The sequence below is a fragment of the Eulemur rufifrons genome, chromosome 1 (assembly GCF_041146395.1).
Source record: "Eulemur rufifrons isolate Redbay chromosome 1, OSU_ERuf_1, whole genome shotgun sequence".
In the NCBI taxonomy this organism is placed as follows: Eukaryota; Metazoa; Chordata; class Mammalia; order Primates; family Lemuridae; genus Eulemur; species Eulemur rufifrons.
The window spans coordinates 35,109,791-35,253,969 of NC_090983.1; the positions used below are offsets into that span (position 1 = coordinate 35,109,791).

The window sequence follows — 144,179 nt, forward strand, 5'->3', positions numbered from 1 at the left end:
CAAAATATCTGAGACTAGGTAATTTATAAACAACAGAAATTTCTTGCTCACAGTTCTGGAGGCTCGGAAGTCCAAGGTCAAGGTACTGGCAGGTTTGGTATCTGATGAGGACCCTGTTTCCAAGATGGCACCTTGCTGCTGAGTACTCTGGAGCGGCCCTCATGACTTAATTACTTCCCCAAAGGTCCAACCCTCTTAATACTACAGCAATGGGGATTACTTTTTAACATGAATTTTGGAAGAGACACTTTCAAATCACAGAACCAAAATAGTTATGGGTAATAGCCATGAATTTCCTTTTTCTAACCAGAGAGGTGCCTATACCAGTGCTAACACTTCATATTGTACCTGGATTAACAAAACAGTTGTTTGATGTCTGTTGTTCAGTGTTAAATGCTTCCATAGAGCCAATATCCTAACAGATGATATGAAGACCAAAAGGGGGGCACAAAGAATAAATATGTTTCCGCCATCCCAGGAACAGATTGTTCTAAAGCCATAACAACAAGCAGCTATCAGAACCAGTTTTTAACTTGTCCACTAGATCACTGACAACTTGCCTTAGTGTACGTGTTTTATAAGCCTGCAAACCAGTGATAGTCCCTGATTCCTGCAAGTCAAACAAGCAGGCGTGGACTCCAATAAACATGCCTCTGAATGCCAACGAACAACAGTCTTACCCCAGTAACTCTGCTGCTACAGATGTCAATCCACTTACGCCTCTGACAGTCTTCTAATCCTTGAACTCCACGTTCCCCAAAACCCTACATGAGATCGACCATCTGCTCTGCTAAGGAAGGACTATACCCAAACAACACAGTGCTCCCTTACTGTATAGTAAGCAATAAATTCAGCTCTCTCTTTTTGTATCAGATATTGAGTGGCAGGCTCATCCACCTCTAACAGTCGTATATTTGATGTTCTTTCCAATTTTGTAATCGCTTACTTGATTTAGGTCTTGATAATAGCAGCAGCAACTACCATTACTTGAGCATTAATTAAGCCATGTATTATGTCAACCATTTACATATGTTAAATCTGGATTACCTAATGCATCATTCAATATCAGAAATAAAAAGACAAAGCTGAAGTTATTGCTTACTACAGCAAGGAAGAGCTGTGTTGGTCAGGCATAGTCTCCCTGAGTAGAACAGACTGCTGGATTCAATAAATTTCCTTTTAAATGATCAAGGAAGCCATAAATACAATCTCTGAGATGTCTTTTTTAAGAATAGAGATATTAGTCTTTTTAAAGATATGTTGGTAATTACCCAACACAGAAGTGTGTAAGTTTACAAGACAGTGGAATACTTTTTACCATTTTCCAGGTGATTCTACTTCCAGGGATTATCTACTGAATGTTAGACTAGGACATTTCATTGAAACAAAGTATCATACCATTTAGTAGCCATATCATTTAGTACCTTACTAACTACCTTTTGATAAAATGTACTTAGAAAAACAGCCAAGTATCATGCAACAGCGTCTCCTATCATACAACAATATAAATTTATTGAATGGAAATGGGGAAAGGGACAAAAAACATGGGGTGGTTCTGTACTGACATAAAACAGTTCATAAAAGGATAAACTCAGGTCCAAAATCTTCAGCTCACATTAAAGACCTCATGTTCTTATGACTGTAGAAACAGGTCAGCCCTAGTTGCTGGGCTCGCAGAATCACGGAGGTGTAGCTATACACAAAGAAGCTCCTTTGTCAAGGACATCATTTCCTCTCTAACTCAGAATGATACTTCTTGGGCATGAGCCTAAGATTCTGTTTATTCTCCCATCGCTGTAGAGCAGACTGGCTGGATGTGACATTGTGGCTTATATCTTCGTCCTGTTGGAAAGAAAACATACCTACCACTGACTGTTCAAAACTAACTGCAGCAATTAGGATTTGTTTTGCCTCTATGAATGTCATTTATTCATCAAGATAGGTGGTTCTAATCTAGACAATTTGGAAGAGGTGGAACTTTGTAAGAAAAAAAATTTAGTTCACTGGTTTTCTAGCAGTAGTTTAAAGAAACTAAAGTTTAACAGAGAGAGCAGCTAGATGATGAGAGAATTTCTATACTTACAAATATGAGAAGCAAAAATAAAAAATTGTTTAAGACAACCATGTCTTAACCTTACCTCTTCCTGCCACCCGTCTTCCCGGGGAAGCCTTTGCAGTCGGTTTTTTGTCAGCTCAAGTTGTAGGCCATCGAACCTGCACTTAAACCAACGGTGAGCTTCTTCCAGGTTAGCTGTTATCTGAACATGTACATGTTATCATTAAAAGTTACAACAAAGAAACAGTTACAAGTTTTTTGTGTATTAGTTCCAGAGACTTTTTACCTAGATAGTAAAACACCCAAATTCTGATCACAAGGTCCCTACAACCTATTTGCACAATATACTTAATAATCTATAGATGAGAATAATTTCTAAACGGGGGGTTAAAGAATGCATGCAGGCTTGCTGCTTTTAATGTATTTGTTATTATGATATTTTCCTGAATGTGAACCAAGGTAAGAGAGGACCCAGGAGAAAAGAATGAAAGTACAAGATGACATTGAAAATGAAAAGAATACATATGAAGGACTCTTAAGAATGTAGTTCAACCCATATTTTAAATTTCTGAATTCTGTTCTCTAAGTATTTCTCCAAAGTACCTAAACTATAAAGGTTAGATGTTTCTGTTGCGCTTTATAAGGTAATAGAATGAACTACTAAAAAACTGAACCAGCTTAGTGTAAAATTGTATTGTATTATTTTTATTTCCTTTATCATCAAAAATCTTTTTGTACTTTGGCTCTTAATCACAAACTTGCAAGTTATGTTTGCAAGACTTGAAAACAGTCCCTTTAATGGTCTACAGTTGAAGATGATCTGGAATCACTGTTCATGTATTTGACAACTATTTATCGAGTGCCAGCGTATGCCTGGCACTTTTCTATGTACTGGGAACACTTTGGTATTTTGAAGTAGAGCCAATAGGTTTTTATGTATAAAGTTGCTTCAAAATAGCTCCAGAACATGTCCCCTAGAATAAAAAGTTAAATGACTGGCTTTTCCTCTTTGGTTATTTATGTTTCATGAACAGTGTTTTCATTTTTGCTTCTGAAGTCTGAGAGGGTGGTGTGATTCTCTCTTGGCTGAAAGAAGGCAAGTTCCATGAGTGGAGAGGCCCCATTCATCTTGTTCACTCTGTTCATCTTGTTTACTCTGTATACCCTCACTTAGCAGGGTATCTCACATATAACAGGTCCTCAATAAGTAAGCGCTACTGTGTACTTTTTCCACACTAGCCAGATCACAGTGTGGATACACTATAGTGAGATAAGAAAACAGAACTTCCCTTTTATAGTGTCATTTAACTTTTAGAAAGGTACAAAGCCAAAATAATTTCCAGATTTTGTTGCACATCCTGATGACAGGTACAACCCTAGCCCCCCAACTAAACCAAACCAAAATCCACCTTTCTGTAGCATTCTTTACCAGGCGTGGAGGGAAAGATGACTGAAATGACATTGCACATCACATCTGTTATTACTACTGTATGGGGAATGAGAAGGGTGCTAACCTTCACTGAAACTTATTCTGATCAGAATAATGCAGTAGATATTAACTTCCTGACTTTTACAGATATGGCAACTGATGGCTTAAAGAAAGTCAACATAACTAACCTACAGGCACACACACAGTAAGTGTCACAGTTGGCATTCAAACTCAGATTTGTTAGAGTCCATACTCTGATATATCATCCTGAGAGTCATACTGTCATTTAATTTAATGGCTATACCAGGGACAAATCATTGTAATACCTTAAGCTTATGTTTTCTTATCTGGAAAATGAAGGCTGGTTGTAGTAGACTACTGATCTCAAAGCTCCTTTCTAGCTTTAAAAGTGTTTGATTTAAATACCCTCAAAAAGGCCAATTTAAGTTTAGAACAGAGAAGCAAATTCACAAATTAATTAAATAGGGCCTACTTTACCCTTCTAGTTATTTATTTTATTTTTTTTTTTGAGACAGAGTGTCACTTTGTTGCCCTGGCTAGAGTGAGTGCCATGGCATCAGCCTAGCTCACAGCAACCTCAAACTCCTGGGCTTAAGCGATCCTACTGCCTCAGCCTCCCGGGTAGCTGGGACTACAGGCATGTGCCACCATGCCCGGCTAATTTTTTTTCTATATATATTTTAGTTGGCCAGCTAATTTCTTTCTATTTTTAGTAGAGACGGGGTCTCGCTCTTGCTCAGACTGGTCTCGAACTCCTGACCTCAAGCGATCCACCCGCCTCGGCCTCCCAGAGTGCTAGGATTATAGGCGTGAGCCACCATGCCCAGCCACCCTTCTAGTTATTGATTAAACAAAGAGCTTCCATTTTCATTAGCTCATGTCAAACAATAATGTATTAAAATCCATACACATGCTGGTCTTCCCTACATGTAGTACTGGTAGGGACTTGGATTTCTGGTTTAATTAATATTTTAGCATTCTATTATCTATCATCAGGACACAGAATCTCAATTCAAACATTACTTTTTCTTTAAAATAGAGACTACACTTAGTAAGTTATTGTTGGTTCCTGCCTGTTGCATTCCTGACAAATATGTTAACGAAGGATTTCACACTGATTTGTGTGCTTCAGAGCTGCCGTACTGAAGGAAACTTGTCTAAGTTATGTCCATGGGTCTGGCTCACCTGCTCTGATTCTACACTGGCTTCTTTCAGTTTATTCTCTGTTGCCTCTTTACATTTCTTCAGGTGTCTGACAGTTTCTTCTAATTCCTGAAAATGTGATACAAAGATGTTTATAAACTTCTGATGTACCACATGGAACCAAAAAGCTTCTCACTATTGTAATAAATGGGCAACCAAATTATGAAAGTGGGGTGAGGTACTTTCTAAGTTCAGGTGCTACCAAAACATAAAATGAAAACTTTTATTTTCAGTTTAACCTGTAGTCTACATATATGTATGTAATTACAAATTTTGATTTATGGATTCTACTGAGAGAAAGTGATTAACACCTCTTTTCAGAATTGGAGGGACACTTTTCATAGCAGACAATCTCTACTGGAAGACAAGAGCTCAATGATCTCTTGAAGTCCCTTCTCAGTGATATGTAATGTTATGCTTTTTATTAGGCTAGGAATAGTTAAAAGTCCTGTAACAGCAGCAGGTATATCTGTGCTACAGGGAAGAACCAATGAGTATAAAGTTCCTGAAAGGTTATGACATCCAGTTCAGAAGTCTTACTTAGTTGCTGGCATTTTGCATATGTAAGCTCTAGCTATTCTTTAAAAATGAACATTTTTACTAATTTGAATGAAAATAGAAAATATTTGCCACATTCAAAGCTACAGGCTTCTTCCTAGATACTATTATTCTAAGGACTCAGCTAAAGATGAACAACTTATAAATGTATGCTTTCTTTTAGGTACACTAATGCTGAGTTTTGGCCCATGCCATTTGCTGATAATCTTCGAAATGAATCTGAGAAACCTCTTACCTGGCATCGACTCTCTAGTTCCTGCCTTATTCTACGCTCTGCCTCTAGCCGCAGCTCTTGCTGTTTATTCCGTGCTGAGGTATCGTATTGGCTCTTGGCCAACATCTGCATCTCTTTCTGCAGGTTAGTCATTTCACATACAAACCTCTGGATACTCAATGACTGAGAGAATACAAAGAGGGAGACATTTGGTGAACCTGTCCAAGTTTGGGTTTTACATGAAAGGTAAACAGAGTTTGTGGAAATCATCTACCTGTTCATAGTTTTTTTTCTGATATTGATCCTTAATTAGCTCCATTTGCCTCAATTCTGTCTCTATTTGCTGAAAGTAAATGTGGAAAGAACATAAAAAGATGATCAGTGGAAAAACTGGTTTGCTCTTTTTGCCTAGAGGATGGCAAACAGAATCCCATATGAGACCCCAAAATTATCAGTTCCTGCTGGGCTCTTTCCCTTCTGGCACACGGATCCCAAAAGAGCAAAGCCCAGTACAATCAGAGTGGAAGGGGCAGATGGGGAGCCAAACATGATACTGGCAGCTAACGAGAAACCATTTACAAAGCAGCATCTCTGCTGAAAAGAGACAGTCCTCCCAAAAGGCAATCTGCCCAATTCCCAGTGTGGCTATAATTCCCAGAGAATACATGCTGCTGTTAGGATTCTAAACCCTACGTCCCCAGACACCATTGACTGCCTGGATCCTTACAGGGCACTAGGGAAGGAAGTGATTAGAGACTTTGGGTTTCTGATATAACCTTCATCCTCTCTACATTCTGAGCATTATTCGCCTTAGCCGACAAGTGGAGCTTAATTTGGGCCTTTTGATTCTTTATTTTCTCCTTGTTACTGTTCAGCGTTTTTTCAAGCTCTGTAAGTTTCTGCCGCAGCTCGCGGTTGGTCCGGGACACTTCCACTGATCTGAAGTTGGCTTCGTCAAGGGCTTTCTTCAGCTTGAAACACAAAGGAAAAAATTGGAACCTTTTTACCTTCCATTAAGAGAAGCCTGTTTAGTTTTGTCCCTATATTTTGCTCTTTGAATCTTTCTTTTAAAAAGGAGGGTAAGTGAGGCAATAATAATAATGTTTGATTAAGCAGTTTTATGGAGCAATAGATCAAGTGATTTTCATAATTTTTAACACTGAAGAACAAAATCTTTATTAGAATAAAGAAGATAAATGTATAGTCATTATTTGCATTTTAAGAGCATGGCTTTGGAGCCAGACAGATCTAAGTTCAAATCTCAGCTTCACTACTAACTAGCCAAGTGATTCTGGGCAATTTAACTACCTTAAGCTTAAGGTTCTTCATTTGAAAAGCAAGTGTGTAGCCTGCTTCACAGGATACATGTAACAGTTAAATTAAATAAGATAATATAGAGAAAAAATGTAAAGTCCAGCACACAGTAATTGCTTGGTGATTATTATGCTATAAGCTTTTCTCTTCCTTTCTGTCACTTGCAGCCTCATATTTGAGGTGTGAAAATGAATTATATGGTAGTTTACATAAATACTTGTCAGCTATTGACTACCACTGCATGTATTTTTATAATACTGCTTTTTTGTTCTTAAGGATTTTAATAAATTATCTTGTGAAAAAACAGCACGGTGATTACTTAATTTTACAGAGTCCCCCTTAAAGTCAGTGCCACTAGGACTTTAAGAAAAAGAGGCAGCTGAGAAGGGAAAAGAAAGGAAGGTGGTATTCTCTGTGGCTGGTGGCATTTAACACAGCAAAGAATGAAGTCAAGGCTAATCTGTACATTTTTTCTCTATACTAGTTCCTTCCTTTAGATCCTAACTTTACACCAGAGTCTTTTATCACCACCTAGCCACCTCCCTGTTAGATATTCCACTGTTACCTCAATCACTGTTCCATTCCACTGTTACCAGCTTTGTCTAAAACTGGATAAGCCCTAACAACTGTCACTTATTTTGTTCTGATTATGTTTCGGTACTGTGATAATTACATTATACATACTTTCCAATTTAATCCTCAAAACAAACCTCAACAGTAATTGTGATGGTTTCCACTTTATGATTAGGGACACTGAGACTCAGGAGTTAAGTCACTTAACTCAGATAGGAAACTAACCATTGCTAATAAGAGGCAGAGCTGGGACTCCGGCAGTGCTCCAGGAGCCCACTGCTGCTGCTAACTCCTCACACTTGCACTGTTCCCTGGGTCTCCTCCTCACAAGTTCACCATCACCACCGATCCTTGTTAAAAAGATTCCGTTTCGTAAGTATTCTGAACAGCGATCTCTAACTAAAGGTATATTTCTACATTTAGTGCACATTTTTGTTTCCCACAGAATTTTCTTTTTACATTTACACTTACACAGTGCTTTGTAATTCGCAAAGGTGTTCTATTAATATACATCATTAGTTCAGTTTGATTTTGCCAATGGTCTTTGTCAATTGCAATTGCTAAATGTAACAAATTAAGCGGAACATACACCAGCCACCCCAACCAACGAATTATTTTAATTCCTTCCTCTCCTTTGTTCATAACATTTAATGTCTGTTTGATGTTCTCTATTTTCAACAGAACTACATTGCTTGGCCCTAATCATCTAATACTCAAATTGACAATTATAATTTTCAAGAGCCTCCATGCCTCTAGTCACTATTCACTCTTCCCTGCTCACCTGTTGCATTAACCTTCCTCAAATTATGCTTATGTCATACCACCCCTGCTCAGAAACCTAGAGTGCTCCATTTCTACCTAACAGTTCACATCCAGCATTCTGGTTATTAAGGCCATCAGCTGGTCCCATCTAAGTAACACTCTTTCCAAGTCTCAATTCTGTCCTCTCATTAAGCTCCCCTTCTGTCACCCAACCAGCCTAAAATGAACTTCCCCTTCTTTGAATTCCTTCAAAACTGTACACAGCCTCCAGCTATCCAAGAAAGGTCCTCTGATGTTTTCCCTATTTGTGTCCTGTCCAGAGAGGAGATCACGATGAAACACAGGTCATTTAGCACACACCAGAGCGTGGACCATGCCTTCTACTGCTTTCTCTGTGCCTCTGAGGAGAGGGTGGATGCACAATAGATGGCAGCTAAGTGAACTGAGATGGCAGTCTCCTTATTCCTCGATCCCACCCTGGTATCTCTCCAACAGAAAGGCTCTTGTCAAGGCATTCCTTCGCTGGGCAGAGAACTGTACATCAGAAACTATTTTCTTGTGGGTCCCTTTACAAACTGCATAGAGAGGGTTCAATTGCCTCGGGCTTGCTGGTCAAAGGGGGATTAGAAGAATCAAAGAACAACTGTAGCCATTCTCTAAAATCCTTTAGCTGCTTATCCTTGTGAGAGGCATTCACCCAGAGAGAAACCGTCAGGACTCCATACCTCAGTCATTTCCCGTTGTGCCGCTTTCTTTGCAGTTTCTCTCTCAGTCTGAAACTGCTTTCTTAGAGCTTCTAAGCGTTCAGCATGCAATTCTGCTTCCACTTTGGATTCCTCAGTCATTCGCTCTCTGTGTTTAAGAAGATAGATGATAAATCATCTTTAGAAATCATCTTAGGAGGTAAGAAAGATTTGGAGGGGAACGTACAACTCTCCAAAAAGTGTGTGATTTATAAACAAGCAGCAGATCAGTCACCAGGTGAACCTCACTGATCTGGAGCTCATTAACAAGAAAAAAAGAAGTGCATTTACCTAGAACATTAAAAAAAATCCTACATAAAGAGATCCAATCAAGAGAGTAAAAAATTCATATCAAAGAAAAATATTGAAAGCAACAGAGATGCTTGTTTTTGTCTTGCCATGTCTTTTTGCTAGCAGCTATTTACTCCTTAAGTTTTCACTTCTAATTATATCATTTCATTATCTTTACAGGGAGAGCCTTACGTTAGACCAACATTCTTAACTTGGGCTCTTTGGTCAAGATCCATGGTTAGGCCTCTGAGGGTGCCGGAATTCCCTGAAATGACATGCAAAATGTGTGTGTGTGAGTCCATAGCTTCTGACTCTTGAAAGGATAGGTGACTCCAACAAAGGTTTATAACCAATGGACTTACACAATCACTATGTTTCTTCTAGCTTTAATATTTTCTGATCTAGCTGATAATGACTTAATGTGTGATCACTCCTTGAGTTATCAGGACATAGTCATCTTACTCTTACTTTCTTCTATGGAAAATATAATATCAGACCATCCACCATCAGCTTCCTCAATAGTCTTCTGGATAGTCACCCATCTTCTCCTTCCCCCTAGTCTCAGAGGAAGAAATGTCCAACCTCATTTTTAATGATAACCTTTCCACTTTTGCTCTCTCTCGTTTTTCTCCAGTTCAGTCGGGTTCTTTCCCATACTCTCTTACCATGGTCCATTTCCTCCTACCCTAAAAACAAGGCAGCAGCAGAATAACTTGTCTTCATTGTATGCACTTGAGCTGCTATCTACACTCTTCTTTGCCATCACCACTGTCCTCCTTGCCTGCCGTCCTTTCCTCATTTCGCTTACTCTTTGTAATCTATATCCACAGAAATTGGCCAGCTGGAGGATGATCAGTGCAAACCAGTTGCAAAACCCAGTGGCTTTCTCTCTGGTCTTATTCTCTTTGACTTTGTGGCATCTGACTCACTCATTTTTGCCGTTGGTGATATTATATCCTCCCGATCCTTTCCTTACCTCCCTACATGCTCCTTCTCTGGCCTCTTTTCCTTCCCCCTGAAATATATTAGATCCCCACATTCTGGCCTTGGTTCTCTCTCTATACTTTTAATGTGGCAGTCCAACCAACCCCAAGGCTTTCACTTTTTAGCTTTCATCTTAATAGAGGTGGATTACTGGTAGCCTCTTTTTAGAATTAAGCCTACAACTTTTTCCTTTTTTTTTTTTAGAGACAAGGTCTCACTCTGTCATCCAGGTTGGAGTTCAGTGGTATGTTCATAGTTCACTGCAGCCTCAAACTCCTGGGCTCAAGTGATCTTCCCACTAAGCCTCCAGTGGAGCTGGAGCCACATTGCTACCATGCCTGGGTAACATTTTTTAAAAAATAGAACTAGGCTTACATTTCTAGTCTATTAAATAATTCTACCTCAAACTCAACATATCTAAAACATAATCTCTCAAACTTGTTCTGTCTTTCTGTGTGCACTGATAAATAAAATTTTGCATATAACTTCATGAGGTTCATAGATCTCAAGTAAAGCAGCATGATTCACCTTTGATGAAAATATTATAAGCAGTTGCATAAAAGTGAATTCTGAAGCAAATGCTGCAAGGAGACCTCTGACTCTCATTTCATCCTTTTCATATAAATGACCTAGCCATGTTTTATTTTATTTTATTTTAGCGATAGTGGCAGGGATTTTATTTTAGCGATAGTGGCAGGGATTATATTTTATGGTCATCTAAAGAACTCCCAGAATTTTCAGGCTTTGGAACAATTACTGTCTAAACCATAACTACATAAACTGATATTAAAGAGTTTTTAAATGATGCCAACCACTATATAAACGCAATATGGAATAGTCTTGAGCAGTAACATTTCACCAGAATATAAAATTTGCACAGATCACAAATATGAAAAATACCTTCTTAGGCATACGCTTTAGCTTATACCTTTTCCTGTATTAACATGTTCATTAACTGAAAAGAATAAAGGCCTATGTGTACATTTCCCTTAAGTATAAATTTTCATAGAATGTTGTTAATATCTAAATCATATTTACCTAGATACAATTTAAGACAAAAGGTTAGTGGCTTGACCTGAACTTGATGGATTTCATCTAACTAATCTCAGGTTAAAACTGAAAACAATTAATGGCTTAATATCTGCTTAGATGGACTCATCCCATTCCTGGATGTGTTATTCCCACCCAGGCTACTGTTTTTCCTTGTTCAAATCACGCTTTTAAAGGACACATAAGCTGTTCATAGAAAAGGCTTGGCAGAAACATGTGGGTGTCCCTTCTATTCAGTATTATTCAATTTCTGGTTTAACCTTTGTGTAAAGCAGCAGCTTGATAGTGGATGAGGGAAGAGCTGAAAAGGAGAGTCAAATGAGCTCACCCCAATCAGCTGCTACCTGCTGATGCTCAGCTATGCCTGGTTCCTTAACACGGCTCTGCTGAGAGCACTAGTGCCAAGTAGGAGAAGAGGGCTTAACTGGTTTATGTGAATGACTCAGTCTTACTCCTGCAGAGGTTCTTCCCTAATTTTACTGTGACTATACTGCCCTTACTTGAAGGTTTGCAAAGTCTGTCGCTCAAGCTCTTTGCTTTCCAATTTCTCTTGAATGTGATCTAGCTTTGTTTGCAGATGATTATTTGTCTGGAGAGCTTGGTCTAGACTCATGGCCAATTTTCTGTTGTCTTCTCTAGCTATATCTAGAGCTTTTTGTAGAGGCTCCATCTGAAAAAGAGAATAATGTTTTTTAATTCCACTATAACAGATGCAAGAAGTCCATAACACTATATATCACTTCTTACACTGTATCATCAAGTGCCACTGAAACAATAATTTGTTGGAATCAGAAGCAAAGATTCCAGGTGCTAAGAATATATATGTGAGAACTTATTACAGACATTTATCAGGAGACTCTTAGAAGGCAACGGGAAGGGTATGCTCCTTTGGCCACCAGAGAGCTTTGGAAAACAAAGCCAGCTTAATTTATCCTAATTTTTAAAATTTCAAAGTAAATTCTACGTCCTGATCCTATGACCATCTGGTCTTACTCTCTAGTAAGATAAAAACTGACAACTCTTCCTTGTATATTATTTCAGAAAAAGCTTATTTACATGAAATATCTGTGTGTATTTTATACATATACATATGTGTAGCTACACATGCATTTATGTGCATGTACCTGTGAGCACACACGTGTGTATGTATCTCCTTATTAACAGTGGAATCACTCTAGCTACTTCTGAGATTATAAATTATTTTCTAAGCCTGTTAACTTCTGAAATCATTAGTGCATTAGTAAGTGAAAAGAATGTAGACCACATAAGACAAAGAAAACTCGGCATAATTGTGGTACTGGTTTGCCAATAAGCGACTCATTGTAAGACTGCAGGTCTATTTCCCACCTGTAAATATGTCACTGTCCAAAATTCAGACTTGACTGAAAAGGAAATTTACCTGATTGTTTTACTTCATTTTTCCAAAACAGCAAATATTCCAATAAAACTAAAAAATATCAATGTTGTCATCTATAAAAGCAAGGCCTCTACCTCACTATTGTGCTGGGAATCCACAACAAGCATTCTGGCCTGCCACTGGTCCACTTCGGCTTCTAGCTTCTGCACCCTCTGTTGGTTTAGAGCCCTAAAAATAGAAAGAACAAAAAGAGTGACAAAAAGAATGAAAAGAATCATCTAGGAATGATACTACTTGGGAGTTACAGTCTTCTTCCAAGAAGCTCAAATAGCATCATACGCAATGGACCACAGATGCTCAAAATATCTGAGATTTGGTAGATGACAATTAGTAACCTCAGTTTCAGGTTAAAGAAAACTAAGGCTCCTAGGAATTAAATAACTTGTCCCATGATTCAATTTGGCTTGATACATTAGCTATCAATACATGTTTCTGAAACTAACTTACGGGCTGGTAATTTTACACTGTATACATATGTGTGTGTACATACACACACACACACACACACACATATATATATATCACTAGTAAAAAAAAATCACCTCTACAAAGACAGGCTTGCTGTTGAGATTTTTGCTTCTAAATACAACAGCTACCTATTTTAATAGAAACTTATGGTGAACAGTAAACAATATTTTTAATACCATCTCCTTGACTTTTTAAAATTCAAAGGTAAAATATTTTCATACTATGTTAAAAAAAAAGATAAGCACAACGAAGAAAATAAAACTCACTTATTCTCTCATAACATAGAGACAATATGCACCACTAACACATACAACATATTTTAGAGGCCCTACTAGTTTCAGACCATTTGTTCTTCAACCTAAAAGGAAAATTTATGTAATTTTTGAAACATTCAAGGAAGGAGTTTACTTATTTTTTTATTTTTTTAAGAGACGAGTGTTACTATGTTGCCCAGGCTGGTCTTGAACTCCTGGCCTCAAGCAATCCTCCCACAGTTTGGCCTCCCAAAGTGCTGAGATTATAGGCATGAGCCAGCACAACCAGCCAGAGTTTACTTATAAAACATGGCTAGAAGTATTTCTCAGAATGATTCACTCAGAATAATTAATCTTGAGATAGGATAGTAATAAATGGATAATTAATTGAAACTAAAATATACACTTAGCTTCAATTTCTTGACAATTACTGTTCTGTAGATCCAAGGGCAGAATTAGGTTTAAATGGTAGAGAAAGCAGCACGGGTAAAATAGTAGTATAGCTCATGAACTTCTAGGATACATATTCCTTTACATCACTACAAAATAGGGAAATTTTGAATTTTTTTCAAAAATTCAATTTTCAGTGGAAATCATGTTTATTTCTAATTCTAGGTTTTCTCTAACTTGCTAGTTCTTTAGAGACCATTTTACTAGTCTTTCACAAAGGAAGCAACATAAAGTGACTTAATTTACTGCCTGGACACTGTTCCTTAGTACAATGCAGCAGTATCAAGCACAGAAAAACCACAGGTACCTTTCCTTCTTGAGGCCTGCAATCTCTGAATCCCTCCGCCCAAGCTCTACTTGTACTTTCTCCAGAGCACCTTGCATCTTACTGTGAGAGGCCAGCACATTCTCCAACATGATTGTCACTTTGCAGTTGTCTTCTTTAGCCTCTGCCAATTGTCGCTGAAAGTTTCCCACCTAATAGAAAATGAAACAAGACAAAGATATTTGATCCTTTCTGCTTATTCTTCTGCTACTGTGTCCCCTTACTCCTAGGAAAGAGCATGGAAAGCAGGTACGGTAGAGTGCTAGGAGGAATAATTAAAGTCTATTTTATTATCGTTTCTTAAGTTATTGTAACCTGTGAAAAAGACTCCAGATCCTATGGAGAACTCCGCAGCTTCACGACTATTGTCATGTCACAGAGCACACACTAACTAGAGATACCAGGTCAACACACTGTTGACTGCAGAGGTGGTCCCAGGCTGGCCTTTCAGCTCTCTTCTGATGAGGTCAGATGAGAAGAATACACCTGAAACGCATTAGAATTATCTGAGAAAAATAGACTATAAAAGAAAGTGGAAGCTGCTGAAGAATGATGTAACTCACAGCTCTCCTCAGAGAGGCAAAGTCCGGCACCCGCTGTCAGAGAGAAGTTTGGGATGTGACTCTGCTCCTATTAAGCACACACAGTTAATGAGAAAGCAACACAGTAATATTATGTTAATAAAAGTTTGAAGGTTATTATTAATATTAATATTACCAAGCTCAGATGTGTTTCAATAGAAAAAATTGCAACTTTCTCTTCTGAGTATTTTAAGACAAGAAAGGTCAAAAAAACTGGGAGTTACATATAATGTATTTTTTAAGGGAAATATTCTAAAACTATTCTACAGTTATCTTTTTTCTGGAAAAAGAAATCCTCCTCTGATCAATCCTCACTCTTTCTTACTAATGGAAACAAAGTAAGGAACATGGCTCATGAAAGATTTCATAAGTCCTTCTTCTCAGTAACAGATTCTCAGAAGAGGCTGATGCCTTGCCTTCTTGTTTTCCCTGTCCTCCAAAGCCTCGAGGTCCTCTCTCAACTTCTGACTCTCTTTCAGGGCTGCATCACGACTCTTCACTGTTCGAGACAGCTCCTCTTCACTTTTTTCAAGAATGGATTTCATCTTAGGAAAAAAAAAGAAACAATAAATAACATTCCTAAACAATAAATCAGTGTTTAGAATAAGACCTAGCAATTTAGAAGCCAAATTTAAAATGTTTAATTAAATATATTTATTCATTACCTTAAATAAAACCCATCTTTATTAGCTGCTTATTCCTTTAAAGAAAACTACAACAAAAGTATCTGTGTGAAGATGGGAAAACCTAATATATTGGTCAGTCTCCATGAAAACACAGGAATGGGGAGAATAAGACTATCTACAAAGCTGAGATGTAAAATGGGGGAGAAATTGATTATCGTAGAACTACCTTCCTTTTGAACACATAACAAGCACACAAATTAATATAATAAAAGCAGAGATGAATAAGTCCTAAATAGTGTAAAGAAAACAGTGTTAAAGCAGAATGAATCCTAATTACAAGTACAGGATTAGAGCTCTATACACTTGAAACACTTTTAGTAGATCCACACAATCACATCAGATAATCATACTATTTTAAGTATTACCTTTTAAAAACATTTTATTTCAAAATAATTATAGATTCACAGTATGTTGCAAAAATAGTACAATGAGTCCTATATACCCCTCATCCTGCTTCTAATGGTGACATCTTATATTGCTGTAGTTCAACATCAAAACCACGAAATTGACATGGTACATTATTAACTGTATTAGCTAGATTACAGAATTTATTCAATTTTCACCATGTTTAATCTTTATTCATCCATGTATGTGCGTGCACACACAGTTCTATACAATTTGATCCCATATATGTATTCATGTGACCACCACCATAATCAAGACACAGAACTGTTCCATCACCACAGACGAGCTCCCTTGTCCTTTCTCTCTATATTTGCCCCTCCCTCCAAAAATCCATCTTGGCCTCTGGCAACCCCTAATTTGTTCTCTATCTCTATGGTTCTATCCTTTCAAGAATGTTATTTCAAACATTTTAATATAATAAATTTTTGAAGAGGTAATACATTCATATTATTCTTTTTAAAACAACTTTACTGAGGGATAACTGACATACAATAAGCTGCACAGAAAGTGTACTATTTGATAAGTTTTGACATAAGTATAAGTCCTTAAAACCATAACTGAGACAATGAACGTTTCCATCATCCCACGAGTTTCCTACCACCCCTTTCTAATCACTCCCTTCTATTTCCCTATTACCACACCCCCACTCAAGGTAACCACTGATCTATCTTCTGTCACACTAGATTAGTTTTTATTTTCTAGCATTTTATATAAATAGAATCATGTTGTATGCACTCATTTTTGAATGGCTTCCTTCACTCAGCAGAATTATTTTGAAATTCATCCAATCTGTTGCATGTATTAATAGTTTATACCTTCTATTGCTTAGTGTTCTATTGTATGGATATATTACAATTTACTTTTCCATTCACCTGCTGGACACCTGAGTTGTTTTCAGCTTTAAGCTATTAATATTACAAATAGAGCTGCTGTGAGCACTTGTGCACAAGTCTTTTTGTAGACATATGTTTTCATTTATCTTTGGTAATACTTAGGACTGTCTGGGTCATATGGTGGTAGTATGTTTCATTTTCAAAGAGAGGAGGTCAAACCATCACTCTTTGCTGATGATATGCTCTTATATCTAGAAAACTCCAAAGATTCTGCCAACAGACTCTTGGAATTGATAAATAAATTCAGCAAAGTCTCAGGTTACAAGATCAATGTACACAAATCAGTAGCATTCCTATATACCAACAATAGTCAAGCAGAGAATCAAATCAAAGCCTCAATACCTCTCACAATAGCTACAAATAAAATAAAATATCTAGGAATATATTTAACCAAGGAGGTGAAAGATCTCTACAAAAAGAAATATGAATCACTGAGGAAGGAAATTGCAGATAATGTAAACAAATGGAAAAACATATCATGCTCACAGACTGGCAGAATCAACATTGTTAAAATATTCATACTACCTAAAGTGATTTACAGATTTAATGTAATCCCCATTGAAATACTAATGCCATTTTTTGCAGATCGAGAAAAAATAATTCTATGCTTTGTTTGGAACCATAAAAGAGCCCAAATAGTCAAAGCAACCTTAAGGAAAAGGAACAAATCTAGAGACATCACTTTACCAGAACTTAAGCTATACTACAAGGCTATAGTAACCAAAACATCCTGGTACTGGCACAGAAACAGACACATAACCAGTGGAACAAGACTGAGAACCCAGACATGAAACTATTCTCATACAGCCATCTGAACCCTGGGGAAAAGAATCCCTTTTCAATAAATGGTGCTGGGAAAATTGGATAGTCACATGAGGAAGACTGAAACAGGAGCCACACCTCTCACCACTCACAAAAATCAACTCACGATGGATAACACAATTAAACATAAGACAGGAAACCATAAGAATTCTAGAAGAGAATATTGGAAAAACTCTTATAGACATCGGCCTAGGCAAAGAATTTATGAAGAAGACCCCAAAAGCAATCACAGCATCAACAAAAATAAGTGGGACTTGATTAAATTAAAAAGCTTCTGCATAGCCAAGGAAACAATCAACATAGCAAATAGACAACCTACGGAATGGAAGAATATATTCACATGCTATACATCCAATAAAGGGCTAATAACCAGAATCTACAAAGAACTCAAGCAAATCAGGAAGAAAAAAGTCAAACAACCCCATTAAAAAGTTGGCAAAAGACATGAACAGAAGCTTTTCAAAAGATGATAGACTAATGGCTAATAAACATGAAAAAATGCTCAACATCCCTAATCATCAGGGAAATACAAATCAAAACCACAATGAGATATCACCTAACCCCAGTGAGAATAGCTTTTATCAAAAAGTCCTAAAACAATAAATGCTGGTGTGGATGAAGAGAGAAAAGAACATTTATGTACTGTTAGTGGTACTGCAAACTAGTACAACCACTATGAAAAATGATATGGCAATTCCTCAAAGAACTAAAAGTAGACCTACCATTTGATCCAGCAATCCCACTACTGGGTATTTACCCAAAGGGAAAAAAAAAGTCATTTTATCAAAAAGACACTTGCACTCAAATGTTTATCACTGCACAATTCACAATTGCAAAGATGTGGAATCAACCCAAGTGCCCATCAATCCATGAGTGGATTAATAAAATGTAGTATATGTATACCATGGAGTACTACCCAGCCATAAAAAATGAATTAATACCTTTTCTAACAATCTGGATGGAACTGGAGGCCATTCTCCTAAGTGAAATATCTCAAGAATGGAAAAACCACCACCACATGTACTCACTATTAAATTGGAATCGAACAGCACTCACATGCACAGATGGAAGTCAAACTCAATGGAAATCAAGCAGGTGGACGGCGGGGAGAGGATGGGTGAAATCATACCTAATGGGTACAATGCACACTGTCTGGGTGACGGGCACACTTTGTCTCAAACAGTACAAAAGCAACCCATGTAAACAAACCATTTGTACCCCTGTGATATTCTGAAATTAAAAAAAAAATGCCAAACTATTTTCTAAAGTGGTTATACTAATAGGTGTATGGTAGTATCTCACAGTGGTTTTATTATTCATATTTATATTGACTGATGTTAAACATCTTGTCAAGTGTTTATCTACCATCCATATATCTTTTTTGGTGAAATATCTGATCAAGTGCTTTGCCCATTCTTTTTATTAGGTTTTCTTCTTAGTGAGTTTTTGAAATTTTTTATACATTCTGGAGATAAGGCCTTAATCAGAAATGTGATTTGTAAATATTTTCTGCCAGACTGTAACCTGTCTCTTCAGTCTCATAATGTCTTTGAAGAACATAAGTTGTCAGTTTTCATAAAGTTCAATTTATCATTTTTGTTCCTTTATGGATCATGCTTTTGATGTCAAATCTAAGAAATCTTCATGTAATTCAAGATCACAAAGATTTCCTCCTATGTTGTCTTCTAAAAGTTTTATAGCATTAGGGTTTACAACATTTAGATCTGTGATCCATTTTGAGTTAATTTTTACATATGGCATGAGATATGGATCAAAGATTTTTTTTGTTTTTGCATATGAAAACACAATTATCCCAGCACCATTTGTTGAAAAGACCATCCTTTCTCTTTCAGTTTTGTTGAAAATAAAATGTTCACAAAATTCATTATTTTGAATAGATGGCAGATTAACATTATTCTTAAATTACAAAAGGAATGAGTGAAAAATCTCCCAGTCACCCAGTTTTCTTCCTCAAAAATAATGTTGTCAGTTTATTATGATTTTAGAGATATATCCTAGCACATACAAGTAAACACATGTGTATATTCTTTATCTCCCCACCTCCTTTGCATGCAAATAGTATATATTACATTCTTCTGAATTCTGGTTGTTTAAACCTAATAATATACTCACCTTGAAGCAAGTATTATAAACTACGGATACACCATCATTTATTTAGACAGTATCTTTTTTCACTTTTTTTTTTTTTTTTTTTTAAAGATATGGGGCTTCACTGTGTTGCCCAGGCTGGTTGGTGTGTTCAAATCCTGGCCTCAAGCAATCCTCCCACCTCAGTCTCCCAAAGTGCTAGAATTACAGGGTTGAGCCACTGTGCCCAGCCACCAGTCTCTTACTGATGGAATTTTGGTTGCTGTGTCTGTTGCTATTAACCAACAGTACTTCACTAAGTAACTTTGTAAACATGTCATGTGTATAAGCTAGTATATCTGTAGGAAAAAGTCCTAGAAGTACGTTGTGGGGTCAAAGGTATGATAAATATTGCCAAATTGGCCTCCATAGGAAGTTACACCATTTTACACTCCCAACAGCAACAAAGAAGATGTCTTTTCCCCACATCTTCCCTGACATTATTATACTTTCTTAAAATTTAACCTGTAACATTTAATACTTTAACTTTTTCTGTAAGGAGGTCAGAAAAACACAAAGGATACTGACTTATAGGTTCTGAAAATTTATTGGATTTTGTCCTAGAAAAGTACACAAGGAAGAATACAGTTTTTGAAATTTTCCCAGTGTTTATAAGATACAAAAATACAAAAATGCCACTAGCAAAAATGTTTACAGAAAGTATCTAAATAATAGTCTATTTTAGAAGACAAGCTATGGTACTTTCTTTTTCCTTTTCTTTCTTTCTTTTTTTTTGAGACAGGGTCTTGCTCTGTTGCCCAGACTGGAATACAGTAGCGTAATCATACCTTACTGTAACCTTGAACTCCTGGGCTCAAGCAATCCTCCCAGAGTAACTGGGACTATAGGCATGTGTGCCACCACACCTGGCTAATTTTTTTTTTTTTTTTTTTTTTATAGAGACAGGGTCTGGCCATGTTACCCAGCCTGTTTTTAAATATCAAGCAAAGATGGATGCTTTAATAAATTTTCTCTGGAAAATATTTTCCAATGCTCAATTTCTTGGGGCTGCTTAATGTATTTCAATTTTAAAATCAGACTTTATCTAAGCATTTTAGCTCAAATGGTAAGATTAGAAATTTTGAATTTTTAAAAAAATCAAAATTAGATAAAAATAACTCAATTGTTACTGTAAAGCCACATTTTTTTCTATGTCCAAAACAAAAATTAATTGATAGTCAGGATGATGGTTTCAATCTACATAATCAGTTTTTCCTATTTGTGAAGAACCTAATTTATAATATCTTCAAGCGTTATCTTTCTGGATTGTCACTATTTTTCTTCATTCTTATATAGATCTGAAATTTTCCTAAGATTTAATTTGTGGTCTTCACTTACCGAATCCCGTTTAAGAAAATTTGGTGATTCACCACGTGGTAATGGTCTTGAGGCAAGAATCTCTATTTTACCTTCTAGTCTTCCCTCCATGGTTTTAATAGCATTCAAAAGAGTCTTGAGAGAGATTCTAGAGTCTCCAATCTCCTGAGACGTTCTCACTGAAGACATGGTAGGTGCAAAGCTCACGCGGCGTGTAGAGTTTGGAATAACACTAGGCAAACCAACTGAAGTTCTTTCCTTTAAATTGTTTACATGGGGCCTAGAGCTTTCAAGGGATTTTGAAGACACAGGCCTCTCTGGAGATTTCCTTTTTCTTGGAGGCATCACCAATTAAAAACAATAAAAGCAGCTAAACCTACAGTTATTTTTCAATGAGTTCCCACTTTACTAGGAGATACAACACAAACAATGTTCTAGAAGAAGCCACAATGGAAAATATATTTGAAAATATGTTCCTTTGCTTTCAGGATGAAGAGATCACACTGTAAAGTATGACCTAGTGAAGAAAGAGACCTTAAACCAAATTCCCTGTAAGAGACTGTATCTAAGGAAGTCCACTTTAACAACTTTGTGACCTCATCACTCATCAGTAGAGTCAGTTGGTTAGAACCCTATGAGGATTCCACTTAAAGACATATTTAAGTTCCTTGATTACCAGGGGTATATATACACAATTGTCAGAGGCACAGAAGTTACACATGCTTATACTAAGAGTTAAAGATTTTTAAAATACTCAATCTAATTATATACATTGGTAAATTTGTAAAGCACTGAAATGAATCGCTTTCTTTTGGTAACACCTTCCTGGGTTATGTTACCCACTAAATGTTTTATGTATCTTATTTAACTTTTCTCTATTCATTTGTTAAAATGTTATGTGACCTATGAAAGGTTTTCAGCCTCAATAGCCACCATGCTGACAGGAAAGCACCTTCACTATTACCACCTCTTTCAAGTGAGCGTCTGTTGCAGGTGTACCTTGTTGACATTGAGTTCTGAGTCTGCCTATAATTCAAAAAAATAAAGATACTTGTTCCTCATGTCTTCCAAAAATTTTAAGGCTCAATTTAAAAACTCCTCCATGAAAGCATTTCTCAATGCTTCTAGTGGTAACACGCTCCCTATGAATGCTTATTAATACAATCTATTTTTTTTCTGAAAGACATAACTTTCTGCTAAGTTCACTGAGCACATTCCTAACTGCCCTTTTAGAAGCAAGTTGAATGACCCAGTCTTGCTTCAAGCATCTTTATGAATTCCTGAGGCTTAGTAGAACCCCATACAAAAATGTTTGTTGAAGTGAGTCAAGTGAGAGAATATTTATCTTTCTGGTATTGTATGGTAAGATGGGGAGAGAGGCATCAAACAATTTCTTAAAAACTAAAACAACAGCAATCTACTTTTGTAGATATTAATCACACCTGAGCATATTTGGCTTCTAGAGCCTTATTCAACTTGCGTAGATGGTCATTCTGTGAACTGGTTTCAGTGAAAGATTGTAGTTGTTCTTCTAGTTGTTTAACTTTTATCTAGAGGAAAAATAGAAAAGCAATACAATAAGAAAACAAAAATAATTTTAAAATAAACAATTTTAAAAACATATTTATATACTCCAGAAGGAAAAAAATATGTTTTGCAAAAAAAATTAGAGAATCCTTAATATTTGCAAAAAATAATCCTAAGGCTTTTTAATTATGCAAGAAATGCTATTTCAACTCATAGCTAAAAGTTGGCTATAGCCAGTTAAACGTACCAAGATAACTCATTTAGTTTCTATTGTTTATGGACACACCAAATGGACATGACTCATGAATATAACAGTGAGATTTTGTGGTTAATATATTTCAATTTTAAAGGAATTGGATAATTCGACTTGTCAACTTGCAAGAAGCAGCCATAAAGTCTTGTGTTTTACTGACAGAGAATTATAAAAGTTGAATAAATGGAATTCTTATATGCTGAATTATACTTTAAAACTAACTCATAAAGGTGACCATTCACATATTTCTCTATAAAGTTAACATTTTGGGGGATAATATCATTTAATATATACTCACAAATCTTGAAATCCTGTGTTTTTCCATATTTTCTTCCTCTTACCCCCAACCCTCTCATACAAAACAACTAACATTACTGAGCCTACTCCTGGATCAGGAAAAATTTCATCCAAAATTTTTTATTTAAATCAACTTTTTCCTCTTTTGCTACCTTTAATTTTTCCTATCTGTGAAGGGCAAACATGTCTTTGGCAGTAGCTACTGGACATTTTCAGCAACTGGTAAAATTTGAGTGCTAATATTAAGGTGTTTTTTTTTTATAGGCTGCATTAAAACCCACTTTTGTCTCAGGACCTCTCTTCTTCCATCAGTAGGATTCCTTATTTCTCCACTTTTGCCTGTTTCTGTTGCTATGTTTCCACAGTGTATAGTATAAAAGATGTGCTGTGGCTCCCCAAAGCCATCAGTAAAAATTAATCATGGTTTTCACTTAAGGTTTAGAATTAAAACAGTTTGCCTCTAAATGGAGGTACTGTTGCAACAATTATTTTCATTTTAAACATAAACTAATTGTTATTAATTCATAGAACCCAAGGGAAAATAGAGTGCATTTGACTCTAAAGACTTTTAGGTTTGCCTCTCTTCAAATAAAACACAGAATGTCCTTATTCCCCAATATTCCTCAGATTATATAGTACAATGCCCTGAAACTCATCAGATGGCATGTTATCATCTAGTACTTTATACGGAGTTTCTTATTTGGCAGAATTTCTAACTCAGGACATTCAAAATAAGAAAGAACATAGGAGGACAGGTCAGAAGCAAATAAATCCTGCTGCCTCTCAGAGGTCTGGTATTTCCATGATCATTAAAATCCAAGCAGTTTCTATAACTAGCTTATCAGCCAGTCTCAGGAATAGCATTAATTTGGCTCAAGGCCAGATCCCCATATTGTTTAAAACCATACACACACTCACACACACACACACAATTACAAAAATAACACTATAGAAACTACAAGACAGCTAGGAATAGAAAGGACCTCTCCTTAAATCTGTTTTGTAATACAAGTATCCAAAAGTAATGCAATTAATACATTTTAGTGCATTTATAGTTTGAAGTGAGCTTCAGAGTTAAAACAACCTAAACTGCCAAAGCTATGTATTTTGATTAAAAGTACAAAATAGATTCAGGAAACTCATAATTTCTGTGCAGCATAGATTTTTGTCTTTTAAAACCCTTACCTATTATCCATATAATGGAATATATCAGCAATGGAAATCAAAGAACCACCACCACAAACAACAACATGGATGAATCTCACAATTATAATACTGGGTGAAAGAATCAAGAAATAAAAAAGCATATACTGTGTGACTACCTAAAGTGCAAATACAGATAAAACTTTTTAATACATGGGGTATTAGAAGTCGGGATGTATAATTACCCTTGTGGGGGATAGTTACTGGAGGGGAATTTTGGGTGTTGAGAATGTTCTATTTCTTCATATGGGTGCTAATCACATAGATAATGTTTATTTTGTAAACAATTCATCGGGCTGTGCTATGTGTACTTTTTGGTATATATGTTATAGTTCAATAAAAAATTTACAAAACAAAACACACACTTAACTTCTAAATTAAGGTCACAAATGCAGTTGCTTATGGGGCCAGGCAGCTAACATAATGTTGGAGTTCAGTTGGTTTAAAGTGATGGGACCAGTGGTAGACAGAGCAAGGCTAAGGAACTCAGACTGACATGTTTAAAACCAATTTAAAAAGTGTTGGAAATCTTTCAAACATATATAGTAATATCCCAGCTACCTCTCATTCAACTTAAAATAATAAAACATTAGCAGTACAATTGGAACCCTCTGTGTAGCCTATCCCAACCAAATTTCCTCCCTCTATCCTAGAGTTAACCACTATGCTAAATTTGGTGTTTATGATTCCCATTCTTTAAAAAATAGTTTTAGGCCCGGTGCAGTGGCTCACGCCTGTAATCCTAGCACTCTTGGAGGCCGAGGAGGGCGGTTTGTTTGAGCTCAGGAGTTCGAGACCAGCCTGAGCAAAAGCAAGATCCCGTCTCTACTAAAAATAGAAAGAAATTATATGGACAGCTAAAAATATATAGAGAAAAATTAGCCGGGCATGGTGGCACATGCCTGTAGTCCCAGCTACTCAGGAGGCTGAGGCAGGAGGATTGTTTGAGCCCAAGAGTTTGAGGTTGCTGTGAGCTAGGCTGATGCCATGGCACTCTAACCCAGGCAAAAGAGTGAGACTCTGCCTCAAAAAAAAAAAAAAAAAAAAAAAAAAAAATTGTTTTATTATATATTTATTCCTAAATAGTGTGTAGTATTGTTTTATGAGATTCATCCATGTTAACATATGTAACTCTAAGGTACCTATTTAATATACCCTCTTGCATATATTGCTTTTAAAATTGGCATAACTGCTTTTTGGAGAAATTTGACAAAATCTATTAAAATTCAAGATATGCACATCCTACAACCCAATAATTCTATTCCTAAGAATTATACTCAGCCTAGTATATTTTTTTGTATATAAGTAAACATGTACAAAAATTCATATCAGCATTGTAATTGTTTGCAAGCAATTGAAAACTAGCTAAATATCCATCAACAGAATACAGAAATATATTGTGGCATATTTATATAATGAAATACTACACAGAACTGAAAATCAAATTCAAACTATGTTTGAATGTGAGGCAGCAGTTTCTGACAGTCTAAATTAATATCTAAAATATATTATTTGTATCATTAACAACTCAATTCTGAAAATACAGTTTTTACCTAATATGATTCCTGTGTAATATTTTTAATCCATCCTAATCCAACTGAGAGAGAACATACAACAGACTGTTGTTTCAACTATGTTTAGTATGCCGCTCTTCCTTTAAACTGTCTCGCAAAAATTATATGCTGTAGGAGCACTTTTCCTAGAGCTAATAAAGTCAGTGCTTTTGGACTGTGCCAGCCCAAAGCTGACATAAAAGCACCAGTGAATCAATAGTTTCAAAAATGTCTCAGCCTTCAAAGATTAAAAAAAAAATCTTAACCTCTTACTATAGGAATATGAGCAGCAAAAAGGCATGTATTTGACTTACGATTATGTGGATAATTTCTAAGACTACATAGTAGAGGTCTTAAAGGTCAGATAGGTAACATCAGACCCTTCATAAATTTTAAAATGTAGTCCACTCCCAGCCAAATTCTGGCTTTAAGTCTGCCCTGAGGGCTTGGGATTTATCTTATAAATTTAATAAGGTACTTCATTTCTCTTGGGAAAGCTTAAAAAAGGTCAAAATCGTGGGTCATAACTTCTTATGGGATCATTAGTTTCACAAAAGGGAAAGTTCTTTCAAGCCAGTAATAATTTATACACCCAGCCTGTAATGTTGCCTATTTTTCCCAGTGAGAAGTAGGTAAGAGAAGTATGCTTACCTGCCTCATTTTATAGGTGATTAAGATGAAACTCAAGAAAACTTAAGATGTGTCCAGGGTCACACAAGTATAGATAATTATAATCAAATGCATCACTGCCTTTGGAAAATATTAATTAAAAGCAAATAGTGGACAAATAGTTTTATCTTTTTATCAGACTAGTTACGTATCGTTCCACAAGCCTGGCTTACCAACCACCTTTCAGATAGCTTGCCATTTCTGGGCCCCATCTTGTCTGCTAACCCTATGGTAAACCCTTTCAGTAGATGAGGATGAGGTTAATGCTGACATATCTGACAAGTCTCTAGTGAGATTACTTATTAAATCAGCTCTACAGTTGTCCCTATGATTTAAATGTGGTTTGTCTCTGCCAAAACTCATGTTGAAATTTAATTGCCAACGTACTAAATGTTGAGAAGTGGTAGGACCTTTAAGAGGCATTTGGGTCATGAGAGATCTGTTCTCATCCAGGAATTAAAGCAGTCTCACAGGAGTGGGTAAGTCCTTGCTCTGGCAGGAATGGATTAGCTGTATTAAGAACAGGTTGTTATAAAATGAGGCTGCCTTTTATATTTGGTCTCTCTGTCCACTTCCCCATCTGCTTTCTGCCATGAGCTGAAGCAGCACAAGATGGCCTAATCTTGGACTTCCCAGGCTTCAGAATTGTGAGCCAAATAAACTTCTTTTCTTTACAAATCACCCAGTCTCAGGTATTCTGTTATAGCAACAGAAAATGGAGTAAGACAATTGCCAAGCCTAACTTGGCTTCACTTCATACCATTTAGTCCAGTAGTCCTCAACTGCGGTTGCACATTGGAATCATCTGAGGAGCTTTAAAAAGTATCAACATCTAGGACCTATCGCCTAAGATTCTGATTTCATTGCTCTTGGGTACAAATCTAGTCATGGGAATTTTTTCCCCTGCACTTCATTATAAAAATTTTTAAACATATATTAACAGAAAAATTGAAAGAACTTTACTATGAACATGCATATGCCCACCATCCACATTCTATCATTAACATTCTTTACTTGCTTATCACATATATATAATTCCCTCTATCCATCCACCAACTCCCTTTTTTAATAATGCATTTTAAAGTAAACGGCAGACATCATACACTTCCTAGCATGAGGATTTTTAAAAACTGCCCAGGTGATTCTAATATGTAGCTAAGGTTCAGCACCACTGATCTGGACTTCAGTGTTTCCAATGGAGCTGGGTTAAATCAGGCTTAGCCATACCACTTACGAGCTTCCTGCTCTGTAGGTACCATAGGAACTAAACCCACAGGCAGCAAAATAACAGTAACATCACATTCACTCATGTCTATTCTATTGCCTCTGAGTCCCAATTTCCAGGGCTATTTCTTTTTAGAAAGTGTGTTGTTTAAAAAGAGAGAGAGAGAGAGAGAGAGAGAGAGCGCGCGCGCACATCCATAGGCTCTCTACATTCTCAGTGAATGACCATGCATTTGATAATTATAATAAAGCTTCAAATAGTCACAAAATGGGTTTCGACTTCACAATTTTAGGTTTCAGCATTAACTACAGGTATGTGAACAGAAGTCACCTGGATGTTCATAAGGCAACAAACTCAGGGAGATTCAGAGACTATAGAATTAGTCAATGACAGAGCTGTGTCTTCTCAACATACAGCAGTATTTAGTTTGCCTATTGGTATTTAAAAAAATCAGACAATAAAAACCAGAAAATAAATCTCATACCTGGAGTTTTCCCTTTTCATAGGCCAATTTATTTTTACTCTCAGTAATTTTTCCCAATACTTTTTCCACCTTCTGTCGGGCAAGCTGATGAAGCAAAAACACAGGCATCAGTACTTCTAGGCATAGAGAGGAGTAACCATTTTCCCCAAGTATTTATACCATTTCTATCGGCATAAGATCAAGATTCATATTTATTTGCTATGACTGCCTCTTAATCTTTTGCTACATAGCTTATCACAGTGCTAATGTGCAACATGTACACGGACTGCTAATAAAAGTAAGAAGCCTTAAAAGTCCCAGAATTTGTTTTTTTGCATATTAATTCTTTTTTAATGTCAGTTATTCCTTTGTAGTTGTGATCCAACACAGACATGGTATGACTGTATCAATGGTTGTAGGTAGCCCAAGGAGCATTATACAGTTCTTTAAGAAAACAGGAGCTACAATTGACCACGACCACTGACAGTAGAGGATATTTCTGTTACCACAGTAAAATGCAGTTAAAAAAAATCTCTAGGCCAGGAACAATGGCTCACACCTGTAATCCCAGCCCTTTGGGAGGCCAAGGCAGGAGGATGACTTGAGGGCAGGAATTTGAGACCAGCCTGGGCAACATAGTGACATCTCTACAAAGAATTTAAAAAATTAGCCAGGCATGGTGGCACATGCCTGTAGTCCTAGCTACTCGGGAGGATTCTTTGAGCCCAGGAATTCAAGGTTACAGCAAGCTATGATCGTTCCACTGCACTCCAGCCTAGACAACAGAGTGAGACCCTGTCTCTTAAAAAAAAAAATCTCTAAAGAACAAAAGAAATGTTTATTGGATACTCAAACTCACTTAACACAGTGTTATGTGGGATAAACACTACTGAAGGTTTGATATTTCATAAAATTACATATTACTAAAACAGCCTTTAATGACAGTTTTCCTATATTATTTTCCTCAGACTTTGTCAGAAAAAAATAAGTATACAATATAGTTTTCTATTGATTAAATTTTTGGCCATATTGGTACTTCCTTTATATAATATGAGAGCCATGATCAGTGATCGAATATGGAAATTTTTACCCTCCATAATCAATGTCAGGGTATTAAGGAAATATTGATATTTGTCATATGTCAAAATCATCTTCATAAACCAAGTGTAGGGATAATACACATACAAGTAAATGTGACTGAGAACAAACTCTCACTCATTCATAGGCTAACTAGCTGCACTATGGATCATTTGCAATAAATCTTGAGTTCAAAGTCTTATTAATTTTGGCAAATATACTACATTGGCATAATTCACTATCTCTGGCTTATATTTGCTTAATTTATGAATAGAGGGCCTTTTAAGCATTTTAAACCAATTTAGACTTCTGTCTTCCACCTTAAGTTCATAAATATGAAACCATGTATATAGGGGTATTAATTTACATAAGAGATATTCCTCACTATCTCCAACATAATTACAGGTATTCTTCAGTCACCATTTTGGTACTTTATTTCATTTTAAGTGTTGTGACCCCAACACAACTGTTTTTATTATTTTATTTTTGTACTGAGACAGTGTCTTCCTCTGTCACCCAGGCTAGAGTACAGTGGCATGATTATAGCTCACTGCAACCTCAAACTCCTGGGCTCAAGCAATCCTCCTCCATCAGCCTCTCATATAGCTGAGACTGTAGGTGTGTGCCCCCACACTCAGATAATTTTTCTTATTTTTTTTGTAGAGATGAGGGTCTCACCCATTATGTTGCCTATGTTATTCTTCAATTTCTGGCCTCAAGTGGTGCTCCCATCTTGGCCTCCCAAAGTACTAGGATTATAGGCATGAGCTCCCACACCTGGCCTACCCGTTTTTAAACAAAAGCAAAAACACATTCCAAACTAGATTACTATATAATAATATGTAACTCATAATTTTCTTCTGTTCAAAATATTTACACCATACCATATGTTCTACAAGAAGGCACACTAGTCTGGAGCAATGTTTTCTCCTTGGTAGTTGCCTTGACTAGAAGAATTAGCATTTTAGACAGATAAGACTTCATAAAAAACCTATGGATAAGCCATAAAGAGTGATTAGCCCTAGTATACCACCTACCCTAAAATTATGCATATTCAATATAAAAACTTATACTCAAATTAGGCTTCAGTGTATTAACTATTATGACCATCTAAGTATTTCTCCTATCAGAATCAGTATTTCATGCACAATTATACATATTCATAATTCAGTTTCTTGAACTTTTAAAAATCACTGTGTGTTGTTCCCACTAAGGCAAATGAAAATATATTTTTTAAAGCATTTAGATCAGTAGTGTATTGGTTTCAAAATAACCTAAGGGAAATGTAGACTGCTATCAACAAATAGGAAACTAGAAATAATAATCATAAAGTTAATCATCAATTAGTTTTGTTTGTGGAAGATATACAATTCTTTTTGTCACAAAATTTTTATTTTAGAAACTATGATGTAAAATCATTCCATGAGTGCAATATTAAAGTTTGGGATTATGTTTTGACCAAGTCTTCAGCAGCAAATGAATTATAAGGATGGCCAATAATGCTACAAAAACAAAGTTACAGTAACAATAAAAGCTTATTTAAAACTCATTTCCAAGTTATATAAATTAAGGTGTCCCAATGTAATGTAAAGTGTAGGAATAGCATATAGAAAACACCCAAGAACTAGATTTAACCTAAAATATGGTAGCTATAACAAATATTCAACACTCAAAAACAACTTTGCTTATCTTCTTGGAATGTGGAAAGGTTTTTTTATGGAATAACTTAGATGATCTGGCTTTCTTATAAAAGGTATCCAGGAATTTTTTAAATAATGGCTCTTTTTTCTCCTCAATAAAATTCCCTCTTTTAGGGAAAGGCATAAAGAAATTCCATTAATCTTTTAAATATACTTTAAAAATAATAATTTCCCCTTTTTGCCACCAAAAAGAATGTTCACACAATAAATGAAAACTGTCTAAGCAGAATCAAAATATGATATTTCACATAGGGCCACTTGTTTAAATATTATGACAAAATATAATTGTTTCCAGTTGTTAAGAGAAAGTAGATATTAAGGCAGTTATACTTAAATTACTGGTTACAAATTAAATAGGCACTGTACTTTAATCAACAAAAGACCAGACATTAGAGACCACTTGAATGAGTGAATATCTCAGGTTCTGAGTTATGGAAGACAGAACTGAGATTAACTTTTACTTAAATAATGTTGGCAATATACTATAAATATTAATATACAGAGCAAAATGAATTGGGAAATCATCTGAGAAATAGCATACAAAGAAAAATGCCAATGGTTAGAATATACATTTTAACTCAAAAACACAAAGATATTGCTCCTTGGAAAAGCAGGAAGCAAAAACAGGAAGAATTATCTTAAGATATGAAAGGTAGGTTTCCAAGAATCAACAGTGAGCCACAAAATGATTTCTAAAATCATTTTTAAAATCCAGATGAGCTGTAAAAGTTAGCAGAAACTGTTAGAAGAATACACAAAACCAGTGAGTTACTGGCATTTTGGTAAAGATACTTTATAAGCAGGGATTTTATTTAAAATATTTAACAACCAGTATGACATGGGCCCCAGCAAATCAAACCAACTTTGACACCTGAATGGGTGAATGTTATCTCAGTTTTACAAAATAATACATTTAATTCATTGTTTAATTTCAACTCATTGATGTCCCAGTTGCATAGGGAATTATATTTCTGTCCTGTGCTACTATTTTTAAACGTATGTATAAAAAAAGTGGGAAGGATAGTCATTCAGCCTGAACTCAGGAATGGTAACCTTTTTACGTTTGGATTTTTTCCTCACTGTGGTTCCCTGCATGACTACCTATAGTGATGGACTTACATTGCACTATCATTAGAGGTTGAAATGGCAAAAACAAAATCTAAAATTACAAAATGCGAAAGAAAAAGAGGGGAGAATAACATTATTGCAATATGAATTATTCCTCACTGCCTGGCAAAATAGACATGACCCTCTTTATAGTGTATTCAATCGATGTTCTTTAAACACCTATTTGCATTAGGTATATGCTAGGCAAGGGAGTATAAAGATGAGTAACTACTGTTCTTGCATTAGAAGAGAGTGAAGGCAGATGCATAAACAGGTCAATTTCTAATCAGTGTAGTAATTATTCAATTTTCTGATATGGGTGTGCATAGTGTACTATGGGAATCCCACAGTAGGGGAGATCCTCTTGGCATTGCAGGCCATGAGAAGTTAAGAACCCATCTAGTTCACACAGTAAATGGAGTGAGGGACTGAAAGCAGTTGTCTGGATTCAATTCTGTGATGTTACATAACACAATACACAGTCATATATATATCTCCAAAAATAAACAAGGTGTTATAGCAGAAGGCATCCTTTGTTAAGAATTTCAAGTGTGTGTTTTTGTTTTTTGGTAGAGGCAGGGTCTCACTATGCTGCCCAGGCTGATCTCCAACTCCTGGCCTCAAGCGATTTTCCCACCTCAACCTCCCAAAGTATAGGCACCTCCCCTGTCCCCATAAAAGAACTTAAAGTTTTAATTTTCAAAGAACAAAAATACACTGCCAGCATTGAATGACAATAGGTTTAATGATATCGCTAACATTCAAAAACAAATCCTGAAATCTCAACCGCATTTCTCAGACTTATAAAACCAACCAAAGCACTTCCAAGCAGGCTTGGTCAGAGATAGCACAGCAAGCTAGAATTGGGTTATCTATCTGATTTATCACTAGAAAACCTTAAGAGGTGTGGTCTGCAGGCAAAAATCAACATTGACCAAATCACTGACAGATCAATCAGTCACTAGTAGGGTAAGGCCACACGCCTGCCCAGAGCAGTGGGTTTAGGAAAGAATCAGGCAGACTAAGATGTGTTCTTCCAGAGGGACCAAAACCAGATGGTTAGATAAACCCAGCTGAGGTGAGGCCTACAAGTAAAGGACATGACTAAATCTTTAATCCTAGAGGGAGAGAAGGTTAGTCTGAGATAGTACCAGGAATTACAGCTAATGGATCTTGTCATTCCAATAGGCATTTACAGGCTTTTTTCCCTGGAACAGTTCAGATACTAAGAATTCAATAAATGTTAGCTATCTGCTATATGCTTTACATGTATTAACTTACTTAATCCTTAAACAATCTCATAATAATAGCATTATTATCATTTTGACAGATTAAGAAACTGAGGCTCAGAGAGGTTAAGGATCATACTCACAGCCACAGCCAAAATTGAAACCCAGAAAGTCTGGCTTGAAAGCCATGAAAATGTAAGAAGATTTAGACTTAGTCTGTGTAATTTTCCATAGTTGAAATAATGAGCAGCTTATGACAGGGTTTGAAAGAATTTAGCTCAAGTTAAGACAGACTCAGATCAGGGCTTTCTACGGAATTTTCAGTGATTACATACACACTATAAAAGCAATAAGTAATACTTTTTCAAGTATTCAAAAGCACAAAGGAATATTATTAGCTTCTTAGCAGAATGATCATCTCTTTAAATCCCTTTTACTTGGAGAAGATGTTTTAAGAACTCTACCATTTATCTGTAATGCATTGACCTTGTCAAATTGGCTTTTGGAAATCAGACTTATTACTGATCGCCTAATAGAGGGAACTATCTGACAGGAGGAAAATACAATTTCATCCTCATAATTTATAGAAGAAGAACTATTTTAAAACATCAGATAAATTTGTGCTTTTCAGTGTCGTAGATCATTTGTGAAGGCAGATGTTTAACAGCTGCCCTAAATTCTTGGTTTCTTAAATCCACTGTTATTTGAATATTATAGGTATCTCTGCCATATTTATCCTGAGTTATTCAAGATTTATAATTATTAAAACATAAAACCCATCTCTTGATTTCTGACTTTTTATTAACTCACCAGTCATTAATTTCTACTTTAGACTGACCTTTTTATACCCACCCCATGGTAATCAGAAGCAACTTGCTGAAGTTCTAGGGAAGCCATTTCATTTGCCAGGTGCTTATTTTCTTCCACTAGAGTCTGCAGGTTTTGCGTCAATGCATTTATGTCTACCTTTGGGGAAAAAAAAAAAATGAAAAAAAGAAACTGTGTCAGATTTAAAAAATATTATCTTATTTTAAAAATCACAATTATAACTGTAAAAAGGAAGGCATCTTATACACAGTTTCTCCTGCCTCTAATGTGGAGATTTGATCAGTCAGTCTAATAGCCTTATGTTGAGCCCAGGAGTTCAAAATCAGCCTGGGCAATAGTGAGATCCAGTCTCTACAAAACTGTAAAAATTAACCAGGCATAGGAATGTGTGCCTATTGTCCCAGCTACTCAGGTGGCTGAGGCAGAGGATAGCTTGAGCCCAGGAGGTGGAGGTTGCAGTGTGCTATGATAACACCTCTGCACTCTAGCCCAAGCAACAGGGCAAGACCGTGTCTCAAGAAAACAACAAAAAAACAACTTTTTTTCTCTTTTCTTTTCTATTTTTTCAGCTTTTCCAGTTGTCTTCAGGAAAGAGTTACTGCAAATTATATAGTTCCCCTTTATTACTTTTGGTACTTGGTATTTAAGTATTAACTCAAGCTTATGAATATATATGCAAAAATCCTCCACAAAATATTAGCCAAATGAATCCAACAATATATAAAAAGGATAAGAAGTCAGGAAAAGTGAAGTTCATCCTGGTGAACACTCAAAATCCATCAGTATAATTCATCACATCAACAGGCTACAGAAGAAAAGCCATATACCATCTCAATAGATGCAGAAAAATCATTTCACAAAATTCAACATCATGATTAAAAAAAAACTCAGCAAACTAGAAATGAAAGAGACCCACCTCTAGCCAATAAAGTGTATCTACAAAAATCCTACAGCTAATATCAATCTTAATAGTGAAACACTTTCTCCCTAAGATCGGGGAATAGGGAAGGATATCTGCTCTCACCATTCTACTTAGCATCACACAGGAGGCCATAGCTGGTGCAATAATAAAGCAAAGTCATTAAGATTGGAAAGAGAGAAATAAAACCGTCTCTACTCATAAAAGATACAATTGTCTACATAGGAAATCCCAAAGATTCTACAAAAAAGATACTAGAATAAGTGAGTTTATCAAGGTTGAAGGATACAAGGTCAAATCTATTGTATTTCTATATACAAGCAATGAAAAATTGGAAATTTATATTTCTTGAAAATGTCATTTATAACAGTACTAAAATCATGAAATTCTTAAGTACAAATCTACAAAGTATGTCTAAGATTTGATATGCTGAAAATTACAAAATACCAATGAGAGAAACAAAAAAACCTAAATAAAATGGAGAGATATATCACATTTATGTACAGTCATGCACTGCATAACAACATTTCAATCAATGATAGACCGCATATACAACAATGGTTGGAACAGACTAGGTACGTAATAGGCTATACCATCTAGGTTTGTGTAAGTACACTCTATGATGTTTGTACAACAAAATCACCTAACAACACATTTCTCAGAATGTATCCCCATCGTTAAGACATGACCGTATTAGAAGATGTGATACTGATAAGATATCAATTCTGATTTCAATTGAAATTTCAGCAAAATGTTTTTGTTGAAATCAATAAGCTCACTCTAAAAGTTATAGGAAAAACAAAAGAAGTAGAATAGCCAAAACAATTTTGAAAAAGAACACAGATGGAAGACTCTACCTAATTTCAAGATTATAAAACTACAGTAATCAAGAGTTTCAAATTGGCAAAAGGAAAACACATAATCAATGGAACAATATAGAAAGTCCAGAAACAGACCCATACATTTATGGTCAATGGATTTTCAATAAAGGTACCAAGGTATTTCAAAGGAGAAAGAACTGTCTATTAAAAGATGCTATTAGAAGAGTGACATCAATGAAACTAGGGAAGTAAGTACATTCAAAAATCCTCTCTTCCATAAAAGCAATAAAAACACTAGCAAAACCTGTCAGAATCAACTTTTTCAGAACTCTGAAAATTAACAAAAACCTTACAGTAATATAGGAAGCGCTTATAGCAAAAAATTGGCTGAATTTAGGTAAGAACAGCAAGCTTTGTGGTGCTTTAACTTACCCTATTCCCATCCTCCATTCTCCAGCTCTGCAGTAGCTTTGAAAACCAGTGGCCCACAATTATAGTGAACACCAAACTTGGCAGTCACCAGAGGTGAAAGAACAGGGTTGGAGCTCTTTCAAAATCTCATTTACATAGAACTGTCATTATATGACCTATCTGGTGGTTCCCTGAAAGACTTCAGACGCAAAGTTGTCTTTATTTTGGCTGACTCAGAGCTCACCCAGTACAAAAAGCCTTTTTTCCAGGGGCATATATTAAAAATAATTAGAGGTAATTGATTAACTTTGTGGTTGCCTGAAGCGGTAGGTAAGAGTTGGGCAAAAAACAGTCTGGCCAAAAAACTCAAAAGGACGAGATAGGGAACGAGATGACCATAGCAGGTTTTGAACAGCTCCAACACATTCTTGGGAATCTAGAGAGCCATGCATGGGTACAGGGCTGTGCACATGTCCAGAGTTGTGTGCATGCTCAGGAAAGACCCAAGAAGGCCTTAAAACCTCACCTCTGGCAGACCTTGAGCTCTGTGCAATCAGAAATGAAGGCTAAAAGAGAGATGTCAACTGCATAAATAAGTGTCACATGCATGCCCCAAATGCACATAATTATTGAAAGCAAGAGACAGAAAATCTTGAAAACAGTAAGAGAAAAGTGGCTCATGATGTATAAGGGATCTCAATAAGATTAATAGCCAATTTCTCATCAGAAACTTGAGACCACAATGCAGTGGGATGACATATTAAAAATGCTGGGGTGGCGGGGGGAGACATAATCAAGAATTCTAAATCCAGAAAAACTATCCCTCAAAAATGACAAAGAAATTAAGACATTATCAGATTTTTAAAAATTGAAAAGAATCATACAAGGGCTTTCTTCTAGTTTAAACATACGCCTAAGGATGTGGCTCTTCAAAATCTCAGCCTAAAATGTAGAGTAATTTACCAGGGTCTCTATCTTTGTTGGGGTCTGGACTGTGGGGCTAGAAAGCATGCCCTGTAAGAAATACTAAAGGGAGTTCTTCAGGCTGAAATAAAACGGCATTAGACAATAACCGAAATGCATGTAAAAGGTAAGAGCAAAGGTAACAGCAACATAGGTACACATAAAAAATAGGAAAAATATATGTTTTATCTGTAACTCTTTTTATTACCTACAAAACAAAATATAAAATAAAAGCAATAAGGGAATTAAAATGACACACTAGATCTATTTGACACAAAAGGCAGCAGTAATTGAGAAACAGAGGAAAAAGCAGAAAAACAAATAGCAAAATGGCAGATGCAAATCCTACCTTAACAGTAATTATATGAAATATAAATGAATTAAACCACTCCAATTAAAAAGCAGACAGGCAAAATAATTTTTTTTGAAGATCCAACTGTGTGCTGTTTATAAAAGACACACTTTAGATCCAAAGATATAAGTGCACATAAAAAGATGCTCAACATCAATAATCATTAGAAAAATGCAGATCAAAGCCACAATGAGATACCACTTCACACCCATTAAGATAGCTATAATAAAAAAAAAAAATGACAAATGTTGATGAGGATGTGGAGAAATTGGAACCCTTGTACACTGCTGAGAATGTAAAATGATTTAGTGTTGTGGAAAACTGGTGATTCCTTAAGAGTTAAAGCATAAAATTACCATGTGACCGAGAAATTCCACTCCCAATTATATGTAACCCAAAGAATTGAAAACAGGTACTCAAATACATGTATATACTGACTCATAGCAGTACTAATCACAACAGCCAAAAGATGAAAACAATGCAAGTGTCCATCCGTGGATGAACAGATAAACAAATTGTGCTGTGTATATGTATGTGTTTGTGTATACATACATATACACACACATAATACATCCAATGACTATTACTCAGCCATAAAAAGGAATGAAGTACTGATATATACTATGTGGATGAACTTCAAAAGCATTATGCTAAGTGAAAGAAGCCAGACATGAAAGATCACATATTGTATAATTAATATGAAATATCCAGAATAAGTAAATTCATAGCGACAGAATGCAGATTGGTGGTTGTTAGGGGCTGGGAGAATGAGGAAACAGGGCATGATTGCTTAATGGGTACACGGTTTCCTTTTGTGGCGATGAAAATATTTTGAAACTAGATAGAGGTGGTCATTGTACAACATTGTAACTGCACTAAACACCACTGAACTGTTTACTTTAAAATGGCTTAATTGTATATCATGTGAATTTCATCTCAATTAAAAAACCACAGTAAGATACTTCACACCCACTGGAATGGGTATTAAAAAATGTGGACAATAACAAATGTTGACGAAGATATGGAGATACTGGGACTCTAATACATTGCTGGTGGGACTGTAAAATAGCACAGGCACTGTGGAAAACGGTTTGGCAGTTTCTCAAAAAGATAAACAGAGTTAGCACATGACATTCCTGGGTTATATTAATATCTAAGACAACTGAAAGCATATGTTCACAAAAAATAGTGTATACATATATATAGTATATACATGCTCATAGAATCATTAATAGCCAAAAAGTGGAAGTAATCTGAATGCCCATCAATTGATACAAAAAGATACTAAAACAACTGGACATCCATCTGAAAATAAAATGGACCTTAAACTATACCTTGCAAGATATATAAAAATTAATTTGAACTATATCACAGACCTACTATAAAACCTGCTTCTAGAGGACAACAAGGGAGAAAATCTTGGTGATCTTAGATCAGGCAGATTTCTTAGATATGATACAAAATGTATGATCCATAAAATCTTAAAAATTGATCATTAGACTTCATTAAAATGTAAAACGTCTGTTTTTTGAAAGAAAATGAAAAGACAAGCTAATAAAATAGAAAAAAATCTGTAAAATATATATCTGATAAAATATCTGTATGTATACAAATAATATTTTTAACTTAAGAATATGAATATGTTTTAAAATTCCTGAGCTCAGTAATAAGAAAACAAACAACTGAATTTCAAATGGTTAAAACAGTTGAAGAGATAATTCAATTTGCAATGGCAAATAATCACATGAAAAGATGCTCAACGTTATTAGCCTTGGGAAGAATGCAAATTACAACCACAATCATATACCACTAAAACTGAAAGAACAGACAATACAAAGTGCTAGTGGTAATGTAGAGAAACCAGAACTCATAATATACTGGTAAGAATCAAGATAATACAGATCCTTTGGAAAACAGTTGAGCAGTTTGTTGTGTTAAACATTTATTCACCATAGTACCCAAAATCCAAATCTTGATATTTACCCAAGAGAAATAAAAATATATATGTATATGTGAATATTTATAGAGGCTTTATTCATAATTGCAAAAATTTGGAAACAACCCAAATGTCCTTCAATCAGTGAATAGATACAGTGGCTGAGATACATATGTATATATACAATGGAACACAAAATACTGATACATGCAATATGGATGAATCTCAAATGCCTTAAGCTAAATGCAAGAACTTAGATTTATAATGCTACATATTGTACGATTCCATTTATAAGACATTCTGGAAAAGATATAACTTTAGGGATAGAAAAATAGATTAGTAGTTGCCAGGGGATGTGTGTGGAAGAAGGGATTGGTTACAGAGGGCACAAACAAACTCTCTGGGGTGATAGAAATGTTCTATATTTTTATTGTGGTGGTGGCTACATAATTGCATGTGTTTGTCAAAACTCATAGAACTGTACACTAAAAACAGGTGAATTTCACTGTATGTAAATTATAATAAACCTAACTTTAAAAAAACATAATTTTAAAAGAATACATATTAAAAAAATTAATTTAGACCACAAAATGGGACACTGTATAAGCATTATCATTTGGCTTAATAGAATCTCTCTAAACGAGCAAGCATCTTAGTATCTTTCGGCCCCACAAACTTTAACACATAGCCTACATTAAGACAAATGAAATCAGACAAGCACAATAATGCTGTGTTTTTACTCCAAACATATTCACAGCATTTGCCTTAGTCATGTTAACATTCACTAACATTTTCAAGCAAAAAACATTAATGAATTTAATAGTAGCCACCAATTTTCCCAATTTTCAAAAGCATATTTAAGGCCAAATTGATATTGGCAAAGTCCTTGCCAGAAGTAGTCAGCTTCATTCAAGGATTTTTAGGGTGGACTATTGTCATATCATTAGATATGAATGACTAAACCAGAGGGGGCACCTGCCAGCTTGGTGGCAACTATATTTGAGCTCAGGCTCAAAATCTAGCTTTTCTCCTCTCTCCAATTGTTAAACATTTATATGTATATATGGTAATATGAATGCCATTTGGGTGAACCAGAACCAAAGAAACGGTCAAGGTTTGATGACTCTATCCCATACTTATTGCTGGATTTCCTGTCTAGGATAACTAACACTCCTTGATGCTCCAGACGTATTCCCTAGATGACAGTGACACACAATCTTTATTCTCTTCAAATTTTGAAACACAACAGCAATTTTCTAAAGATTGGCTTTTATTTTATTTTAACAAGGATTTTGTTTCCCTGGACATTCTACATTTTAGAATCCAGAAAAGTGTACCTCAAAGAGTAGTAAGTGCTGATAGGGACATTGGAAGCCTAAGTCAGGTTATTTAAAAACAGAAGTCAGCAATCATCCCTTTGCCTCTCACAGGCCCATTAGCTCACTCTCAGGGGACTTCCTGGCTAAAATACTCAGTGGACTCTAGGGCCAGAGGCAGCGATGACTCACAGCAAACCCCAGATGCTCAACAAGCAAACGCTCCCCAGAAGCAACCTTCTGCCAGTGACTGGAGTGCTCTGAGTGGCATCCAGCATCATGGCTCCCTTTTTTCCCACATCTTGGTATTCAAAAAAATCACCCATTTCCTCATTAAGAAAGCTGATGTAGTAGGCAGCTATATAGAAGGAAATGAAATATAATGAAATATCAACAAATAAAAGGTAAAATACCTTGTTTTGAGCTAATTCCTTTTCCAAATTGCATTTTTCTTGTGCTATTCCTTTTTCTGTTTTATTAACCTGCCCAAAGGTGGGGAGGAAAAAAGAAATGGGTCAATTTTACAGCAGCTGACAAACTCTACCATAGCAAATACATCCTGCATGTCAATTAATACCTACACTGCAGAGATAGCACATCCTCTCAGAAAAGGGGCCAATCAGGGAGTCTCTGAGGCAGAGCAGACTTCACAAACAGCCCTGAAATTAGAAAGACACGTCTGCACGTCAGACTCTGCTGGTTCCTTCCTAAGTAGGCGGACAGGGCTGTTTCCCATTAACCTCTACTGTCCCACTCCTTCAGGGAAAATCAATTTTAAAATATGACCCCTTAACTAACATGAGGATGTGTGAATTATTAGTTACCATTCACTAATGCTGTATAAGGATACACTGTACTATTTAGCACAGACTACTTTGCATGCTAAAAGGCATAGATTAGCCACCTAAAGATTTCTTTAATGGGCAAATCAGACAAACTGCATCTGGGTTTTATTTCTTTTCTTTTACACTTAGAATACAATTTTAAAACATCACCACACCACGACTAGAAGGTAGCATAAATCTGCTCCTACATACCTCTCTCTGAAATCTTTCTTTTTCCTCTAGCAGAGACTTGTTCTCTTGCATCGATGCTTTCAATTCACCTTGCAATCTTCCAATAGTCAATTCTAGCAGCTCTTTTTGCACAGCTGTTCTCTTCTCAGCATCCTGTGCTTTCTGAATACACTGGTTATGCTCAAGGATTAAATGATCCCTGCAGGAAGAGAACAAGGAGATATGAAAGCTAAATGAGAATTCTACTTTAACAGAAAAAGCAATTAAATGTTCTTATAGAACATATCTCCTGCCTGAGAGCAGTTACCAAAATGTTCTAATAAAACTAATTTCTTGAGGGCACAGTCTTTTTATCTTTGTGGCTGGCCCAGCAAATGTAGAATTAAATGTTGTCATTAAAGATAAGAAATACAAATACAAGAACAAAAAATGCATAAGAAGTTGCCCATAATTTACTCACAGATGTGCTTGGAGTTCGATTTTCTCATTCTGAACGGTCTGTAGTTCACTTGTGATGCTGGCATGGGCTGCATCCAGCAATAAGTTTTGTTCTTGAAATGTCTGCGTCATCATTTTCTGTTCTACCTGAGGGTTAGGGGTAATACTAAAAGTTGAGATGCCAGAAAGTCATTTGATAACGTGTCATTTGGAGTAACGGATCAAAGACACTGAACTAACTTACAAGACACAAGTTTTATTGATCTAAATAAAATCTCTTTTTGAAAGAATTTATTTTAATGCTTAGCTCTTTGTCCTCTCCTGAGCTTACTACAATTCTATGATTTTATAACTCTACTAGCCAAGAGTCAAGATGCATTATTTACTCAGCCTGCTGAAAAATTTATGACTCCTAATACCAACATATTTTAAAGATAGAAAATTATACTAAGAATATTTTTGATATTCTGAAATTTCAACATGTTTAATTCTAAAAAGTAAAACAATATAAATTTATATAAATACAAAATGAAAAGATCCCTTCATCTCTACCTGTAACCCCCTCCAATAATCCCACTCACTAGGGATAATCATGTTTAATAGTTTAAATATGATTTAATAGTTTAACTAGTTTAATAGTGTGGATTCTTTTAAGAATATTTTAAATTGCACTCAGATACTGTTACAGCAAAAACACTAACTATTTTGCATGATTTATTTTCTCTGGCTCATCATTTTGGAGTTATCAAAACATTTTTATACACATATGCCCCTACCTATAATCCACAGAGTTTTTGCAAATACATTACAGAATAACAACTACTTTTATAAATACTTTTAAAAACACTTCTATTTAAACAATATTCGATATTAAGGCAAACCTTCATAGCTTCATGCTTAGTAAAATGAGATCCCACTTGTGTTATATTCTAAAATTTTGGAATGTTTGTTAACAGTGGCACATATGCTACATTATTCAGTCCACTCAATTGTAAGGCCACCAAAGTAGGGATTTTGTCATGTTCACCACTATAATTCTAACCAGATCTAGCACTGTACTGGCACAGAGTAAACACTCAATGTTTGTTGAATTAATGAAAAATATTTATGGAGTATTTGTTATGTGCAAAACATGCTTAGCGCTATGGGAAGTAACAAAGATATATAAGGTAACATCCTTGCTTCTGGGGAGCTCACAAAAATAATAAAGGAAATGAAGCATGCACATAAATTACTACTAGAGAAGGCAGAATAGGGAGTCAGCATAACAATGATCAAAAATACTGACTCTGGGGTCACCCTAGGTTTAAATCCAGCTCTATTCTTTACTAGCTAGGTGACTTTGGGCAAGTTAACTTCTCCAAACATCGTTTTCTTGTCAGCAAAATGAGGATAATAAATATCCCCTTACATAATGACTGCTATGATTAAAGGAGGTTAATATACATAAAAATCTTAGCACAATGCTTGGTATATAGTAAATATACTTAAAAAAATGAGATTACTATGATAGTCTGTTTAGTGTTCTAGGAATAGAAGTTGAAAGGGAAAACTCATCCCTTCTGGTAGAGATGATCCAGCTCCCTGAAAGCAACTTGAAGAATAAACAGAATTTCAAAGAGATGAAGATGAAGTAAAGAGCATTCTTAACAGAGAAAATGACATAAGCAAATGGGAAATCACAAGATGCTTGAGGAAAAGGTAAGTTCTTTAGGGTTAGTCAATAGTGTTCTCCATGATTCTATAAATGATGAGATAATTACTTTTCCTAAAGTAATGGTAAAGAGAACATTAAAAAGCACTGAGTGTGAGGTCAAATCACCCCCCTGATGAAAACTAAAAGCCACTAATAAAAAATAAAATAATACAGTAAGTTTTAAAAAATTTATTGTTAAAATATTTACTTATCCAGTAGGCCTGCACATTTCTTTGATCTCTCAGCCAGGATGGCTTTCTTTCACCTAGGTGAATGCTATCAGAAGTTCACTACTGGTAAATGAATACCTGTAGGATGGCTTGATGGTCAGCAATAATCCTGGCTTTTTCCATATTAACAGTCTGAAGCATGCAGCTCAGCTCTGAACACTTTATAGTCAGCTGTTCATTCAAAACCTAAGACAATATATACAATAAGTCACAGGTCTCTCCAATAAAGAATTATTTTCATTTATGTATCATTATTTTTTTTAATTCAGGATATTATGGGGATGCAAATATTTTGGTTACATGAAATACGTTTGCCTCACCCAAGCCAGGGCTGCAAGTGTGTCCTTCCCCCATACAGTGTGCCCCATTTCCATTAGCTATGGGCTTACCTCCTCCCCACCTCTTCCACCTCCCCTACCTGACTGGCACCCAGTGAGTATAACTACCATGTAAGCACCTTAGTGTCTATCAGTTAGTACCAATTTGATGGTGAGTACATGTGGTGCATGTTTTTCCATCCTTGTGATACCTCACTTCGAAGGATGGGCTCAATCTCTATCCAGGATAATATAAGGGGTGCTAGATCACCATTGTTTTTTGTAGTTGAGTAGTATTTCATAGTATACAAATACCACATTTTATTAGTCCACTCAGGTATTGATGGGCATTTGGGTTGTTTCCACATCTTTGCAATTGTGAATTGTGCTGCTATAAACATTCGAGTGCAGCAAAATCTCTAATCATTAGAGAAATGCAAATCAAAACTACAATGAGGTATCACCTAACTCCAGTGAGAATGGCCTCTATCAAAAAGTCCCAAAATAACAAATGCTGGTATGAATGTGGAGAGATCAGAACACTCTTACTCTGCTGGTGGGACTGCAAAATTAGTACAACCCCTGTGGAAAGTAATTTGGAGATACCTCAAAGAGCTAAAAATAGAAATGCCATTTGATCCAGCAATCCCACTACGAGGCATCTATCCAAAGGAAAAAAAGACATTCTATAATATGTATAATTATTTTTAATGATTACATAGTATCTCACTGTATGTGTGAACCTAATTTATTTAACCTATCCTCAATTGACATTTCATTAGTTTATAAAATATTTTCAAACATTTGGAGTCAATACCCTAAATAACTAAATTAAAAGGAGAGATTTCCTGATTTGGCGGAGCAACTGAGGCATACAGCATGTTATGATCCTCTGTTCTTCACAACTTTGAACACTGGTCCCTTAGAGCAAGACATCTGCAGAATGGAATTCACAGCATAGGTGCCTAGCCAGTATTATAGAAATCTGTTTCCACAATTAGATGTTGAGCATTCAGAATTGTTTAGCTGATAACAAAAAATACTTAAGCTCCTTCACCACAAACTATAGTATTCATAAAAGTAAAATATAATTTTACCATCACAAGATTAATGTTTCAAAATAAAACAAAAATCTTTTGAGCTACAGGTCATATACATAGTTAGTTAATAATCCTCTTTTTTTCTGATACTTTGAAATCTGTATCCCTGTGAAAAATATTCATCTTAATTATCAGTTATTTTTGCAAGGTAGATTGGCTTATGTTTTCATGAAAAAGTTCAAGGACAAATAACTTTGAATGAGCAATAGGAGGAAACACAAAAAATAAAATGGTATGAAAGATAAATGAAAGATAATCTGGCAGGTATCATAAGTAGTATGGGCAGTATACTAGTTAGGAATACATTCAGGGGCATAAAGTCATACACAGATATACAAACTATTCATCAAGGAATATCTGGGGGTGAAACAGAGGAAAACCCTCACTCTTTGAAAAGAATAGCTAATTTTCTTTAGAGCCAGATTACCTGAACTCAAATTCCAATTCTGCCACCTATTAGCTATGTTCCCGAACCTCTCTGTATTTCAGCTTCCTTATCTTTAAAATGTGAATAATAGATTCTATTCACAGGGCTATTGTAAGGATTACAATTTGTTAGTATTAATAACATAAGGTGCTTAAAATCATACCTGGAATGTGGAATGGGTTCCGTGAAAATGTTAACTACTATCAGTATAGGAAGAATAATAGTAGTTACTGTTATTCTTATTTTATTTAAAAACACATTTATTTTGTATGTTCTTATTAGAGAGAGCACAGCAACACTATCATCCTAACATTGACATAATCAAATTATACCAACATTAAAGTTATCTTAAGTGATAGACACTATTTCATTGGGCTCTATGATAAATTACTCCAGTTTGCCTGCGTATTTGGTGACTCTTATTAACATACATGCATATGTATACACACACACATATATAACATCAGCTAAATTTGAGAACTACCATCTCACAGGAAATGATTACATATAACTCCAAAATTTGGCAAGAATTTGTTAGGTTCCTACTGTGCTATTTGCTAAGGAAATATAAAGAAAGTATAAAACATAGCCCTTGCCACTGAACTGTTTAGAAGTTTTTGTGGGGAAAAAATATGTATGTATACATCTAATGAGTAAATTAGAAAGCAAACAAAGGCAAAGTGTAAACAAGTACATGATTTAGTGGTATATCTTATATACTTGTATGTCATGGGAATTTGAAGAGTGAATCGAGAAATGTAGTTAATTTGATAATTCTCATGGATGAAGTATTATCTGATGGAAATGAAAAGTTGGATAATGGTGATGGTACAAATTTATATAATCAGGATTAATTTTGGTCCTTGGTTCTTTAACTGAACAAAATTAAATAACATCCAAGAACTAGAGAAATGGTGAAGATTTACCTGTGTTTTTTCTGATGCTTCATGAAGAGATACTATTTCAGACCTCAGATATGCATTTTCTTCCTGTTCCTTGCTGAAAGACATTTGAACATTCTAAAGGAAAAAAACAAAAGAATTACTCTTTTTTCACATGTATTATGCATCTCTATAAAAATATCTGTTCTGTATTTTGGTCAGTACCAAAACAAGTCCCAATGATATACATATGTAAGTATCTTATAAAGAATTTTTTAAAATCTTGGTATCTTCAACTCTCAAATTTCTCTTTATTTGTAAATTACTTATCAAAACTGTTTATTTAAAATAATCATGAGATACTACTACACACCTATTAGAATGGCCAAAATCGAGAACACTGACAACATCAACTGCTGGCAAAGATGTAGAGCAACAGGTATTCTCATTCACTTCTGGTGAGAATGTAAAATGGTATAGCCACTTTGGAAAACAGTTTGGTGGTTTCTTACAAAACTAAACATATTCTTACCATATGATCCAGTATTCATGTTCCTTGATATTTATCCAAAGCAGTTGAAAATTTATGCCCACACAAAAACCTGTACACAGATATTATAGCACCTTTATGATAACTGTCAAAACTTGAAAGCAATCAAGATGTCTATTAGCAGGTTAATGGATAAATTGTGGTATATACAGACATGGAATATTATGCAGCACTAAAAAGAAATGAGCTACCAAGCCATGAAAAGACATGGAGGAAATGTACTAAGTGAGAGAAGCAAGTCTGAAAAGGCTACAGATTATATGATTCCAACTATTTAATATTCTAGAAAAGGCACATCTATCAAGACAGTAAAAAGTTCAGTGTTTGCCAGGGATTAAGGGGTGGGAAAGAAGAGTAGGTGGAGCACAGAAGATTTTTAGAGAAATGAAACTATTCTATAATAATACATAAAATATACCATAATAGTAGATATATGTCATTATACATTTGTCCAAATCCATAGAATGTACACCAACAGTCAACCCTAATGTAAACTATGGGCTTTGGGTGATAATGACATGTCAATATAGGTTCATAAATTGTAATAATGTACCACGCTAGTGGGGAATGTTGATAGTGGGGGAGGCTATGCATGTGTAAGGGAAAGGGGTATGTGGGAAATCTCTGCACCTTCTGCTCAATTTTGCTGTGAACCTAAAATTGCTCTAAAAAATAAGTCTATGTTTAAAAACTGTTTATTAAACCTATTCTCATATTGAGATTCCAACTAGAAAGCATTTGCCTAAAACCATAATTTAAATATACCTAGTATCCTTATATCAAAGTTCTGTTCTCTAAGATTATATGTTATATTATATATACAATTTTTCCTATTAGTAGTAAGATCTTTGATTTCAAAGGAACAGATTCAAGGATCTTTTAAAATTATAAGTGAAGATATTTTCATCCAGGAGTACCTGGGGGTGGAGCAGAAGAAAGCACCTTTGTTTTGGGGGGGGGGGGGAAGCTAGTTCTCTTTGAGATGAGAGAAAGATGACAGATGTGAGTTGTCAGTTGAGCTTTACCTACAAGGTACTTTGTAGAACGAGGAAAAGTGTAAATCCTCTCCCTACAGAGAGCGAGCCACCTTTCTTGTCTGGAGTAGAACACAGGGGAGTACACCTATTTGTATACCCTTGACCAAAGATCCATCCTCCTTTAACAGGGAAGGTCATCCTCTTCAACTGAGCACTCAGCTTTGGGAAGGACACTCACGGAGCAGTGAGGGAGGAAGGGGACACCTGTCTAGCCAGCCAGATCAGTCTAATCAACCCTGGATTAATGCGGTGACAGATGTTGCAGCCAGATCTCCCTCACATCCAAGAACCACCTTTCTATTTTCCCAGAAGCATCTCAAGAAAGATAAACATCACATAACACAGGATTAGATAGCATCCAGAAAAAGTATTCCAAATAGGATCCACCCATCAACAGGTTAATTTAGAAATGTAATAAGATGTAAAGTGTTTTTTATTAAATTACGATAAATATACATGACATAAAATCTACCATTCTAACCATTTTCATAGGTACAGTTTAGTGGCATTATATATGCTCACACTGTTGTGCAACCAACACCAAAAAGTTTCTTACATTTCATCAAAAAAGTTAATTTATAACAATTGGCAAAAACCACAAATCTCATTTTTTTTGCCATTTCACCTTTTCAAACTATAATAACCTGCACTAAATGATTTCTCAGTTCCTAATACACAATATTACCCTTAATATACAACATGAAACTTTTTTGATACAGCTTTTAGGGCAATCAGGACTATAAACCAACATGAATGAGGACACAGGACTTAGTGAAGAGAGGAAAGATCGTCTCTATTGTATAACCTCACCACTTACCTTGTTTTCTTCAACCAACTTGGAAATGATGTCATCTCTAGAAACTAAAAACAGAAAGTACACATAACTATGGTGATAACTTACTACATTGAAATCACATGGTATTGGTTTCCCTGACAAGCTTTAAATTTTTTTTAGTCTATATATTTTAGAAATAAGGAGAACCCAGGTATTTCTATCATATTTTTATACACTGGAAACTAGTCCACAGTTATTCACAATGGTAAACGAGGTTGCATGTTACTCAGTGCATAGACTATAAGTCTCTGAGAGATTTTAAGCTGGAGAGGAACATGATCAAAAGATTTTTGTTAGAGAGATCACTCTAACACAGGTTCGATAAAGGCATAAAGATCAGTTTAGTAGCTGTTGCAGTAACTGAAGTATAAAACAATGAGGGCTGGTAATGACAATGGAGATACAGGGGAAAAAAGACCCGTGCAATAGTAAGCAGAGAGGACTGTCAGGACTTGATGGCTTATTGGTGGGGTAAAAAGCAAAAGATGAAGGAGGGAGAACATCTAGCATCAGACTTGGGCAGCAGCATGGATAGTGGATTCTTCAACTCTACAAGGCAAGGAGAAGGTTTAGGGGCTAGAATGAGTTAGAATGAATGAAATGCTTAGTTTTCCACGTGTTTTGATGTATCTGCAGGGCATTCAAATACAGATGTCTAGTTGGCAGTAAGATACTGGTCTAGAGCTCAGGAGGATGATTTTGTGTAGGAAAAAAAAGATTTGAAACCACTCAGAGTACATACAGTGAAATGAAAACCAAAGACAGAAAATTGTGGAACAGTTTGGCATTGTATACTAGTAGCCAAAAGATGTAAACTTTTTCTGAGTAATGTTTTGACTTCATAGAAAAATTTGCAGTGATCTATTTGTTTTGTTTCACTTAAATATTTTAAAACCAGAAAATTATAAAATACATAAAAACTCGTATCTTAATAGGATACACCTTAGAAAACTATACTTTTTGAACACATGAATCCACAATTCAGTAGAATAAACTCTAATTTAAAATATGTGAAAGATCAAAAAGATAAACTACATGACTTATTTTGAAAATTCACTAATCAAACTAACAATGAAAAAGGAGTGGTTTTTTTGCTTGGGAGAACAATTTAATCACTTTAAGTAATGTTACTTGTTAATCAACTTAATAATTACATTTTAAAATTCACTGAAGCAAACATTTAAAGACATTCGTTTTATTAATCTAGTTAGAATAACTATTTGTACCTTAAGGTAAAAACTGCATATATATGTAGAGAGTCTACAATTCAATATTAAGCACATAGCTGGCATTCGGACAAGCTTCCTTTTCCTCATGTTAGTATGAATTACTGTTGTTTTAACATTCATTTTTAATGGCCTTCCAAATATTCTTTACAAAATTAAAAAATAAAGCATTAATCCAAAGGGAAAGCAACATAAAAAACTTAATCAGAAGGTCAAGTAATACGATAGGAAGACGTGTATTTTAGGCCCAGCTATTCTATTTGCTGTGGGTCCTTGGGTAAAGTCTCTCTAGATCTTTTTATTCTTCTATAGAAAGGGTATATTTTCTTATCTTTCTGACAAGGTTGTTATAATCCTCAAATGAGATAATGTGGCAGCACCACAAAATGCAACATGTATTTTTGTAGCACACAATCACAGGAAGACAGAAAATTATCCTGGGACACTGTCAGTGAGAACTTCACATAGTAATTCACTACCCAACTACCAAAAGAAAAAGGAGTATTTTCTGCCAAAAGGCATAAGTCAAAACATTGAATAGATTACTCTTTGCTCTATTTTTTTTATAATTTTCATTTCCTTTTTGGTATTCCCTGCCCCCATTTTAGCCACAGAGCAGAGAAGGCATACTGGAGAGAACCGGGCTTGGAGTTAGAAGATGCAAGTTCAAGCCTCACTTTACCATGTTTTTCCTTTTGTAACTTTGGGAAGTATGGATAGCTTTGAGTATTAAATGAGACAATTTACATGAAAGCTCTATGTAAACCACGAAGTGTTAATCATGTGAAGCACTGCACTGTAACTCTGTGATCTCAGTAGGTGAGACTATCTGGAAACTGCTTTAAAATAACATATTAACAACAGTAGTATGATAAACGGCTGATGGGTTGGAAGAAGCATGACTGAGCAACTTGGAATCAAGTCTAGGTTCTTCCATTTTCTAGCTGGGTCACCTTTCAGGACTCATCTATAAAAGGAGGAGATTAATCTAAGCTCTCTTTAAAGTCTTACAGTGATCCATCTCTACAAATGTAGGTTAACCAGAATAGATGGATAACCTGAAGAATGGAGAGTCTGACATGATGGATCACTAAAATCAGTTAAGTTGGCAAGGATTAATAGCAGTATTTCCTTATTAACATATTATTATTCAATATTCAATCTAGATGTTTAGAAACCAGATGTTCCTAACCCAAGTCCACAATCACTTAAAAAAGCCCAGGAAAAAATATTAAACAAAGAATAATTTACAATCAAGAGGGTCAAATCTATTAACAACATTCCTTTTGTCTCAGTGTTACAGGTAGAAAGGAAATCAGCAATTTTTTACATTCAGGACTGTGGGAAATACCAATAATACTGGCTACTTCAAGAATTTGGGATCTTAAGAGTTTTTATATGAAATTTCAAAAAACTAACAAAAGTGTGATTTCTGGCATCTATTTTCATACTTAGATCAGACTGGAGCTGTGAGGTAGCAGTCTCCAACTCTCCTTTTTTTTGTTGTTCCTGGACCAGTAGATCTTGGGTGTTCTGTATAGAACTGCGTAGGGCAATGCTGTTTTGCTGCAAAATATGCACCTGAAATAATATAAGAAAAATTCCTTTCTGTAAAGATTTCTAATAAACTATCTTACAGCACATGTGTAAGGCAGAATTTCCAATCTTAATGTCACTGAGGGGAAAAGAGAAGTTAGTCTATATGTTACAGTTGAAATCTCCATTGAATGCGATGCCTTATAACAGTGCTGTCCAATAGAACTCTACAGTGTAAGTCAATAGTCACAAGTTGCTATTAAGCATTTGAATGTGGCTAGAGTGTGTGAGGAAATGAGTCTTTAATTTTAACTAATTTAAATAGCCACATGTGACTAATGGCTATCATATTGGCCATGCAAGTTACAAGTTACAGTAATAAAGGATCATTTGCTAATTCCTTAAGTAGAATCCTTGTTATAAATTAGCTGTGAAGGATAGCCATTGGTTAAAATAATAAAGATTATGTAATACAATTACAAGTATTAAAATATGAAAACACTAATTGCCTTGGGTAGTTAGAATTTAAAGTATTCTAAATTATATGTTGGTACTTCAAATAACGACTATGATGAAGAGAAAAATATGGTTAAAATAAATAATTGAAAACAGCAGTGTAAACATATTCTTGATTGCTTTACTTATTGATATTCTTTGCTTCAAGTGTTAGATCAGTCTTGTTTTTATTTTCTGTCCATATCACATACATATAGCACAAGACCAGGGCAATTCCTTCCAAAATCAGTGCCTATAATAGAGATTGTATGGGAAGGATATTGTATCAGGAGCTAAGAGTTCATCTCTATAAAGCTTGAGGCAAATTAACCTCTCTGGTCCTTAGTGCCCTCATCATAAATTAAAAGTGTTGGATTAAATGACAGAATTCTTTCTTATTTTGCACTAATTTTTTTTCAAAACTGTAGTAAGAATGTTAACAGACTACTACAGAAAAATAAATATTTTAATAAATTAGCAGAAATTAGCAAAAGTCTAAGTTTAAAGTAAAACATCAGCTTTTCTTGTTTGGTTTCACTGCCCTAACATAAATGAGGAGAGGAAATCTTTCTACCTGTTTCCGTTCCACCTCCACTGTTGATTCCATTTCTCGTATTTTGAGTAGCATGGCTGATCCAGATTTCTCAAGAGATTCCCTGAGGTGCCTCTCCTGAGCCAGTTGTCGCCTTAGCTACAGAGCAATATTGCAGTTAGGCAAGACCAACTGAACATCATACTAGTTTAACAAAGATCAAAGTTACTGTGAAAAGTTTACAAGGCAAGCCACCTCACCCCCAAACATTCTCCATTTGTTTATGACTGCTCAGAGACATGCTTTTCTTTCTCCCTAATGGATAAGCTTTTAAGAAATATAGATCAAATTTATTGTCATCATGTTCATATTGTTTAAGTCTGTTTTCCAAATTAGAGGTCAAGACAGCACTTAGGAAAAGGAAAAAAAAAAGAACAGAATAGAAAGAAAACATCAGCATGCAAAGTAAGTATTGCTTCATGAAATGTATTTGTATATGTACGTGTGTAGTGTTGCTGCATAAAATACACGTCTTACAATGAATGGGTTGTTGTCAAATAGAGTTTGAAAAACACTGGTATCTTACCTTAGTGTGTATTTTATGGTTTTATTTTTCAACTCTTAAACTGTTAAGTAGCAAGCAAAACTGACACTCCAAAATTTGAGTACTGTGATATTGTAATATAAGAAAAATATATTTGGTATCTGACCCTGGTTCCTGGCACACAATTTCAAAAAACCTTGGAATCTCCTGATAAAAGTGTCTTTTGTATGCTAATGAGATGACTGGTTGGTGGTAGGGTGGGGGCTAGATAGCTTCTGGATTGGGGCTGGTCACAAGCAGGACCAAGGCATGATTATTATGACTTTCAGCATCACCTCCCAGCCTCCAGTGAGGGGAGATGGGCTAAAGGTTGAGTTGATCATCAATGACCAATGATTTAATCAATCATGCCTATGTAATGAGGTCCCCATAAAAATCCAAAAGGACTTGGTGTGGAGAGCTTCTGGAGAGTTGAACATGCAGAGGTGTAATTGGCTCCATGAACAAATTTCAATGACCCCTACATGTTTTCTTGTAATCCTCTCCCTTAACTAATCACTTGACCTTTTGAGTTGTTTCCCAGAAATGGAGCCTTTTCTCCAGGACAGAGGAGCTGAGATTCTGAAGGCCCCTGGGCAGACTTCCCAAGCCAAGACTCATCATCATCCTCTACAACCTGCCCCCAATGCACGTAGTCCCTTATTAGTCATACCACATGTCCCAAGGCACGTGGCCCCTCCTTTAAAAGTCCATGATCTCCGTTAGTTGGTAGATTTGAGACAGCTTCTCTACCATCTTTTTCATATTAAAAATTCCTTTTTTCCTTGGCAATCCTTGTCTCAATTGGACCTTTGTGCTAACTGGACCTAGGCCAAAACTCTCTTGCAGTTTCGATGACAGAGGTACCTGGAAGGTGGCAAGCCTGGAGATGACATGGAAATCCTGCACCCCTTTCTCACACGCCTTGCTCTGTGTATCTCTTCCATCTGGCTATTCATCAGTACCCTCTGTAATGTCCTTTATAATAAATGGGTAACTGTAAGTAAAGTGCTTCCCTGATTTCTGTGAACTGATCTAGCAAATTAATTGAACTCAGGAAGGGGATCATGGAAATCTCAATGTATAGCCCATCAGTCAGAAGGACAGCTCATGACCTGGAGCAAAATTGGCATCTGAAGTGGGGGGTAGTCTTGTGGGACTGAGCCCTTAACCTGTGGAATCTGACACTGTCTCCAGGTGACAGTTTCAGAATTGAATTGAATTATAGGACATCCAGCTGGTGTCTGCTAGAAAACAGAATTGCTTAGTATGTGGGGAGAAATCCCCACACCTCTGGTGTCAGAAATGTTGTGTTGAGTGGTATGTGAGAATATGAAAACATATGTTAGTATTTTCTTATTTTGGAGGTATCCTGACCTTGTTTCTGTCAATAAAGGACCCTAAAATGATTCACATAAAATATAAAGACAGTTATGAGTCTTTTATCATGAGGTAAAAAGACCCTTTCCAACTTAAAAGGGAATTGTAGAAAATGCTATTCCTTTTATGAAGTGATGTTAAATTGAAATTCTATTTTTTAAACACCAGTGAATATACTTTATTCTCTAAATTGTGCACATATTTTATATGTGTTTTCCTTATAGAGGACATATTTTATAATTTTTAAAAAGCTAAGTTAAAGAATGTGTTGGAATAAAATTGTAAGACTGCTGATTTTGGAAATGCTATATGATTTTCTTAATCATATCCCTGATATTGGACAAGTAAATTTTTCCAATTTTTCTCTATTCTACATACTGCTCTCCTGAACATATTTGTGAGTCAGTATTTCATGACATTTCTGATTATTACCTTCAGATATATTCCTACAAGAATCACTAGGTTAAAGGTATAAACATTTTTTAGAATTATGATACCATAATTTTCCTTCCAATATTACCTTCCTACCAGTAACATCTGAATAAATCTCATCAGCAGTATGTACTATTATCTTACATCTTTTCTAATCTAATAAATGAAAACTAAAATCTTAATGTCTTTGCATTTCTTTGGTTACTGGTGAGATTAAACATCTTCTAATATGGTTATTAGCTCTTTATATATTTCTTTCATGAACTGTCAGTACTTATTCTTTGCCCCCTGTTTTTTGGGTATTTCTAATCAATTTTAAGTTCTTTAGAAGGAAAAATTATTAGCTGTCTCGTTTTGTTTTTTTTTTTTTTGAGATAGAGTCTCACTCTGTTGCCCGGGCTAGAGTGCTGTGGGGTCAGCCTAGCTCACGGCAACCTCAAACTCCTGGGCTCAAGCGATCCTCCTGCCTCAGCCTCCCTAGTAGCTGGGACTACAGGCATGTGCCACCAGGCCCAGCTAAATTTTTCTATATATATTTTTAGCTGTCCATATAATTTCTTTCTATTTTTAGTAGAGACAGGGTCTCGCTCTTGCTCAGGCTGGTCTCGAAGTCCTGAGCTCAAACAATCCACCCGCCTCGGCCTCCCAGAGTGCTAGGATTACAGGTGTGAGCCACCACGCCCGCCTAGCTGTCTAGTTTTATTATAATGTTTTATTCGTTTTGCTTTCTACATGTAGAAGTTTTAAATTCTTATATGATCAAATCTATTGAGCTTTTTATAATTTTGTTCCTCTTTTCAAGCTTAGAAATTGCTTACCAATCCAATGATAAGTCAAATATTATAATCTTGTATAAGAATGAGCCATAGTTTTTATTTTGGGCTGTATTTTTTCAGGTTTTAGTATTAGATTATAATTACTTTATCATATAGAATAGCTTAATATACTTCTCTAAGCTTTGTATCAAATTATAGTATAATTTCCTCAAGATGTAATTTGTACTCACCCATGAAATCACCTAATTTGTATTTTAGTTGCATCACTGTCAAATGTTATTCAGTCTAGAGTTCATCCAGAATTAAATATTTCACTTTTGAATTCCATATTTATCATTCCCATGATATAGGCTTAAAAAGATTTAGCTAGCCACTTTTTTAAAGAATGGTAACTTTTATAAAGAGACATTTTCCTTTTTTATACATGACACACATATAATGTATAAAAGTACATTATAGAGAGAATCTCTAGTTGATAATTATACTAATGAGGTATTCATTTCCAAAGCATTATTAAGGGCAATCAATCTGTTCAATGTTTTCAGATCCATATTTTACATATACATATATACATATTTCACATATTTTATATATATATATATATTTCCTATCTCTTAGGAAGATAGATACCACATTTCCTCTATCTGTATATAGTCCTATGTTATGGGCTGAATTGTGTCCCCCCAAAATTCTTATGTTGAAGTTTAACACTCAAGTACCTCACAATGTGACCATTTGAAGACAGGGCTTTTAAAGAGGTGATTAAGTTAAAATAAAAAGAAATTTTAACACACAGAGACACCAGGGAGGCACACACACAGAGAAATGAGCATATGACGGCACAGCAAGAAGGTGGCCCCTTGCAAGCCTTGTTGGAGAGGCCTTGGGAGAAATCAACTCTCTTGACACCTTAATCTTGGACTTCTAGCCTCCAGAACTAAATAACAACAGAAATAAATTTCTGTTAATGCCACCCAGTCTGTGGGGCTTTGCTAGGGCACCCAGGCAAATTATTAATAATACACCCTTCTTGCTTCACATACCCTCAAAATGCCCGTTTGACCTGTACAGTCCTTCTGCAGGTCCTTGACAGAGTTCAATCAAAATTCAAAATACTTTGCTACAGCACCAAGAATTAAGAATAAGACTTTCCCCATAAGTAATAATGTTAAGCAGGAATCCAGTGAAGAAAGGATAATCTTTCAACAAATGGTAATAGAACCACTAGACATCCACATGCAAAAAAAGAAAAAAGAAAAGAAATTATTCTAGATATAGATCTCACACCTTCCAGGAAAATTAACTCAAAATAGATCAAAGACATAAACGTAAAATGCAAAACCATAAAATTTCTAAAAGATAACATAAGAGAAAATCTAGGTGACTTGGGTTCATTGATGACTTTTTAGACACAACACCAAAAGTAGAATCAATGAAAGAAAAAATTGACAAGTTGGATGTCATTAAAATTAAAAGCTTTTGCTCTGCAAAAGACACTGTTAAGAGACTGAAAAGACAAGCTACAGACTGGGAAAAATATTTGCATAACACATATTTGATAAAGAACTGGTATCCAAAATATACAAAGAACTCCTAAAACTCAACAATGTAAAAGAAAGCAACTCAGTTACAAAATGGGCAAAAGGTCTAACAGATACCTCAAAGACATATAGATGGCAAATAAACATATGAAAAGATCAATGTCATTTGTCATTGGGGAATTACAAATTAAAATAAGATACCACTACACACCAACTAGAATGGCAAAAATCCAAAACAATGACAACATCAAAGGCTGATGAGGATGTGCAGCAACAACAATTCTCATTCCTTGCTGATGGGAACGTAAAATTGTACGGCTGTTTTGTAAGACAGGTTGGCAGTTTCCTACAGAGCTAAACATAGGCTCACCATATGATCCAGCAATTGTACTCCTAGGTATTTACCAATGAGTTGAAAACTTACGTCCACAAAAAAACATGCACACATGAAGGTTTTAAGGTAAAATTAGATGAGCAGACTTATTAACAGCTTTTTATTTTAAACACAACTTTCAATTAAAAGGCCTTTGCATGAAGGTACCCACTTAACTGTAGTATATGGGCAACCACATGTGATAACTATTTCCCTCCTGGCTCAGAGAGCATTTATTTTTTATTTCTAATTTTAGGGCAGTATTGAGGCAAAAGGAAGTCTTAACATCATGCAAGGGCAGGCACTTTTCACTTGAACTGAACTACACAATCATATATTTCCTTCTTCAAAGGTTTCTTTTCATTCTCTCTATTGTCATTTCCCCTCTGCATTTCCAATACCTCCTTCACCCTCCAGCATCTTTTTGTCTTACCTCCTGAATTTTAACGTTCATTTTACGTTTTGTGGTCTTAAATTCCTCTTCAATAATGGCTGCATTCTTCTAAAAGTAGAAAGAGAAAAGGTTCTAAATAATCTGAAATGACAGGAAAAAATTGTCTACAGGTATATTAGTTCAAATTTAGGCTTTTTTCTGGCAACCTATAAATGCTATTTTTAATATGGTTATAAATACTTATTACAAATCTAATTATTACAATGAGTTATTTAAAAAGAAAAGTTATTTTATTACTTTGATTCATGACTTCTATCACATCTTTTATGTCATAAACAGTGATTAATCACACCCAATTCTATGTAAAATTCAATAATCAAAGGACAATCTGGTAATTGACAGACAATTTTCTTACAGGACATATTTCTTTTTTTTTTTTAAGAACTCAATTTTTTCTGGCTTAAAATATCATTCATGATTAAGAGTTGAGGATGGAAAACACAGCTTTCACTACTTATTCTCTTTTTTAATATTATTAATGGCCCACAATCCCAGATGTAAAACTTCAGAGTAATCTTTGCCTTCTTTCCTGCCTTCAATCCCTATCCAATACCATATTCTTTGTTCACAGAATATCCCTCTTTCTTTCAAAATGCCGTAAGCCTAGATCAGACCTACTTAGGCTCCTGCCTCAAATAATGCAAGGGGTTCCTAATTGATTTCCCTGCCTCCAATTTCTTCTCCCTATAATCGGTACTCTGTAACACTGCCAAATCAGTTTTCCTGTTTTCATTATGTTATTTCCATATTGAAAATCTTAATCACTCCCCATAGGATTAAGCCCCCCATTATTCTTGATTTTGAGATACTCCATAATCTGATTCCTAGCTAATATCCAACTTATTTCCCACAAACAAATCCTCACTTCTGTCTGGCTAGTTTATACATAACTGCACCAGTAGAAAGATCTAGGTTCAAACCTGGGTTACAGGAAGAAGACAGGCATGTGTGTTCTTGGACAAATGACTTCTCCCAGAGTTCCAGTACTCTTATTGTTAAAACTAGAGACAATAATACCTTACTTCACAAGGTTTTGCAAAGATTAAACAAAATAACACTTTGAACACCTATTAACTGCCTGGCCCATGGTGGAGAGAACAATATTGTTAGTTTCTGTTCCTAGTAGTCCTTATTCTTTGCTGCCTCCATGTGCTCCTTGAAATGTCCTTACCCCTTCACTTTGCCTTCTAAAGGTCCTATCTCTTTCTGAGGCTTACCTAATCTATTCTAGATGGGGCATCCTCTCTCTCTCAAACATGCCTGAACACAAACCCCTTACTCTGGAATATTCACTTTTTGTCCAATACGGTGCTATAACATTTCCTATATTCTTATTTTTTCACTATATGGTATGCGTCATTCTCTCAGCTAGCATATAAGCTCTTGAAGAGCACAGACTCGATCTCATACCTCTGCACCCTATCACTTGTACAAGGTAACAGCTCTATAAATAATCAATCACTGATAGCACACAGTGCTTAGGTTATCAATGAAGGTAAACATCAAATGCCAAGAATCCTCACATCAACATCACCTATTTTTAAAAGTTATTTTTATGGGTCTGTTGCCTCCTCCTTCAGCTATCACACAACAGTGAGTTTGTACTTCAAAACTCTGGACTCAAACCTTTGTTTCTGAGGCAATCTCCAGAGTGGCAGTCAATCTCTGCACTTCATCTTGTGCCTTGTCTTCTTCCTCTTTTACATCTCTCAGTTGTTGGCGCAAATTCTTAACTTCAAGATGCAATAGCTTCAGATCCTTGGAATGCTCCTCCTGTATTATATTCAGTCGATCCTTGAGAAAAGCTACCAGACAGGACAGGAGGGCCATCAAGCAATAAAAAGGTCAGTAAAGGAAAAGAATCAAAAACTCATCAAGCATCTACACAGGACCAAATTTCTGATGATTCTCTTCTTTCTATACCTGTTTTCTGTGGATTCAAATCCTTTTCGGTTTGCAGGCGAAAGATGTTCATCTTCAAGGACTGGATGAGGCTTTCCAGACGGCACATTCGATTTACCAGAAACTCACAATTCTTCCATAAAATATCTGTTTTTCCTGAACAAATTACTTCATTCTGGATAGGATTAATGACTGTCTGGCTGGTAGGGTCTTCTAAACAGTTCGGAGCTTCCAATTGGCCTCTAGACAAAGATCCCAATATAGCAATATCGTGCAATGCGATTTGCACTATGGTAACCCCAACCATTGAGTCAATTAACATTTCTAATAAGGATAGTAATTAGAAAGTGATGTCAGCAATATGGCAGAATAGGAGGCTCCTGATGCTCCTTCCACCTGAGGATGTACTGAATAGTCATCTATATAGGAGGAATAGTTCTAGTGATCTGCTGTAAAGTATGGTGACTATTAATAATGTATTGCATATTTCCAAATTGCCAAAAGAGACTTTAACTAATATCTAGTTTTGATTTTAAAATAAGAACCAATAATTTTTTTTAATTACATGGAAAACTACTTTTGTTTTTAATCAAGTATTGAAGGGAAACACAATATCAAGGTTTATACACCTAATTAATGCACTTTAAATATCTGTTTAGGGGAATATCAGTAATAGCTCTATCACAACATCACAACTCTTTACCTTGCAAATATTCTCTAATGTTCAAATGGAAATTTATTTCTCAATTCTTTTATAAATATCTATCGCATCTGCCAAACTACTGTGACTCCTTATTAATAAGCAGTGAAGTGAAATTCTTTAACCTACAGAAATCTGGTTCATTTTTATTACCTTTTTTCACTTAAGTCCAACATGATTAGGTCATTCCTCAGAGAACTGGTTTGTTCCTCAACTATTCTCATCCTTTGCTGGAGTACTGTGAATGTTTCAGAAGCTGTGGCATTGATGTGGGTTGGAGAAAGGATTGGTCTGGACATTGCAGTTTCTATATGCACCTAAGAATATAGTCACAATATTAGTGTGGCAGATTCTATTATTGCTCAAAATAGTTATTTCCTCTTTCTGTGGAAGGATTATGCATTACTGTCCTTTTGAACTCAAGAATGACCATGTGTCCTACTTTGGTCAATTAAATGTGGGTAAAAGCTTTAAGAGCCAGCTTGTCCTTCACCATCTTTCTTTTCCCCTCTCCATGAGATGAGCAACATCCCTGATAGAGTCTGCTCCATGTGCCAAGGTTCCAACGTTTAGATGACATAAAATAGATCCACAACTCAGCCATGACATACAGTGTGAGTGAGCAATAAACCTGTGTTGTTGTAAGCCATTGAGATTGTTGAGTAGTTTGTTATTGCATCATAATCTAGTCCATCTTATTTGTTACCATTAGTCACATACTAGGACCTATGACTTGGTTGAGGGAGTTATCTCTTTTGTTATCAGCCATTTTACATTAAAACATTACTTACCATCTAACCTCCTTGAAAAAAGTTCTATACTTGGACCTTTGAGCAGCTGTCATAAAATAAATGATCTGCCAACTACGTAATCTACATTGAAGCATTAACTTTCTAAAATAATTTATAACTTTAACTTCATAGCAAGAGCAAAGACCCTTCCTACAGCTATTGACATCAAATTTCCATAGACTACTCCCCAAAAGCCCAATAAATGGCAATAGTAAAACTATTCTGTCAGGTCATTAGTGACAGAAGCAGAATTAGTGGCAGAAACTTATATGTGGTCCCAACATGTCAATAAATCACGTTTAATGACAAGGTTTTTGGTAAACACTTTAAAAATATTTTCCTGCAACTCCATCCTGTACATACATTTCTATACTAATCATACTGTATCTTAACCATCTCTAGCAATAGTGTTTCTATGGGAATGTGTTCACAAAGGTCCAACTTGGGATATCAGGAATACCACTTTCTGCCCACTTGCTGTGTAATCAGGTATATCCCTTCCCCACCTCCCAGGCAGTGAAAGTGGGGACCACCTCAGGTCCAAGTCACAGAGGGTGGTTCCCAGGACCGAAACTCATGAAGTGGAAAGACTGATGGTAGGACTTAAGGGGGCAAGAAGCATGGTGGGTGGCTGTGGAAAGGCTGAGCTTCTTGCTAACACCTATTAGAGACATTTCTTCATCCTGAAATAGCTCTCTAATCACTTTCTATCCTCTCTCCGCAGATCCCAGAAAATGGCCTATTTTTCTTTTTTTATTCTTCATGCTCCTCTGTGAAACAATATGCATTTCTGACACAAGCTTTTTGCATTCTTCAAGAGATCTGCTGCTAGCAATCAGCTTAAGAACATGGGGTAAAGAAGCTCCCTTCTATTAATTCCCTTTCATGTTTTCAATTTGTTACTAATGAGAAAGACAAAAACTCATGTAGATATTAATGGAGTCTCTGGACACACAAAGATTTGAAGTCAGGTTCATCTACATTTCTGATAAACAGCCAGATGTAGAGACTCCTGGTTACATTACTGCATGAGCCAGGATAGAATTCCTTGGGTGACAGAAGGAAGAGCCTCTGAGTAAGCTTCTAGAGCTGGTTCTGCTGCCATAAAGCAGGGCTACAATTGAGGGAGGCACCAACAGGTGGGGAAAATGGAGGGGTAACAATGGAGACACCACACATGGTCTACCCTCCACTTCATTCTCTATTACCTACTGTCTGGCTACTGCTGGCCCAAAAATAAATCAGGCCTGAGGGTGGGGAGAAAAAGTAGAGAAAAGGTAGTTAATGGGGCTTGTGCAGACACAGTTGGATCCTTTGTCCTCTCTCAAAAGGTAGAAAAGCTCCCGTCCCCAGCTTCCCTTGCAGCTGACACACCCATATGATACATCGTGGCCAATGAGACTGGACTTTAGGCAGAAGTTTGCAAAGGGGCTTCTAGGCAGACTTGCATTTTGGATAAAAAGGACAGAAATTATGGCACCTTTCCTTTCCTTCCCTCTTATGTTAAATATAAACAAAGAACCAGGGATCACCTGTATCTGAGAAATACAAGGAATAGGCCAGAGAAGCTCAAATTAACCAGACATTTTTTGGCAAAACCAGTAATCTACAAACTCTGCTTATGTGAGAAAAATAAACATTTGTTTTTTTGTTTTAGCCACTTTCTTCTGATACATAGTAGTATCAGACAAGTAATCCAGTTGGTAGAAAAATGAGTAGGAGTAGGAAGTAAAGGAAATGACAAGCAGTGACAAAGAATAGGAGGGATGACAATTTCTGTGGCAACTTGTAAGGCCCAGGTAGCCGGTTATAATATAAAAAAAGACTGTCTATTAATTTACATCAGAAGCCAAGCACATACTACTAATATGTCAAAAGTCTACCTTTGGAAAAAAAAATACAGAAAACAGAGAAGCTTCCCCTATGTATTTTGAATAGGATGCAGATTTCCACCTAAATTTTTTCATGTAATTGTTGAAATGTCCAGTTTTGTTAATATCTCCCTAAGATACTTATGATCTATATAAAATGCTTATATTTACTTTACAGGGTGTGTGCACATTCACCCATAAAAACAAAATGGAAAACAATTCAAATTAAATAGCTTCATTTGCTTAAAAAAGAAAGTCCACGTGTTGGAGTAGGAATTTGACTTCTATCAGCACCCAGTCCCACCTGCTCTACACCAGAGTTTCTCAGGCTTCCAGAGACAGAATATACTCTCAAACAAAAAACAGGAACCATCTTGGCCCCCAGCCTCTGAGAAGGAGGCAGCTTTTAGAAAATTCACTCTAAGGAAGAGCAGATTGAGGTGACTACTGGGTCACTGATTGATAGTGGCAGGGGACAAAGGTTTTGAGTGAAATACATGATGCTGTCCTTGAAATACCCTTTTAGTCAATCAGTGAGAACCCTGTTCAGGTAATCAAAACAGCTGCTGACTCAAAAAATTAAACAAGCCAATTCTAGCCTTTGGGGATTTATTAAAAACAGGTTTCAGGGTTACCTCAAAATCTTTCCTCCCAACCAGCACTCCCCACCCCAGCCCCACTTCCCTCACATCCAGCACGGGGAAAACAAAAACCAAACAATGTCAAGGTCAGGAGAGGCCTTGGAAGCAAGGGAGGGGGCAGTGATGGCTGAGTAGCAAGGGGAGGACAGCCTTAATAGCCACCAGGGAGAGTCCCCGAGTATCTGGGAGGCTGTTAAAGGAAGACAGGAGGGCGGAGTGGGGAAGAGGGAGGACTTACAATCCAGTGAATGAACCTGCTGAGCTTGGGCTTAAAGTCAGGGAGAGATTCTTATTTTCACTGCAGTCACTCATATCCCTGTCAGTCCTCGTCCATCTGGCAGGCCCAAAGCAGGGGTAGCAGAAATGCCTCCCCCACATACACAATCCATTGGCCACTTGGCAGATCCTCATAAGTCAGAGCTCTATAGCTCATAGTCTAAATACAGTCTTACAAGGATCTACCTCTAATGGCTAATATTCCAGCAAAGAGACAATAGCTTTCACATATCTGTGCTTTGTTGTTTTTTAAAAGGAACAAATATCAAATAATATCTTGAACTTAAGTCCTAATTCTTGATGGTAACAATAATAAAAATACTAAGGTATAAACTTTTATTTTTAAAAAATTTCATTCATAACTAATTTCCATAAGTGTATCATTATCAAACCAATACAATTCTGTCTCAATGTTCAGGGAAAGTATTTCAAAGAGCTTCTAGGCAGGTAACCTCATGGAAAGCATGGCATGAAAAAGACCAATATCATAAGCAATACACTAGTAGAAGCCAGCTGACTTTAAAAAGAGAATACTTGTTTCTGTAGACACAGGCTCCATTCCTACACCTAGCAATAAGATCTACGTCTGGCAAAAGCATATATAACTATATGCTATTGGTTCCAAAATAACAGGCCAGGGACTCAATATTGTTTATCATCACCACTGGAAAAGAATTTGGTCAGTAACACTGTCTTCATTCACTTACACATCTAACAAATATATCCTGAATGTTTACCATAAGCCAGATACTGTCATAGGCACTGGGGAGTATAGCAGTGAGCAAAACAGACAAAATTCCCTGTCTTCATGGAGCTTATATTCCAGTTAAAGACAGACATTAAGTAAAATACACAGGTTGTTCACTGGTTATAAACACAACGGAGAAAAATAAGAACAAGCTATGGAGTCTGCAGTGCAGGTTTTCATTTTAAACAGAGTGGTCAAAAAAAAAAAAAAAAAAAGCCTCACTGAGATGATACTTGAGCAAAGACCTGTGAAGAAGGTCAAGAGCAGGCTATGTGAATAACTGAGGATAGAGAGATCTAGAAAGTGTGAATAACAAGTGCAAAGGCTCTAAGTTAGGTCTTATGGGTCCACAAACAGTAAGAAGGTTGGTTTGGCTCGAGAAGACTGAGTGAAGAAGAGAATAGTGTGAGATGATATCAGAAGGTAATAATGGAACAAGATCACACAGAGCCTCGAAGGCCACTGTAAAGGTTAGGCTTTTACTCTCAGTGACTCAGAGCTACTGGATGGGTTACAGCTGAAGAGTACTGTGATCCAAATTACCTTTTAACTGGATCACTCTGGCTGCCCCTTCCCCCTGGAAATGATAGAAGGGCAAAGGCCGAAATAGAAAGACCAGATGGAAGATGCTACAATACTACAGGCAGGAAATTCTACCAGTTAATACCAGGGTGATGGTAGTGGAATAGTAAAAAGTGGTTAGAGTCCAGACATATTTTAGATAGGTTTTGCTGATGAATTAGATATTAGATACGAAAAAGAAGGAAGCAGCCAAGATTACTCCAAGGTTTTTGGCCTGAGCAACCGGAAGGGTGGTGTTACCATTGAGACAATGGAAGCCTATTAAGGAAGAATCAGTTTGCAGAAGTTCAAAAGTTGTTTTGGAAATGTTAAATTAAAAACAGGAAAAATACCCAATAAATGAGTGATCTTGTAGATCCAGAATTCAAGGGATAAGTGTGGACTGGAGATATAAATTCTGAAGTGGTCAATATATGCAAGTCTTGTAAAGCCATAGGACTGAATAACAGAGAACAGAAAGGATTAAAGGACCTAGTTTTGGCCACTCCAAGATTGCCTAATCAGGCACATGTGTGTGTAGGTGTTCAAGAGAGACTAATGGGAACTTCTCCAACGTAGGGCCAGTTTCTTAATCTTTTTTCTATCTTCAGAGTCAAGCACACTGCCTAGGACATCGTGGGTTGCAAACAAACAGGAAGATTTTCAACAGAAATTTCAACAAAAATTTAACGAAAGTCTATTCTATTCTAGCACAAGCGCCAGGTACTGAAAAAACAGCAATGAACAAATGTAAATTCCTGACACTCATATTCTAGTAAGCAGACCATGGAGCATAACTGGTAACAAAAATCAAACAATGCTGAAATGGCCTTCCCAGGAATCTATAACCTCCAACCTAACATATTTTAAAAAGGTGGTATTGGGGCTTATCTGGAGGCCTCGGTGGCTATTCTCCCTCCCTCAGCTGGAGCCAGGCCAATGCAAACTTCGCTCCTAAATGAGTTACAGCAGCATTTAATGCAGAAACCCCATAAGTTAAGGCTGAGGTCCAGGGAACGAGCCTGGACGCCGTCAGGGTCGGGAGTGAGCAGCAAGGAGTGGTGATGGTGGCCGACCCCCCTCCGTGAGCCTCGCGCCTCCGACTCTGGGTCACCCTCCCAGGGCCCAGCTGCCTCACCCCACAGTCCATCTGTCGACCGGCGGCTCTGTCCGGCTGCAGGCGGGCCGGTTTCCATGGAACTAAGACAGCGCTTTAAAACAACCCGCTCCCCGACGCGATATCTCCCGTACGCAGGCGCAGCCGTGGCAGAGCATGCCGGGAATCGCAGTTTTCCCGGCCCAGGAGGGCCCTCGGTCCCGGGGGGGACCCAGGCCGGAATCCAGCAGCGCTCAGGGAGCACGCAGCCCCGTGACCCGGATGACGACAGGCTCCATTGTGCTCGTGAGCGGGGCACGCCGGGATATGTAGTTTCTTTCCACTCACCTCCTGGAGGTCCTGTTTTGTGCGCTTTACAACTAATTTTCTCCACCTGGTGAGCTTGTTGCGTTTGACTGGCACATACTTTACAGCAGGCAAGAGTCCAAGATCAGAAAATGTGTTTAGTTGAAAGAGGGCTAAAGTGTCAAGTAATTTCCGAACGATAGGAAAATAACAGATTTTATTAACGACCATAAAAAATATAGTAAAAATTCAGAGCTCAAACATTCTTCCCATTAAAGGAAAAACCAAACCCCTCTTCGTCTTCATCCATGATGGCCAGGTGAAGAGTAAAACATATAAATCTGCTCTCTTTCGTCTCTTCAGCATAAATTTTTTCATTACGTGTCGACAAGTGAGTGGATATTTCTAAATCTGAGTGTAAGTAGCTGAGAAATGAGAAAGATCATTGACCATAATAAAAACAGCCGTTTCTGGATTGTTTTGCTTTAAGAGTATGTGTTGGCACTTAACGAAAAGCCTTCTATAGTAAAAAGCACGGCTTTGCGTTTTGGTCGCTGGACAGAACACCCGTGTTCACCGCCAGGGCAATTAATGCATTTCTCGCTTCTCCCTGAGGGCGCAGCTGAGAATCACTTCAGCTCTCTAATAAATGCAATCAGATCGGAGATGAGTCCTCATTTACTTACCAACTGCCTGACTGAATTGATCTGGCTATTCTGATTCATCTGATAGCCGAGACAACGTGAGGTGGAAAGAGTGTCCATCAAACCACAGCTGTAAAACATCATCAAACTGTGAGCCCATCCAGTGAGAGAGAAATGAGCACTGCATACATTATTCAGATGAAGGGACCAAATAAAGCTTTTAATATGGAAAGTGGGAATGGATTTTAAAGCGTCAGTACAAAGAGACAATTATTTTCAATAACTATGTTTTCTCTTGAAATGATCTCTGATTTATTTCTGGAATTAAGATATGAGGGATACCTGTATGCCCTCCACAGACAATGCACATGCTTCAATGTAATGAGAGTTTTCACCTTTTCCTCAAATCTCCACATTAAGCATCAGGGAGCCAAATGGATTAAATTTAGTGTTTTTCATTTCTTTTCCTCCATCCACCATCTGGCAAACCATTAAAAAACTCAAGTCAAGCAATTGCAAAGTTAAAGAAACTGAAGTCTTCAATAAACTACCACATTTTTTTCTCAGTACAATACTACAATAGCCTCCTAACTGATTTTCCTATTACCCTTTCCAAGGCATCCTTCATACAGCTACTAGAAGGTCTTTTTATTTTTATTTTTCTGAGGTCACGCAGTGAGACAGAAGATCTTTAAAAAGTAAAAGACTTACCCACCAGCCTCTTCTGCACCTAGTCCCCCAGTAGAACCCTGAACTCAAGCCTCACTAGCTCATAGCATGTCTTCATGCTTTCAGGCACTGCTCACCCTGACAGACATGCTCTTCCTCTTGTCTTGTCAATCTGGTGACCTCAATAGAAACTTAGCCTCTTCCATGAAGCCATTCTGTTTCCTCCCAAAGCACTTTGTAATTGTCAATGTATCTTAGGCTATAGACTACTTGAGGACAGAAATTTTGTTCTTTTTATTTTCAACACCAAGTATAATGCCTGGCACACAGTAGGGGGTTGGCAAGTGTTTGTTAAGTGAGTGAATTAATAAATAAATCTTAAATGCTTAGAGGTTATGTTTCACTCTCTTGACTATACAGTCTATTCTATTTGTAGGCCAGGAAAAGGTATCTGCTTTCTTTCAGAGCTGTCAATGATTTGACATGACAGTTACAAGTGGCAGTGAAGTTACCTGCAACAACTTCCCCTTGGAGTTGGAAATGTATTTTGTGGACAAGGAAATGTAAACAACAACAAACAAATCAAAGTTTTTTTTATCTTATCAGTACAATGGAAGAATAAAAATGACAAATTCACTAACCAGTTTGTAACCTTATGTAAGCAATCCAGATATTTTGGTAAAATATTGGTTATGGGTATAGAGATTAGTATTTGGAAAGGTCTCTGGCTTTTTAATGAGCTGGTGAATCAGCCCAGGGCTGAGGAGGTAGTTCTGTTAGTTAAATCGGTCAAGGGTAACAGTGCTTCTAGGTCTCCATCACTTAGCTCCACCAACTAAATTTTGCAGTCAGGGTAGATTTTTACCTTGTTCTATTGACCAAACTTAAGATTATGAGGTCAAGGTTATGGAGATGTTGCTGCAGCTCTATTTTACATTTCCTAAAATTAAAGTACTCTTTAGGTCTCAACAGAGTGACACATAATCAGCAGAAGGAAGAAACAGGAATGTTCTTTAAATTGGCTAACACAGATCAGCTGCCTGATATTTCTGAACTTTTCTTTTCTTTCCCTCTTTCTTTTTTTTTTTTAACAAATTTTTTTGTGATGTATGTTTTGTGTGAACATGTTTTATTTCTCTTGGGTACGTACACAGGAGTGGTGACAGTGGACAACCTTTCCTTGTTCTTGATCCCAGAGGAAAGTATTCAGTCTTTCACCATTAAATGATGTTAGTTGGATGTTTTTTGTAGATGCCCTCAATCAGGTTAAGGATGGACCTTTCTATTCCCAGTTTGCTCAGAAGTTTTGTTTTTATCATGAATGGAAGCTGAAAGTTTTTGGTTATTCACTCGTTCTCTCTCTCTCTCTCTGTGTGTATATATACACACACACACACACAGGGTGCTCCAAAAGTCACCATACATAGGAAAAATGAGACATTGTAGCTAAATGTACCTTTATTTACAAAATATTCATGACAATTTTAAAATGCATTAGTTTCCTGGAGCCGCCATAACAAAGTACCACAAACTGGATGGCTTAAACAGCAGAAATTAATCGTCTCATAGTTCTGGAGGCTAGAAGTCCAAGATTAGCGTGTTAGTAGGACCATGCTCCCTCTGAAAGTACTAGGGAGAGATCTGTTCCAGGCTTTTCTCCTTGCTTCTGGTAGTTCCTTGGCTTGTAGCAGCATAACTCCAAACTTCCCATGATGTTTTCCCTGTGTCTTTCTGAAATTTTCTGATCGAATAATAACAATAATAGTGTCTATCATCTATTGAATCTATCGAATTGGGTGTTTCATATATCTCACGTCATGTGATCCTGACTATAACCTTAAGATGTAGTAGTTATATTCCCATTTTACTGATGAGGTAACTGAGATTTGGGGAAATTAAGTAACTTGCCCAGGGCCATATAGCTAGTAAGTGACAGAATAGTTATTTGGAGTTGAGTCTATCTAGCTTCAAAGCCTACGGATTTCAGTTAGATTCCACCTCCTCCTTTTCTCTACCCTATTCTAACAATAGTGGAGCAAGATAGAATTTTCTGCATTTGTGAGATGAGAAATTGATTAATTAATTCCACAAAGTGGAATAGCTTATGTTTATAAAAGAAAATAAGGAAGTCTAGGTGGTGGTATGTGGGTGTTTACTATGCCATTCTTGCAAATTTTCTTTATGTCTAAAATGATTTTCATAATAAAAGTTGGAAAAGAAAATAAGAAAAATCTCTGTACTTACACGGAAAATTCTACAGGATATAGTTTAAGTTGAACAAGAAAGGTATTGTGTAACGATAGAATTTTGTATTTAGATAAATAAGCAGTAGGAGGATACTCAAGAAACCAATGAAAGTAATTACCTTTTATTACCTTTGTAGGTAGTGTGAGCATTTAATTTTTTTATGAAAACTAAGAAAATTTTTACAAACTTTTTATCAGATAATTTTAGATTTACAGAAGAATTGCAAAAACAGTACAAAGAGTTCCTATATACTTCCCCCAGCTTCCACTGATGTTAACATCTTACATAATCACAGTATAATTATCAAAACTAAGAAATTAATACTGATATGAAACAACTAAATGACAGACTGGGATTTCAGTTTGTCCGCCAATGTCCTTGTTCTGTTCTGAGATACCATCCAGGGTTTTACTTTGGATTTACGTGTTCTGTCTCCTTCTTTTGTCTTTCTTTGTGTTTTATAACCTTGGATGTTTGAAGAGGAATGGTCAGTTATTTTGTAAGATATCTCTCAACTTGAATTGTTCTGATTCCTCATGATTAGATTGAGGTTTGCATTTGGGGAAGAATACTGCAGAATTAATGTTGTATCCTTGGTGCATAATGTACCATGCACCATATCTTAATACTACTTAAGTTAACATTGATCACTTAAGGTTGTGTCCACTAGGTTTCTCTAATATAATGTTACTATTTTCCTTTCTGTAACTAATAAAATATTTGGGAAGCAATACTTTGAGGTTATGCAAATATCTTGCTTCTTCTTAAATTTTACCCATTCATTTTAGCTGGTTGATATTGCCAGCAGTAATTGTTATTATGGTGTTCTAATGGTGACTTTTTATTTTCTTCATTTTTTCTACATTTATAATTGGAATTTTTCTGTAGGGAATAGTTGTACCTTCTCCCCTATTTGTTTATTTATTCTGTCATTTATTTATATCAATATGGACTTAAGGATATTTATTTTATTCTTTTGATTATAATTCAGTACTATCATGATTTATTTTACTGCTCAGATAATTCCAGCTTTGGCCACTCAGAGTCCATTAAGGGGCTACTGTGTCCCTTCAACATGCTTCCCCCTCTTTTTTTAAAAGCACTTCTTTGCTATCACTGCAAGATGTTCCAGGCTCATTTTGTGTTTTCCCTGCCCAGCCTAGATTCAACCACTTCTCAAAGAGGGCTTGGTTCCTTTTTATTAAAGAATGGCATTTAGAAATGAAAATCTGAACGCTGGGGTATCACTACTTCTAGTTCCTCCCAGAAGATAGAGATAGGAAGTACATGTACATAACCCATGCATATACATACACACCTATGTTGATTTCTGTGTCTGTGTACATTTATTTACATATATGTGTATATGTAGATATGTATATGCACAAATAGGCAAAACATGAGTTCATACTGATACTCCCACTCAAATCCAGCACCATTGAGTTTTTCTGACCTTTGCCGTTTCCTTACTTTTAACTTCTCTCACTGAGAGACCTGGCTCTCATTATCTGTGATATATATACTTGTTTGTTCAACCCTAGTATACATATAGTTTTAAAAATTGCTAAGCCATATGCCAGGAGAAACAAATTTATAACTAGAGCATATTGCTTGAGTACAATTCTTTTTGTTCTTAGCCTTACAGTATCCAGCCAAAACAGTTTTCCAAAGTTAAGTCAGCTCCTTTCTGCCCCACTGGCTTTAGTGTGGCTATTTGACTTATTTGTAACAGTTACATTCATTTGTCCCAGTGTGCATTCTGTCTTGTGTTCTGCCCACATATCAGTTCATTTTATTTAATTTGAAATGGTAAAATTCACCATTTGTGGTATGGGTTTTGAAAAATGTGTAGTCATATCTACCACCACAGTTACATACAGGACAGTTTCATCACCCCCAAAATTCCATTATTCTTCCCCTTTGTAGTCAGCCCTTCCCCTACCTCCCAACCTCTGGAAAACACTTTTTTTTTAATATCCATAATTTTGTTTTTTCAAAATGTCATATTAATGGAGTCATATCTGCAGCTTTGGGGCCATATGTGGCCTTCTGGATCCTTGAGTGCGGCCTTTTGACTGAGTTCAAATTTTACAGAAAAAAAATCCCTTTAATAAAGAGATTTGTTCCGTGAAGTTTGGATTGGGTCAAGGGGCCGCACTTGCGGATCTGGAGGGCCACATATAGCCTTGAGGCTGCAGATTCCCAACTCCTCTGGCTTTTTATTTAGCAAAATGCATTCAAGATTAATCTGTGTTGTTGCATGAATCAATAATTTACTTTTCTTACTGAGTAGCATTCCACTATATGAATATGTCACAGTTTGCTTAACCATTCACTGGTTGAAGGCCATCTGGATTGTTTCCAGTTTTGAGGGATTATTAATAAACTACTATAAAAATTTACTTACAGGTTTTTGTGTGAAAATAAGTATTTCATTTCTCTTGGATAAATACCTAGGAGTGAGATCATTCAATTATTTATAGATGTATGTTTAACTTCATAAGAAACTGTCAAACTATTGATACTTTCCAATGTGGCTATGCCATCTTGCCTAACCATCAACAATATATGATATTCTCAGTTGCTCCTCATCTTGTCAACACTTGATATTGCCAGAGTTTTGTTTGTTATCATTCCAATAAGTGTATAGTGGTATCTTGCAGTTTCATTTACATCTTATCAATGACTAATGACATTGAACGTATTTTCATATGTTTATTTGACATATGTAGATCTTGTTTAATAAAATGTTCATACTTTTTGACCATTTTTTAAATTGGGTGATGTATTTTCTTTCTGATGAATTTTTTGGGAGATAATTCCTTTATCAAAATGTGATTTGACAACATTTTCTCATAGTCTGTGGCTTGTCTTTTTATTCTCTGAATGATGTCTTTTGCAGAACCAAAGTTTTTTAAATTCTAACTTAATCAGTTTTTTTTTTTTTTTTTTTTTTTTTTTTTTGAGACAGAGTCTCACTCTGTTGCCCAGGCTAGAGTGAGTGCCGTGGCGTCAGCCTAGCTCACAGCAACCTCAAACTCCTGGGCTCAAGTGATCCTCCTGCCTCAGCCTCCCAAGTAGCTGGGACTACAGGCATGCGCCACTATGCCCGGCTAATTTTTTCTATATATATTTTTAGTTGTCCATATAATTTCTTTCTATTTTTAGTAGAGACGGGGTCTCGCTCTTGCTCAGGCTGGTCTCGAACTCCTTACCTTGAGCGATCCACCCGCCTCGGCCTCCCAGAGTGCTAGGATTACAGGCGTGAGCCACCGCGCCCGGCCAATTTTTTTCTTTTATAGATTGTGCTTTCAATGTAATATCTAAAAATTTCTTGCTTAACATGCAGATTTTTCCTTATACTTTCTTCTATAAATTATGTTTTATGTTTCACATTTAGGTATATAATCCATTTAGAGTTAATTTTTAAAATAAGATACGAGGTATAGTTTGTGGGGGGTTATTATTCTTTTGTTTTGTTTTGCTTGTGGACATCCAATTATTCTAACACTATTGTGGGAAAGATTATCCTTTCTCCATGGAATTGCCTTTGTACCTTTTTCAAAAATCAGTTGAACATATTTGTGCGTGTCTATATCTGGGCCCTCCCTTCTGGTCCATTTATATATGTGTTGATCTCTCTGCCTGTGCTACCCTGTCTCTAATTACTATAGTTAATAGCAATTCTTGAAATCAGGAAATATAGTCCTATAACTTTGTTCTTTTTCAAATTTGTTTTGGCTATACTAGTTCTTTTACCTTTCCCCAGAAATTTTAGAATTAATTTATTGATATCTACAAAAATTCTGCTAGGATTTTGACTAAGATAATGCTGACTCTATATACCAAACTGGGGAGAATTTAATTTAAATTATTAATTAGTGTTAATAATTTAACACTATCAAGTCTTTCAAACCATGAACATAATATATCTCTCCACTTATTTAGATCTTCTTTGATTTCTTTATTAGTGTTTTATAGTTTTCAACATACAGATCCTGTATATATTTTGTTAGATTTGTCTCTAAGTTTTCAATTTTTATAGTGTCTTCTAAAAATTTCAGAACCAATTGTTAGTTGCTAGTATATAGAAATATAATTGACTTTTGTATTTTGATCCTTTATCCTGTGACCTTGATAGACTCCCTTACCAGTTTTAGGAATTTTCTTGCATATTATTTGGGTTTTTGTACATAAATAATCCTGTCATCTGCAAATGGAGTTTTTTTTTTCTCCCTTCTAATCTGGATAATTTTACTTTTCTCGCCTTGTTGTGCTGGGTAGGATTTTCACTATGATGTTGAATAGCAGTAGTGAAAGAATATCATTATCTTGTTCTCATTAAGTCTGATTTTAGTTGTAGGTTTTTATAGTTGTCTGTAATGAAATTCAGGTAATGTCTTTCCATTCCTAGTCTTCTAAGACTCTTTATTGTGAAGAGATTTAAATTTGTCAAGTGCTATTGAGATAATCATGTTTTTTTCTTCTTTAGTCCGCTAATCTGGTGAATTACATTGACTGATTTTTCAAAAGTTGAACCACTTTTGCATTCTTGGAATAAACCCCACTTAGTCATTCGGTATTTTCCATTTTATATATTCCCTGGATTTGATTTGCTAATAGTTTGTTGAGGATTTTTGTGTCTATGTTTGTGGGAATATTGGTCTTTATTTTTCTTTCATTGTAATGTTACTGTCTGGTTTGGTATTAGGATAAATCTAGCCTCATCAATTTCATTGGGAAACATTTCCTCCTCTTGTATTTTCTGAAAGATATTGTATAGAGTTGGTTTTATTTCTTCCTTAAATGTATTATAGAATTTTCCAAGGAAACATATGGACATGGAGTTTTCTTTGTTGAAAGGTTTTTAACTATTATACAAATTTGATTTCTTTAATAGTTATTGGACTATATGAGGTTTTTTTGTTTAGTGAGTTTAGATAGTTTGTGTATTTTAAGGACTGGTCTATTTAAGTTGTTGAATTCATGGGCATAGAGTTGTTTGTAGTACAGGAAGTCCTCACTTAACGTTGTTGATAGGTTCTTGGAAACTGCAACTTTAATTGAAAGTGTAACAAAACCAGGCCTGGGTGTGGTGGCTTACACCTGTAATCCCAACATTTTGGGAAGCTGAGGTGGGATGATCACTTGAGGCCAGGAATTCAAGACCAGCCTGGGCAACATAGTGAGACCCCATCTCTACAAAAAAAATTTTAAAAATTATCCAGGCATGATGATGTGCCTGTAGTCCTAGCTACTTGGGAGGCTGAGACAGGAGGATCACTTGAGCCCAGGAGTTTGAGGTTACAGTGAGTTATGATTGTGCCACTGCACTCCAACCTGGGCAACAGAGTGAGACCTATCTTTAAAAAACAAGAAAGTATAACAAAACTGATATTATTATAGGCTAACTGATATAAACAAGGGTTAAGTTCCTACAGCATATTTCTGGTCACAAAAACATCACCAAACTTATAAATAAAGACCAAAACACTTCTAATATTAAATATTGAAATAAATGTGAGCTCTAAATACATTTAAGAGAGATTAATAAAAACAAGATAATTATTTACTCAATTATTCCAGTTCAGGGTCATGGGTGGTGAGAGCCTATCCTGGCAGCTCAAGGCACAAGGCCGTAACAACCCTGGACAGGACTCCATTCCATCGCACACGCCCCCACACTCACTCACTCAGACAGGGACTATTTAGACACGCTAATTAAGCTAACCTGCACATCTTTGGGATGTGGAAAGAATCTAGAACACTCACAGAAAACCCATGCAGATACAGGGAGAATTTGCAAACTCTACACGGACAGTGGCCCTGGCTGGGAATCATTTTTTTTAATCCATATTGTCTACATTAAATGAAATTGTATTATTTGAGGACCTGCTATATTCCCATATTATCATTTACTCTCTGTGGGGATCTGTCATTGTAGTCCCTCTTTCATTCCTCATATTGATAATTTTTATCTTCTCCCTTTTTCTCTTGGTCAGTCTGGCTAGAAGTTTATCAATTTTATTGATTTTTATTAAGAACAAGCTTTTGGTTTCATTGATTTTTTTTTCCTATTGTTTTTGTTTTCAACATTGATTTTTTTCCCCTCATGTTTATTATTTAAACTTTTGAGAGTATCAGGGGGCACTATTAATAATTAAACTAAGACAAAAGGCATAAGTTGGGAATGTTCTAGGGAAATAACAATGTATGGTCACCCTGTCTATAGCATATGTGGGGGCCAGGAAGAAGGTAGATGGGAACCTCTGTGGGAATAAAATTTTACAGTATATACCTTTTAGTATTATTTTAATTTTAAATCATTTGAGTTCTCTAGCTTTATTGAGGTATGATTAACAAATAAAAATTGGATATATTTAAGATGTACAACGTGATGTTTTGATACATATATACATTGTAAAATGATTGCCACAATCGAATTAATTGATGTATCCATCACCTTCACGTGGTTAACTTTTTTTTTTTTTTTTGGTGTGGTGAGAATACTTGAGATCTACATTTTTAGCAAATGTCAAGTATACAATACATTATTATTAGCTGTAGTTATCATGCTGCACATTAAGTCTCTAGTACTGATTCACCTTATAGCTGAAAGTTGGTACCCTTGGACGAATATCTCCCTTTTCCCCTTCCTCCCCAGCCTCTGGAAACAACCATTCTACTCTCTATTATGAGTTCCACTTTCTTTTTTTAGATTCCACATATAAGTGAAATCATGCAGTATTTGTCTTTCTGTGTCTGGTTTATTTCATTTAGCATAATATCTTCAAGTTTAGTCCATGCAAGATTTTTTTATTTTTTTAAGGCTGAATAATATTCCATTGTGGGTGCATGCATGTGAGTGTGTGTATGTGTATATGTCTCACCTTTTCTTTATGCATTCATCTGTTGACAGGTGCTTAAGTTGTTTCCATATCTTCTTGACTGTTGCGAATAATGCTGCAGTGAACATGGGAAGGCAGATATCTCTTTGACGTACTGATTTCAGTTTCTTTGGATACATACCCAGAAGTGGGAGATCTGGATCATATGGTAATTCTATTTTTAATTTTTTGAGGCACTTCTGTACTATTTTCCGTAATAACTATACCAATTTACATTCTCACCAACAGTGTATTAACCAGTGTAATAGCCACCCTAACATATGTGAAGTGACATCTCATTGTGGTTTTAATTTGCATTTCCCTGATGGTTAGTGAGGTTGAGCATCTTTTCATATACTTGCTAGATGTTGTATGTCTTCTTTTTTGTCATAATCTCTTGCAGATAAATTCATGTCTTCTTTAGAAAAATATTCAGGTCCTTTGCCCGTTGTTTAATTTGGGTTATTTGGGTTCTTTACTATTTGTTTATATGAGTTCCTTATATATTTTGAATACCAACCCTTTATTGGATATATGATTTGTAAATATTTTCTCCCATTACATAGGTTGCCTTTTCATTTTGTTGGTTGTTTTCTTTGCTGTGCAGAAGACTTTTAGTTTGATGTAAGCCCATTTGTTTATTTTTGTTTCTGTTGGCTGTGCTTTTGGTGTCAAATCCAAAAAAATCATTGTCAAGACCAATATTGTGGAACTTTCCCCCTATGTTTTACTTTAGAAGTTGTATGGTTTTGGGTCTTATTTTTAAGTCTTTCATCCCTTTTGAATTGATTTTTGTGTATGGTATAAGAGAAAGGTCTCAATTTAATTTTTTTGTGTGTTGATATCTTTTGTGGTTCCATAGGAATTTTAGGATTGTTTTTTCTATTCCTGTGAAAAATGCCTTTGGAATTTTGATAGGGATTACATTGAATCTGTGCTTTGGGTGGCACAGACATTTAACAACATTAATTCTTCCAATCTATAAACACAGTATAGCTTTCTATTTGTTTGTGTCTTCTTCAATTTCTTGCTTAAGTGTTTTAGAGTTTTCAGGGTACAGATCTTTCAATTCCTGGGTTTAATTTATTCCCAAGCATTTTATTCTTTTTGATGTACTGTAAATGGGATTGTTTTCTTAATTTCTTTTACAGATAGTTCATCTTTAGTGTGTAGAGACACAACTGATTTTTGTATGTTGATTTTGTATCTTGCAACCATACTGAGTTTATTTACTAGTTCTATCAGATTTTTGATGGAATCTTTAGGGTTTTCTATACATAAGATCATGTCATCTGCAAATAGAGACAATTTCGCTTCTTTCTTTCTGATTTGGATATCTTTTATTTATTTTTCTTGCCTTAATCGCTTGGCTAGGACTTCCAACACCATGGTGACTAGAAGTGACAAGAGTACGCATTTTTGTTGTTCCTGATCTTAGAGGAAAAGCTTTTGACTTTTCACCATCAAGTATGATGTTAGCTGTAGACTTGTCAAATATGGCCTTTATTGTGTTAAGGTACATTCCTTCTATACCTAATATGTTGAGAGTTTTTTTTTATCGTGAAAAGTTGTTGAATTTTGTCAAGTGCTTCTTCTACATCTATTAAGATGATCATATGGTTTTTATCCTTCATTGTGTTAATGCCATGTATCACATGTACAAATTTGTGTGTGTTGAACCATCCTTGCATCCCAGGGATAAATCCCCTTTGACCAGGGCATATGATTATTTTATTTTTTTTTTTTTTTTTTTTTTTTTTTTTTTTATCTCAGAGTTTTTTTTTTTTTTTTTTTTTTTTATTTTACAGAATCAAAGAGTCTAACAGTATATCTTGTTAGATACAGTATGTCCTCATAATGTATACATTATTTCTTGCACAATGATATGAAATAATATGGGAAATATTCATGATAAATTATTAAGTGAACAGTGCAAGTTAAAAACAATAGTTTCATATTTTTTTCCCCACCCCCCCTTTCCCGAGTCAGCACCTTCAAGTGTTACCACTCCCCAAACGGTGCGCAATGCACTCATTGTGTAGGCATACCCCCATCCCCTCCCCCACCCCCCACCTCAGTCTGATGTCCAATTGGTGTCGTTCCCAGGTTTGTATTTAGGTGATGATCAAGGAAACCAATTTTCTGGTGAGTACATGTGATGCTTGTTTTTCCATTCTTGGGATACTTCACTTAATATAATGGGTTCCAACTCTCTCCAGGAGAACCATAGAGATGTTGTATCTTCATCATTCCTTATAGCTGAGTAGTATTCCATGGTATACATATACCACAGTTTACTAATCCAATCATGTATTGATGGGCATTTGGGTTGTTTCCACATCTTTGCTATTGTGAATTGTGCTGCTATAAACATTTGGGTACACGTGCCTTTGTTACAGAATGACCTTTTTTCCTTTGGGTATATGCCCAGTAATGGGATTGCTGGGTCAAATGGCAGGTCTACTTGAATCTGTTTAAGATACCTCCATAATGCTTTCCACAGAGGTTGCACTAGTTTGCAGTCCCACCAGCAGTGTATTAGTGTTCCTGTCTCTCCACACCCACGCCAACATGTGTTGTTTTGGTTTTTTTTGATAAAGGCCATTCTCACTGGGGTTAAGTGATATCTCATTGTGGTTTTGATTTGCATTTCCCTGATGATTAGAGATGTTGAACACTTTTTCATATGTTTGTTAGCCATTTTTATATCTTCTTTTGAAATATATGATTATTTTAATATGCTATTGAATTTGGTTTGCTAGTATTTTGTTGAGGATATTTGCATCTATGTTAATCATTTGAATGTAAAACCTATCCAAAAAAATGAAATAAATGCATTCTTCAAATATCTGGCATAGTTTCTGGCATATAATGAGATCTCAATGTATGCTTGTTGAGTGAGTGAATGAATGAATGAATGAATCCATTAGCATTGGTGATTACCTGAGCCTCATTGAAGAAAATGAGATAATCATTAGACATCTAAATCTGAAAGTTTATAACATATGTAGCAGAATTGAATGAATGATTTGTTCTGTATTCCTGACCTGCAGGTTTGGTAGCATTAAGTATTATCAACACAGATTTGGTTATTTTGTTTTTATTATTTACACCTTTCTTTCCCTATTTTCCAATTCACTTGAGGAATCATACATATAAAGAAAGAGTAAATTGCAACTTGCTGTAAAAAATCAGGATGAAGGAAAAGGAGACGACCTCTGCTCTGTAGAGGTTGTCATTGAGAACCTCCCCAGCCCTGCTCCTTTTCCTCAAAACCTGTGCCCCATCTACATGGTGACTTTGAAGATTTCCATTTTCATACATGGTTCTACATATATGTACCCAGCACACCCAGGGTCTCTTCCATGTAATTTTTTCACAAAAATCCCTACATAATAATAGTAAAACTGTTGAGAAATAAGATATATAAAGTGGTTATTTAGGATTTAATGTCTTAGTGAAATGTTATCATAACTGCAGTCAGGATCCTGATTAATTTGTTCCTGAGACTTAGCTGCATTTTGGATAGTTTACTATGTCCTTGAATTCCAGGATTCAATAAATCAGATAAATCGAATAAAATTGTTTGATTTGTGGAATGAAAAAGGATTATAACACTATTACTTCTATGGGTTTGGGAAAAAATAATGTTATTTTTTCTCTCTTAAAAACACATGAAAAACATATGCATGCACATACATATCTTAAAGAACTGATTTAATAAGTTAAATGTAAGTAATATATTCAAATAAGTCCTGTCATCCCTTGGTATAAATGGGAAATTGGTTCCAGGACCCCCACAGTTACCAAAATCTGCGGCTGCTCAAGTCCCTTGTATATTAATAAAATGGTGCAGTATCTGCATATAACCTATGCATATCCTCCTATATGCTTTAATTCATCTCTAGATTACTTATAATATCTAATACAATGCCTCCACATCATTTCATTTGCATGGGTTCAATGTATTAATAGTACTTGGTATGCCACAAATTCAAGTTTTGCTTTTTGGAACTTTGTGCAATTTTTTCCTCAATATTTTTGATTCATGATTGCTTGAATCCATGGATGTGGAACCCATGGATATGGAGGGCCACCTGTATTCCTGAAAAGAATATAAATGTTCCTGGTTATAGTAATCAAAGGTTAATCTAGCCCTTCAAAAGACACAAAGCCTGAGTAAGCTGTAGGTCAACAAGAATGTGTCTCATCAGAAATGCAGGAAATTTCAGGTGGGTGAAAAAAGTGGAAATTAAAATAACATTTCCCCCAGACATTGAATTCTAAAAAATTAATTGATAAATCTTATTTCTTAGAGTGTCTTCTTTTTCCTCTAAGGTTCTCTGATTTCTTTGTAGATATTAATTATATTTAGATACAGATGGTACTTTATTGTTACAACAGTGGTAACCCCCTACAGAATACACAGTATAACTTGAATATCTTGGTGAAACAAATATCAAATGATAAAAGGCTAAATATTTGCAAAACCATCTTTAATATAATTATATTACAAAGCAGAATTGTTTCTCCTCTGGCCCTCAACAAATAGAAAAATCCATATTCACATTGCTTTCTTTGTTATTTCTCCATAACAAATGACTTACCAAGGTGGTAAATTAATCAAATATATTGATGATAAAATCAAGTTTCTACATAGCTCTGAAGTGCATATTGTCTCTTGAAACTTTTGACAGCTTGGCTGGTTTCATTTTCTACCCCCATACACTCTCTTCCTGGAAAGCATCCTGGTGTCTCAAAATAACTGTTCATGGAGAACATTCTCTCTAGCTACAGTGCTACCAAGATATAGTTTTTTTTCTTACACAAACTGAACAGCTTAATAAATTCAAAAGGACTACTGTTTTATATGATAATGAAAAAAATCAGGTTAATATATTCCTTATTCTACAATTGCAGTATTAAAGACTGTTTCTTAAACAGAAATATTTATTTGTCCTGGAAAAATTAACCAATATGCTTGCTCTACTGTTCATTAGCTGTATGATCTTGGGTAAGTTACTTAAACTCTCTATGCTTTAGTTTCCATATTTGTAAAGTAGAGAGGACCAAGTAAGTTAATCAATACCATTAGGAGACAATTTTCCATAGGTCTTTCCCATTTCTATATGACTTGTGAGGAAAGGCACTGAAGGTCCTTTATTCTGGACTATCTTCTCAAGAATATTTATACAGGGAACAGCCTTGGAAAATATAGTGTCTCCTTTTGGAACAAAGGGCAGGCTTGCTTTCCACCAATTATAAAATATTTGGACTTCTAAACTCAGGGATCCCTTCCTAAAATACAACCCACTACTGGTACCATTACCCATCTGGGCCAGTATGTGATGTCCCTCTGGTATTTCAGGGTAAGGGGAACTAAATATGCTGATGTTCATGCTGCTTGCTATGTCATGAGTAACCAAGTCCTTTGTTTCTGACCCAGGAGTTTCATGTCTCTGTCAGTACCCATGAAACTGTAGCAAGATAATTTGTTAGCTTGCAAGTAGGGTAAAATCTCTCAGGCACTCTATAGTTTTTGACATATATAAAAGACTTAGAGTCAACATAGAAAATGCTCAACAAATCATAATATTATTAATATTTATCACTATCAAAATTATCTTCATAGCTTAAAAACTACTAAGATTTGATCTAGCAATTATACTTCTAGGAATTTATCTAGCTGAAACTTGCAAGGTATGTGTAAAAGGGTGGATATTAATTGTAAAATTGTTTATAATAAAAAAAATTTGAATCAACCTAAATGACCATCATATAAACCTATTGCCACAATACTGCCTAAAAAAACCACTCTAAAATCCAGTGTCATACACAAATAAGCATTTGTTCTCATACCATGTCTACAAGTTGGCCGGGACAACTCTGTTCCCTGTGTCCCCTTCTGGGGCCCAGGCTAAAGGGGCCAATGATTACCTGGGCCATGCTCTTCTTGGCAATGATAGAAGAACAAGAGGACAAGCCCAATCACACAAACTCATTTCAAGCCTCTGCTTGTGTTATCTAATAAATTCTTAATGGCTGAAGCAAGTAACATGGCCGAGCCCATAGTCAAGGCACAGGCAACTGCATCAAGACCACCATGAAGCATGGTAAGGGTGTTGGGTATACTATAGGATAGTGAAGAATTGGAATCAGTAATTCAATCTACCATAATCATCAATAGGAAAGTGGTTAAGTAATAATAGTATATTCATACTAAGCAGCCATCAAAAAGAATGATTACATCTGAATATTCAAAAATGGAAAATGTTCACAATACATCACTGAATGAAAAGAACAAGTTATAAGATATGTATAATATGATCCTATTTTTATTTAAAAGAAAATATTTGAATAGATATATTTACTTTATATGCACCATAAAGAGATAGATACACACACCATCAACAGTATTTATCTCTCAGGATTGAAGTTGGGAAATGAAGGAAATAATTTCTTTTCACTTTATACTTTTATGTACCTTTTTATTGGTGGGAAAATTTTTTATAGACATGTATTACCTTTGTAATGGAAAAAACTAACACAAATAAAACAACCAAACAAATAATAAAAGAAAATAACTGATAACAATGTTTTCATTTTTCAGATATTTTCTGGTTGATAACACATTTCCCATCTATTTTCCCCAGACACATATAAGAATAAGAAATCTAATATCTAGAAGGTTTATATCTGAGATCCTGCCTATTCAAAACTTCATTCTGCTTCAAAAATGATGGGCTTCATTCTTCATAATCACTCTTAGAATTGTGGGGTGCATCTTAATTCTATTGGGTATTTTGGTGGAGCCGAGCATTTCTGAGAATATTTGAGGATTTTCTGAGTTTCTTGACATTTACTTCAGATATACTATTTTTCTTTTTTAAAACTTCCATTTTCTTCTTTTTGATAGCCTCTATTTTCAGTTGAGAACTTGTATCTTTCTATTCATTTCAAGAATGTTTACCTTTACTTCATGGCGTATGTTATAATAGCTGCTTTATAGTCTTTGTATGATATTTCCAACATCTAGATAAGGAGTCAGCAAGCTACAACCTGTGCACCAAATCCAACCTCCTGGCTGTTTTGGCATGACCGAATGACAAGAATTGTTTTGTTTTCAGTTTTAAATGGTTGGGAAAAAAAAATCAAAAGAAGGCTAATATTTTATGACATATGAAATTCAAATTTTGGTTTCCACAAATACAATTTTATTGGAACACAGCCATGCTTATTTATTTACATATTATCTGTGACTTTTTTGTACTAATTGACAGAGTTGAATCATTATGACAGAAATCACATAGCCCACATACCCTAAAATATTCTTTCCATTTGGCTGTTTACAGAAAAAGCTTACTCCTGATTTGGGTTATCTCAGACTTTACATCTGTTGATTGGTTTTTTTTCCCTTTAAGAATTGGTCACATTTTCCTGGTTCTTCATATGTTGAGTAATTTAGGATTGTATTCTGGGCATTTAAAAAATTATATAATGAGACTCAAGGACCTATTAAAATCCTCTGGAAAATATTGGTTACTTTTTGTTTTAACAGACAATCAATCCAGTTAGGTTCAGAATTCCAGCTCTATCTCAACTTCTGTGGGAAATGGTTCCAATGTCATTTCAGGCATCAAAGGCAAGCCTTTGAAACTGAAATGACATTGGAACCATTTCCCACAGAAGTTGAGATAGGTAAGTGGGGGCGGGGAAGGGTGCATAGCTGTTGTAGCTGAAGGACGTGATGCAGACGTCCCCAAATCTAGCTAGGCTCAGTCAAGATCAACAATCCAGGGTTGGTAATGTTGGATGATGAAACATTCATTTTTAATAATCAATCTTTATTATCTCAGCTTGCTGAGGGGCAGGGAGAGGGCCTCTTCCTCTGGGCAGCACTATCTAGATAGGTAAGTGGGGGCGGGGAAGGGTGCATAGCTGTTGTAGCTGAGGGACGAATTTTTGACAAAGCAGGAAAGAATATACTCTGGGGACAAGAATCCCTATTCAATAAATGGTGCTGGGAGAATTGGTTAGCCACATATAGAAGACTGAAACAGGACCCACAGCTTTCACCTCTCACAAAAATCAAATCACGGTGGATAACAGACTTAAACCTTAGGCGTGATACAATCAGAATTCTAGAAGAAAATGTAGGAAAGACTCTTACAGACATTGGCCTAGGTAAAGAATTTATGAAGAAGACCCCCAAGGCAATCACAGCAGCAACAAGAATAAATGAATGGGACATGATTAAATTAAAAAGCTTCTGCACAGCCAAAGAAACAGTCACGAGAATAAACAGACCACCTACAGAATGGGAAAAAATATTTGCATACTACACATCAGATAAAGGACTGATAACAAGAATCTATTTAGAACTCAGGAAAATCAGCAAGAAAAAATCAAACAACCCTATCAAAAAGTGGGCAAACGACATGAATAGAAACTTCTCAAAAGAAGATATAAGAATGGCTAACAAACATATGAAAAAATGCTCAACATCCCTAATCATCAGAGAAATGCAAATCAAAACCACAATGAGATATCACTTAACCCCAGTGAGAATGGCCTTTATCAAAAAATCCCAAAACAACACATGTTGGCGTGGATGCGGAGAGACAGGAACACTCATACACTGCTGGTGGGACTGCAAACTAGTGCAACCCCTGTGAAAAGCATTATGGAGGTATCTTAAACAGATTCAAGTAGACCTGCCATTCGATCCAGCAATCCCATTATTGGGCATATACCCAAAGGAAAAAAGGTCATTCTGTAACAAAGACACATGTACCTGAATGTTTATAGCAGCACAATTCACAATAGCAAAGATGTGGAAACAACCCAAATGCCCATCAATACATGATTGGATTAGTAAGCTGTGGTATATGTATACCATGGAATATTACTCAGCTATAAGAAATAATGAAGATACGACATCTCTATGGTTCTCCTGGAGAGAGTTGGAACCCATTCTATTAAGTGAAGTATCCCAAGAATGGAAAAACAAGCATCACATGTACTCACCAGAAAATTGGTTTCCCTGATCATCACTTAAATACACATCTGGGAACGACACCAATCGGATATCAGACTGAGGTGGGGGGTGGAGGAAGGGATGGGTGTATGCCTACACAATGAGTGCATTGCGCACCGTTTGGGGAATGGTAATGCTTGAAGGTGCTGACTCGGGAAGGGGGGGGGTGGGGAAGGGAGGGATATGTACCTACATGTTGAGTGCAACGCACACTATCTGGGGAACAGACACGCCTGGAGCTCTGACTTGGGGGGAAAGGCGGTACATGGGCAACGTATGTAACCTGCAATTCTGTATCCCCCATAACAATAAGATGAAATAAAAAAAAAATTCACATAATTAAAAAAAAAATACTTTACATCTGTTTCATGTAGGTACAGCTCAGGGGGGAGCCTAGGACTTGTGTTGTTTCATACACAGAATTAAGGGATCTCCTTTTTGAGCTCTCTCCTCTCTGATATCTCCCTCATTCTCTACAGCTCCTAAGGGTCCCTCTTCCCAGTTCCCTGGCTAGAAAGAGGATTTCTCTCAGGATTCTAGCTACCCATGCTGATGCACAGTTACACACAACTGGAGCTGACCTTAAGTCAGCACCAGAAGATAAAAGAGAGAGAGGGGAAAAGAGGAAACACACCCCAGGACAAGTCATTCTTAAGTTTTGACTGCTGTCTACAATCTATCTGCCTGCCATTTTTTCCCCAGAGTTATCAGGCACCTGCTTTTTTAATGTTGTCTAGAGTTTTTATTTGCATAAGGTTTTAGCTCCTGCAAAGAATTAAGGGGTTGAGATTTCCAGGGAATAAGCACATCTTCAACAATGTCTTAATACTTTTTATACCGCTATTTCATAATAATTTTGCTCTAAAATTTTGGGTTTCTTAGGATTAAGAAAATGCAAAAGGCAATACCATTGTGGATTTACCCAGGATCATTAATCATCATGAATTCTGACAATTTTTACTAGAATAGAGTAGGTGGATGGATTCTTTGATAAAACCAAATTGACCAGAGTGAAGAGATTTATAAGCTGTGGGAAATCTAAGTGGACTCAAATTATTTATTCTGTTAGACTTAATATAAAAAGTTGCATGGTCAATGAGGCCAGAACTCTTGTTTGCACATGACAGAGAAAGATAAAAAGAAAATAATTTTTTTTTATTTCAGCTTATTATGGGGGTACAAAAGTTCAGGTTATATATATTGCCCATGTACCGCCCATCTCCCTGAGTCAGAGCTTCAAGCATGTCCATTCTCCAGACAGTGTGCATTACACTCATCATGTAGTTATATCCCTATCCCCTCCTCCACCCCCCATCCCCCCTAGTCAGAACATTCAAGCATGACCATTCCCCAGACGATGCGCAACGCACTCATCATGTAGGTATACACCTATCCCCTCCCCCCACCCCCACCTCAGTCTGACACCCAATTGGTGTCATTCCCAAATGTGCATTTAGGTGATGATCAGGGAAACCAATTTGCTGGTGAGTACATGTGGTGCTTGTTTTTCCATTCTTGGGATACTTCACTTAATAGAATGGGTTCCAACTTTCTCCAGGAGAACAAAAGGGATTCTATATCACCGTTATTTCTTATAGCTGAGTAATGCTCCATGGTATACATATACCACAATTTGCTAATCCATTCATGAATTGATGGCCATTTGGGTTGTTTCCACATCTTTGCAATTGTGAATTGTGCTGCTATAAACATTCGGGTACAGGTGTCTTTGTCATAGAATGACTTTTGTTCTTTTGGGTAGATGTCCAATAATGGGATTGCTGGATTGAATCCTCATATAGCCATCTAATCTTTGACAAAGCAGACAAAAACATACTCTGGGGACAAGAATCCTTATTCAATAAATGGTGCTGGGAAAATTGGATAGCCACATGTAGAAGACTGAAACAGGACCCACAGCTTTCACCTCTCACAAAAATCAAATCACGGTGGATAACAGACTAGGTGTGAAACGATTAGAATTCTAGAAGAAAATGTAGGAAAGACTCTTACAGACATTGGTCTAGCCAAAGAATTTATGAAGAAGACCCCTAAGGCAAACACAGCAACAACAAGAATAAATGAATGGGACCTGATTAAATTAAAAAGCTTCTGCACAGCCAAAGAAACAGTCACAAGAATAAACAGACAACCTACAGAATGGGAAAAAATTTTCACATACTACACATCAGATAAAGGACTGATAACAAGAATCTATTTAGAACTCAGGAAAATCAGCAAGAAAAAAATCAAACAACCCTATCAAAAAGTGAGCAAACGACATGAATAGAAATCTTTCAAAAGAAGATATAAGAATGGCTAACAAACATATGAAAAAATGCTCAACATCCCTATCATCAGAGAAATGCAAATCAAAACCACAATGAGATATCACTTAACTTCAGTGAGAATGGCCTTTATCAAAAAGTCCCAAAACAACACATGTTGGCTGGATGCGGAGAGACAGGAACACTCATACACTGCTGGTGGGACTGCAAACTAGTGCAACTGCTGTGGAAAGCAATATGGAGATACCTTAAACAGATTCAAGTAGACCTATCAAGAAAATAATTTTTTATAAGTATAGAGGTAGGGTTAGTGTGGCGGAAAGACTAATGGCCCCCAGAGACATCCAATTCCTAATCCAGAACCTGTGAATGTTTCTTTACATGGCAAAAGGGGCTTTGCAGACTAAGATAAGAATATTATCCTGTGTTACCTGATCCCAATGTAATTATGAGAGTCTCTATAGCAAAAAAAAAAAAAAAAAAAAAAAAGAGGGAGGCAGGAGTGTCAGAATCATAGAAGGAGATGTGATGATGGAAGCAGAGGTCAGAGAGATTAGAGATAGAGACGGGGATGGGGGTGGTGGGGAGAGAGAGAGAGATTTTGAAGATGCTATGCTGCTGGCTTTGAGGCTAGAGAAAAAGGCCATGAACCCAAAGAAAACAGGTAGCCTCTAGAATCTGGAAAAATCAAGGAACCAAATTCTTTTCTAGTATCTTCAGAAGTACCAAGCCCTACCAACAACTTGATTTTAACCAGTGAGACCAATTTTAGATCTTTGACCTTCAGAACTGTAAGGTAATAGATTGTATTGCCACTAAATTTGTGGCAATTTGTTATAGCAGTATTAGGACACTAATACTGTAAGCTCAGGCACAAGCATTGAACCATGGACTTAAATTATGTTATCAAATTGAAGCTCAATCTCAATCTTTCTCTCTCTTTCTCCCCTCCTCCCTCCTCTCCTTCCTAACAACTTCCACCAATTTACCCTCACTTCTACATATCTCTGCTTAATCTCATTGCAGACTCGGGCTTTTCCCACATGGTGGGGAACAGGTCTGCCAACAGCACCAGTTTCTCCTCTCTCCACCCCTATGTCTCCAGAGCCAAATGGAGCTTTACCCTCTAGAGCCATTTAGCACAACCTCAGAGAGGACTTTGATTGGCTTGCCTTGGGTTAACTGCCAACACATTGAATCAAACATCCCAATAAATGGGAGAGGGCACAATTATAAGCCAGAATGCCTGAGTTACTTGCAGACCCCCCTTGACTAGGGGAAGGATGATGTAATGGCAGTTCCAGTAGAAGCACATGGAAAAAGAAACAAATTTTCCAAGGAGAAAGAGGTACTGATCAGACAAAGGGAACAAATACCACCATAGTTGGTGATTTTACTGACTAGACCCAGCAGGCCATGGCAAGAGCAGTGTCAATACATAATCCAAAATTTCCACTGGGATTACTAACTAATCTTAACATTTCTAAGATCACAATCTATTTTATATCAGCATATAAAAGTGCTCATTTGCCCACTTTACCAGCCGCATCAGTTAATATTAGATTTTGCTTTGAGTGAGAGTAAACTCAAAGTAACAGTGGATTAAGGCTGGGGGGTATTTTTCGCTTACATAAATGAAATCTGCAGGTAGGTAGTTCAGAGCTGGCAGATGGTCCACAAAGCTAGGGCCCTAGACATTTACTGTCTTGTTGTTTATCATCCTTAGCAAGTGGCTTCAACCTCATGGTCCATGATGACTTCTCAGGCTCTAGCCATCATGTCTGCTGGAAGGCATGAAAGAATGAATAAAGAAGAGCACATCTCCTTCCTAAAGCTATTTCCTTAAAGTCAAATATATCCCATTGATCAGTAGATAGCCATATAGCCACATTCAGCTTTAAGAAAGGATGGAAAATGTAGTATGTTAGTGATGGTGTGCCTACAATCAGATTCTGTTACTGGTAGTTTGTTACAGCAGCAATACTAAACTGATACGATACCTCAGATGAAATCAGGGTTCTGGTACCAAGGAAAAGGGTCTATCAGTTTCTGCTGGAGTGGTAGGTAAAAATGTCTGGAGTGTTGTGCATTCCCGAGACCCATTGCTGCTTGAGTACAACCAGTTTACAAAACAATTACCATTATATTCTTCTAATCATAAAAGTATGACTCATCTAAAAAGAGAATTGCCTTAAATCAGTGCACTTTAATTTGGAATCGTAGTTGGTTGAAAAGTCACACATTGTCATTTCATCAATTCTTATCTCATAAAAGGCATATTTTTTGTGTGCTGGTAATAGAGTGGTAACAGCACTTTATATTTGCCACAGCTTCAGTTAACAAAGGAAAAAATGTATTTGCAACTGGATTTCAAGGAGTGGGTTACAGAGTTTACAGTTGTATTAGAAAATCTATAACTGAAAGTCTTATTGTCAGGAATACAATGGTTACAAAAGGAGTATTTGGACAATTTTAATCACACTATAATTTTCTGATATTGTTACTAAGCATTTTGGAAAATTTTGAATGTGGAATATCCCTCAGTGAAATAATAATAAACCAGAATTCTTCCCTAAAAGGAAGAAGGCCATGAAGGTTTTCTTGTGTCTTTTGACACCAGAGCGGTGAGACAAATCTTGTTATAAACAAATTAACCAATCAAATGCCTAAAGTAATAAACTACTATCATTACTAGAAATACGTATATGATCATGCTCAAAGAAAAGTGACATTTTCTTTAGAAGAGAAAAGGCAAGGTGAAATGAAATTCTTTATTGAAGGGTTTCTTTAACGCTCATTAGTGACATTTCTGGAAGTTGTTTAAACAAAGTCCCTCTGGCATGGCAACTGTTGCCAGGTAGGGCTTAGCTTCCCAAGGAGTTCATTGAGATAAGAAGCTGCTTTTAATCAACAAGCTAAAGGAGCCATATGTAGCCTGTAGGCTGAGCACATAATGCTTGATCCCACAAGTCAACAGCCAGACAAAATAAACACGAATTCAAGTGGCCATGGTGCAGATCTCTGTTCACATGCAAGGCTGAGGGAAATGATGACTTTCAACAGGGAGTTTCTCACATGGGCCTTGGGTTTGATTTTATGATTTCCCCCCAATAGTGTGACTGCCCCTTATCCAGCTTATTTTGGTATAAAATAAGCTAAATAAGATTCTAAGATACTGTTTTGTGTGTGTATGGTTATATATCTATCATAACATTTATCATTTTAACCTTTGTTAAGTATGCAGTTTGGTGGCATTAAGTACATTCACATTGTTTTACAACCATCACCACTATTCATCTCCAGAACTTTTTCAGGTTTCCATAGTGAAACTCTATACCCATTAAACAACAGCTCCCCTTTTCCCCTTCTCCGTAGCCCTTGGCAATCACCATCCTGCTTTCTGTTTCTATAAATTTGACTACTCTAAGTACCTCATATAAATAGTATCATACATTGTCTCGTATCTGGCTTAGTTCACTTAGACTAATGTCAGAATTTCCTTCTTTTTTAAGGCAAGATAATATGCCACTTTATGTATATGCCACATTTTGATCATTACACCACTGATGGATATTTATGTTGTTTCCAGTTTTTGGCTATTATGAATAATGCTGCCACGAACAGTGGCGTACAACTACCTGTTTGAAAAGGAGAGTGATTTTTAAATAAGGGAGTGCTGATTCACCTGGGATATATTCTCAAAATATGTATCACAAGAAAGCACGAGACTGTCTTAATCTGTTTGGCCTGCTATAACAAAATACCATAAACTGGGTAGCTTATAAACAACAGATATTTATTCCTCACAGTTCTGGAGGCTGAGAAGTCCAAGATCAGGGCCCCAGCAGGTTTAGTATTTGGTGAGAGCCCATTTCCTGGCTCATAGATGTGCCTTCTAGCTGCATCTTCACCTGGTAAAAGGGACAAACAAACCCCCTTATGCCATTTTTATTAAGGGTACTAATTCCATTGCCCTCATGACCTAATCACCTCCCAAATGCCCTACCTCCTAATACTGTCACATTGGGGATTAGATTTCAACATATGAATTTTGTGAGGACACAAAAATTCAGACCATAGCAGAGAATCTAAGTTTAAGGGCTTTGACCCAGTAGGTGTGGGTTGAGATTCCAAGGTACACATCTGGTTACAAATCACTGCTCTGATGTATCAAGAAGGCGCATAAATAATGAGATAAAAGTTTTTTAAAGGACATCAATGGAACAGTCTAGAAATAGCCCAGCTGAAGAAATAGTCTAGTCTAAGCATTTTTGTGAATGAGACCCGAGTGTTATCATCTGGAAGAGTGTTATGTCTCACCTGGAAGACATCCAAAAAGTATAAGATGCTAATGTAAAATATTAATAGTTGTGATGCTGGACATTATTAGTTGAAATAATGTCATGATGGAAGCTTTTAGTACTGTCAGTGAGTTCCCCCTTGGAGAAACAGAGTTGGATGGTAGTTGGTCAGTAGGTCTGTAGCATTGTGTGAAAAAGAGAAAGCTTTGGTTCTAAAAGTAGCACTGGTATTTTTAAAAAACTTTTTATTGAAGTGTAAGAAAAATACAAAAAAGTACACCCCTATTATATTATAAATGTTCAGCTCAATAAATTTTCATGAACTGATCCACCTGTATAACTAGCACCCAGATTAAGTCAGAGAACATCTCCAGCTTCCCAGAATCCCTCTCATGGCTCTCTTGCAGTCTCAACCTACCCACCCAAGGTAGCCACTATCCTGACTTCTAAGCGGCATTGATTGGCTTTACTTGTTTTATACTTACATAAATGGAATCGAGCCATATATGCTCTTTTGTGTCTGTCTTCTTTCACTCAGCATTATGCTTGGGAGAGTCACCCATATTATTATCACAGACAGTTCCTGACTTACGATGGTTCTACTTGCAAGTTTTCCACTTTACCATGGCGCAAAAGTAATAGTATTCAGTCTGCACCTCAGCTTATGATGTTGTTACATCCTGATAAACCCATCGTAAGTCAAAAACACAGTTTCAATTCAACATATTTTCAATTTACAATGGTTTTATTGGGATGTGATTCCATTGTAAGTTGATGAGTATCTGTATTTAGTTGTAATTTGTTCATTCCTATTGGTTTATAGTAATTAGTATAGGTACTGGGTTTGGTTTTGTGTTTTAAATGTAGGCATATACCTGAAGTGTATAAGGGCATTTTATATGTCAACCTAAATTCATGGAAAAAAAAAATCCCTTAAAAATATGCAGTGCATCTACTTCTAACTCTGTGTTCACCATCATGCGAACATCTGATCAGTAATTTGAGACTCTAAATGATACAGTCCACCAGAAAGGAGAACCCTGCGCTTACATCCTAACAGTTTTGATACCAAAAATTCTCTTCTACAAGCTAATAAATTGAAATTTGGAAGTATAACTCAGTGTCCTATGAATGTGCTTGACATAAATACATTCCCTATGGTTCTGTTATCTCCTGGTGAATGGATAAAATTAAAATTTTCAAACCATCAAAACTAAGGTTAAAAACTCTCAACGTAGCTAGATCTGAAATTACTTGATGGCGATTGATTTGGGCTCTGTTGACCTGAGCTCTATTGAGCTGAACTGTAAAGACTATCCATGCCAAAGGTACTTCTGTGTCTCAATCTATCCTTTCTCAAAGTGTAAATATCCTGAAAAGGAAGGTTAGTCAGGAGCCCAGAAGAAAATAGAAGGTGTGCTGAGCTGGAATGTTGTAGAGAATGTCATGAGAAGTCTATTCACAGAGCCCTGGGCAGGGTTAAGAAAACTGACAAGGAATGTTGAGGCACCCAGGGACCAGCAACAGTGGGGGCTGCTGTTATCCATATGAACAAAGAGACAAGGGAAGGCAGTGATGTCCCTGGAATCAGAGAGGGCTGGTGCAGTGGAAGGGGGACTGTCTGACAGAAGGGATGCTGGACCTGCATCACCATGTCAAGGAGAGAGTTGGAAAGGGAAAAACACTGCAGCCTTTCTCTCTCCTTCCCCTTCAATCTCCTCTAGTTCCAGAGGGCAAGGAGGCCTGTTGTGCAGTCCATCGGGTCAGCTTCTCAGGACTCAAAGCAGGGCAGAGAAGTGTGGCACATGGGCCTCCAGAGGGTTGGTTTGCCATACAGAGAAAATCAATGTCAAAGGATACGTGTAATGTGGTATAACATTGGCCCCAAGACATGGTTGAAGAATAACACTTAAAAGGCCACCGTAATTAAACTTCTGGCATTGTAGATTATTTTTCTAGGACCTCACCCTTGGTTTTGATTTAGCAATGTATTTCCTATGCTTCTGTTTCACTTTAAGTCTTCTTAGATTAATTGCTGCATCAGCTGTCACCTCTGTGCGACCTTGAACTAAATCACAACATAAACTTCTTGGCATAAGTTTCAGTAATGATACAGCTTCTGGGAAAGGTGTCTTTGGCCAAAAGCTATAGCATCACCCACAATCTTCTCAACAAACAGAATCATGTTTTGCATTAGAATTTTTTGCCAAGTAGAAATGCTGAGCACAAACTATTTTATACATTTTGGATTTTTTAAAGCATTTATGGCATTTCTCAGATACAGAACCAAAATATTATTCCTCTTGGGAGATTTCTTTCCCTAAGTTTATTTTGGCTTCTCAGCTCAAGCAATTGTGAAGATACATATTCATTCAACAAGTGGTTTGGGGCTCTTCCTATATAAATATTACTGAAAATGCTATAAGTGGTGGTAGTATTAAGAAAGATGCTGAAAAGATGAAAACAATAAGAAAATAATAAAGAAATTATTTAAACAATTGCAAAAGACATCCAAACAGGCGAGTGATTTGAATGACAGTGGGATTCATTTTAGGCATCTTAAGGAAATAAAACTGAAAAAGTTTTAAAACTTTAAATAGTTTTAAAACTATCGTATCTTAACCAGAGAGACAATACACCATGGTAGAAAAAAACACCAGACGAGGTCTCGGAGACCTGGAGTGAGTCCTGGCAAATGACTTAACCTTTCTGTGCTTCAATTTTCTCACCACTAAGTTGGAATAAAAATGGAACTAATTCCTCAAATGAGAAATTATATGTTGAAGTTATTGAGAAGTTCAATAATTTCCTTTGTGAATAATGCAAGTGTAATATTTTAAAAAGACTTTTTGATTTAGTTTCCCTCATTGGTAAGCAGTGCTCTTTCCTCCATCCTTACCTCCATCAGGGCTTGGCACCCAGGCTGGGTTGGGGACAGGCACTGCGAAGCCCAAAGGCTCTGCTTCTGATCAGAGGAAGTCCCAGGTGACAGGAAGGGGCAGAAACACACACACACACACACACACACACACACGCACGCACACATCTCTTCCATTTCTGGCAGGTCATGAAAGAAGAAGGCAGATAGAGATGCAAGGCCCTTGATGTGACTGATGTGTTCCTCACAAAATATGCCCTCTCCAGGCTTTGGCCCAGAGGGCGCACATTTTGCAGCAGGAGCTCTTGCTTCGTTTCATATTTAGAGGTTAGGAAGGAGATTGCCTCAGGATGCACTGGCACCAACCTGAGGGCTGCTGCATCAGAATAAATTCAGGGCTGCCACATCGTAATTAGGCAGAGGGAAACCCTGAGTTTAACTGTAACTAACTCTAGTCCTAGGCCATGGACTAGATGGCGCGTACGACTAAAATGTAGAGGAATCTGTAGCAGCAGCAGTGACTATCCAGAGGCCAAATTAGCCAGGGAGCAATGCTGGGCCCGGTGCAAGCTGAGAGATCAAATTGCCAGTCACAAAAGCCACAGGCTTCAGCTGCCACCAGCTGAATACCCAGGGGCAGAACCAGTCAACCTTCTGCAGTCCAGGCAGCCCAGATGGCTACTGCCCATGAGAGGCCAGCACACCCAAGGATGCCAGGTGGACATCTGGATCCAGCGACCTAGCTGCTGCCATGCAATCTCATAAACCATCACTGCTGCCTTTCCTCCCAGGCATTAGCTTGGGAATGGGGACAAAATCTGTGGGTTAGAGGCTTCTAAACTAAAAAAGTTGAGAATTAATCTAAAGAGACTCTTTAAACTATTATATCAGGCTAACTTTATCAGGTTGACTTTTTTTCTTAGATGAAAAAATGTTTTTGTTACCAAGCAGGAAAGATCAAATCAGAGAAAAATAAAAAACCACAGAAGTATTATTAGGAATAATACCTTTGCAATGGAATCACAAATTTAGTCACACCACAATTATGTCTCTGTGACTAAATCACAAATTTAGTCACACCACAATTATATCACAATGTATCAGTCCCTGAAACATTTAAATTTTTTTGAATAAATAAATGAATGAAGTTCATAAAAATAATATATTAAAACAATTTTGGGATAGGTAAATACTACTGTAAAGAATCTTAAAAACAAGGTAATCATAGAGGCCAGGTGAAGTAGCTCACACTTATAATTCCAGCACTTCAGGAGGCTGAGGTGGAAGGATGAGGCCAGGAGTTTGAGACCAGCCTGGGCAACATAGTGAGACCTCATGTCTGCAAAAAAAATTTTAAAAGTAGCCAGGCAAGGTGGCACACCTATAGTCCTAGATAGTCAAGAGGCTGAGGTAGGAGGACTGCTTGAACTCAAGGTTATAGTGAGTCATGATCACGCCACTGTACTCCAGCCTGAGCAAGAGAGCCAGTCTCTTAAAAAAAAAACGAAAGAAAAGAAAACACAAGGTGACTGTGGACAGAATCTCTAATACAGTCAGATGCTATTTATCCATCTCCTGTCTTAGCGCCTTTGTCCTTGAGGTTTCTTCTTCTTGGAGTGTTCTTTCCCCACATGCCTGCTTGGCTGGTTATTTACTTCTCTCAGGTCATCTTTCTCAGGGAGTCTGTTTCCCTCTACTCTTTAATATTCCAAACCCTTGAAACCTTTTATGTCTCCATCTTATGCTTTTTTCTTAGTACTTGTCATTATCTGACACGATTTACATTTTACTTATTTATTTTGTGTTTTAGTCAGGATAAGAAACAGTGGCATTTCTGACATATAACTCCCAAACATGAGTGGCTTAACATGATAAGTGTTTGTTTCTTATTCATGTCACAAGTGTAGGGGCAAATGGAGTTATTCTTTTGGGTGGCTCTTCTCCAAGTGCTGCTAAGTAAGCCAGACTTCTTCCATGGTGCAATGCTACCAACTTTTACCATGTGGCCTTCATGGTCTCCAGGGAAGGGGAAGAGGAGACAGGGAAGGTACATCACATATTAATAATTAATTATCTCATCCCAGAAGTGACCCACATTAGTTCTGCTCATCTTTGACTGGAGAGAACCAGTCACATGGCCATTTAACCCCAAAGCAGCCTAGAAAATACATAGGAGCACACAGTTATTCACATAGTAACTATGTGCTATGTTGCACACAGGCAACATATTGCCTTCTGGTCACCAAATATCCATTTGTGGCAGACAAATGAGCCAAGTGTCAGACAATGGGCCAAGTCCCTCAGTGTAGGTGAGACTGGTGACTTGCTTCTACCTAATAGAATATGGCAAGTGTTATTATATATGGTATACAGATATATATCATATATAGTGATATGTATGAATATGATAGGATATCACTTCATTGATTATGTTATATTATATAAGACTCTGTCAGACAAATAATAGTAAGATAGATTCTCCTGCTGGCCTTGAAGAAACAAGCTGCCATTAGTTTTGGAATCACAAGGAAATGAATTCTGCCAACAACTTAAGTGAGTGAATTTTTCCCCATTCAGAACTTCAGATGAGAATGCAGCCCAGAAGACACCTTGATTGCAGCCTTGTGAGACCCAGAGCGGGGGTCCCAAGTAAGCTGTGCCCAGATTTTTGACCCACAGAAACTGTGAGATAATAACCTGTGATGTTTTAGGCCAAGTTTATAATAATTTGTTATGCAATAATAAAAAATGAATACATTCCTGTACTTAAAAAACCACTCATATTCTTCCTGAGGAAGACAATCCAGTCAATCTTTTAGTTATAAATTCAAGATCTTTGGGTGACGTACAGTCCTCTCCATTAAGTCCAGATGTGGTACCTTATGGTATATTAACTGAGAGTCCAAAAGGACAAGACATTTGTCTCCTGAAACTTAATATATAATGATGGATGTCCACAATAGATCTTCACTTTTTCAAGAGAAAAAAAAAAAAAAAGAATGAAAGTCACAGGACACATGGCAGTCTTTTGTCCAGAGTAATGCTAAAATCCTACGGGCAGGCACTATGATGTGTCCCTGAGAAGTTTCATGATTAAACTCTAGTTCTTCCCTCAGAGAGGAGCTTCCTTGTCCACTGTTCCTCTAGTCCCCATCATCCCCTTCACCTCTTGGTCTCTTCCTTTCCCATTATCCTCCCTGGCCATATATGAAATGAGTAACAATAAGTGGCATCTCCTTATGGGGTGTCTTTGTCCATTTTGTGCTGCTATACACGATACCAGAGACTGGGTAATTTATAAAGAAAAGAAATATATTTCTCATAGTTCTGGAGGCTGGAAAGTCCAAGGTCAAAGAGCTAGCGTCTTTCAGGGGTCCTCTTGCTGTGTCATCCCTTGGTGGAAGTTGGAAGGGCAAGAGAGCACAAGGGGGTCGGTGAGGAGAGAGAGAGAGAAAGGGGACAAAACTCATCCTTTTCATCAGGAACTCACTACCGCAATAACTAACCTGCTCTTGTCATAACAGCATTAATCCATTCACAAGGGCAGAGTCCTCATGACCTAATCACCTCTTAAAAGTCCCACCTCCCGATACTTGATACTCGATACTCGATACTCTCTCCAACCGTGGATTAAGTTGGCAGCACAGGAACTTTGAGGGACAAAAGCACAGCAGGGTGTGTTCAGCATTCAAAGCCTGCTTCTTACACATGGCAAATTGTTCTAAGTCTTGAACTGACAAAGAATTTTTTATTGGTTTCTTTGGTAATACATGTACCTCTAAAATAAACAGGTTTCTGGTCTATGTGCTTCCAGTCAGTTTCATGTGCCAGTAACTATACCCAAAATTGTTTTTCTGAATATAAGTTTTAAACTTCTGAACTTAAAGGTAAACTCTAAAGTTATCTCACCACACCCTCAAATTTTTTCCCTGGCTCAGTTTTAATTTGTCTCTCAAAGCCTTTATAAATCCCATCTTTTACTGTTTGAGATCTAAATGCAGTTAGCCTTTCTATCTCTGCAAAGACCCAAATTCCTAGACTCTCTATGTTCTCTTTTTCTATATTTCTTTTCTCTGTATCTCTTGTCAGAAAATTTCTCTTTTTTCTTATGTTTGAAAACTGTCCACTTCTTTCCTGAACTCATCTCTTCCTTGCGCAACCTTGCAATTGCGTTTCCATCACTGACTAGTTGATTCTTCCAACCATTTGCCTTAGAGCTGCTGACTCGGTAGGCACAAGGTAAGCTTTAAGTTATCACAGCAACATTTTACGAATTGTTTTGCCACTGTATATTGTTATTACCATCTTTCTAGCTTCCAATATTAGTTTCCTTGCTACTGGCTACTGAACTCCTAAACAATTGCCACATATTTTAAGCTTTAATTATAGCAACACCCTACTTCAAAGTACTAATTTCCACCGTAGTCAGGATCATTAATACTGGCTGCTGTAACAAATAACTCTCACATCTAAGTAGATTAACACTTAATTTTTTTGCTCACATCACAGTCTTGTATCAGTCACTCAGCTCTTCTTCAAATGATGATGGCCCAGGGACCGAGGCTTCTTCCATCTTGTGATGACACTTTTTCAAGACACGGCCTGTGTGGTTTCTAGTGAAAGTGAAGAGAATGAGAGAATTCACACTAGATTCTTAACCTCCACAGCCAGAAGTGACACCCATTATTGCTGTTTAAATTCTATTTGCCGTAAGTAGTCACATGGCTATCCTAAACACAGAGCATGATGGAAAATGTAGAAGAGTATATGGATATTGTAAGCACTGACACTCTGCCACGTCTTGCTTACTATTAATATTTGACTTCTCTTTCTCTAGCCCACTAGAACATAATCTTCATAAGGGCAGGGATTTTTGTCTATTCCTTTCACCTTTGCATTCTCAATACAAGCAGTCCCTGGGTTACGGATGACCTGACTTAAACAGTATTCCGTATTTATAAACAGGCTCCCAAGGCTCCCCATAAGGATAATTTATAATTAAATATTAGTAATTAAATTGATAATTTGAGTAGTTTCTTTCGTACATGTAGACAAACCCACATGGCGTAAGTGGTTCTTTGGCGCAGCATCTTTACATTAGCGACTAGTCTCATTGTTTATAGGGTCACTTATGCACAGCATCACTTTTGTCTTAACTTTTAAATTCTATTTTGTGAGTCTGTGTTTACCCTTATGGCCATGCCTCCAAAGTGAAAGTCCACTGCAAGTCCAGGTGACCCTGCAGTGAAGAGAAAGATGACTGTACAATGGAAACAGAAGTAGAAATAAGTATTTGGAGAAAGGCCAGATGCCATCATTCACTGGGAAAGCATTAGGTTTCAGGTGCTCAACTATCGGAACAATTATAAAGGATAAAGTAAGATTAATGGAACATATGAAAGACAGTGCTCCAATGAAAGCAATAATTATTACTAAGTAGCGTAGTGGATTAGCATTCCTATTAGCCTAGGGTTGATGCAACATGAGGTGAATGTTAACATTTAATATTCTATTTTGAAATTTCTATCTCCTATCTAAACTTTTTGTATGAGTTTGTTTTTATGTTCTGTTTGAACTAAAAGAAAGAGCACAATAGGTTCTGTAACTTATTATAGTACAGGAGTATTATTATTATAATACTGTATTATTGCCACATGAGCCATTATAGCATTGTTATTGTTATTATTACCATATATGCACTGTTCGTCAGGGATCTGAGTTACACACAAATCTGACCTAAAGATGCTTTCAGGAATGTATCTCATCCATAACACGGGGACCACCTGTACTTAGAGGAGTGCCTGGCTCAGTAAGTGGTTATTAAACATTTACTTAAAGAATATATGAAAGGGAGAATCCATAAATTCTTACCATTAGTAATGAGTGAGAAATTAGAAGACGACAAGAAAGGATTTTGAGTAACCAAAATAGATATCACAAAATTTATGCACCAAAGCTCATGTACATTATCCACTGAAACTTCTCCTTCCCACAAGCCATTTTAGACCAAGTTCTAATGAGAATATTTATCTAGTCTATCAATTTCATAGCAGACTATAAGCAGGAGCTTAGAATGAAATAAGGAAGTTTACCAATTAAAGAAAAGATGATAAGCGATAGCTAGGAAAAAAATGTGAGGTTCTAAAGAAAAAGTTTCTCAAAGTACAACCAAAAAATCTACAGTAGCCTGAAACCATTTAGTGTAGGGGCCAAACCACTTATGTCTACAAGCTCCTAAGGGTATCACTGAATCATAGCATAGTAAATAAATCATAGCCACTATGAATATAATGAGTCAATTATATTAAGTATACTTTCTTTAGGAAGGCAGAAAAGTTGTAATACATTTAAGAATATATTTAGGTATTCAACAAATGGATGTCCTTTGGTCATGCCCCAAATTCCCTAGTTGTAACTATTTATTCACTTAGGATAGGTGATAGATGAAATACAAGAATGGATGTCTCAAGTCAATGTTGTGTTTAAATTAGTCATTTCTTCAACTGGAAGCTCACACACTCTGAATGCTACACTGATTAGGCCACATTCAGAGTATCAGGTTCAATCAGGGACAGAGCCAGGTTTTGTGGGGACTGAAGATTATACAATTCAGGGCACATGTTAAGAAAGAAATAGACATTATAAATATAAAAGGAGGTACAAAAAAGAATATTTAGAATAAAAAACAACAAATTATAGATTTAAAAAAACCTCACAATACTAGACCTCTCCAAATATAAGAAAATATCACAATTTTAAAAATTAATTAACTGCCCGGTACACCTTTGTGATACTTTTTCTTACATATTTTGGCTTTATACTCTTTGATTTGTTCTTCATATGAAAATTATTTGTCACATTATGTTCTATAGAGTTAATAAATATTTCAGTCTTTCTACTAGCAAAATTGAACAAAATTTGTTTTTATTGCTGATAGTTTACAAGAGTTTCTTTTCCGCTCACAACACATTATTGGGAAAGTCATATACATTTTTAGGATTATTGTCAAATATGGGAGAATCTCTATCAAATTTATTTCATATATAAAGAATAAAATGTGGGAGGATTTTCCACATTGTCGTTCTGGATCCACACATTTCAAACATCACCTACCCCTGAAGTATGCAATTGTGCTGGGTCCTGAAGTATGCAATTATTTGGTGATATAATTTCTATCTCTCTACCCTTATGTCACCACACTGAAGTGGCTTCAGGTGGCTGTAAGCCTTTGAGCAGTCAAAATAGATGTCACTGTTACAATGGGCTGTAAGGTCCCCACTTAAATTTATTCCACTTAACTAACTCAACTTCCCCTAAGCCAGATCCCCAAAATGCTTTCAACTACTCCAACTCTTCCAGATACAAAGGGAATGATGGCAAAGGGGAAATTAGGAAGAAAACAGACAGCAGCCTTGTCTTAATTCAGGCTGCAATAACAAAGCATCATAGACTGGGTGGCTTATGAATAACAGAAATTGATTTCTTACAGTTTTAGAGGCTGGAAGTCCAAGGTCAGGGTTCCAGTATGGTCATGTTCTGGTGAGGGCCCCTTTCAGCTGCAGACTGCCATCTTTTCTTTGTATTCTCATGTGGCAGAAAGACGGTGAGGGAGCTTGCTGGGGTTTCTTTTATACGGGTACTGTCCCATTCATGAGGCTCCACCCTCATGGGAGAATTACATCCCAAAGGCCCCGTCTCCTAATACCATCATAATGGGGGTTAGGATTTCAACACATGAATTTGGGGGAACACAAACATTGCAAATCTCTTCAGATTAAATTTTCTTACTTTTGGAACTTTTACAAAAACATAAGACCACGTGAACACGTTTCTAAGGCCCCTCCTGTGGTGTTGGAAGGAGCCTGAAGTTTAAGTTTCTTGGAATCTACCTTTAGGTTTAGCTTTGGACACTCTGCTTTGGGAGGAGCATTCACAAACCTGAGCACATCAATAGAAAGGCAGTCAGCTAGGATGATGAAGGGTCAGGAAACTTGTCATATGATAAATAGTTAAGGGCCATGCAAAGATCTTGGAAAAGAGACAATTCAAGTGGTTCACAAGTTGTAGTTAGTGCTTGGAGTCCTGTCAGGTGTAAGAAATATTTTGACTCAATATAAGGAATCACTTTCTAACGTTAGGCCAGTTTCAACGTAGAATTGACCAGCATGTGAAGTGCTGAGCTCTCTTTATGGGAATGGTTCTAGAAGAGGCTGGGTGAGACCCAGTCATGGATCCTGTGAAGGGGAGACCCACAGTGGGTAGTGGCGGTGATGGGGGATGGGGAGTGCAGTATGAAAGAACCTAACCTTTACACACCTTTGCAAGTCTGAGATTTGGGGATGACTTTGTTATTCATTTTATTTGATGCCTTAGTCTCATTTTTAATGGTTGATATGTAAAAAGTCTTAAAGACAGTAGGGGCTGCTTTTAAAGTGAGAAAAAAATGTTTTTAAACCTAAGGCAGCAATAGTGATCCTCTATCATTTTTACCTCTATTCATTTGTAGGCTTTTTAGTTTAAAGATAGACTATAACATAGTTACCACTCAGGTTCCGCAGTGGTTAAACACAGGAAGCTAACGGTGCAGGTGTGAGTTTGCTGGTCTGAGCAACTTGTAGAAACAAAACATGACGTGAGATCCTCTAGGATCCCTATTCTTCCAGTAGGAAATGGAATTGGACCTTTGGAGGTGAGGGGGCCATCAATTTTGCAGAGTAGCCTAACAATGGTGCCTGGGTTGATAGATCCAGGGGACTAAGGAGTCAGGGCTCTTTTGTAGCACGTGACAGAACATAACTGAAACAGAAATGAGGAAATTACAAAGGAGAGGATCTATTGGCTTCAGGAGTCGAGTTTGCTGAAGCTCCACCTGAAGCTCCTGAGAGGGTGAGCCCCTCTCTACTTCAGCTTTTCTTCCCTTAAAGTTGGCTTCATTTGCATGCACTGGTGGTCTTTGTTAACACCAGCTTACAGCCTTCCAATTTACGTATCCTAGATTAAAGAGCTTGTTTTTCTGAACTGATCCAACCAAAGCCCCAGATTGAGTTCCTGGGCCAACATGCCCATCCCAGAACCACTCACTGTGGTCTGGAATATGATGACTGGCTAGTCCTAGGGAGTGAGGGTGGGAGGTGTCAGTATCCTGGAACCACAAAGGCTCATTGTGGATGAGGGGGAAGGGTAGTTCCCATAGGAATAATGAACCGCTGTTACCAGAAAAGGGGGAGAGATGGGCGATATTGAGCACACATACTAACAAAAATCTCCAAATAACGGATATCCACTATTTGGGGGAAAATGTGTTTTGGGAGTTCCTCCATATGGGTATAGTTTAACCACAAAATTGAGTAAATCTTTCCCATATCTGGATAGATACCGTGCAGGGGGTGGGGGGGGGTAGTATCTTTACATTTCATCATTTTTTACTTTTTCTCCTAAGGGGGACTGAGTCAATGAAGATACTACAGAAGAAGTAAATAGTAAGTCCAAAGTATTAATACAGTAATTGTTAATTTTAGTGCCCTCTTTAGGTAAAGTATCCGGGAACGCTTTCAATAATCCATTTTTCATCATGACCACACCCCGTGTAGGTATTCTCATCTTGCCCTTGCAGTTGGGGAAAGCGAGGCATGACACTCCTCCATTCAGCTTTCTGGTGAGATTTAGGAACAGTCCTGCCTGCATGACCTCAGAGGGTCTCCTCCATCCTCTGCGACGCCTCTAGGAATCCTCCTGTCCTTCGGCTTTGCAGGAGGGCAGCTCAGGTTCCGCCGCAGCCTCGGGACTTGTCCTTCGCTCTGCTCTCCCGAACCTTCCTCAGGGAGGTCCCACTGGCCAAGGTCTGGCTGTCCCTCCTGTTCTCTCCCCCTCGCCTCCCTTCCACTGGTCCCCGACGTGCAGGCAGCTGCCAGCCAAGCGCCCCGCAGGGCAGTGCGGGCAGATGCCGCCGCCGCGGCTGGCGGAAGGGGCGCCGGCACGGCTGGAGGTGAGCGGGCGGACCCTTGGCTCTGCGCTGGCCGGGACGCCGCGGTTGGGGCGGGCGCCCGGGCGCGCCGGGCAGGAGGAAGGTGGCGGCGGGAGGGAGGCGACGCAGGCGGGCCGGCACGCTGCTCGCGGGCGACGCCTGGAGAGCGAGCGGCGGGGAGCCGGGCGCTGCGGGGCCGCTCGGGGACGCGCGGCGCTCGGCCGTAAACCTCCTGGCAGCGCCCGGACCCCCGGCGCCTTCCCGAGCGCGGGCGGGAGACATGGCTTTGCGCGTCCCCGTCGCCGCCGCCGCTGCTGACTCGACACAATCGGCGGGTCGCGCGGGGGACGAGGCGTAACCCGGAGGTGGGCGGCGGCGCGGAGCCGCCTAGGGAGCTCGGAGTGTCGTTGCGAGCGAGGAACATGCCAGCACAAAGGCGAGCCAAGACCCAGTCCGCTGCGGAGGGCGGCGGGAAGAGCCGCTGAGGGGCGCGCCGGGCGCGCTTCTGCTCCTGCGCCGCGTCTCTCTGGTTGCCGCTCCCGGTTGCGGGTCGGGGACGGCAGCGCAGGGTCCCTGGGCTCCGTGGCAGCGGCCGCCGCAGCCGGGAGCTGCATGCGACGCGCGGCGGCGCCCGGGGCCGCCTGCTTTCCCCGCGGCGCGCACGGACCGGCCAGAGGGCGCCGGGCCGCGGGTCCGGGCGACTGCGGGGGCGCCCTCCCGCCCCGCGGCCCGGTCCCCACCCGCAGCTTGTGGCGGCGGGCGCCGAGCCCAGGTGAGTGCGCGGCCCTCGCGCCGCAAGTATCGGACGGCGGGAGGTGGCTTTGTTTTCGTCCCTCGCGCCCCGGCGCGGTCATTCATTTGACATTTCGGTTTCTGCTGCCCTGAAACGCGGATGAGAGGCACCAGGACGTGTTGGATGTTTTGCTTATTCTGGGAAACTGGGACTTTTGGGTCCATTTGAGCATCACTTGAGGGAGAGGAGGCTTCATTTCCTTTTTGGTTTGGAATGTGCTGTGAACATCCTCTGCTGGAGCTTGGGGCCTGGAGGAAACTGGGGCTGCAGATTTAGACGTAGACGTTTCCGAGGACGAGCAACTGCAGAGGTCTGGCTCTCTCATGCCTTGTGTTCACAGCGCTCAGGTGCTTTTTGTTGTTTATTATTATTAATTTTAAGAACATCTTTACAGGCACATTTATTTCTTTTAGAGTTGGAAGTCTTTGTAGTCAATACGGAGGGCTCACGATTAGACTTACAAGGGCTCAATCGATAGTCAACTTGGAAAGCATCGATGATCATTATGGATAGAAATGGGCGGCCGGCAAACTTCTCGCTGGCCTTTAGCCTTCCTGGATACGAATTCTGCTTCCACTGTCCTAGAGTCACGCACACTCTGAGTTCTTGTACATATACCATTGTCAAAGTGTGAAACTTGTCTTTTTTCTTGAATAGTTTTCCATAGTTTAAATATTTTAGCGTGTCTAGTAGAGTTCTCTTATTAGACCTGGTGAATTTTCACGTATTCGTTTGTCTTATAAATATGATTTTCTTTTTACTATTTCTCCTATTCCCTCAAGGGCTCATTTCTTCTGTTGCCTAGAGAGAGCTTTTTTCCTCTCCCTCTCTCTTCTCTCCTCCCAACAGATGGCTGGATATTCCGAGGTTATCTTTAAAATGACACACACATTAACTACAAAGAAAGATCAGTTATTAAGTTTATCTTTGGAGTTACTAAAGCAAGATGCCTAATCTGGATGGGGACATTATTAAGGGTGTGAAAATCTGGAGTTTGCTAATCCGTTTGGTCATCAGAAGATTCCTGCAGGGATTGTTTATATAGTGTGGGGGACAGATGGTATCCTTAGCAGACGAGAGAAGCCAGGCATGAAGGGTCATTGTATTCTTCAGAAATTACCCACTTCACTACTGGAAGGTGGGGCAGAGTGGGGAGGAGGGTGGGAAAGACATAATTTTGATCTTCTGAAGGAGACATTTTAACTTTACTATCCAGCAGCCGAACCAGTTAATTTTTTTTCTTTTTTCGAACATTAAAAAAAGTCCTCATTGAGGTATTTGTTTTGATTATTACAGTGGCACACTTTGGCCTCAATTGTGGTTATGTGAAGCAGTTTACACAGTTATATTAACAAAAATGTCTTTGTACATGAAATTATCACAACATTTTTTACGGGAAAATCAGTTGCACCTTTCTTAATTTTTGTATGCAAATGGCCCCTTGGACTCATAGTGTCTCCTGGCTGGGAGGACTTTAGTCTGGTCTGTATTAGTTTGAATCCAGTTTCCTTCACCATCTCCATGACAGGTGGTTCCCTAACCCCCAGCATTTGCCCCCAAACGCTTGGCTATGCTCTCAGGTGATACTCTACTTCTATGATGAATTATCAGCCTAAGACTCTTGCTTGACCATCACTTCCATCACAGCATCGGGCAACCTTTGGCAATGAATCTTTATGAATGACTGTGGTGTCGGTGAAGAAATCAAAGTCATTCTGAACATTTAAAATAAGCCAGCTGGAGCTTTTCTGTGCCTACCACCATTGTAGATTATTTATGTCCTGTAGATTGCAACTAGATCACAAAGTTGGTCTTCCCTCTTTCTGAATGTGAGGGAAAATATTCCAGTAAATTAATATTTACCGGCTGCAGGAACTCAATATACTGAAGAACACGAGCAATGTTTGATCCTCTGAACAGAAGGCAAGAAATAAAAGTAAGCATTGGCTGTTTAACTTGGGCAGTGTGATCTTGAGACAAAATGTATTTTCTTACTCTTTTCAAAGCCTTTTGTGCTACTGATCTCAACCAAAGGCAAACAACTAAGGTTGTTTGTTACCTGTAGTTGAGGACAGATGCTATGGCCTTTTCTTCTGGATGGATGTGTTTTGCAAGAGAGGACACTTTTGGGCTCTTACCAGTTTCTCGATATGTGTCCTGGTCTCAATGAAACAATCTAACATTCAAAATACTTGTTAAATCTATGGCTGGTATCTGTGTACCCTCTTCCCAGGTGGCCTTCTCTGTTGTGAAGTGTTCCTTTAAGGGAAACCAGAGGCTTCTGGCCTGGGCCTTGCTGTAGGCCTGGCCTGGATCCACATTTGTGTGCATTGCCGCCTGCTTTCTTGGGAAGAAATGGAACCAATTTTGCGTGGTGTTGGTTAGGGAATGGCAACGTTGAGTGAAAACCTTTCCAGCTCTGTTGTCAAAAGCCAGGCCTGGCCTGAAAGAGAAAGGACTATGTTTGAAGTTTGGTTGATCTAACAGAGGCAGAGGTTGCTTCATTACACACGTGATGCCTTTTTTGTATGAGCATATGAATGATATATTAGAAGGGTAACTGGACCTCCTGGTTTGCCTATGACAGCACCAGTTTATTCTGTTGAACGTATCTTAATTATCAAAAGCACCCCCTTTCATATTTAAAAGTTCCCTGGCTTGGGTGATAAATTCTGTGGTCACCCTGGGGATTAAGGCATCTTGACTATTTTTTTCATCGCCTCTCTCCTGACAGCAGATTTTGAGTCTTGTTTTATTTGAGTCTTTTATTTGTTAAATGCAAAGGTAGGAAATCAGAAAAGTTTAAACCTGAAAAATGCATAAGGCAAAATGAAACAGGCAGATAGGAGAATGAGATAATTGTCATCTATTTACACATATTGGAAATAAAATAGTTGTATTCTTAAGTCATTAAGTGTCTACCATGGCTGGAAGTTCATATTATTATTATCTTCAAGCACAGTAAGAATTTGGCCAGGTGCAGTGGCTCATGCCTATAATCTCATCACTTTGGGAGGCTGAGGCAGGGGGATCGCTTGAGCCCAGGAATTTGAGACCAGCCTTGATAACAAAGCCAGACCCTCAATTCTACAAAAAATTAAAAAAAAAAAAAATGAACTAGGCATGGTGGCATGCACCCATAGCGTAGCTACTCAGGAGGAGTAGCTTGAGCCCAGGTGTTCAAGGCTGCAGTGAGTTGTGAAACTGTGATGGCACCACTGCACCCCAGCCTGGGTGACAGAGTGAGACCCTGTCTCAAAAAAAAAAAAAAAAAAAAAGAAAGAAAGACCACTTGTGTATTTATCTAGGACTGACACACACAAATTGGGACAACTTCTGTGATTTGGGAGCCCAGTTTCTACAAAACCTGTTTGCATATCTATGATTACATGGCTTTTATACAGATAGCAATGCAAGTTTCAAGATCTAGTGTTTGGTCCAGTTCTTGGATATTTACTGAGAATCCAGAACACAAGTGTTGTTGTGAAGACTTGACTCCACGTTCTCTTAGTTTCTAAGCTCTCTGGGCCACGAAGATAATAGGAGGGCTTTTGTTTTCTGTACTCTCATTTGTCTCCAGTGTTGGATTTGGGTCTCAGCTTTTCATATAGAGGGCTTGCAGGGAAGGAGAACTGGTGTGTCTGTTCACCAGATGAAAATTCTCAGTATGGGTTGGAGATCATGTAGGTCACCTGGTAAGGGTTTAGATTCTATACCAAAGCTAGAAACATGAAGCTTGTGACACCTGCTTCTGCAACAATTGCTGTGTTCCTTTGCTAAAGAATGGTCTGTTTGTAGTATTGCTCACTAGCTGTACTGGCCAGTGGGTGTTAAATTAATTATGGCTGTCACCTTTCTCGTACTCACTGCACTAAAGTCCTCAAAAGCTTGGTCAGCATGCCTGAATAGGAAGAAATTTATCTCCTTTATAAGTAGGATGACGATGTAATTTTTATCTGGACAAGGACACTTTCAAGAGTAAAATGTGGTACTAACTGGAAGGGGCAACAAGTAAAAACTGGGACTATCCCAGGAAAACGAGGATATATGGTCATTCTAACTGTGACCAAACTCATTAGCTTTTATATGAAGAATATTCATATGTTGGAAGAATGTCCTTAGCTTCTTTCGGACTTGTTCAACATATATGTTTATGTGTGTTTATGCATATATGTGCACACAAACACTGATCGTATATCTATCTATCTATATATATATATATAGAGAGAGAGAGAGAGTAGTGTTGAAATAAACCACTTAGGAAGGCTGAGTTATTGGAAAATCATGTCCTTCATCATCTCTTTCATTGGTTAACTTCTTAACTCTCTGGATCCAGCTTCTCCAAACTTTAAATCATCTCCTGACCTTGGCTAGTTGTGATAGCATTTTGTTAGTAAAATTATCTTGCTGAAAAACCTGATGGCTTATCATTTTTTGTTTAATTCTCAAAGTAAGATCCATAGGCAATTTGGGGTTTATAAAGGAAAAACAATGAAAAAAATTTCATTCATCCGTCCATTCATTCATTCATTCAACTAATTATTTATTGAGACCCTTCCATGAGTTAGTCTCTGATCCAGGTGCTGGGAATATACCAATGAACAAAACAAAGATCCCTGACCTTGTGGAGTTTCTTTTGGGGGCAGGAAGGTGGGAAGTGAGAGACATAATACACCAAATAAATAAGTAAATTATGTAGCATGCTAAAAGGAGATAAGAAAAGGAAAATAGAACAGAATAAATGTGGTTGAGTAGGCTTCATGGAGAAAGAGACCTTAAGTGAAGACTTAAAAGGAGGTAAGAGAAGTTACTTATGCAGATACCCGAGGGAGAGAGTTGCAGGCAGCGGGAACAGCCAGTGCAAAGGTCCTGAGGTAGGAATGTGTTTGGATGTATTCAAAGGTTTGCAAGAAGACCAGTATGATAGGGTGGAGTGACTAGGGCAGTCAGAAATGAGATCAGAAAGGTGATGTGGGGGTTTCAGAGAATGTAGGGCCTTGAGATATGAGATTAATTATGATTTCAGCAGACACTCATTATGTTCTTAAAACTCATTATAATATTTAAGATTGTGTTTGTGCTACAAAGACTGCACTGATCAGTGTATATAGCTTATATTTTGTTAATGGTCCACTTCATGTTGGTTAATATAATTTTTATATCATTTGCTTATATCTTTATTTTTTAAAATAGTATTTTTTGTTGTTCCAGCTCTTAAGTTGTATCCTCATTTCACAAAAATAGATAAGTGGTTCAAAAATGGAATTATTGAAGTATAACCATAGTGATGAAAATAGTAATGTAAATGCTAGTTTTTGGAATGCCATAATCATACTTAGGGAACTGAATCCCCTTGCATATAAAATGAGAATATGTATATGTAGAGACAAGGAATCTGTGAAAGTGACAACTTCAGAACGGTAGCTGAAATTGAAAAGTGCAAATGGAAATATGACAATGACTATCTCAAAACTGTTTTTTGTTGGGCTTGCCATCCATTTACTCCTAATCCCCATTAGGACCAAATCCCTAATCATTGCCTGTTATGAAACTGTCCAATAGTGGCATGAAGCCATGGGTGTTTTTGTATCATTTTCAAACAAAGCACAGTGGCTTCTCTGTTATACCATTGAAGTTTTCTAGGAGAAGCACACTATAATGCTTTCCTTTACAAAATTAATGTATTATATAGCTAAAGATAGGTAAGAGACTATAACTCTACTAGCATCAGTAAAGGAGCCTTGTAGCAAAAATAAGTATGAGTCATATTGAAGAGACACTCAGAAAATCAGCTGGAAAGTTAAAGACAAACATTATCCTTAGAGAGAAACCAGAAGTTATTGACAAAATTCCTTTGTCAAATGACACAGTTGGCTATTGCATAATATCAGTGGAGTGGAGTGTGGAGAGTGTGGAAGAGCGATTACTATCAAATACATGCTAGCAGATATTTCACTTTATGGTTGGATGAAACCACCGATGTCATGCAGAGAATGAATCAGCTTTTGGCATTTGTTCAGGGAGGAGTGCTTGGTGATGCTTTGTTCATTTATCAGTGAAAACTCGTGCTATAAGGGAAGAGATTTTTCTTTTGGTTAACCATTATGCATGAGATTAGAAAAGTTGTTCGGGGAATAGACAAGGCACTGGTTTCAGGCACAGATAAGAAGATGATGGCTTCTTGAAGAAAAGAAGTTGTACCTAGAAGCCAATCCACACGCTTGGCTTGCAGAAGGCACTGCAATTCACAGAGAAGATGCAGTGCCTTCTCATCTTGAGGAAATGCTAAAAGAAAGAGTTACAACTGTGGATACAGCCAAATTGTGGCCCCTGAGTATATGAGTTTGCTGTGCAAAGTGATGAGCTGTGAGTCTAAGACTGCTTCTTCATGCTGACATATGCTGGCTGGATAGGGGAAAGGTGCTCGTTTAATATTTTATCAGTGGAGTAAGAAATCTGTGGAGCAAGAAAAATGTTTCTTCATGACACTGATTAGAAATGATTTCTGTTATATCAAGTGGCATGCCTCAGTAATATACTTTGCCCACAGTGAACCATGGAAAGGACAGGAAAGGAAGGGAGAATTATTAACAAATAAAACAACATAGCACAGTCTTAGGCTATGAAATTTTTTTTATTAGGAAGTTGGAGGTCCACACTGACCATCAATTAAGTAAGTAACATTGTCATTAGTGGACTGTCCTTTAAATTATAAGCATGCTGTCTCTTGGTGACCTGCTAGAAGAATAAGGGCTTGAAGTAATAGAAGTTAGACCCAGTAAATTTTGATGGGGGAGGGTACAAGTATATACTTGGTATTTGAGAGTCCACAGAGAACCACAGTTGGAGGAGCCCAGGCTTTTAGGATTTTGCATTAAGATACTGGGTGGCAGGGAGTACGGGTAGAAGGAGGTGGTGGAGAAATCTGACAGTTGGATATGACCTTTCTTATACTTTTGCTTTAGGCTTCACTTTATTTCAGACAAATGGACTTGACACTCAAAGGTTTGCAGGAAATGATCTATATTGCCCTTGACCTCACCTAGGAAAAAAAATGAATGATCTCTCGTGGTCTTGAATTCTCTCTGCTTAGGCCTCCCCCACTTCCTCCCTTCCCTCTCCCCTTTCTCATTCCCTTTCTCCTTCTTTCACTTTGTTCTTTCCTTCTCTAAGCTGTTGAATTGGCATCTCTGAGCTAGGAAAGACTTTAGGAGCTCATCTTCTATATGACTATGCCTAGGCAGATGTACATGCTATTCACAGGAAGAGGGAAAGGGGGCTCTAGGTAAGGAAGTTCTGCACTTTGCCCAGCTAGCCCACTCTAATGTATGTATCCAGCTAGAGCACACATTCAAATGTAAACCCCCATTCTTCCATAAAGACCCATTTCCCTTTTTTTCTTTGGTTTTTAGTAGTTATTGTCTTTTGTCTAATAACTGTTTTATCTTGATGGCCGTTATTTAATGCTAGGACAGAAGTCATTCCTGCATTATTCATTGAACAAACATTGAGAGCATTGTATGTGCCAGGCTCTATGCTAAGTGATGGGTATAAAAGAGGTTAATAATCAGGCATGGCCCTGCCCAGATAAATCAGAAACTAGTGGGAAACAGGCAACAAAGATATGAATAAACAAATAAATATAGAATTACAAAACACATGTGGCAGATATGTTAATATTTGTTAAATCTGAGTGTTGGTATAGGGGTTACTGTTACATTAGCTTCTTAACGAAATGAATTTCTGAATATATAGATAGAATATATCACAAGTAAAAAATGAATAAACATAGTTGGAAGTGTGGTAAGTGCTTTGGAGAAGGGGGCTTTGGTAGAGAACGCCGTGCAGCTGAGACTTCTTTTAGGTGTAGTAGGGAATCCAGAAGTGTAATTCGTCTCTCGACTGTGTAAGAGGGGTGAGGGTAATTTGGACAGAGTTCAGAGGAGAATGACAAGGATGACTGATGACAGAGTTGAAAATGAGCCCCATAAGAAGAGTCTCAAAGAACCGGGGATGCTGAGCAGCAGTGGCTCAGCTGATACAGTGATTTCGTTTTTTTCTTAAATTTTTAGGGACTTTCACACATTCACATTCTCGTCACTTGTCTCCCATGGTCAACAGCAGGCAAGGCAAGTGATTCAGGTTAGGATTCTGCGTTGGAGTAAAATTGGGATTTTGTTCTTCGGTTGAGGAAAAGTTGGGAAGGACCCAAGAGGCAAATCAGTTCAGCCTTTCTGTAAAGAAATACGTCTTCAGTATTCTTAGCAGGTGGTCATCAAGTTCTTAGGAGATAGTTTCCATGCTTTTCCACTCAGAATGGGGTGGTGGTGAGCGGGTACTTTGGTTTACTTTAATTAGGCAGATCTTTTTCCATCCCATAAATACTCTAGACTCATCTCTACCCCAGTACTTTTCACCACAGGAAGCACCTCCGTCCTGGAATGCCCACCACTACTTACTCTTCCAGGCCCCGTGTCTTCATGCCTTTCTGTATGCAATTTAACAGTGGTGGTTTTCATATTTTTCCCCCCTAAATTTACCTTTCTGAAGAAAAGGCATTTCTAGAAGCCAGTGTAACTTCATTTGTCCGTGGCTGACAGGAAGAGTGAGGCTGGAGTGAGTATCTTCTGAGAGGGATGGAGGGAAGTGTGTTTAGTATGATGTCTTCCACCCAGGTGCTGACGTGCCATGCTCTGTCAATCACTATTTTATAGCAACTAAGATCTTAGTCATCTCTTGTTTTAGGTGGTGCACTAGTTATTTTGTTTCTCATCAGTCTTTTTGCCAATTAGATTTTAAGCACTCTAAATATACAGAAACCTGGCCGATGCCTCTGTATAATGCCTAGTATGGATCACATAGTGAATATTCAATAATCAATGCCTAATGGCTAAAGGAACAATCTATTTCTTTCTCATGGACCATTATGAAAGACTGTTATGTATATAAATCGGACATTATGTTGGCACAGGATGCTGAAAGATTAACACTTTTATAGTTTTAAAATGGCAGAAAGTCAAGTTTTGGAGGTCTAATTCATTCAGGTAATTCTCATCTCAGAAACCTTCTTCCTCTGTGAGTCTTCTGACTCTATGTTATTCATAGTCCACAGACCAGCAGCCTCAGCATGGGAGCTAGTTGGACATGCAGAATCTCAGGTTTCATGCCCGACCTACTGAATTAGAATCTGCATTTTTCAAAGATCCCCACATGTGTATGCACAGTAAAGTTTGAGAAGTATTGTTTTAACTCATCGGAACTTAGAAATTCAGGATAATTTATCTTGAAAGAGAAGTAAGTCTGCAGTCAATGGAATGAGATCCTCTGTGCTTTCTGCCGTGTGGCCTGGAATTACACTAGTTCGTGTAGAAGCTCGCCAGGACATAAGGTGGCTTTGTAGGAGTGTCGTAGGGATAAGGTAATTCAAGTATGTAGGTGATACTTAGATGTTGGGCATGATAGTGGTTACAGGAAGATGAAGTGTTGTTGAAGTAAGAAACCAGGAGAGGTTGGCACAGGTAGAGGAACATGGCCATGCAGTCTTAAACCAAGAGATAAGGGAAGAGGTCTTCTCTTTATGATCAGACACAACTTCTGTCTGAACTTGGACTCTTCTCAAACTCCAGCACCTCGAGAGCCAGCAGGTCACAAGTGAAACCAGCTGGATGTGTTATGCATGGAAACTTTGTGGAGTGGTGAGGGTCACAGAGAGACACGCTTCATCAAAGGGGAAGGAAGTGTCACCACTCAGCTCACCTCATTCCTGCCACGTGGGAATTGGGATCCAGCACAGTCAAATGTTCAGATTTTTCAAATGAAGCTAAAATGTAAGTATGTATGTAAAACATCCCTTGAGTGTAATTTGTTGGTAACTAATTAAAATGTTTTTAGAACAGCTCATGCCAGACAAAATTCACGTGCTGCCTGCATCTGGTTTGCAATCCCTTTTCTGGATCAATGGGATGAATGAGATGGTGTCAATATCCGGCTTCTTCAGTGCAGGGCACCAGATACAGGCAGAGGGAATTTTATGGATCTTTACTAAGTAAAAGAAATAAAAATACATAAAAGAAGGGAGCTGCATTTGCTTTGATGGTCTGTTAAAATACGTGATATCTGAGGAACCTCAGTGATGTTTGAAGAAAAGTTAGGTGCCCAAAGGAATCAAAGCAAGGTCCTGTAAAAGCTGGCAGAGGGGTTGGGGCAAGGGTGAGGAAATGGAGGCACGGAAGGTACTTGGCACACCCAAGCTAGGGTCACACCCTGCAACAGGGCAGTCAGGGTTGGGAGGCCAGATCACAAATGGGATCTTCTTGTGCTGGAAGAGAAGTGTGACTATAGCTAGAATTTGAGTTAATTTATTTTCTGAATCTGCTTATTGAATTCGGGTGGCTGCCAATATTGAAAGTTTGCTGGGGTTTCAATGAAAGTTTGTCCTGATAAAATTAGCATTTTATGTATTTTGAGATGAAAACTAGGGGAAGGAATTGAAATTCTTTCCAAAGATTTGCTATTTATGGTATTACTTGTTAAAGACTTTCTGAATTTGGTTCATTTCTGTTTATCCATTCATCAGTTGATGGACAATGGGTTGGTCTCACTTTGTAATTATTAGAGTAATGCTGCTGTGAACATTTGTGTAAATGTTTTTGCGTGGATGTGTTTTCAGTTCTCTTGCGTATATACCTAGGAGTGGAATTGTGGATTATATGGTAGTTCTGTGTTTTGAGGACCTGCTAAACAGTTTTCCAAAGTAGGTGTGCCATTTCACATTCCAGTCAACACAAGGGTTCCAATTTCTCCACGTCTTTCCCAACACTTGTTATTACATTTTTCTTTTAGCCATTCTGGTGGGGGGTGTTAAGTAGTATTTCATTGTGGTTTTAATTTACATTTCCATAATGACTAATGATGTTGAGTATCTTTTCATGTGCTTATTGGTCATTTAGCGTTTATCTTTTTTGAAGAAATGTCTATTCAAATCCTTTGCTAACTTAAAAAGTAGTGTTATCTTCTTATTGTTGAGTTGTAAGAGTTCTTTATACTTTGGGTACTAGACCCTTTTGACACATATGCCTTGCAAATATTTTCTCCCATTTGGTGAATTGTGTTTTCACTTTATTTATAGTGTCTTTTGAAGCAGAAATTTGTAAATGATGAAATCTAATTTATTCTTTTTTTAATGGTGTTCCTTGTGCTTTTGGTATTCTATTTTTATTTTTATTATTAATTAATTAATTAATTTTTAACAGGTCAGTCTCCATGAGTGGAGAAAGACCTGCCTTTGGTATTCTAACAGTTCTTGTTGATCTGTTGTCTAGTTGTTCTATCCATTGTGAAAATTGGGGTATTGACGTCTTCATCTATTGTTAAATTGCCTATTTCTCCCTTTAACTCTGTCAGATTTTGCCTAGGTATTTTGCAGCCTTGTTGTTATGTGCATATATGTTTATAATCATTATGTCTTTCTTTTGAATTGATCCTTTTATTATCACAAAGTATTCTTCTTTGTCTCTAGTAACAACTTTTGTTTTAAAGTCTATTTTGTCTGATATTAGTATTATAAGTCCAGATCCTGTTTTGGTTATTGTTTGCATGGTGTGCTAGTTTGCTAGGACTGTCATAACAAAGGGCCACAATCTGGGTGATTTAAACAGAGAAATTTATTTTCTCACCATTCCAGAGGGTAGAAGTATAAATAAGTTCAAGGTGTTGGCAGGTTTTGTTTCTTCTGAGGCTTCTTTGCTTGGCCACCTTTTTGCTGTGTCCTCACACGGTCTTTTTTCTGTGAGTGTGTGTCCCTGGTGACCCTGTGTGTCCAAATTTCCTCTTCTTGTAAGACTAGATAGGGCCCATCCTAATGGCCTCATTATTTAATTACCTCTTAAAGGTCCTATCTCCAAATTCAGTCACATTTTGAACTGCATGGGGTTAGGGCTTCAACATATGAATTGGAGGGATGGGGGACACAATTTAGCCCATAAAACATCATTTATTTTTTTCTCTTTTTACACTTTCATCCTTCTTGTGTCTCTGAATATAAAGTGTCTCTTGTAGACAGCATATAGTTGGATCATCTAAAAAGTATTTTTGGTAATCTTTGCCTTTTTGATAAGATTGTTTAATTCATTTAAATTTAGTGTAATTATTAATAGGTAGGTTTTATGTCTGCCTCTTTGCTATTTGTCTTCTGTGTATCTTGTGTCCTTAGTCTTCCATTACTGCCTTGTCTTGTGTTTTTTTTTTTTTTTTTTTTTTTTGAGACAGAGTCTCACTTTGTTGCCCAGGCTAGAGTGAGTGCCGTGGCGTCAGCCTAGCTCACAGCAACCTCAAACTCCTGGGCTCAAGCGATCCTCCTGCCTCAGCCTCCCGAGTAGCTGGGACTACAGGCATGCACCACTATGCCCGGCTAATTTTTCTATATATATATTTTTTTAGTTGTCCATATAATTTTTTTCTATTTTTAGTAGAGACGGGGTCTCGCTCTTGCTCAGGCTGGTCTCGAACTCCTGACCTTGAGCGATCCACCCGCCTCGGCCATCTTGTGTTAAATATATATTTTCTAGTGTACCACTTAAATTTTCTTGTTGCTGCTTTTTTCTGTATAATTGCAAAATATTGTTTTACTTTTAGATGATTGAAAACTAGATAGATTGATAAATCTAATGGTTTATTTTTATTTCTACATCTGTTTCCTTCTTTTTTCCTAGTAACTTTTGTTTCAGTTTTATTGGGGTATAATTGATGAATAGAATTGTTATTTATAAGGTGTGCAATTTGATGTTTTGATATACATATACATTGTGAAATGATCACCACAATATTTGTTAACATATCCATCACCTCACCTGGTTACCATTCTTTTTGTGGTAAGAACACTTAAGATCTATTTTCTCAGCAAATTTGAAGTATACAATACAGTATTGTGAACTATAGATGCCATGCTATATGTTAGATCTCCGGGATGCATTCATCTTGCACGACTGAAACTTTGTACCCTTTGATCAACATCTCCCCATTTCCCCACCTTCCCCATTCCTGGCAACCAACATTCTATTCTGTGCTTCTATGTGTTTGACTGTTTTAGATTCTACATATAAGTGAGATCATGCAGTATTTGTCTTTCTGTGTCTGGCCTATTTCAGTGAGTATAATGTCTTCCAGGTTCATCCATGTTGTCATAAATGGCAAGATTCCCTTCTTTTTAAATGTTGAATAATATTAATTATATACATATACATGTAATTAATAAATATATACAGGTACACAGTCATGCTTTGCTTAATGATGGGGATACATTCTGAGAAATGTGTTAGGCAGTTTTGTCATGCAAACATAATAGAGTGTGCTTACGCAGACCTAGATGGTATAGGCTACTACACACCCAGGCGATAGGGAGTCTGTTGCTCCTAGCCTACAGACCTGTACAGCATGTTGTGTACTGAATACTGTAGGCATTTGTAACACAATGGTAAACATTTGTTTATCTAAACATATCTAAACATAGAAAAGGTACATTAAAAATATTACATTGTAATCTTATGGGACCACTGTTGTATATGTGTTCTGTTGTTGACCAAAATGTCATTATGTGGCACATATACCATATTTTCTCTGCTGGTTCATGTATCAATGGATATTTAGGTTGTTTGCATACCTTGGCTATTGTGAATAATGCTGCTATGAGCATGGGATTGCAGCTGTCTCTTTGAGATACTGATTTCATTCTGTTTTTAATATTTTGAGGAACTGCCGTACTGTTTTCCGCAATGACTACACCAATTTACATTCCTAACTACAGTGTATCAAGTTTTCATTTTCTACAAATTTTTGCCAAGACTTGTTATGTTTTGTCTTCTATTGTAACAGGTGTGAAGGGATACCTCATTGTGGTTTTGATTTGCATTTCCCTGATGATTAGTGATGTTGAACAGTTTTTCATATATCTGTTGGTCATTTATATGTCTTCTTTTGAAAAATGTCTATTCATATCCTTTGCCCATTTTTTGATTGAGTTATTGATATTTTTGCTATTGAGCTATTTGACTTCCTTATGTATTTTGGATATTAACTTATCAGACATATGGTTTGCAAATATTTTCTCCCATTCTATAGGTTGCCTTTTCACCCTGTTGATTGTTTCCTTTGTTGTGCGGAAGCTTTTTAGTTTGATGCAATCCCATTTGTCTCTTTTTGCTTTGTTGCCTGTGCTTTTGGTGTCATATTAAAAAAATTATTAGCTCTGACTTGGGGGGAAAGGTGGTATAGGAGCAACGTATGTAACCTGCAATTCTGTATCCCCCATAACAAGATGAAATAAAAAATAAATAAATAAATAAATAATATAAAAAAAAAAAAAAAAGGAAAAAATTATTGCCCAGATCATTGTCCAGAAGCTTTCCCCCTATGTTTTCTTGTAGTAGTTTTATGGTTTCATGTCTTTGGTTTAAGTCCTTAATCCATTTTGAGTTGATTTTTTTGTATATGGTGTGAGATAAGAGTTTAATTTTATTCTTTTGCTTGTGGATATTCAGTTTTCCCAACACCATTTTTTGAAGTGACTATTCTTTCCCCATTGTGTGTTCTTGGCATCAAAGATCAGATGACTGTAAATGCATAGATTTATTTCTGGGCTCTTTTTTTCAGTTCCATTGGTCCATATGTCAGTTTTTATGCTGGTTCCATACTGATTTGATTATTGTAATATGTTTTGAAAGCAAAAAGTGTGATGTTTTCAGCTTTGTTCCTTTTGCTCAATATTGCTTTGGCTATTTGGAGTCTTCTGTGGTTCCAATGAATTTTAGAATTTTATTTCTTTAAAGAATGCCATTGGAATTTTGATAAGAATGGAATCGAATCTATAGTTCATTTTGTGTAGTGTGGACATTTTAACAACATTAATTCTTCCAATCCATGAACATAGATGTCTTTCCATTTATCTATGTTTTCTTTAATTTTCTTCATCAATGTTTTATAATTTTCAGTGTACAAGTCTTTCATCTCTTTGGTTAAGTTTATTCCTAAGTATTTTATTCTATTTGTTGCTATTGTAAATAAATGGTATTGTTTTCTTAATTTCCTTCTTGAGTAGCTTTTTGGTTGTGTATAGAAATGCCACTGATTTTTTTATGTTGATTTTGTATCTTGTAATGTTACTGAATTTGTTTATTGCTTCTGATAGGTTTTGTGTGTGTATATGTGTATGTGTATGTGTGTAGTCTTTAGGGTTTTCTACATATATGATTATGTCATCTGCAAACAGAGATAATTTTATTTCATTTCTGATTTGGATGCCATTTATTTATTTTTCTTGTCTAATTGCTCTGTTTTGCCAGCCCCTTGTTTGCCATAGCTGGTATTGCTGCTTCAAGCATTTGCAATGTTAAACAATTGCAACTGATTGTTTTCAACAAATGCTGTGGGGAAAGAACTTTTCCCATTGAGTGGACACTGACTCAGGTCCTATAAAGACAAGTCCTGAGAATGAGCTTTCCCATATAACTGCCAGGTCAAATAGTTACAATTTTCAGGACTAGGGCCTTTTTGGGGAGCTCCAAACCTGTTCTGCACTGCCCTGCCCCCGTGGCTACCAGAGTGCTGCTTTTCATACTAATAGTTACTATGGCTGCAAGGATCCAGGTTTTCAAGGGTACTATGATGCTGGGGACAGAGCGATGGAAATGGGGCAAACATTAAAAAGGCCAAGTCGACTGTTCTTACTGAGACTCAGACGTTTTTCTTGAATAAATCATCCTCATAATGTTGCAAACCTATTATTAATTTCCACGGTTGTGAAAAAGTTGATTTTGACAATTTTTTCCCCCAGCATTGTTATAGCTTTTATGGAGGAGCAAATTTCTGGAGGTCATTATTTGGTCATTCTGAATGTGTTTCCCCCTCCTGCTGAATTTTAAAATTGCCTGCCATTCTCGTGATGTTTTGCTTGATTGTTTTGTTTTCTTTTCAAGATTTTGAAACACAGTTTTTATTATCACCTTTTGCATCCTTGTCATCTGTTTTTCACCCACCCCATAGGTACATACTTTTTTTTTTAAAAGTCCATATGCAGATTTTAAAAGATTTTTAATTATAGTAAAATATACATCTTAGTCAGCTCTGGCTGCTATAACGAAATACCACAACCTAGATTGCTGAAACAATAAATATTTACTTCTCACAGTTCTGGAGGTTGGAAGTTCAAGATCAAGAGTGCCAATATGGTTTCTACTGAATATGTATTGCTTTCACACCATCGGAAGGTTGAAAAATTGTAAGTCAAACCATCATAAATCCAGATGCTTCTCGACTTATAATGGGGTTAAATCGTGATAAACCCATTGTTAAAGTTGAAAAATCGTAAGCCAAACTATCAAAAGTCTGGGACAGTCTGAATTTCTTTGTTTTTTTGCTTAGAGCTTTTTTAGCCTCTTTGTTTTCTTCCATTTGATTCTACTCATGCTTCTAATCTCCATTTGTAGTAGATGGGAGTGTAAAACTAAGTACTGTTGAGTTTTTAAGTTGGCAGCACTGTCTGAGATGCTTTTAGGAACTAAGGTTTCATATAATGGGAATACAAAAGTAACTGCCATAACATAGATACTTTAAAATTAGATGTATATATTTGAGTATCCCAATGACTTTTTCCCTAATTTATTTTTGGAAATTGGGAAATGGAATATTTTATGTCTCAAAGCTTGGAAGAAAGTAATTTTTAAATCTTATGTATCACTGTTTTCCAGTAAATTTTTTGTTTCATTTTAATGTTAAACATATACAAATAAAACAATTAATAAAACACATTTCAAACATATTTCCTTGAAACACTGAATTGTTTTAATTGGAGATTTTGCATATTTTGCTACACTTGTTCTCTTTCTTACTATCTTTTAATTGCTAAATTTAGCTAAGGATCTATTAGAACTTCATTCAAGGTCAAGTTGTGTTACATTTTAACTATGGAGATATTTTTCTAATGATTCTAATCTTAACTTGTAAGCAATGCTTATTTTACTTCAGAAAAATTTTACTATTTAAAGCAGTAAAAGGCACTGAACTAAATACATGGAGACCATAGATATGATAGAACTATAACATCTGGGTTTTTTTTGTTTTGTTTTAGCATATTTTAAAAACAAAGTATTATTAATGGAACAACCTTTCACACTATTTCTTAGAATGGTTTTAATGTAGATAAAACATAAGTAGGTTTTGAGGTAAGTAGTCCATTAGAGTAATTTAATTTCACTTGCAAAAATTTTAGTTAGTTTTTTTTTTTTAAATGGGTCATCGCTAGAAGCAATTCATTTATTTGGCAAGATATTCTTAGCATATGGATCTGCTGTAGAAGTGAGGATTCTAAAATGCCTATGTAATTTTAAAAGTTGTTTCCTGTTATCTGGCTGAGGGGAATAAACTATAAAACTTCTTACTAGCCTAAAGAAAAATAAAAGCTCAAAACATATACAAAGTAGAGAGAATTTGCTAATATTTTAAACTATCTGTGTTGAAAGTAGAGAAAGTAATCTAGTATTATGACCATTTCAGTATAGTATATATTATGTGCTATTGGAAGCTATAATGAAACATTTAAATCCATAAATTATTCTTTAATCTTTCATAGCCAATTATTATTATTTTTGAATAGATAAAAGTAACTTTATTTTGGGTTTTGTTTCTTGTTAACTTCAGCCTGTTAATTGTTAAAGTTCATCATAGTTTTTGACAGCAGTTCTTGGCAAAACCCAGTTTTTGATCAGGAAATAAAGGTGAAAAGTGATTAGGAAGTTATTCAGGGATTTCCACTGGTTTTGTAAAATTGTATGTTAATATGGTTAAAATAGAGTCTGTCTCCGTCGGAAGTGTGTTTTAAAGGTGAGGAAGCTGACCTTTAAAGCTATTTGTTCATTAATCCCCTATTTTCTTTACTGAAAAGGACATAAGAAAAAAAAGTGAAGAACTTAAGTTTAAAAAGTTTTTTTTTTTTTTTTTAATTTAGCATCTCTAAGGCATGTTCACTTATTGCATAAGAATTTTCCCTTGGTTTTTTATTTTTTGGGCAAAATGCCAAAAGAGAATATGTGTGCCATCTGCTTTGTCATCATCAATTTTAGATTAAATCCCCCAAATTTAGATTGAGTTCTCACTGATTTAACCTGCAGATTTTGGTATGTTTTTTTCTTGATCTATGGAAGAGCTGCTGGTTTATTTTTTGGGTGAGCTTAAGATGATTTTTAAACATAGTTAGATAGGGGTGGGAGTCACTGCAGACACTACCCTTGTAATCAGTCAGGTAAATTGGACTTCATTGTGAACTTGGGGGGGAGTGTTGGGCTAAAGACAGCTTTGAATTTTAACGACAGTTTCTCTGTTTAATTCATTACTAGCTAGGCTCTCTTCAACTGTTTTTGTGAAGAAATAGTTGAAGTACTTGTGTCAAAAAAATAAAATCAAAGCATAGAAACAGAAATTACCATTCAACTTTTTTTTTTCTTTTTGAGACGAGTCTCACTCTGTCACACTGGATAGAGTGCAGTGGCATCATCATAGCTGTTAATGAAAAAAAAAAAAAGCCAAACTCTGTAAAATAGTTTTTAAGAGATTTATTCTGAGCCAAATTTGAGGACCATGACATGGAGTCACACCCAAGAAGCCTGGAGCAAGTGGACTTGGTGTGGCTGGGTTACGGTTTAGTTTTATACATTTCAGGGAGACAGGAGTTACAGGTAAAGTCATAAATCAATACGTGGGAAGCATACATTGGTTTGGCCTGAAAAAGTGGGCCATCTTGAAGCAGGGGCTTACAGGTTATAGGTGAGTTTAAAGATTCTTTGACTTGTAATTGCATCCCTGGGATGAAACCAACATGATCATTGTGAACTATCTTTTTGATCTGCTGTTGAATTTGGTTTGCTAGAATTTTGTTGAGAAGTTTTGCATCTATGTTCATAAGGGATATTGGTCTGTTGTTTTCTATTTTGTGTGTGTCCTTTCCTGGCTTTGGTATCAAGGTCATACTGGCTTCATAGAATGAGTTAGGGAGGATTCCCTCCTTCTTGATATTATGGAATAATTTCTGTAGGATACCAGTTCTTCTTTGTAGGTCTGGTGGAATTTGGCTGTGAGTCCATCTGGTCCAGGGCTTTTTTTTGTTGGGAGATTTTTTATTACTGCTTCAATCTCACTGCTATTATTGGTATGGTCAGAATGTCTATTTCTTCTTGATTCTGGCTTGGGAAGTTGTGTGTTTCCAGGAATTTATCCATTTTCTGTAGGTTTTCTACTTTGTGTGCATGGAGGTTTTGGTAGTATTCACAGATGATATTTTGAATTTCTGTGGTATCAGAAATTCTGTGGTATCATGAAATGTCTACTTTTTCATTTCTGATTGAGCTTATTTGAATCTTTTCTATTAGTATTTCTGGTTAATCTTGCTAGTGGTCTATTGATTTTATTTATATTTTCAAAGAACCAACTTTTTGTTTCATTGGTCCATTGTATTTTTTGGTTTCCATTTCATCTATTTCTGCTCTGAGTTTTGTTATTTCTTTTCTTCTGCTGGCTTTGGGTTTGGTTTGCTCTTCTTTTTCTAGTTCCTTGAGATGTACCTTAGGTTGTTAATTTGTGATCCTTCTTTTTCACGTAAGTATTTGAGGCAATGAACTTTCCCCTCAGGACTGCTTTTACTGTATCCCATAGAGTTTTGAAAACTTGTGTCCTCCTTGTCCTTCAGTTTGAGGAATCTTTTGATTTCCATCTTAATTTCACCATTGACCCAAGGATTGTTTGGCAGCAGGTTATTTAATTTCCACGACTTTGTGAAGATTTGAGTCTTTCTCTTGGATTTGATTTCTAGTTTTATTCCACTGTGGTCTGAGAAAATACATGGTATGGTTTTGATTTCTTTGTATTTGCCGAAACTTGTTTTGTGGCCTAAAATATGCTCAGTCTTGGAAAATATCCCATGTCCTGAAGAGAAGAATATATATTCAGTAGTTTTTGGGTAGAATTTACTGTAAATGTCTGTTAGGTCCATTTGTTCTAGAGTCCCATTTAAGTTCAGTGTTTATTGATTTTCTGTTTCAGTGATCAGTCTAGTTCTATCAGTGGGGTGTCAAAGTCCCCAGCAATTACGAAGCTATTGTTTATTTATTTGCTTAGATCTACTACAATTTGCTTTATGAAATCTGGCAGCTCCTGTGTTAGGTGCATATATATTTAGGATTGTTATGTCTTCTTGTGGAATGTTCCCTTTACCTTTATATAATGATCATCCTTGTATTTTTTTTTTTTTTTTTTTTTACCATTGTTGCTTTAAAGTCTATTTTATTTGATATGAGAATGGCTGCATCTGCTCACTTCTGGTTTCCATTTGTGTGGAATATTTTTTTTCATCCCTTTACCTTGAGTCTGTGCAATTCCTTGCAAGTTAGATGGATTTCTTGGAGACAGCATATACTTGGCTTATTTTTTTTTGTCCATTCAGCCAGTCTGTGTCTTTTAAGTGGTGCATTAAGACAGTTCACATTCAGTGTTAGTATTGTTACATGGGATGCTGTCCTGTTCATCGTGTTGGATGAAACCTTGTTGTTTTGTTTTCCCTCTTGTGCTATTGTTTTATAAGGGCTGTGAGCTTTAACTTTCAGGTGTTTTTATATTGGTAGTTATCTCTTGTGCTGTTCCATGTGTAATGCCCTTTTGAGTATTTCATTTATGCCAGGCCTAGTACTGACAAATTCCCTTAGTGTTTGCTTGTCTGGAAAAGTCTTTATTTTTCCATCATCTATGAAACTTAGTTTTGCAGGATACAGAATGCTTGACTGACAATTGTTATGTTTAAGAAGACTAAAAACGGGGCCCCAATCCCTTCTGGCTTGTAATATCTCTGCTGAGAAGCTTGCTGTTAAGCCTGATGAGGCTTCCTTTGTAGGTTAGTTGTTGCTTTTGTCTTGCAGCTTGTAGAATGTTCTCTTTCATTTGAACTATAGCCAAGTTGATGACTGTGTGTCTTGGAGATGTCCTATTTGCTATGAATCTTCCTGGTGTCCAATGACCATCTTGTATTTGGATATCTGAATCTCTAGTGATACCAGGGAAGTTTTCCTCAATAATTCCCTCAAATAGATTTCCTATGCTTTTTGCCCTTTCTTCTTACTCAGGAATACTTATAATTCATAAATTGACTTGTTTCATATAGTCCCATATTTCTCTGGCTAATTGTTGCTTCTTCTTTCTTCTTTGTGTCGGTTTTCAACTTTCTCTTCAATGCCATTCATCTTATTTGCCATCCATATTCTGAATTCCATTTCTGACATTTTGACAATTTTCTTTTGATTGGGGTCCATTGCTGTAGATCCATTGTGATCTTTGGGGGTGTCAACCAGCTTTTTTTCCCATGTTGCCCGAGTTCTTTTGCTTGTTTCTTCTCATCTGACAGCTCTTCTCCCAGCTCAGGGCAGATGGGCTTGTGGCACACCTGTTCTTCTTTGCTGGGAGCTCTCCTACTTAGTGAGAAGGAGGAGAGGTCCATAGATGGCACTTTTGTGACCTGTTCTGGAAGATGGACTTGTTAGGAGAGGGGCGGATGCACTGGGAGCCTGTCATGCATCTGTTCTTTGTTGTCCCATTCCCTTGTGATTGTCACAGTCCAAGCCAGTGCTGGATGATCTCTGTGCAGAGTGGGGGATTGTGTTTCCCAGGCCACTGTTAGAAACTTGGGCAGGGAGCTGAGCGAGTCCCTCTCCACAGAGGCTGGTTTTGTGGGAAATTGCTCTGCTTGGGTCTTCTCATGGTGGTGGCAGTGGCAGCTGGGTGAGGCCATTTAGATAGTGGTAGTGGGTGTTAGACCTGTGGCTGGTCACTTGACCCAGGTCCAGATTTGATGGTGGTTTGCAGCTAGCAGGTACCTGGTGAAACATTGGACCGCAGGGTTGGTTCCTGCCAGGTGGTAGGTGCAAGTCTTGGGGGTGGGTGTATGGTGCGTGGTGGTGGCAGCTTCACAGGTAGTATCTGTGGTGTCTGTTCTGCTCCACTCCCCTGTGAGAGGTAGGGTATGACTCCGACTGTGAGCTCACAGTCATAGGTGCATAAGAGCATCTGCTCTCCCTGCTCCCTCCCTGTTCCAGCTGGAGAGATGTGGAAGTGGCTGCAGCAAAGCCCAGCCCTGTTCTGACCTGGCTCTCTGGATCTGAGAGCTCAGAATTTTGTCAGCTGCAGCAAACTGGGAATAGAGGTCACTGGGTCCCTGCTGTGCCCACTCCTAGTGCGGTGTTGCTACCCCGACTCCAAGCAGCTCCGTGACTTGTCCAAAGGTCTGCAGTGGTGGTGGTGGGTCCCCTCACAGCTTGGGCTGCAGGGTCCATTGGGGGAGTATGGAGCCCTGGGGCTCTCTCCTCCTGTCTTTTCCCATGTGTTGATGCCTCCCCCGGGTACCTTCCGATCTTGCCAAGTGGATCACCCTGTCGCCTCCTTTGCTCTGAGTGTCCCCTGTTACTTCTCTGATGTGTCACAATGCTGTCTCCAGGAAGGCCCATCCACAGGCAGACACCTGCAACTTTCGGTTTTCTCCTTGAGAGCAGCACATGTGGCTGCTTCTAGTCTGCCATCTTGCCTCTTTCCTGGGATTCATGGATTTTTTAATGTGTTATGATCGATTGTCAATATTGTACTTTTAAATGCACATATTGTCAATTGGTGCCCTTAACCAGTGGGTGACCTTTCAAGACGGCTCCTATGTTCTTTACACATGACTGCTATAGTTTGGAACACTTTTTTGCTTTCAGGAAAATACATTTTTTATGTGACTCCAATAAAGTTATAATATTTATTTTATAATAAAGTAAATAAAGATAGCTTAGACATTTTAGGCAATTAAATTAATTTTCTTCTATCAATTGTTTGATGGAAAGTTCTCCTTTCCTGTAGTTTCAGTGATGTGTGCATGACTCTTAGTTATTGAAGAATATAAGCGTATCAAAAGGTCAGTTTTTGGTGTGTTTCTCAAAGCTGGTCTTTTTCTGATTTATGATTCAATATAAAAACTCCTAAACTCCTAAAACTCCTAAGTGCTGCCTCTTGGTACCCTCTGTGGATGGATGCTTAAGATGGAAATAAATCTTTGGGACAGCCCTTCTTACATGTATTAATATTTCCATTGCCCCTCCCTCCTCCCAGATACTTTGGAAATGCAGAGATAAGACCTGGGTTTACTGGTGCTCATTTTCCACTATCTTTCCCACATTTTACGTGGAAAATCCTCAATTGCTTCTATGTATCCGCTTTATCTCCCTTTTGTATTTCCAGCCTCTTCTCAAGCATTAACCACTGAAAATGTCATTGAAAATAGTTTAAATAACTAATATAGGGAAAATATCATTAAATTTTAAATACTGGGGTCTAATCAGGAGTAGGTACTGTAAAGTATACCTAATTGAATCTCTTTTGTAAAGTTCTAATATAAGTGACTTGACTTCTTTACTTCTTTATACCTTTAAAGCATATGTAAGAATTTCATGTTCAGTATGTATCACTTGTGGTGTTTCTAATTTCACTGGAGGTTGAGAAGGTTAGAGGTGAGGAAGGAAAGGAACTGTAAGGAATCTCTTACTAGACTGAGATTTATTCCATCAAATAGTCTTTGGATATTCTGTTGAACCACCTGTGAATGTATTCAGCACATTATTACTTAGGCTGCCTTTCTCAATTCTTGGCTGCAACAATGTTTTAAGAGACTCAGTGCCTTGCTGAAATCTAGATATGCTGTCTAAAGCATTGTCATAACCTGCCATTCTCATAACTTTGTCAAAAAGGAAATAAAGTGTTGGCATAACTTACTCCTAGTGAAACCATGCTGTTTTCTACTGAATACCTCCTTTTATTGCCCCTGAGTTCTCACAGACTACTTACTCAGTAATCCATCTCAGACGTTAGCAGGGCAGGATGTCAAGCTCTGTGGTTTTCAGAGTCTATCCCTTGTCCTAACCTTAGCCGATCTCCAGACGTCACTTCTGCAGCTGGGTGTTGGCTGTGCTGCTGGGTAAGACAAACCTCTGATCAGAAGTCATTGTGTGGATATCTTTTATAGGAAAATTATTCTTGTGGGTCCACCAAGAAATTGTCTGCAGAGTCCATTTTGAGAAAAGCTGACTTAAGAAACTAATTTCCTGGAAATGTCTGAGAATTATTTCTGTAAGAGAGAAGACTTGTCACCGAACTGGTAAAAATATATATTTTATAGATTATCCAAAAAATGAACATACAATAAGGAATTTCTTCAAACTCAGTTCCCTGGGGCAGGGATGGGGAACATGGACGGATGAGGATCTCACTTAAGAAACAGCAGTTGAGAATTTTGCTGCTAAATTTAGGGTCAGTGTCAGCAGCAGCAGCAGCACCCCGGTGATTGTTAGAAATGCGGAATCTGAGGCCCTGCTTCAGCCCTATTGAATCAGAATCTGCATGTTGACAGAGTCTCCAGGTGGTTCGTGGACAAGTTAGGTTTAAGAAGCACTGGAAGTCATTTTAGTGAGACCGTCCCTCTCCACAAGTTAACTGGTTAAGAGGTTAAGACTGATCTTGTGACGTTCTTGCAGATACTAAATAGCATATTTAGGAAAATCCTTTTAGAGTAAAAGGATTTCAGATATTTGTTTTAAACTGTTGGCTCAATACAGTTGTGAGATACTGACCTTCCCACACAGCTCCTTCCGAGAATATTTAAGGAGAGGTTTCCAAATACCAAGAATATTATTTTCAGAAAGTGATTTTAGTAGTCGTTTTATTAGTCATAGGCTAGAGTGCTCAAAGCTTTTCCTTTCTTTTCCCGCTTTATGAATTCTTTGTACTGTGATACCAGGTGGTTAAATTGTTGAAGTTATACTGTACTTCATTGCAAAGGGAAATCTCTAGGGAGGACGGCTTTAGCTGTGGCTGTGGGGCTGCTGCTGCGTCCTAACTCTGTCGGGGCCCCCAAGCACAGCAGGATGGGCTCTTCCGTTCCATGACACTGTCGGCTTGTTGCATAACCTTATGAGTAGTAATCAGTTGCGCTCTTGACGTTGGTACCTCACATTAGCCCAGCATTAGCTTCCATAATGTTGACGGCAGCTTGATATAAACCAGGATTTCCCAGCTTTCTAGATGTCTTTCTTACACCTGGGGTGATGAAGGAATTGAAATTGAGCCTCCTACCGTCATAGAAGACGTCTTTAGATATTTTGGAGGGGCGGACAGGTCAGGTGTGACTCCGATGGGCTGGCGTATGTGCTGATGAAGAAAATGCTTTAAGGTGCCGACAGACTACAGGTACATCTTACGGGCTCACTCAGGTGGGAGGGTCCAGTGGGAACTGTGGGTGTGAGGCACTGGCAGGGCAGCAGTATGTGTGGTGAGAAGAGCATTGGAGTTGGAATTAGCTGATGGAGTTTGAATCCCAAATCTCCTGCTTATTAGTTTTGTGACCTAGTAGCAGATATTAAATCTCTGATTTTTGAGTTCGATAATTGTAAAAATAGGGTTAATTTATATCTCCCTGGGTTGTTGTGAGACTGTAATGAGATAATGTATTAAGACCCTAATATAGTGCACAGCGTAGAGTAGGTGCCGTTGAATGGTGAATGTACATTACTGTATACATTTGGTATATTAAATAATTTCTTGCCATTTTTATTCATGCCTGCCCCAGCTAAACTGAGTAGGGACTGAAGTAGCTTCTGATAGTTTTGCCTGTCAAATGTATTTCCAAGTGATTCTCTGCCAGGTAAGCATCATCTTCTGTTACTGCCACCAACAATAGACACTGGCCTTCAGAGGCGTAGTGCTTTGAACCTGACAGATTCATCTGCTGGATCATAGCCAACAGGAATTACACGCCCAGAACGCTAAGCATATTCCATCTTACACACAGAATGTGCCAACGTGTCAGTCAGAGTCAAGAAAAAGAATCTGCGTTTAAAACAATAATGTGCAGTGAAAAGAGCTTTGGTGAATGAATCCTGTTCAAATACTTGTAGTATGTGGAATTGTTTTTCATGAAGGAGGCTGTCAGATGCAACACTTGGTTTCAAGAAGTAGGCTCATGTCATATAATCCCCCTGGAAAGAACATTTTTCTCTATAATTATAAAGGGTGTGGAGTTGGATGTGAGGCTCTCCAAATTCAGAACTCTGCTGACATCAGGAAACTGGGAGGTGTGGCACTGAGTCCCTAACGTGGTTCTTCTCCTCTCTCCCATCTCTTTCCTCTCTCTCTGAATCTGAACCCATAGCCCACATCTGAGTATGGAGACTCTGATTTTAGATGTGGATGTAATGACTTGATTATTTTTATCTTTAACTGGTTGCTGTTTAGAAAAATGTTGGAAAGAAAACTTTCATCAGATTTATTAATAAGAAAATTGCCAGATGAAGAATATTTTTCATTTTGGTTAAATTACACTTGTTTATCTTTAAAATGGGGATAATGACAGTACCTACTTCATAGGATTAGTATGTATCTCACAGGATTAAATGAGGTAATATATCTAAAGTGCTTAGTATAGTGCTTGGCACACCATATGCACATTTTATAATAGTGTTAGGTGTTATTAATTTTTTGTTATTATTTTTTGAGACAGGGTCTCACTCTGTTGCCCAGGCTAGAGTGCAGTGGCATCATCATAGTTCACTGCAACCTCAAACTCCTTGATTCTGATTACAATACAGAAATTTTCACTCTGGAAAATGTGAAATGAAACAAAATAAAAATCACCAAACTCTCTACTTAACAAGAACTGACGTTGACATTTTAGTACATCTTTCCAGTCTTCTTTTTATTTCCCTATATACATGTTTTACATAAGGAAATCAAAATTATACTGGTTTGAAATCTGATTTTTTCCACTAGTAATATTCCATTAGTAATATTTTCCCATGTCATTGACTGTTCTTTCCTAACATGATTTTAATGGCGTTTTATTTTATGTATGTCCTAAAACTTGTTTCCTCTATTGTTAGATATTTGTGGTATTTTCAGTCTTTCATTATTTATTAATAACTCTGTAGGTAATATTTTTTTTCTTTGGGCTGAGTTCCTAGAAGAGGAATTACTGGGTCAAAAGCTGTATATGCTTTTATATATATTGCAAAGTTGCCTTCCAGGGAAATTCTACAGATTTATTTGGTGCTTGCTCCTTCTAACATTGAGACATAATAATTTTTTAAAATTCTCAATTTGATAGGAAAAAATGATTTTTATATAAAAATTTTCTTTGTTTGCTAATGGTATTGAACTTTTTTATGCTTAGAAAACTATATTATCCTGAGACTATGTTTTTTGAACATTTTGGGGGGTTATTGATTTATAAAAAGCTCTTTATTTTTTAAGACTATCAGATATTAATCAGGGATATTGCAAATGTTTTCTCTAGTTTTCAATTTGCCTTTTAAGTTTGCTCATAATTTCTTTTTCTGTGGATTTTTTTTTTTGAGACAGGGTTTCACTCTATTGCCCAGTGCAGTGGCTTCATCATTGTTCACTACAACCTCAAACTCCTGGCCTCAAGCTATCCTCCCTCCCTTGGCCTCCCAAAGTGCTAGAATTACAGGCGTAAACCACCACGTCTGTCCTGTTCATATTGTTTTTGAAAGAGATTTTCGGTTTTTGGTAGTCAGATTTAGCAGTTTTTTCCCTTTTGGTTTCTGCCTCTGTATTATGCTTTGGGTGTCTATCTCTACTCCAAGATTATAGGATCTTCTGTGTTTTAGTTCAGTTCTTCATTCACATACTTTAATTCTACAGGTAGTTGTCGAATGTCTCTTGGACAAAAAGGAATAATACTTACCCTTTTGGAGCTTCAGTCTAGTAGAAAATAGATCTCAATGAAGACATTATGCTAAGGGAAGTAAGCCTGACACTAAGACATATACTGCATGATCTCACTTATAAATGGAATCTAAATAAGTCAACTCATAGAAACAGAGGGTAGAAGGGTAGTTACCAGGGGTCAGTGGTGGGGAAAATGGGGAGATGTTGGTTAAAAGGTACAAATTTGCAGTTATGAGTAAGTTCTGGAGTCCTAATGTGTAGCCTGGTGACTATAGTTAATATATGGTATACTTGAAATTTGCTAAGAGAGTAGATCTTAAGTATTCTCACCACAAAAAAAGAAAGTCATTATGTGAGTTGATGGACATCTTAATTGGTTTAATTATGGTAATCATTTTACCATATATACTTATATCAAAACATCATCTTGTGCATCTTAAATGTATATAATTTTTATTTGTCAGTTATACGTCAATAAAGCTGGGAAAAAAGGAAATAGGTCTTAATTTCTTTTAAACTAGCACAAATAAAATTAACACTGTGGTAAGTGTTACGAAGGAAAGGTAAATAGTAATGTAAAAATGTCTAATGAGGGTAACTGACCTGTGTGGGGAGGTCTGGGGGGACTTTTCTGCACAAGTGACCTTGAATTAAACCCTGAAGGAAGACTGTATTTGGATCACTGTAAGGAGGTGGCAGAGGAGGGCAATTTAGGCCTGGCAGGGGTCACTGTTGCTGAAGCACAGAGATCAAGATGAAGCAGGATTGCGTCAGGATATGGCTGGAGAGGAATTTTGAAGCCAGACCATGCAGGGACTAGTAGGTCATTTGTTGTAAGAGCAGTGGAAAACCACTAATGGAATTTAAGCAAAATGCTCAAAGTAGATGACATGATGATTTCTTTTTACAAAATACTTAACACTTTAATTCTTTTGGAGTTTATTTTTACGGGGCCTACAGATTTTCTTTGCAAGGAGTTAATCATAGTCACTGCACTTTTTATTGAATCATCTCTTCTTTTGCCATTATCTGAAGTGTATGCATCATAAAGTAAAATTTTATATATAAGCTGTGTTTTTTGTGCCGTAAGATGTTTTGATATGACCCATGTGCTATGGGTTGAAACCTAACCCCCAGTGTGATGGTATTAGGAGGTGGGACCTTTGGGAGGTGATTAGGTCATGAGGGTAGAGCCCTCATGCATAGGATTTGTGCCCTTATAAAAGAGGCCCCCATAGAGCTACCTTGTACCTTCCACCGTATTAGGACACAGGGAGAAGGTACCTTCTATGAACAAGAGAGGGACCCTCACCAGACACCAATCTGCCTGCACCTTGATCTTCCACTTCCCAGCCACCAGAACTGTGAGAAACAAATTTCTCTTGTTTATAAGCCAGTTCTCTTGTTTATAATACAAGTTTATGGTATTTTGTTATAGCAGCCCAGACAGAAAAGACCATGCTTTTCTTCTTTATTTAGTCTTATATGAGGGAAATCTGTTCATCCCTAATGTAGGCCATATATATCTTTATTCTTGGGGTCCTTTTTCTGGGTGACTTCGTAAGTTTTATTTTTGGCCTTTTAAACTAGAGGGCAGAGTGCTGTGCATAACCTGGAGCCAACTTGGTTTTATCCTGGTCTTTATTGGTTGTGGATCTGTTGTCCAAAGCAGGGATTTTCTGGTCTCTCTTCCTGATTATCTTTTTATGAGAGTGATAATTTATTTCTGGATGGCGTGAAAACACTGCGAGTAATTTCCAAGCCAATAATTTTGCACTCTGTAGAGCCTACTGCTCATGATTCCTCAAGGCTAAACTTTTCCAGTGATGGACTTAATATTTGTGGATCAGTTCCATTGCATTCTGGGAAGTGAAGCTGGTGAAAGTTAAAGTGGAATTAGTATAAGAAAAGAACTAGTGACTTAAGGGGGCAGTTCTCAGCTGCCTTACAAAGCAGCATGAGAGAATAGTTTGTTCCTTTGTGTGCGAAGCCCAGATTCTGGGAGGTGGGGCAGATGTTTTGGATAGATGGAGGAAATTCTCCTATTTGACCATCTCCCTGGTTCTTTGATTAAAGTCTCAGGGCTTCAAATGAGCTTTAGTTGGCAGATGTTTCTTCCATTTTTAATAGATCGTTGAGCCATTTGTCAAGTTTCCAGGACTGTGAAAACATCAATGAGAAGATGATGTGCCAATGAGCATAAATCACAAGTTGCTTATGTTTTGCCATTGTTATTCAGAAATCCTTTAAAAAAAAAAATCCGTCTGCCCCCATCTTAGGTGTCTTGGAGACACCCTCCCTGTCAGACAACCTCTTAGCTTCCCTGCCACTCTGGGCCAGATCATTTTGTTTGAATAAGATGTCAAGTTTACAGACTGGAGAGTTTTTTTATTGGTTATGTGGAAATGACACTATCATATAAATATGTTTTAAGGCTTGTGTGGATTGGATATTATTGAAGGCATGAGTTAATGGTGTTTTAGGTTAAAAACTTATGTAGGATGTGGGGCATCAATTTGATTGAATATAAAGTCCTATGAGAAGCCCACGCTGGTCTAGTGAGGCTTCAGCCTGAAGACTTCTCCAAAGACAGTGGTTTTGCAAATCAGAGTTTAATTGTGCATGTCTCCTAAACCAGTAATTTGCTGCAGTTTTCTACCATGTTTTCTTGGTTACTGTTTCATCCTGCTAAGGAGCCTTCTGGCAGTGGGATAAGTGCCTAGAAGTATAATTTTGTTGAGGAGTATAATGCAAACAGTACTATTTGTAATACTCAGCTTGTTTACTTGTATATTATTTAGTTCCTCAATAGTCTCTAAGCAGTGGCATATCTGCTTTATTCTCCACTGTGTGCCCAGGGACCTGGCACAATAGGGACAGTATCTTGTGCTTCATGCATATTTGATGGATAAATGAATGAACTTGAAAGAGTCCAGTACCTGCAGATTATAGGGAAGTTATAGTTTTAAGTTTTTGACTTTTGTTGCAGCTTGGATTAACTAGGTTCCAAAACCTCTTCCAGGTGTAGAATTATTGCATGTAATCCACACTGTTGGGCAAATTTGAACAAAATGATGTTTCTGGAGAATGATTACATGTGAAATGCTTTGTCTTGTGACTGGCAAAAGTAATTATTAGCTTCTTGTTTATTTAAACTTGATTGCTAGAAAGCAGTTATAGTACAACACAAAAGCCCATGAGAAAGGATGGGATTTTCTTTCCTTTGGCCCTGTCCACTCAACCTTTCTGGGACTTGAGGCACAACCATCTCTCTTCTGGGCCTCTTAGCCAGGATAGGTAATGGAAATAGTTTTGCTAAGGTGGGATGGAGATTTGGAGACTTTTTGAGTTCTAAGGTTATGCTGAGAGGGACTCGTTTTGCTAGAGAATTCATTTATGCTAGAGACATTATGAGGCTGGATCTGGACGCTCCTTTCTCCTGATTCTCTGAAGAAGAAGAATTCACCTCCTCGCTGCCATTCTGGCTTTAGTTTTTCCACTCGAGGAAAATCCAGCGGAACCAAATGGTGGAGACTCTTGGCCAGCAGTAGAGGAAGATGAGAGGGAGCCTGGGGCTCAGGTGGAGGAGTTACGACTCATAAGGAACCACAGGGAAGAGGGAGAGAGGAGGGACTTCCTTTGGCCTCACAAAGTGTTACATTAGCAGTTAAGCTAGTGATTTAGGTAACAATAGAAGAACTGTTTTGTACCATCCTCTGCATTCTGTGCTTTATCTTTTGGTAGTAGGACTTCTCTGCTAATGGAGTGTATCTGAAGTTGGAGGTTAGGTCATCTGTGAATGAGACAGATAGAGTTTGCCTGGAGATTTTGAGGAGAATGGAGAAAGTAAGAAATTGTTGTCAAGAACATGGGCCAGAAAGCTGCCTAGAGAAAATTTAGAAGGATTTTCAAGCAGCCGAGAGCCTGAGGGTTACTTCATTTGGAGAATATAGCCATCTTTTGACACAAACCTGATTGGTCAGCACTATGTCCTCCAAGAAGCCTTCTTTGACCATAAATCTTCAAGTTTGATTTACCACTTAAATATCTCTCCCCGGAAATCTCATGTGAACTTGGCCTTGCTTTATAATTCTGATCATTTTGGACAGAAATATTAGTTTCCTGTATCTTTCTTCTCAAGGACAGACCATGCCTTGTTCCCTCTTTATCTGTAGGACCTAGTAATGTGGCCAGCTCATATTAGGCTCTGGGTAATGTTTGAATTAATTGAGATAGGAAGTGAAGGGTGAAAGTGATTCAGGATGGTGTATTGTCATGAAAGCTGGGGAGTAGAGAATGTTAAGAAAGAGTGACATTCAGCAATAAGAAATGCCGGGAAAAGAAAATCAGAATTAGAAGTATTGCATATGGTATGAAGAAAGTCAGCTGATGACCTTGGAGAGGAGAGCCTGAGGCAAGATTTGGATCCTGAAGACAGATTGCAGAGGCTAATGAAAAGAATGCATGACCAAATATTATTGTTTCCTCAAAATTTAGTGTAATTTTCAATACACATTGATTGTCTTCCAAATCAGGGAGTCATTCTTGTACATTTAAGCTCAAATAATCATGTTCACCATTTAAACAAAGTTATCAGACACTGTATTTAGGTGACTTGAAACTGTAAATCTTTATGTGGTATGTGTAGGGGGAAATTATGCATATATAAGTAAGGATATTAAATCCAGGCATTTGTGTGTTTTGAATTATCATTTGGATTAGAGTTTTAGCAGTAAACAGAAGCCAAATTCTGCTAGGTTGTGTCTAGGAATATTGGTCTTTCTACTTCCCAGCATGGAGTGATTCAAAATAGGTATGTTTTCTATAGTCTGTCACTTTTTAACAATACCTTGAAATTTTTTGGTCTTTTAAGGTCTCATACAAATGTTTGTGAAAAGTAGTATCTCATTACTATTTCTCTTCACTTTATCCTGCCCCTGTCCTTGGCTATCAGTTACTGTGTTTCTTTCTAATAAAATGAGGTAGGTGTATCTCTTAGCTGTTTTCATTGTGAGATTTTTATTTTTTTTGGTCCCTGGGTATCGTATTTCTTTGGCTCCTTTTTAACTTATTCAGCCTAAGGAGCTGTTTACCTGGTGTGTTGTGATGGAGATGAGAGGAACATTTGGATCTCATTTAATTTCCTAGTTGTCCTTGGAGACAATGGAATTTTTACTGGACAAAAAGGCAAACACTTGGATTTCATCCTAATTGGAAGTTTGAATGTTTAGGACTGTCTTGCGTACATGCCAGCAATAAGGCATGAAAGATTTAACATATTTATTGATCTGATTAGAAATTATTTTTAGTCATTAATCATCTTGAGTGTAACTAAGGTTCTTTTACCATCTGGTATTGTTGACTGTATTTGGTCTTACGCTGTAACAAATTACCAAGGCAGAAGATAAGAATTGGATGTTCTTATTGATCAAATATACACATTCCTGAAAGAGATTATTTAAATATATGCCTACTAAATTATTGCACATTCTTATAATGGAATTCTATTTTGCCATTAAAAATGATGCTATAAAGAAAAAATTATTGCCACAAGATGGTCCCTGCAATATAGTTTTAAGGCAATAAATGTAGTTACAACATAGTATTTGTATCTTGTTCTTATTTTTGTATCTATTAATATCTATCTATGTATTTAGAAATAAAAAAGAAAAGTTTGAAAGGATATATGCCAAAATGTGAACAGTGGTTATCTCTGTTAGAAATAAGGGTGACGTTCCCTTTATTCCTAATAGCATTTATAGACACTAAAAATTTGTAGTAAGTTTAAAAAGAAAAGCTGTTTTCTTAAAGAACTTTCAATGAAAATTTCATGTCTATGATAATTTCTCAATCCCCCCCCCCTTTTTTTTTTTTACTTAGGTCATTTCTACTTCCTAGAGATGCATCTGGATTGACAGAGAAAACAACTTCCCAAATGTGATTCCATTTGTAGGGGAGTCACATCACTGTTACAACTTGTATTAAGTTGGGATCAGAAAATAAAACTGGTCATCAGGATCAGGAAATGAAGTCTGGATGGAGACTTCTAAGCAGGTTATAGGATCTGAGCTTAGACTATGGAACGAAAATCTGAAGTCAGTTAGTCTGCCACCATATGGCCTAACCAGTGGATGAGCTAAACAAAGTAGTGTCAGATCGTAGCCTGGGTAGGCAAGGTGAGAATACTCAGCAAATCTCAAATTGAGTTGACCAAGGAGCAGATCTTCTCTGACTGTTGAAAACCCAGCAAGAATTGAACAAACCTCTGAGGTCAGTGTAGCTGGGCAGGTTACATTGTCATCTTTGCTTGAAGGTTCTGTGCTCATCAGTGAAGCCTGCCAGCAAGACCCTGACAAATTCCTGCCCCCTCAAACCACTGAATCTTGCCCTCTTTCACCTGTACCTTGCCATTCACACATCTTGGGAGAAAGGGCCCATGGGCCAGTTCACCTTTGAATATGATAGCATTGCCTGAAAGATACCAGATTGATTGGTAAACATACTTTGCTATGAGCATCATTTCTTTTTCTGTTTCTCTGGGAAAATGTGGAGGCAATGCCAAAGAAAATTGCTTGTGTTATAATATGTCTACATAGAAGATTTAAACAAAAAGTACTTTTTGTTAAATATAAACTATATAACTAAGTTTTAGTCAGAGTAGTTTCTATGTGCAGATATGACTTTGATGTAGCCATGTGGGGATGTTAATAAAGAGTGAGACTGATAAGTATCAGAAAATGTAGTTTTGACTAGCTAAATTGGACTTAGACTAAAAGAATATTTTTTGAAATCATTTAAAAATGTAAATACATGGATGAATCTTACAAACATCTTGAGTGAAAGAAGACCCTAAATCCTATATTGCAATATAATTCCACTAACATGCAGTTCAAAAATAGGCAAAAACCAAACTATAGTTGTATTCATATACACTGGAAAAGGTTCTTGTTGAGTTGCTTAATCACTATTCAGTACACTTTATTGCTTCTGGGGTCGAGCTCTCATGTCTGGCCACCCTGAAGGCCAGTGGTCTTTCTCATGTACAGTCTAGAGCTCACACCTTTAGGTCAGGCACCAACCCCTGATGGAGGTAGTTGTGGCCAGGGTTGCAGGATACATTTCACAAAAGTTGAACATTTGTGCACAAGAAACTCTTTCTAGACACTTTGTTATTGAAGAGAACAGACACCAAATTTCTAAGACTCCTCCCCACTATTATCCTTGATGCTTGAAACCAAAGTGATGTAAAGGCCACAGACCAGATATTCTGGTAAAATTCTGACAATGTAGTTAATTAAGTCTATGCAACTAATGTTTATAGAGCATCTGCCAGACACTGCCAGACACTACTAAACTAGTCAGTCATCAAGTCATCCAAAGAGCTAAGTCTAGTGGGGGAGACATGTAAGCAAACGATGATAACAGTTTGAGGAGAAAACAACTGCTTGCTTCTCTCTGTGCCATGGGTTAATTAGGACAAGGATCTGGGAAGCATTGCTAGGGGGAGGCTCTCTAAGAATCTAACTACAAACAGGATTTGTGCCTAAAAGGAAGAAGGCTTTATTTGCATAAAAGTTAGCTGTAATAGAAGCTAAACTTGCAAAGATGCACTTTTGTGTAGTCCTGTGAATTTCTTATAGCAGTAGCATAAACAATCCATTGTACTCGAAAGACTGTGGGTTTAAAGAACCCACCTTGATCAAAGTATAAGAGCTTTGTGTTCCCCTTAGTTGAAAATATCACCAATGATATATCCTGATACTTGGGAACTATTGAGTATGTCATGTTGCTACCGTAAATGATTTTCTGATGCTAGATTTCACTGGAAGAAATTCACTACATTTAATTTGGAGGAGTTATGAGTTCTCTTGGGAACCATAGAATTTAATAATCTATTAAAGTGGTTTTTCATTACTCTCAGTACTTGGGATCCAGCGATGCATCCCTTTAAGAACCCGGGAACAAGGGAAACCTGATTGCCCTCTGAGAGTTACATTTTAAAGTTGCTGTGTAATGGAGCAGAGACAGAGAGACTACAGGCCTGCCAGAACTGATTGAATGTATGAGCATGGTTTAAGAGAGAGTGTGTCAATGACAAAGTGGGATTGGTCAGGTGTCAAACCAGAGAAGGATACCTAAGGATGAGCCCTGGCCTGTGCTGATGTAGATACAGATGCATTAAACTACTTTAAACTAGTGCTGATTAAATATTCAAATCATATTATAAACTCTCCTTCATCCAATTCCATTTTACCTATCAAAACTCTCATATATTAATCAGGACGTCTTTTTGTTTGCAAGAGGTAGAAACCTACGTTGGAGTAAAAAGAGGCATTCATTGCCTCTCATGAGTGAAAAGTTCCAGGGGTGCTCTCGACTCGGGCATGGCTCGACTATGACGTTAAGTGATGTTGTCAGACAATGTCTCTCTTCATCTATTCATTCTGCTCACGTGTTGGGCTTCATTTTCAGGCAATGCTGTCTCCTTGAGGTGGCCTTCTGGGTGTCCCAGCTTCTGTCCTCACAGTTTAGCAATCCCACTGATTACTGGGGGAGTTTCAGCCCTGGAACTGGCCAGTCCATGGGACGTGTGACCATCCAGCCCTCTAACCGAAGTTCTCATAATGGGGGTTGAGTGGTTCCCAGAAGTAAAATTTTGTAATCAAAGTAAATGGAAATGGATTTGAATAGGCAGAAATTGCAGGTTTCTTCTGTAGTTCTGTCTATTATTCAATTAACATGTGATGTGCGTCCAGGAAGCAGAGTTTTCCCAGTAAATTAATATTAATGTATTGGCATTTCTTGTATGTATGTGGATGTACACACCCACCCATACATGTAGATCTTATGAGTTACACTGAGGTGAGATTGCCCACGAGAGAGGGTCTGTTCTGAATGTGACAACTAACCAGGTTCCAAAGCCTCCCTGGCTGAGATGCAAGGTCTGGACTTGGGCAAAGCAAGGTATGAGGTGTGAAACCCTGTGGGGTCCCTTTTTCTTTCCTTCCCCCCCCCCCCCGTTTTTTACTTTGTATTCCTACACAGGTTATCACATTGTACGTGTGATACGCCAGTTTTTAAGAAGGGCATGGCAACAGGAAGATGTGAGTTGC

At 37.2% G+C, this 144,179-nt stretch overlaps 1 protein-coding gene across 3 annotated transcripts; it reads right to left on the bottom strand.

Annotated features, from left to right (window-relative positions):
• Window positions 1-1,487: 1,487 nt before the first annotated feature.
• Window positions 1,488-67,360, bottom strand: CCDC150 (coiled-coil domain containing 150). Of its 3 annotated transcripts, XM_069469028.1 has the most exons (26): window positions 67,297-67,360; window positions 61,424-61,587; window positions 60,592-60,812; window positions 60,295-60,473; window positions 58,648-58,716; window positions 53,172-53,288; window positions 52,018-52,147; window positions 49,323-49,366; window positions 46,964-47,056; window positions 44,272-44,379; window positions 42,290-42,414; window positions 41,851-42,028; window positions 41,227-41,295; window positions 28,176-28,259; window positions 22,407-22,514; window positions 15,110-15,238; window positions 14,095-14,264; window positions 12,690-12,783; window positions 11,699-11,868; window positions 8,856-8,982; window positions 6,258-6,452; window positions 5,756-5,824; window positions 5,503-5,664; window positions 4,692-4,778; window positions 2,139-2,258; window positions 1,488-1,842 (listed from the first exon to the last, which is right to left on the bottom strand). In XM_069469028.1, the coding sequence occupies exons 1-26, from the start codon at window positions 67,306-67,308 to the stop codon at window positions 1,726-1,728; spliced, it is 3,141 nt and encodes a 1,046-aa protein (XP_069325129.1). In that variant the 5' UTR covers window positions 67,309-67,360; the 3' UTR covers window positions 1,488-1,725. The 3 variants fall into 3 exon arrangements, with proteins under 3 accessions (XP_069325129.1, XP_069325137.1, XP_069325146.1); XM_069469036.1 differs by lacking the exons at window positions 52,018-52,147; window positions 53,172-53,288; window positions 60,295-60,473; window positions 60,592-60,812 and adding an exon at window positions 34,120-34,233; XM_069469045.1 differs by lacking the exons at window positions 6,258-6,452; window positions 22,407-22,514; window positions 28,176-28,259; ... (11 more) ...; window positions 61,424-61,587; window positions 67,297-67,360 and adding an exon at window positions 20,986-21,533.
• Window positions 67,361-144,179: the final 76,819 nt, after the last annotated feature.

What these genes read in the sequence shown, in the direction of transcription:
- CCDC150 (XM_069469028.1), bottom strand. An exon ending in AGATTGCCTCAGAAACAAAG is followed by an intron (nt 58,717 to 60,294) that starts GTTTGAGTCCAG and finishes TTCTACTTTTAG; the next exon opens with AAGAATGCAGCCATTATTGA. An exon ending in AGGACAGGGAAAACAAGAAG is followed by an intron (nt 14,265 to 15,109) that starts GCAAGGCATCAG and finishes ATTTTCTATTAG; the next exon opens with GTGGGAAACTTTCAGCGACA.